Below are 136710 nucleotides of genomic sequence, written 5' to 3'. Positions count from 1 at the left end.
CTTTTTGTTTCGATCGTTGCCGTCGTTACGATTATGATTATTGTAATTCCGTTGTTTTGATTTGCTTCGTACTCTTTCCTTTACTTGAACTTGCGGCGAGATGCTGACAGAGGACTGTTTGAGCGCGGGGAAGGGGGCGTCGGGGCTGACGCCCGTTTCGGAAGGGGGGGCGCCTCTGGGCGAGCTGCGCGGCGAGCGGCCTGACCTTCCCGTTTAATCCCCAGCAGCACATTCCAGAGGAACTCGGCCACTCTGTGGGAAGTCTAGCTGGGGGGATTCACCTGGGAATTAGCGGCGGTTTACGAGTTCTCGGAGGGCCCCGGACGCCCCTCCCAACCTCGTCCTCGCCTCCCCGCCACCGAACCCCGCCCCTGGGACTTCAGGGAAAAGGGCATTGTTTGAAAAAAGAAAAAAAAGAAAAAAAAATTGGGGAAGTGGATGTATGTGTTTTTGAAATGTGAATCTTGCCCAGGGGGGCCTAAGCCTCCCCCCGCAGCTCGCCATTTGACTTTTAGAGAGCGTGAAGGAGGGACCTGGGCACTGTGAGAGCCTCCGCAGGAAGCGAAGCACAAGGCGAGGAGCGCGGGCTTCCCGACGAAAGCGCGCCGCGGCACCGGGGGGAACCGAGCCGACCCGACCCCGCGGCGCTTTCCTGGTCCGGCGCCGCTCGCGTCTCCCAAACATCCACTTTGATTCATAGCCCTTCCAAGCTGGATAAAGACATTTCTTTTTTTTTTTTTTTAAAAATAATCTGTCGACCGCTATTTCCAAAAGAGCAATTTTACACTGGATTCTGAACTAATACGCATTCCAGAATATTCCTCAGACATTCTCCAACAAATGGCGCGGGTCTTCTCTGTGTCTAATTTGGTCCTCACATTACCGCTGGCAGGGGACTATTCTTATGCACTTTGGCAAACAAAACTCACAGTGGAGGTATGAAATAAGCCCATCGATATGCCCTCCGTCCTTGTTAGGGCTGTCAGATCTTCAGCGCCGGGGACCGTGACCGGTTGCGGTACCTTCGAGTCCAGTTCATATGCATTCCTATTGGTGAAAAGAAACTTTTTTTTTTTAAAGAGCAGAAAATATGAGACATTTTTTTGTGTAGCACTCATTGTTGTATTGGACATAATCTATTTAGTGGCCTACAAATGGAGCTGTACAGTAGACAAAACAGATTGTGCATTGTTTGTTTATAAAGAGTATGTTTTATACTAAAACATGTGCAGTGGTAGATTGAGTGAGGGTCTTTGAGTTACATTTCCTAATACCACTATATTTTTCTTTGTTTTCTCTTTCTTTTCAGTATGATACATTGATGTTGTTTTTAACAAACTAGAGTGTATCACGATTATTCTCAGAAAGAAAGGATTCCTTAAAAAATACTCGGTAAAAAAAAAAAAAAAAGAGAAAAAAAAAAAAAATCCAACTAAGTCACCCAGCTCAAGTGTTTAGTGTAGGAGCGGATGGTACGATGGTTCCATCGCAAGGACCGAGGTCTTTTTACCCGGGAGAACGGATTTCTGGCGTCCGAGTGGCGGCGCCCTTGTGCCGGACCTTGGCTCCGGGTCTTTGACGTTTACAGACGCGGCGGTCAGTGCCGGAGGGACGTCCTCCGCAAATGGGTTCGGCTTTGGACTCGATGTTCCCGCGGAGCGGGCGGTCGGTGGCACGATTTCCCTCGCGTCCCCCCTCCCGCCTTCGTCTCCCTTTGCACCTCTTGAAACTCGGCTGGGGACAAACCTGTGACATTCCCAGCGTCTTGGGGCGTGAGCGAAAGCACAGTGAAGGTTTCGGACCAACCGGGAGGCAGGCGCACTAGTGGACGCGTAAGGCCGCTATGGCAGTTACGCGCGAACGCCACGTTTCGAGCAAAAACACAACCCAAGGAAAGGACGAGAAAAAAAAAAAAAAAAAGAAAAACGTATTCGAATTGGAACGAGATCCACGCAACATTTGTGTCTTTTTTTTTTTAAAAAAAAAGCACTATTAAAAAGGAAATAAAAACGCTTCTAGTGTGTAACACCGATTTCTTACGCCTGTGTCGAATCGCACGGGCGTGCGTACGTGAAGACCTACGCGACCAGCTCCCTGACATCACCCTGCCGTCCTCTCCCCGATTTTTTCCTCGATCCTCAGATCCATTCACTTGTTTTTGTTGCATCTGTGTTTTGCTTTATTACATTTCAGTTCAGCATGTGTGTATATTATCATTGCATAATTTATTCTGCTGTATGAAGTATTAGAGTAGTGGGAATCTGTATTGATATTTACCACCTTCAGCCTGTTGGTGTCTTTATTGTAACACTGGCGTTACTGTTATCAATTAAAGCTCTAAAACTGATCCGAGGTCCCGCTTCGTCCCTGTGTCCCATGTCCAGACTGAGGCGCCTGCTTGCGTCCCTTTAAATCACGTCCCGAGCTCCCAGTCTCCAGGGAAATGTCAAAAGGGTCCAGGAAGGAGTTTCCCGAAAGAAGTGCAACAAGAAGATGATCTCCAGTTCGCTGACTGACGCAACCGGCAGCAGTCCTCCATTGACATAGTCCAACCCCAAGAAACATACTTGCATTTATTCATTTAGACACTTTTCTCCAAAGCACCTTAGAATGGTAGTTTACCTACAATCATTTACCCATTTATACAGGTGGGTAATTTTACTGGAGCAATTCAGGGTAAGTACCTTGCTCAAGGGTACTACAGCCAGAGGTGGGGATCAAACCTACAACCTTTGGATCTCAAGGTAGTAGGTCTAATCACTGTGCTAGTGCTTCTCAAGTCTGTGCTCATATAGATTTACTTCATTTACTGCTTCCTTTTGCTTCATCACATTTATAGATTATAGAAATAATAACTTGAGAAGTTTACCCAATCATCGCTTTGGCATTGCGCACTAATAAATAAATGATTTTTGCCATCGGATTAAAGTTACTACTATGTCTTTCTGTGGTGTGACCTCGACGGCACCTAAGGTGGCGCTAGATGAGTATTTCACGTGTGTTTTTAACGTGAAGGACACGAGGGAAACGTAATCTACAGGTTTTCCTCACAAAACTTCTTGCCAGAATTCTGACTTAACGAGCAAATGGGAATTTGCACCCCGACACCGAAAATACGAGCCATGGCGAGCAAGTTGGTTCGAGCTGCCGCCTTTAGGTCAAAAGGTCCTAGGTTCGAATCCCACCTCCAGCTGCGGTACCCTCGAGCAAGGTACTAACTCTCGATGCCGCCAGTAAAATTACCCAACTGTTTAAATAGGTAAATAAACATAAGTAGTTCAACAGTGTAAGTTCCTTTGTGGAAAAGTGTCGGATAAATAAATAAATGTAAATCTGGAGACGCTGAGCGCCAAACAAGCTGAGCTGATTCAGCCCCACATGGTGCTGGTTCTCAAACACCTGTCAGAGATGTTGTGGCTACTGTGGAACTGCCATCTACCTTAATAATGAGGACTACAGCAAAAATGTTTAAAATAAGCTATATGAAAGAAGAAGAATTTAAAGAAAATACACACCAGCTTTTAAACATTTTCAACAATTTAATACTCACTCACTTTCACAAACCGCTTGTTTCGATCAGGGTTGTGGCAGACTAGTACCTGTCTCAGAGTCACTGAGCACAAGGCTGAGGGGGATAGACCCTGGATGGGACACCAATCCATCACAGGGTAGCCACACACACACACACACACACACACACACACACACACACACACACACACACACACACACACACACACACACACACACACACACAAAATTTAGCACCACCAATCCACTTGAACAACATGTCCTTGGACTGTGGGAGAAAACCCACGCAGACATAGGGAGAACATGCACACTCCACACAAACTGAGCAACATTCAAAGGGCGCAAGCACACTTTTTCTATTTAAATTAATCGTAATTAAGAGTGTTTTTTTTTTTTACAAGAATTCATTTTAAAAACAGATCAAATCATGGTCATTATGTAAGGAAAGTCTGCATACCCATATAGACTAACTCATGGAGTAAAATATAAATATTTAAGTGAAATAGTTGACTGCACTATGTCATTTTAAGAGAAATAATAAATCTAGGAGGAGCACGCAGGGAGAGTAATGATACTGAGGTTGGTGATGGTGTCACAGCTACATGTTGGGAACGCACTTAATTACATTTGTTATTTTTGAATGTGGACAAAATGCATTACATTTATTCTCTGAGTTGTCCACTGGGACATGGGTTTGGATCGTGCTCAATCTGCGTGGACTTTGCATGTTTACTTGGGTTTCTTCCTGATGCTCTGGTTTCCACTCACAATCCAAAGATGCCTTCCTGTCCTTGCATTTGTGTGCAACGTTGCCCAGCATTATGTTTCGCATAATAAGTGACCTTGGACCATCCGTCTACTAAATTATTGATTCTCGGGTGCCAATAATCTTCCCCAAGCATTTTTTTTTCCACAGAAAAATGTGAAGCTTTGAAATGTGTTTTTCATTCATCTGTTTTAGTTTTAAGTTGCCAGTGAAACCAAAAAAAATAAGGAGCACTTTTCTTTTTTTCTGTTTCTTTTTATTTGAAATCCTGTGGTTGAAATTGCTTGGGTGCCAATAAATTGAGCGTAACTGTATTTAACTTGTATTGAATCCTGCTAATTTTGATCTCCTAACCGAACCGTTGCTTCACTACGTGGTTCTCATATCAGCCAGACTGACCGAGTAAAGCAAGTTTACAGTGACTAATCCTACAGGGTTTTACCATAATTTGGATTTTGTGCATCCAAACTGACTCAATTTTGGCACTCTGTTGCTTTGGTTCAGTTTTATTATTACACAACAGTCAGGAGATTTGCTGGATAACCAGACAACTGGTCGCATGGTGGTTAGTGGTTAGATCTCCTCCCTTTGAGCTCCAAGGTCTCAGGTTCAAATTCCCCCTTGAGCTCTAGTACTCCTGAGCAAAGTACTTAACTTGCTCTGATGAAATTACCCAGCTGTATAAATGGGTAAATAAGTATAAGATGTTTTAGAGAAACATGTTGCTGAAAGTAATGAATCATCACAGTTCTCAGTGTGAATCCTACTATGCTTCACTCTTGATCATTTACCCTGAACATCTGCGCTTTAAATACCGCTAGTTTCTTCACTCCCTTATTTTACGTTGTGCTGCTGCCTTACAGTGTTTTTCAGTTTCGGTCACAATCTGATTCTCTGCGGAATAGATGTTTCTGTGCTCATTGTTCTCCCCATGTTCATCCTCGGGGTGCTCTGGTTTCCTCGCACAGTCCAGAGGCATGTATGTCAGGTGAATTGGTCACTATAATGTGCCTGTACAAGAAACAGGTGTCCTGTCCATGGTGTACCCTGTCTTGCGTCCTTAGCTTCTGGGATAGGCTCTGGACCACCACAACCCTGCCCTGGACTGGCTGTCAGCAGTGACTGAGTATCTTATCTTAATATTTGTTTTGAATTTATCTCATCAGTCTAATTGACAATATCTACTGTTACCTGGAACACATTTATTTTTTTGAAAAGATTGACAGATGGGGGTGTGGTGGCACAGCGGGTTTGACCGGATCCTGCTCCCTGGTGGGTCTGGGGTTTGAGTCCCGTTTGGGGTTTCTTGCGATAGACTGGCGTCCCATCCTGGGTGCGGGGAGCCAGAGCCTAACCCAGCAACACAGGACATAATGCTGGAGGGGGAGGGGATACACCCAGGACAGGATACCAGTCCATCACAAGGCACCCCAAGCGGGACTCAAACCCCAGACCCACTGGTGAGCAGGACCCGGTCCAACCCACTGCACCACCACATCCCCCCCTTAGAGTGTTATGTCCCATCTAAAAATACAGGCTTATTTAGAAACGCACCTCCTCTTTTGAATCAAGTTTCTAAACCGGAAACAAACGTATGAATTCCTTGGTAGTTCAGCAATAAAAGTGTCTCTTACCACGTACATCCGAACTTTCTTCATTTTGAGTGGGTGTGACTTGGAATCCTGGACTGGTGTCCCATCTCAGGTGTACCGCCCAGTGATTCTGGGATAGGCTCCAGATCACCGCGACCCTGACGAGGACAAGCGATAGTGACTGCGTGCACATTTTTCTTAGTGGGCTTTGCGGGATCCTACATGACGCGCGTCTTGAAAAGGAGGACAGTGAGCCCTTCATGGCAGCTCAAATGATGAGTGATAACTGCGCTGTGCCTGTTCACCACGAGTGGCTTTCTGGCACTTCCTGCAGGGCTGCGTTGTTCGCACCTGTAGGAAGTCATTAATCTTGTGCTCCGTCCACAGGATTTCCCAGATCATCACCCCCTCATCCTTCATTGCTCTGTCCTCTGACCCAGGACTGCATGCCGCTGAAGATCTCGAGAGGGTCGAGCTGGTATGCCGGCCATGCAGAAGGAATCCCATCCTCCTATCATTGTAATTTCATCCGCGCTCCACGGACAAACATCGACTCCCACGTATTTATGGCCAGCACTGTTAAACAACCCTTTGTCCTTATTTTATATCGCTGAAATCTTCGTTAGTTTTTAATTTCCCGAGTTATGTTTTGTTGGATTTCATTTCTGAGGCCTTTATTCTGCGGTTAAACTCCGTCGTCGTTCCATTCTGCCTGACTCATCTTATTTTAGGTTTCGCAAGCAGAAATACAGTGCGCTTCTTTTGACAGCTGAGCTTAACGTCACAAAAAATCAGACTCTTTGCCCATAATTTTTGCTAATCCGCTACCTTCTTGAGGTGTGCTGCCTCCACGGTGAACAGTGAGAAACTCTTAGTTCCATTGAAGGCCATCTTCAATATTAGCCCTGGGGGCATTATAATTTACTCATGGAGCAGAGGTCCTTATCCGATTTTACACTTCGCCAATTTGTACTGGCGGATATTTAGGGAAGTGATTCAGGTTAAGTACCTTGCTCAGAAGTACTCCAACGCTCCTCCAGGGATTTCAGCCTGGTCACAAATCCAGTTCTTACACCAGTAAACTAAACCCTCTTGGCAGTTTTTTTTTTTTTTTTTTTTTTTGTGCTGCTAGTCTCATTGTCAGATCCAGGCTGGACACCTCGGTGTGCTCTTTCCTCTCAAGGCCTTACCCTGAAATACACTCTGTGCTCCAGGTCATGTTCCAGCACCAGCCCCAGTTCTGCTCAAGTCCGAATGTTGACCAGTACTTCTGGAGATCCAGTCTGGGCTCTAGTTAGTCAGAAAAGCCGTTCCCCTCCTAGAGGTCCAACAGCCAAACCTCTCTGCAGCTTTTACATTTACAATTAAAACATTAAAAGCAATTAGATACAAATTTCAAGAGTTCTATGATACAGTGAATCATAACTATGCACTATACTATATACTACATCCTATATACTATATATAGTATATAGGATATAGTATATAGTATATAGGATGTAGTATATAGTGTATAGGATGTCGTATATAGTATATAGAATGTAGTATATAGCGTATAGGATATAGTATATAGTATACACACACACACACACACACACACACACACACACACTATATAGTATGTAGTATATAGGATACAGTATATTGTATACAGTATATAGTATATAGTATATAGTATGTAGTATATAGTATATAGTATATAGGATGTAGTATATACTATATACTATATGTGGGGGGGCACAGTGGTGCAGCAGGTTTTGCCTGTGCCTGCTGCCTGGTGGGCCTGGGGTTTGAGTCCCGCTTAGGGTGCCTTATGATGGACTGGTGTCCCGTCTGGGGTGCGTCCCCTCCCCCTCCGGCCCTGCGCCCCGTGTTGCCGGGTTAGGCTCCGGTTTGCCGCGACCCCACATTGACCCCACAGTCAATACGTGTGTATGTACTATGCACTATATATACAATACTATACTATATCTACTGTACTATATACTAACTATAACAAACATATACTAATAAAGGTTTGTGCACCTACTTGTGTGACGAACATGGGTGCATAAGGTGGAAAGAAAGAAACTAACCGTACTTAAGAATCACACGTCTGCAGCTATGTCTCTTTCTCGTAATGTAATGCACACGTATTTTCTCTGAGATGTACGTCGCTTTGGAGAAAAGCGTCTGCTGAATGAATAAATGTATAACTAAAATTTCAGATATTAGGACGGCTCTGTTGCGGACAGACTGCATTCCACAGTTGATTTGCGTGCTTTCAGTATTCCGACACTGTATACCACATTCCCCCAATACGGCCCGTAAAGACACTTCTAAGTCATGACTTGTTTCTATAAATAACATCACAGCGAAATGACGCAGTAGCTGTATTTGCAACTTTTAAATTCGTCATTGTTGCTCTTTGTCCGCATTTTAGCCGCTTTAATCGAACACGTGAACATTGCAGGCCTCGGACTCTACACAGCAGATCGCCTCTTTCTAGAATATTCCTTTTCGTTAAGATCTTCTTCGGTTCCCCTCTCCTCCGACAGGACGTAACCTACAGCTTTGCGCAGGAACGTTTCCTGCCACGAGTTCAGGATCGGCGAGCTGTAGGAATGGATTCCGTCACTTCATTTGATGACCGTCTCGTAAAAATCGATAAACTGGACATTTTCAGCAAACATTTTTGCTACGGCAATACACCCGAAACGCAACAAAAATCGAATTCAAACGGATTTACACGACTGTGGTCGCCTAGGGTTGCCCACGGAACCCACGCCAAGCGTAATGACGAGGATGAACATATTTGCCGCGCGTCTCTCACCGACGTCAGTTACAAATTTCCCATTCAAACTGCTGGGTATTTTTACTCTAGTAAAACTCACATTGGCAGTCTCCTAGTTATAAGTCCACGTTATCAACTGCTGCGCAACCCGCGCCGCCTGCACTGCGCCCAACGCTTGATTTGCAAAGCCCCAAGTGTCTTATTTCATTAAAGCCCTCGCCGGTGTGTATTTCCAGAGATAAACATTCAAGTGACGCAGTGGAGAAGCAGAAGGACGTTTTTAATGGGGTAAAGGGATCGCAGGACACCTGGATTACAAGACGAAGCTCACGGGAAAGTGTTCTTCTCCAATTCTGCCGTCGCGTGTTTAATTTGGCGAAGAAGCCGAGCGCCACCCTCTTATCTCCACTAATTTCAAGTGTTCGATAATTCTTACTGAAGTGAACCCCCAGTGAGACGCCGGTGTCTTTTTACGGTTGCCCACGTTTTTTCTTTCCCCGGCGAGGGTGATGGCAGTCTGTCTCTTCAAACTGTCTCTGTCCCCAGTACTTTTTCATTTCTCAGGTTCCACGACCCCCGACGGCGTCCCGGTCGAAGGCGTGGCAACCGCCTGCGCCGCTTTGCTCTTCTCCTTCTTTGATGCCCTAACTGATTCGCCGCAGGCACCGGGTCCAAGAGCCCCGCGACGGCAGATTCCGATTCCTCTCTCCCCTCTGGAGGGCTAGATAAAGCTCGGCGAGCTTGGAGGCACGCGGTCGGCGGAGGAGGCCGAGCGTCACGCCGCCTCGGCTCACGGTTCTCCTCGGCGGGCCGGGGCGGCGGGGCCGCCGTAATGGGCTTGGGTCACATCAGAGGGAATGGAAATAAGAGTCCTGAGCCAGACGGCGGACGCCGGCCGCTGACATCTTCCAGGACACGAAGCGGCCCGCTGGACCGCTAAGAAAAAAAGACGGTACAGTGTGAGGATTGGGCCTCGCTATTTCAGCCCGCCAATTTTTCTGCTTTTATGCTTCATTGTGAAATATGAACTTGAAAGGCTGGGGATTGAGAAAAGGTGGCTTTTCCTACGGCATTAAAGCACTTGGCGGCGCGGCACCGAAACGCCCCGCTCGAGGTCGCGTGGCGGGAAGGGTCACCTTCACTCAACTCCGGATCTTGTCCGAAACGGTTCCGCCCTCGTCGTTTCCGCGGGGCCGTTGAAACCCGCGATCTTCGATCCTCCCGAAGTCCCCGATTAAAGAAAGGTGAGAAAGCCGCAGCTGTCGTCGTCTGCGCCCGCGCCACACGCCTAGTTAAACCGCAGGGAGGCGTCAGCTGCAATAATCCACTTAACCTTAAATGTTTCAGGAAACAACAAGTGTGGATAAAGTATAAAAACAATCGTTTGGGTAACTCACTCCGCGTAAACACATCCAATCAATAAAAATCAGAGGAGCTGAAATCATATTAGCACGTTCAGAAAAAAACAATACAATGAACACGATGCAAGAAAAAATATGTGATGAATTAATAAAGATTTTAATTCACCATAATTAGGAGAATAATGAGAGCTCCAGGTGCCACTGGGAACGGAATGATTAGAATGTAGGAGGAAGGCCTTTTTTCTGCTCCAGTACCCTCCAGGCTGCTCTGTGACTAAGTCTAACACTTAGGCCTGTCATAATGAAGCCTCTTAGAGAAAATAACATCTCTTTAAATCCCATCATTATTCCAGGAGACGCCGCGTACCTGTGCCCCATCTGCCTGATCCTCGCTCGGCGAGCCTACCTTCTCGTCCTCGCCGGGCCGACGGCTCGAGCCGCGAGCAGCGCGCTTAGCGTCGAGGGACTCTTGGAGGGACGGAAGCGTCCTGGCGAGGTTCGCTCAGCTCTTCCCATGGTGCTTTGCGGCACTGGCAGCTTTCACACTTTCCAGCGCTGCCCCGTGAGCGCCCACTCCAGAGCACTGCAGACTGCTCCACCCTGGCCACTTATCTTGTGTGGGTTTTACACTGTATACCTGGGTGAACTGTATGTGCTCTGTCTCAGAGTCCCGTCAGTCCCTCTCTATCCCATCTTTGACCCTACGTATAATGCTCTCTCAGTCACACCTCACGCTGCCCAGGACCGCTGCTTCGTGCTTAGTTTGTTTATTTATTTAACTGATGCTTTTCTTGGGGGGTGCAGTGGGTTAGACCGGGTCCTGCTCTCCGGTGGGTCTGGGGTTCAAGTCCCACTTGGGGTGCCTTGCGAGGGACTGGCGTCCCCTCCTGGGTGTGTCCCCTCCCCCTCCGGCCTTACGCCCTGAGTTGCCGGGTTAGGCTCCGGTTCCCCACGAGCCCGTATGGGACGAGCGGTTCAGAAAGCGTATGTGTGTGTGTGTGATGCTTTTCTCCAAAGGAACTTCCAATCATTTACCCCTTTACACAGTTGGGTGATCTTGCTGGAGCAGTTTGGGGCAAGACCCGACAGAGGCTTTATTGTCATTCCAACCACATATAGCTGGTACAGTAGAGTGAAACGAAGGTCTTCCAGGACCCTGGTGCTACATAAGTGCCTCACCTAAGGGTACTGCGACCGGAGGTGGGATTTGAACCTAAAACCTATGGGTTGACAGGCAGCAGCGCTAACCACTACATTACCAGCTCTTCCATCAGTTAGGCATCAGCTCCGAGAACAACCAGGACGCCTTTTCCACCCCCAGCTCATCTCTGGCAGCCTGGCGCAAGTCATCAGTCACGTGAAAGCCTACCTGTCTATGAACTTGAGTACAGCTCCGTCCTTTTTTTTCTGTCTGAAACACATGTCCTGTTTGTTACCGCCCCCTCCCACCTGCTTACCGCACTCCCCTCCTGCCCTCCTTCCCGCACAGGAAAAAAAGAAAAAAAAAAAAAAAAACGGAAGGGAAAACTAAAGTTGTAAATCTAGGAGATCAGGAAGATAAAAATCGCTGCGAAACCTTTCCTGATTTACATACAAAAATGTGCACTCAGCCTGCAGACTAATTAATATTAATTAGAAAAATGGAAATGAAGGGAGTGAGCGAAAGCCTCGCGCGCTCAGTCAGGAGATGCTCGTAGCCCCTTTCTCAACGTAAGTGGGGCTGTAACAAGCGTGACGCCTGGGCATAGAGCGCCATACACAGAGACAATTTTTGTAGATAATAGCCTATCGTGCAGGATACAATTTAAATTAAAAAATGCAATTTTCACCTTGAAATGAACAAATGATTACAATTTCTATACAAATTAAGGCATCCAGGCAGTGCCTCAGTACCGCGCTTGGGCCATGAAACTTGACATAATTACCATGAAATACATTTTCAAATATTTGTATTTTGTCCGGAGCTTTAAAACATGCAACTCCGTGGTTATGTGATCTCACCTTCAGGGGGAAATACATAAAAAAGGGAGAATATCATCAGAGATGAAAAACTTCAACGGGCGAGATAAAAATGTGAAAAGGGGGAGAGAGGGGAGAAAAAGCAAACGGTAAATTACCGCCGCTCGCCACGGCAGCACCCGGAGCGATCTCTAAAAGCCAAATTACGGCTGCTTATCGGAGGAATCACATCTAACAGTTATCAGCTCTGACGCCCCCCCTCCCCTCCCCCGCTCCTGTTCATTGCCAGAAATCTTATTTATTTGTGATTATGGAATCCTTTTCAATCCAAGATAGTAATGTCTGCCTTTGAGATCCAAAGTTCTGCTGAATTTTGAGGTTCGGGCCCTTGGCGAGAGACCATTGAAAGGATGCGCTCACAGTCACCGCTGCCTTGGGGGGAGGGGGGGGGGGGACGGCTCTGGCTGCAGTGTGTGAGCAGCTGCGCTAAAGGTGTGACCGAGACTTCATGACTGAATTGTTATTATTAGTCATCATCACGTTACGAAATGACGAACAGAGATTATTTTAAAGGCATGCGGTGCGTTATATGTGGGTCCGATAAAAACGTGACAAAAATGTGACGTGCTTTATGTAAATCTCGTCTTTCGAACGTGAAATTTTCGAGATGCGATGGAACCTAAGACAGGCGCCTTTACCGCCGGTCCTCGAAACTCCAATTTCCTCCGCAACCAGGGGGGCCCTCTCAGGATCGCGCCGCCAAAGGTACCACGTGCTTTCACACTCGGCCCAGAACCGTTCTCTTCGGGAAGTTAACATCGCCTGAATAATGCAGTGACCCGATCCAGGTGCGTTAATGAGTTCGGCGTAAGACGGTACAAACACCAGGGCACCGCTGGTGAAACCGCACACTGAACCATCTAAGTAACAAAAGACATGTGAGGATGATACAATGAACAAGGTATTTTTAGCTGATCCTTCCTTGCCTCCACATGACAAGCATCTATAGATTCTTTTCAAATTCTTTTATGGTCCCCTTTCCCAAGACAGAATGCAAAATGGGATAGTCCATGCTCTTGACAGCGTTCATAATTTTTCAGATTTTTAAACACAAAGCCACGATTTTCCGAAAATCAACTTTGTATGGATTATTGCGTTTGTGCCGAACATCCTTCAGAAAACATCGAACGGGATGAGGACACGGGCGGCCCGCTTAGCGAGGGATGAAGCGCGTTGGTTTGTTTCGGACGGATTCGGACGTCGTGCCGAGAGCAGGAGGCCAGGAGGTCCGGGGCCGTCTTCTGAAACAGAAGCTTAGCGGCCAAGGAGAGGCCGGTAACACGGCGTCTGGAGTGTTGATGAGTGCGAGAGCCTGTCGACTGCCCGATTACCCCCCGCCCCCAGAGCCGCCATCACAAAGCTGCGCTCCAAGCATCCCTACGGGTCCGGTTTCGTTGACGTGGCAAAAGGAAAGGATGCGGACGCCGTGCTCCAAGGAGACCCACGGGGTAATCGCTCTGCCCTGCACTCTTCCGGCATCTACCGGGGAGGGGGCGGGGGTTCCCTGACCAAGTTCCTCCAAACCAAAACTCCCCCCATGACACGTTTTCCTCCCACATTGAGGATAATGCCTTTAGAAACCATTTACTGTAAGATGTTTCCAGTTGATTTTTCTGTTTCTCCCGTACGAATTTGTTTCTAAAATTGACTTAATCTCACATACTACAAATCACGCACAATGAAACCTGCCAATCATCCCTAATAATATTCCATAAGAACATCACAATAGACAGTGTGCGTGTGCTCGTCTAAACATGAGGCTTAATTTTAATGACACACAAATGCTGTTTCTCCCCACATTTTGCCATGTAGCATACTTCGCATTGTGTGCTGATTTTCTCTATGAAGGGGAAAAATGACAACAAGGATGATAATTAATGACTGCTTATAATTTCTGGTCTTGGAAAGCTTGTAAGACCCAGATGGGTTCTTCTACCTCCAGGCTCCAGTATCTGAGTGATATGTTTCTAAAGTGAAACAGTCTTGCCTGTCACTTTTGTGAATAGGCGAGAGGGATAGAAGTGAATGTTTAAATACACGTTTGGCTCGGTGCCCCTGGTCAGAGGCTCGGGGAGTGTGGGAAGGTGGGGTGTAGCGGGGGTCCTCCTCATTTTTTTTTTTGCAATCTGCACGCGTCTCGTCTCTTCGCGTTCTGACCGGCGCAGCCGTGCCCTCCTCCGCCGCCGCCGCCGCCCCGGCCGCCACCGCCCCGGTCCCCAGGCCCTTGCGGCGGGGCCACTTGGCTGCTCCCGGCCTGGCCCGTGCTCCCCTCGCTCCTCCTTCCCAACCACAGCTGCTGAGCGCCTCCTTATGCATTCATGAATGCCGCAGCGGAGAAATAAAAAGCTTCATTACCACGTTAAAGTGTTACTAATGACATGTACCTGCCACCCAGCACCTCCGAAAATCTAATGTGACACACTGGAATGGAAAATCTATTCCACCGCTGCCCGCCTCCAGTGGTGCCACGCCGCGCACAGTGGAAATTTCCTCTCCGTTTGCAGCTCGCTAAAACCCGTATTTACAATTCCGTAGCCATTATGTCCTACCAGGCCCTCTGTGCCCGCCGCACCGTCCCCCGCATTAGCCGAAAATTGGACTCTGCGAACTTAACAGGAGGCGAATGGCGCGAGCAGAATTGTCTCTCGCTCCTGCGGGAGGAGCGGCGCCGGGGGAGCCCAGCGTGGGGCTCGGAGGAATGAAGACCCCCCGAGAAACCCCGCCGCCCCGCCGCCACCCCCGCAGGGCTCAAGCGACACGAGCCGTCAGGCCGAATTCCGCCGTCGTGCACCGCGGTACGACGCTGCGAGGGCCCGGAATGGCAGCGAACACCTGAGGCTTTCCTTTCTTGACAAAGCCTCCACGTACAATTAATAATACGGCGCGCTTCCCTTCTAATTGTATTTTAAAACGTGTAATATGCAACTTTTAATTATCCTAATTCACAAAATGTTGTTTTTCTTTATTTGGAGGGGAGGAAATGAATAAATGACTCGGTGCATTACCTTCCAAGTTTCCTGTAATTAACTTATGTAAATAAGACCCAGCATTACCCATTGTTCGGCATCAGTCGGGCTGTACGCTGATTGTAATTATCTCATTAATACAGTAGATGTGTTCCCGAATTTCAGTTTTAGAAAGCGACGCTCCTTGCGTAAAAAGCGGTGTGATGCTGTCATGGAAACGGGGCTTTTGCCGTCTCTAATGGGCGCCACGGAGGCCACCGCCGCCTTCATGGGGAGGCCCGCCGCCGGCCAGCGTCGCGATTGGTCACACGGCACCCTGCGATCGGCTCAGCCCCACCGGAGCCTGATCCGGACGTATTTTTCTTCGATTTTAAAACGGTGGTTTAGATAGCACATGTATAAGTGCATGGGGGGTGGGGGTGGGGGTGGGGGGAGGGGTGTTATAATAAGCTTCAGTTTGCTTTAGTAAACACATTGTTTTTTGTCAAAAAATATTAACTCATTGAAACTCCTGCCCAAGCCATTAAAAGTTTAATTTTATCGAAGCAGACATCAAGTCATGGCCTGTTTCTCAGCTGTATATAAATCATCATATAGTTTCATTCATTCATTCATTCATTCATTTTCACTGTGGCTGAAAACTCAGTCCACCTGTCTAATGTTGCGATAAACCTGAAATAATTGTTTTAGTGCTGATGCAGTTGTGTTACTTCTTACCGATTATTGAAACCGAAACAATTTTAAAAAGTATCCTCTTAAAGTCATATTTACTAAGAACTATTTCCTTAAAGGGAATAGATCCATTTATTACACACAGTAAAATAAAATGTGCTCTAACAAATATCTAAATTGCTACACACAGATGAAAGTGCTAAGCAGACTGGCTTTTTTTTTTTTTTGTCATGACAGAAACGACTCGGAAGTTTGCTAAAAAAACGACTCGGTGAAATCTTGCATGATGCCTTTTCAAAAACAAATCGAATACATGGCGACACCCTTCTCAGCTGGTTAATTTTTTTTTTCCGCTTTACTGTGGTACTGTTGAAAGGTAAAGCAGAGCACATGAAGTCCATCGAGCATAAAGAACGAGCAGACAAGCCTTGAAATACCCATATTTTTTGCGGATGGGCCGCACAATGTACGAGGTGTCCTTGGTTCCGTTCAGAATGAAATTATTAAAATGGTTCCATAATGTCGGCGGATTTTAAGACAATAAAACAGCTTTTTTGTTTTTGTGAGGTTCGTCCGGCATTTTTTCCAAGATGATTCTCAAAATTAAAACAAAAATCTGAAAAAGAAATGAATAAAATAACCAAGGGATTTTCTTCATGTGCAATATGTGCGTATATCCACCGGAACCACTTGTCAATTAACGCCAGGACACATCGCAGAGACTTTAACGCAGATGAAGCATATTTACCGCACCGCACTCGAATACCACATTTGTTTACGTTGATTTCCTGTTTGACAAAACACCAGCGAGCAGAGAAGAAACCCTAAGCGTTGACTTCTTTAGATTCCTACAAGCACGGCCCTAATGGCAGGACCGGAAAAGGCCCGGTCTCCCGCCGGCCACACGCGTCCCTCCCCTCTGCTCGCAGAATCAAGGTAAACGGCGCGGAGCCGAGCGGCGTCGGGCTCCCTGCGGTCACGCCGCCTCTGTTTATCTCGGAGCACGCGGCCCGCGTCTTGAGGAGCCCTCTAATTCAATCGGCGTCCTCGTCGGACTGCACGAATGAATCAAGCGTCTGTTTACCCAACGCCGGTGCCCGTTTCACTGATTAATTCACATGACGCCAAAAGCAATGTTCTGCCCCGCTTGTCACGCCCCAGCCCCCGCTCCCACTTCCTCATCGTTTCGGTCATTTTTTTTTTTCTCATCATGCTTCAGCGGCATCTCTTAAAACGTGAACCCAACGGATATCGATAACTATTAACCCTTGGATGTCCCTGGAGAGACCGGCCTTCTTCAACCAACTTCTCCGCTGTGAGTCGGTATCTTCAGAGGACAGTGCTGTTCACCTTGGATGTGCAGGTGTCTGGATTAGTTAGTGCCTCGTGCGGGAGGCTGTGACCGCAAACCGTGCGAAAAGCGTTTCTTTGCGCTCTGGTCGGTACTGCGGCCGGTCAGTACTGCGGTGAGGCCCGTGTTCACTTTGCGGGACATTTTGAACGTGTCACAAGGGGCGTGAAGACGGGGATCTAACTCCCTTCTCTGGAAAGTGTCCGAACTCATTAGGCAACCAGCGCGCCTTATTTCTTGCTTTAAAACATGGAACATAAACGTCAGACCGTATCTTGAAGTGTTAACCTGTTTTGTGCACTCCAGGGCGCCGCGTGAACGACGTCGAAAAATCCGAGGTCCGACGCCCTGAGAAGAATGAAAAAGCAAACGTGCAAATCCAGAATTGTGTGTCGGTAAGAAATCAAAACTCACGATCCAATTTCCAATACAGGGCTTTGATTTATGTGTCTTTATTAATGTTTCTCTTCGCCGGTTACGGTGCGTTGCGGAGGAGCTGAACTTTCTCCAAGTTGCTAGTTCTCCGCGGCCCTTCAATGAAGAAGAAAAGAGCCAAATGGATTTATAGATGCACAGCAATTTTCTGTTTTATCATTTCTGATATAAATCCTCGCCGGGTCATTCAGACTTGCTGCCTCTCTGCATCCGACACACCTCCACCTTGGGTTCGGAGGGGGGGGGAGATACTTTCCCTCCGTTCTACCAAGGGTCTGATTTCATGTGGTGTAGCTGGAAAACTCCGAAATTGAGAGTGAGATGAAATAAGGGGGGGGGGGGAAACATTGATATTATGGTTTAAGGTGAACAAGAACGCCAGACAAAGAAGTTCTTGCAGCGTCTCGGTATATTTCAGCTTTGTGCAATTTTTTTGAAACGTTATCTTGTTTTAGAAAAAAAAAAAAAAAACGCAGGTCGTCCGCCTTGTTCCAGGTGGCGTGCCTCGCGATGAATGGAACCCTGGATAATCAAGGAGGCAAGCTGGGCACGTCGCGCAGCCCTTGACGGCCCCCGTCGGCCCCCGTTCCCGTAAAGGTCAGCGCTGCTCCTGGCGCTGATGCTGCCCCTAATCGCAGCTCCCAGCACTCGCTCGCCAGCAGCAGTCAGGCCTGCGCTAAGCCCCTGACACTCAAAGGACAAAGGCCAGGAGCTTTAGCCTGCTACTGTCTGCTTCTCACCTGGATCAGCAGCGCTCTGACACAGCACCTGCAGGACCAATCCAATCTCCCTTTTTTCCAGCAACAGAGGATTCTCACCGCCAGTGCCGCACAAAGGCCCAGGTAAGGGATCCCGGCACGCAGCCATCCGGCCGCCCTATCGGGTTACCTGCCGTTTAAGCTGCTGTTGCAGCGCGCGCAACGGAACGGTGCGGTGCGACAATGACAATGGCGGCGGCGGCCCCGACACCCCTCCCCCCAGCCCTTCCCGAGCCTCATTTCCGACGGCGACTGCCATTTCACAGCTGTTAAGTGCTGTCTCTCTCTTTGTTGTGATTAGGGGGAAATTAATAGATGCCGTTCGGTAATCAGCTTCCATTAGGGCCATCAAGCTGTCAGCGCTCAGAGAGGGCAGCTCAGCTCGGAGTGGACAGGGAATAATTGAGCGGCCGCTGATGGGCGCGTTGGCAATTGCATTAGCGCTCCGCCTGCCGCCGGCTCGGGTATTAGCAAGCCTCCTCTCCAAGGGCAGGCGGGGAACCTCCCTACCCCTGGCTTCCCCCTTTAGGATAAACCCAATCTAGTAGATGCAGGGTGCAGACTGGCCTCATGCACTTATTTCCCACGGTGAGCATCTCGCCGCAGAGCCCTAGGGCCGCTCTAATACCGCTCATTGCTCTGTATGTGTTACGGGGTTCAATTAGTTCATTCCCCTGCATGCCTAGGGTGTCGTGTCTTGCATCGCATTTTTCTCTGCTCGGGGTGCTGATCGGAAAAGCACTTAAAAACCTGGGTGTGCTTACGAACATATGTGCTTTGGTTAATTTCCATGCAGCTCCGGTACAAAGATGTAATACAACTTGGAGAAAAAATGTTAAGCTCCCATCTAGCTGCTCTCGGCAGGTGCGAGTCGAGGGATGGACGCTTGTTAGGGCTTTTTGAACCCTGTGCTGCTGTGTCCTAGTAGCGCTACCCTTCTTCGAACTGCACCACTGCGGGAGTACGTACCCTGTTGGGCTCCACTTAGTTTTCTGGTACCCCGGTACTGTCGGCCAGAAGATGATGTAATGTGTTGCGGATTTGCTGTACAGTGCTGCGTGACTGGCTGAAGAGGAGGTGTCGCCTCTGTCAGGACTTACAGATCCATCTAAATGTGGCCATAGGACAGCAGGCAACAAATCACAGTAGTGGCTACTGTAATAGTTACAGCTGCTACTTTTGGACCCAAAGGTTGCAGGTTTGAATCCCACCCTCAGCTGTGTTACTCTTGAGCAAGGTACTTATCCTAAATTGTTCTAGTAAAATAATCCAGCTGTATAAATGAGCAAAAAATTGTAAGTTGCCTTGGAGAAACTCATACAGTAAGCATAGGTGGCATGGTGGCACAGTGAGTAGTGCTGCTGTCTCACAGCATCTGGGTGGTGCGAGAGAATGTGGGCTGGATCCCTGCTCAGTCTGTGAGGAGTTTGCATGTTCTCCCCCGTGTCTGCGTGCGTTTCCTCAGGGTGCTCTGGTTTCCTCCCACAGTCCAAAGACATGCTGTTCCGGTTCTCCATAGTGCGTGAGTGACAGAGTGTGTGTTCCACTGATGTATGGATGAGTGACCCAGTGTAAGTAGTGCATCTAGCAGTGTAAGTCACCGCGGTGAATAAGGTGTGCGGGCTCATAACACTACATAGTGTTCGTTGTAAGTCGCTTTGGAGAAAAGTGTTTGCTAAATAAACAAATGTAAATATAGTGCACTGTTTCTTCTCCTCAAGGCTTTTGTACAAGTAACTCTGCAGAAGTTCGGTTAAAGAAAACCTACAAGGGGTGCCTTAAGAGTGAGCATGTAAACTGCTTGTGGAATTGAAGCTGAACTTTGGAAAAAAAAAAAATCCAACTCCACATTTTAAATGTTTAGTAGCTGCTCTGTGTCGTTATTAATAAATATGCATTAGATTGTATTTTGTCATTTGTAACGAGGGGAAAATAAACTTTTTGGTCCACTAGCAGAGGGGATAAAAATTAAGAGATGAGAAATTTTACAGCCTGTCTGATTTTTTAAAGGTCACAGCATTTTTACTTCGGCTTTCTTCGTCTTCCTCCTGTTACACTGCGGCACTACATTTCCTCTCACAGCGCTAACTTTCTTTGTTCCTCATATGTAGTGTACGTGTGCGAGTCGATTGTCAATTTAGGGCTTGTTATTTCCGAAAATCAAAACAAACACCGCTGAGTAACAGCGGCCGAACCGCTTCCCAAGGGCTTGGAACTTTGGAAATCTTTGTTGCAAGAGAGCGGTTGTATTTTGGAGGGTTTTTAATGTTCTCTGGCTGCTTCAATCCCACTCACCTCCAATAATTACAGGGGTTTCATAGTAGGGGTGGCTGGTAGTATAGTGATTAAAGCAATCTGCCTTTGACCCTAAAGGTTGTGGGTTCAAGTCCCCCCCTCCAGCTGTGGTGCCTTTGCACAAGGCACTTACCCTAAATTGCACCAGTAATGTTGCCCACCTGTTTGAATGGATAAATAATTATAAAAGGGTTTGGAGGAAAGTGTCAGTAAATATGTGTGTGTGTGTGTGGCTGGCATTGATTTCCCACTATGATCCAGGTTGACTTTTCCCCTGTTAATCAGTTTGAGATCCAAGCCATAATAGCAAATACACATACATAACCATAGCGTAATATGCTTGAAAGGCCTTCTCGTTATTTCTTTATACCCTGTGTTGAAGGACGTGGTGATAACAGTGCTTTCTGATATGTTTTTTTCCATCTCTTCATCACGTGGAGTGAAGACCTGCTCTTCCCGATTCCGACACCGATAACGCAGAAGTCCAACAGTTATTTTAAGACGCTTAACTATTCCGCCACTCGCATGTGTGCTAAAAACATGAAAAAACATGAAAAAACACACCTCCTGCTGCCCTTCAGAATGTGTTGCACAGAATCTGCATCCGGATGAATGTAATTACAATAGGATTTGATGTTCTGGTGAGCCAGGGATTATAAGGCCTTATAGGAGAGATGGAGCGCCCCACCTTCATCACAGACACATATGGGCGACCCAGCTGTGATCAGAATCAGAGAGAGAGAGATGGGGTAAGGCAATTTAATTGACAGGATTAGAGACAAAACTTAAATCTATCAGATCGTATGTGATATGCAGGGTCTGGTTACAGAGGGCGAAGGATTACGGGGGTTTGGTTGCTGTCTCGTTTTCAAAAAAAGGACAAAGTGTCGTATAAAATGCAGTCATGAAAGAAACATGTGAAAAGACAGAAGTTCACTTCTGCAGGGCTCCTCATATATACCAAGCGAGCGACTTCAAGGGCTTATTTTATTACACGTGGAAAGCAACCTTGCCTCCTGCGAATTACTTCATGCCTCTGGGGAGGAGGTGAGGATATGTCTTTACAGAGCAAGATAAGCACTTGTTTTGAGCTGGATTGCACCTCCCGGGGATGCAACTGGTCAAGTGTGTCATAGTCCTGTTTCAGGACAATTCGGGCTTTTTGAAATTCTCATCAGGAGCTTGTGTTAGACAGCCAAAGCCATTCATTCGTGGCCTCTGAGGACTCTGGCTACACACACCTGTCCCACCTGGCAGCACTGGAGGGGGGTGCTGCTGGAGATGGACACACAGACAGCCCTGTGGTAGGACCAAATCCACTTTAACAAGGGCCAACAAAGGAAACAGCTGTTATTCCTGACCCCACATGCTGTGCCCAGCGCCATCCTGCTGTGGAGACACTGAAGAGTGAGGCAAAGTTGCTGGTGCCGTCACACCCGATGGGGAAAGTTCTGGAATCAAGAACCAGTGCCTTGTTAATGCTTTTTTTGTTCTTGTTGTTTTTGTTGTTGTTGCTTGCTTATTTCTCAGCCAGTGCTGAATGAGCATATATTAGTAGACAGCCTTCACATATTATTTAATCATTTGGCAGAGATTCTGATTCACAGTGATTTATGAGGCCAGCATGGGATAGTACAACTGGAGCAAATTCCAACAGGGTAACAAAAGCATTATTATTATTCTTACTGTAGAATAGAAATTAACAGTGGGGATAAGCATTGATTAAAAAAAAGTACAATACAATAATATAAGAATTCACAATTAAAAGCACAATTGCTATAGCAAATGGATATCTAATAGTTTAAATAAACAGTGCTGCCTCAAAGCCCATATAGGATTTGGTGAGCACTTTCTAAACCAGAAATAACCTCCACTTTATGGCAATCTAAGTGTACTTAGACACTGGACGGCATGTGAGCTAGCAGATACATTAAGCAGTTTCATTTGCAGTTTGCTCTATCAGACACTTTAAAGTAGAAAACGCAAACTGTGATCGCAAAAAAAGACACGTTTCCATAACATGCCTTTATAATGCAAGTCATGAGAATGTCAATTCATTAAAACTATGATGTCAAATGACTTCATTTGACCAGATAAAATGTGCCCCTGGAGGAGGAGGGAAGTCTGCATAGAAAGGAATTCTGAAAGTTGCAACACCCCCCTCTATGAGATGGCACTTAGGCGCTTATACCGCATGACAACGGGCAAAGAAAAGTGGTGTGAATCTTTTAAGACGTGACCTGCACTAGGACACTTTACCGGGAGTGTGTTCTGTGTTCTTTTTCCCTGGGTGGGGACGTAATCCATGTCTCAGCATCCAAACGGGACTCCGGATGATTTCCTGAGGTCAGCATCTGTTCGTGAAGCCAGGAGGACACCGGCGGAGGACTGTGAGTCTGAGGGCAGTGAACTCTACAGTCAGCAGGCGCCTGCTCAGGCACACGTCACTGGGGGTATTTCAGCCCCCATACAGGTTTGCACTACATCTTGCTTGCAGAGACCATGAAGGCTCTGCTAAAGGCTCATCCTCAGTCAGGGTGTGAGCAAGGGGGACGGGCCTGGCCTTTCTCCATTTCCTGTATGTTTTCTGTCGTGATGATTGTTGGTCTTGCCATCCTGCAAGTAGGCCCATTGCGGACGATAAAGGAAATTGCAGAATTCCAGCGTAGAGGACGGGTATTTTGAAAAGGCGATGCTTTGGCCTGCCGCGGGGAGAGCCCTCAAGTCCATATCCCACGTCTCAAAGGGGCCTATGTTTAGATATGGTCCTACCGCTGGATAGGAGAACCAGGGAAAGGAGGCCCGCGTCTGGAGAGGGGGTTGCCGCTCAGTTACGGAGCTTAGAGTTTCCAGCCATCCTAATAAGAACCACTTAAACCAAACAGCTCCCTTCCTCCTCGTTGGTCCCATCCTGGGAGCTACCTGCAAGCCCTGCGAGCTGCAATTTAATAAGAAGCTGCGTGGGATTCTGGGTGCTAGCAGGGCAGAGTGGCCTCTCTTTGGGGGAAAGGGGGCTGGCTGGGGGGATTCCATGCAGGAGTATGAGACGGGCAGGCCAACGGTAAAAGCTGTGTCCAGGGAAAGTGTGTCGCTTTGAAAAGTGGGAAATGCCGTGTGCCAGATAGTGTAGTAGGATGGGTGCAGCAGCCTCACGGCACATCATTTCTTTATTTTTTACGTCCACCTGGGCTTGTGCTCTTGTTTACAGTCATTAACCATGCCCTGTGTCACTGGGCCAGGTTTCAATTTTTTTTCACTTGAAAGTAATCGCATCACATTTTCTGATCCGATACTGTTGGTCCAAACTACAATGACCTTTCCTTGTTGAGAGTTTACTGAACGACATTTTGCACGAAAGGATTTTGGTGATCTTGTAAAAGGTAAAGTACTTGCCAGTGTGGTGGTCCTCAGTGGTGTAAGTCTTCTGTAAGGAGAAGAGTTCAGCGCACCATGCTTACCCCAGTGTACTCCACACATGTCTCTATGGTGCCTACATGGTTACTCCAGGTTATATGGGACAAGAGGAGCTCACATTAAAGGCATCAGGCTTCATGTGTCCTTTGTACAGGACTGACCTCAGTCTGAAATACAAGCTCTGGGGCTATAGACCAGACTGCTTCACAAAGTCCCAAAAATGTCAGAGTTTAAACGCATGAGTGGAGGTTTAATTTGTTATATCAGGAAAAGAGCTGCACAGGTGTGATGATGGGCAATGGGCTCTAGTGAGCTGTGATTTGTGTAAAAGTCTCTCCACTATGTCTCTGTATCACACCGGAGAAGTCCCCACTCATAAATTAGAAATGCTTATGAAGCCCCGAGAGATTCACGTTTGATTCTGATTTAACTGTCTTCAGCCTCCAGTGAAAGAATAAAAGTTTCTTCCATCTGCCTGTTGGTGCAAAAAGGCAGGCAGTGAATAACACTGAGTCCAGCTATTGCATGTGAGCAGGCATCTCCATGGAGTGCCCTTTGACCCCTTCTCCATGCTTCATAGTCGATTCATTTCCTTTCTTGTGCTTGAGGCCCACATAGGGGCGAGGGTTTTATGCAGCTTGGGTCACGTGACTGTCCCCTCCCCGATCGAAACGCAAGCCTTGCCATCGAGCCTCGGGGGATCTCAGAACAAGCTGTACAGTATCTATTATGAGACAAGTGGTGGCTTTTGCCCCAGGACGTGTTTTCCCTGGGCTTACAAAGGCAGCCAATGTATCACTGCAGTTTCTTTACAAATCTGCTGTATCCTATTAACCCCCCCGCCACCTCCCCACCCCCAACTGTCATCTCCTTCATCACTAAAGTAAGGCTACAGTACTATCATTTGCTGGCATGTGGCCGGTCCACCTCTGACTCACTCACGCTCACAAACAAACACACACACACACACAGTGCCTTGCTGAGAAGGGAAGGGAGTCGTTTTATGTACGGGATTTCACCAGTGAAGATGGACATGTACAGTTCATGATAAAAAGTTACCAGCGTTCGGTGTATTGTCCGTTTCTAGGGGACGCTGATTTTGTCCCGGCACAATGACCATCTCCACGCTTTCGAATTTTAGTGTTATACTAGAATGTTAAGGCTGCATTGCATCTGTCTCATCTGAAATGACAAAGACCATATGTGGATGGTCAAATTCTAAATAGGCATTGCTGTCAGTGTGTTTTTTTAAAAAAAAGACATCACTTAATTTGGCATTGCTACACAGAAAAATCCTATGAGTGCATTGGGATTTTTTTCACAGGTACACCTACTGTTTTAAGAATTTGCTGCAGCCCCATCAGCGTTATTGTGCAGAGATAAATGTTTGTTTAATGTGCTCAACAGCTCGAACATGCTAAACATGTACAACCGACTGTACACATATTTCTGAACAGGGGAACATGTCACACATCCTATTCATTGCAGGCTGGGGTCTGCACACACACTTCTCTGCCCATTACACTGAGGTTAATCACAGGATCGGCTTGCAGATGTAGATTCAGCACCAGTCAGGATATTCTGCACATCACTCAGAGTGTGTGTGTGTGTGTGTGTGTGTGTGTGTGTGTGTGTGTGAGAGAGAGAGACTTGCAACGTGAGCAGTTGATAAGGGTGCCCTCTGTTGACAAAATACTTTAATGCAAACGTTGCCAATGAAACATTTCTCTTTGTCGGAAAAGCGGTAGTAAGTATCATTTGCAGTAAACGATATACTACGGTAAAGTGTAGGAGATCATGCAAAGCCCCTTGGAGCCAGATGAAATATATCAGTTATGACTGGTAAAGGTTACCCTGCTGTCTTTTCAACTTACTCCTCTGAGGTGATGATCTGGAGCTTTCACTCGGCTGAAAAGTCACTAAAATCCCACTTTTAAGTAACGGCATGGATGTACCATTGATTTCACATTCGCACGTCCAGCCTGAATGGACCTGTCGTATTCCTAGCTAATCTCGGACCTGCGCGCAACACGGTCCGTTGAGTTAACATCAGCCCTTCTGTAAACTGGCACAGATCATTCCCTCAACAGGATCTGCGGCCCTGTACGCGCCCAGCCGTGGGCCAATCCCGGTTCTGACGCCGCTGCGATAGCACACAGATGGAAATGAAGTGACAGAGCAGTAAGCTGGGTATGCCTCAGATGCCCGCTCGCTTGCGCGACAAAGACCTCTGACAGCAGTGTTCCTCAGCAAAGCCCAGAGTGACAGAGGAGCTGCGGTACCGTGGCGGTGCTCCTCCGTAAAACCCTCAATGGAAGCAGAGCTCCGGCGCCGTAGCGCAACCCCTCGCTACAGCCGACACACTGGCTGTGCGGCTGAGGGAGTATTGGAGCTCTAACGTTCTTCCACTGCTGCTCAGAAATGTCCCCAGAGGAATACAAATTGACAATATGACAAACACTGTGCCGCTGTGGTACTATAGTTCGGTGGCAGCAGGAAGCGCATTTGCATTTTTTCATTTATTCAGGTTTTGCTGATGCTTTTCTCCGAAGCAACTTACAGTTATTTACCCATTTATACAGCTGGGTAATTTTACTGGAGCAAATTTAGGGTTAGTACCTTGCTCAAGGGTACTGCAGCTGGAGGTGGGATTCAAACCTGCAACCTTCAGATCCAAATGCAGCAGCTCTGCTGTCATGGATAGGGCTCATACCTTAAGTTCTAAAGGTGCTCAGTTCGAATCCAGTTCCTGCTGTAGTACCCTTACCCGGACACTTACCCCAAAGCGATACAGTAGGAGTATGCTGCAGTGTAAATGGAAAAATAAAGTAAAGGCATGAGCTTATTAACAGTTAATAGTAATACTTCACAGAGGACTCCATCCTCACAGTAAGGTTTGAACACTGCAGTACTTGGAAGGACTCTTCCGGCTTCCTCCGCCTGTACGACGATGCCGCCGCCAAACCACGGGAGCGTTAGAGCTCTTGGGGGTCATTTGGCTGATCCCTCGGTTTTCCGACAGTTAAAGGACCACTGAATGAATGTAAACAAAGGGAACAGCCTCAAGGCTAATTAAAAGTGTCCCGGGTCCCAGCGTCGTCCCGCGTGAGCCAAGCATTCGTGGCTCCTCCTTCATTCAAATGCAATTAAGAATAGAAATTTGTTCCAATCCACTGTACTCTGTCAGGTCATTGGCGTTCCACCGGCTCGCATCCCACTGAATATCTGACTTAATTATGGAGCGAACCCTCCAAAGAAGGGGATCAGCTTTGATGTGGGAGCTGCGCACACAGCACGAGTTTATATGCGGGCCAACGGAGCGCTGCCTGGCGAAGTTGAGGGACTGGGGCAGCTGTTTGACCACCACAAACTCATGCGAGTCAAATCCGTGGGGTGCGGATGAAGAAGGAATTTCCAAAGTGTCTTTCCTTCCATTCAAGTTCCTTTTCGTTCCCCTTATCGGAAAACAGTCCTTCTGCTTTTTTTATTTCCAGGGGTGGAAGAAACGAGGTCTCCTTCTCCTGGGAAAGAAGGCAGAGGGGCCCTCGTCCCGGGCCGATTCATGTTCCATGTCCCGGTGAGATATGGCGCGTGGATAATTGATTGTTGGAGTGGGATGGTCGGCGTTGGATCTTGATGGCACCGCTGAAATGTCACCTTTCTGATGTTGCTGTGGTAGAGATATTAAAGGCCCAGAATCAAAGCTTCCCATTTGTGCCTCTTCCTTTCCCACTGTGCTGAAGAAGAGACGAGTGTTTGTCTGGGTTTCATTTTGGCTGGGCAAATCACACACACCCAGCCTTATCTGCGGACCGCAGTACACTTACTCTTCAGTGCATTCAAAATTGGAAGAATATTGCCCCCGTCTTTTTTTTTAAGTGTACGTATAAATCTGGAAACAGTTGAAAACACTCCCAATTTAGATATGTGTCTAGCCGTGTTTGTGTGTGCCAATGTATATAATTGTAAGTAATGGAAAGTAGCTATTGAAGCTTTGGAGAATTTTTGCACTATAATGGCTTCCCGTGTGACGTGCACTTTCCACTTTTTTGTTTCCTTGAGGTGTTTGCATGCATGTTCCAGTGTTTGCCGACGCTCTTCTCGAACTTTTCTGTCTTGGGACTTTCAAAGATGTCGTGCGTATAATTTCGTCTCTCAGCAGGTGAAGAATGAAATGGGCCGGAATCCAATTACAGCGTTTTTCTGGTCCTGGAGAAGGTGCGGTGTTCAGCTGCTGGATGTTCGGTTCATAAACCTGAGTGAGAAATTACGAATGTGCTACAGATGGAATAAGTTGCTCTGATACTTTTGGAATCTGCTTGATGAGGGAATGCAGGTCACTGGAGCCTTGAGATAGGATTCTCACATCCTTGACGACATTTCTCTTCTCAATTACCAAGAACAGCAGAATGGGATACTTCTCCTAATCTAATTTTTCTCAGCCTAGTGGTTAAACCATTTACGAGCTACCATGGTCCCCATTGTTGTCCGACTTGAATGGAGCACCATCAGAAATGTCTTTGAATGCTATGGGCCACATGCAGCACTAAGTCTCTGGGGTGTAAAAGTGGGTCATGTGTCGCTCCTGTTGTGGAAGAACCCAAAACTGATGTTTGGCACAAGTGTCGTCTTGATGTTCCTCATAGACACGCAAAAACTTGCACTTCTCCTTGTGTGATTTATTGACCCCAGAACTCTGATAATGGCTACTCTCCTTGAGGAATCATTGCAGAGTCAAGATCCTCATAGGTAAGTGTCTCCTGGGTATTTGTTCCCACCATGCACGAGACTTAAATTTTGAAAAAGTCTTGCTAAAAAGGTGACGTAATAATTTAAGGTGGTGGTGTTGTGTATGATTGCAACAAAACACCTGCAGGATTTGTTCCCGTGGCGTTAGTCCTGACGGCAGCTCCTGGACCATTGCTCAGGTCGAACACCTCTGGGTTCTTGTCTTAAGAGCTGTCTCTTGATATTGTTCCATTGATCCTTCTGCTGCTTCGGGACTTCCCAGATGTTAAAGTATCCAGCTGAGTGCTGAATTGACACCCAAACGACCAAAAAGACCTAGACAAACTCTTAGCAGGTCCCTATTCACTCTAGGGTGGGGTCTAGGATGTAGGTGAAAGGAAATCCTTTCGCTGAAACTGCATTCATTCAACTGTTCAAAAGATCTTTAACAAAGATGTTGATTTATCTCCTTGTATATACTTTTTAACTCGCAAGTAAAATTCAGTTTTTGACAAAGATGCGGAAGGTATGTTAAATTTTCTTACTTATTTGTCGAGGAAATGTATCTTGTTTCAGTGGTGTACAACAGAAGCTCTCTACATGTATATGGTTGACTCAAGTGTCGAATTTTCTTCCAATAGAAAAGACAGCTTTTGACATGTATCCTACCTGCAATGAGCTTTGGAAGATTCAGTCAACTTTTTGGAACTTTTTAGATAGTGTTACATGACCACTTTTGCCAAAAATTGTGAAACTCATGTAATTGTGACCGTTTTCCCTCATTCATGTTCTTGGTATAGTGGTTCTGGCTCCATGGTTTTACATTCATTCATTTAGTTGACTCTTTTCTCCAAAATAACTGACAACGTTAACACACACACACACACACCAACTGAAACCACTTGTCCCAAGCGGGGTCGCGGCGAGCCGGAGCCTAAACCGGCAACACAGGGCATAAGGCCGGAGGGGGAGGGGACACACCCAGGACAGGACGCCAGTCCATCACAAGGAACCCCAAGCAGGACTCAAACTCCAGACCCACCAGAGAGCAGGACCCAGTCAAATCCACTGCACCACCACACCCCTTTTTGACAATGTTAAGCTACTTACAATTATTTACCTATTTATACAGCTCAGTAATTGTTACTGGCGTAATATAGAGTAAATACCTTGCTCAAGGGTACTACAGCTGGAGGTGAGACTCAAACCTGGAGCCTTTGGGTCCAAAGGCAGTAGCTCTAACCCTACCAGCTACTTTACCACTACTCTACCAGCTGCCCAGTTTTGTCACCCACTTCCGTTATGTTAATTTCATATTTTTCTTTTTAATCACCAATGAACACAGTACAGGAAATATCTGCAAGACCGCTTATGTTTGACATATCATGTAGAGTAAAGAATGTATGTAGCATCTGTAACATCCTGGCTATACTGTCCTCCTTTATTTACGTCCGCAGACATAGGAGGGGTCTGGCAGCATAACAGATCCCAGACATCTCATAAAAGGCAGCTTTTCCCAGTAGTCTGGTGTGAACGGACATGTAAACTTAGCCAAGTATTAACGGAAAGGGTGGGCTTCTCCACGCTACACTGCGCTGCTGTGAGAATCTTCCCCGGCGTGACAATGGCAAAAAGCAAACAGACTGCAGAGAGAAGGGAAACCAGGAGGACAGACATGTGGCAGCGGGGCCAGGGGTGTAAATCTTGGTGTGAGGGCAACAAGGGGCATGGGCTTGGGTGGCATTAATAGCGACCACATGTCTGGGATAACTTGAGTGTAAGATGTACAGTAACTGCCATCAGTGGGTAGGTTGACATGTGCCACATGCAAGCTTCTGGATGGGACACTTTCGCACACTTTCACACACCTACTGTGCGGACGGAGGCCTGTTGTTCGCCATGACGGTTACCCATCATTCACAGGATGCCCTTCTCGCACATCCTCTTCCGTCGTCTGGGATAGTGGAGTAGGGACGGCGGGGAGCTTTGTCAGCTCCATAAAGAGGATGCCCACGGCCTAAATACGGTGCCCGAGGGAGGCGGCGACACCTCCGTGTCCCTCTGGTTGCCCTTTCTTTGCCCCTGACACCGCAGCGCTTGTGCTCTCTCGCTCTCGCTTCGCAAACGGACTTCGAATTGCACGGGCCTCATCTCAACGCTTGACTCGGGAGCGCGCACCCGGGCTCTTCGAGGTGGTGTACGTCGCGCCGCCCGTCGGGACGCCCCAGCGCCTCGCAGGGGAGGGCTGGGGGAGAGGGAGGCATCCCTGGCGGGCACAGCTCCGCTGGCTGGCACTGCCGCCGCCGCCAACCGCTGCGCTAATCCCTGTGTCTTCATTACATTTGCTGCGGCAAACTGGGCCGTGAGGTCCCGCTGCTGCACCCGCGCTCATCAGCGCTCTGCGTTTGAAGATAGGCGCTGTAAATAGCATTAGGGGCTCTAATGGTGGCGGAGGGAGACAAGCGGAAGGGGCTTGATTTGAAGCATGTGGGGGAGCAGAGCGCTCGCCTGAATGGATCCCGCCGCCGTTGGAATGGCCCAGGGGCAAATCTGCACTGGAACTATGGCGCCCGTTTTAAATGGCAGAGCACTCATTAAATCTGTATATTAATGCAATCCCTCACTTTGTAACGTTGTTCCTACATGTGTAAACAAGTTGTACTCAAGCAAGCTCCTTTGAAATGGGGGGTGGGGTGGGTAGCCTTCATATGGATTGTTTCCGAAAGCAGCACATCAGGGCCTTTCTCCATTCGGTTCACGGATGTATCAGTCCCAAAGTGCAAATCTTGAGCAAGTTAATGTTTTAATGCCGGTATCTATGCGTGGGAGCAAAGGTGCAGTATTTAGCCTTTCTGGACCGATGTTCTGACGTCCGTTTCGGGAAGCGCGCTCAGGGAGAGGACGAGGAAGGTCGTGATTCCGGCAGTGTGCTCGGCAAGTCAAGACGCCAAGTCAAAGTTCAACTGGTAGACGAATGACGGATGCAAAAGCCACGTATGTTGTGTCCAGAACCACAAAGACACTGATCTGCCTTCATGATCAGTATGAGATGAACCACGTCTGGGCCGTCCTGCGGTCCTTAGCAGGAGCCAGTGAGATGTTAAGTCTCGTGTCACTATGGGATTTATGGGCACGTCTGTCATTTTCGTCTTTTGCAGCACGTGTGAATGGAACCAGCCCAAGAGCTGGTCTCTAGTCCTCTGTCCGACAACATCTCCACGACGATGTTCTCATCGGCCAGGTTCTCTTTTGTTTTCAGTTTGGTTCCCAACGCCTGAGACAGAGGAGAAATAGTTCAAGAAACATGATGGGTCTGATGCTCTGACAGCCATTCGCTGCCATGGTGCCAAAATACTGGGAGCCCTTTTTTACTCGGGAATGTTATGAAGTTCTCAAGCAGCAATATGCGCATTGCATACCTGACTGTATCCGCACATTAACAATGGAAAAAATAAGTGCGGTTTAATGTTATTTTTGGAAACGTTGAAAATGTTTTAATCTCATCCTGTGGCCCAATGCGCTAGTACCCTTCTGGGCATTGTGTTGCCTTTTTCTCCGGCTGCCTGGGCACAGATGCTACTGAATATCTTAATGGAACACAGGCCTCACAAGTACTGGCTCACTTTAAAAGATACTTGGTGTTTACCGCGTTTCTCCTTCCCACCGCCGGTAACAGGATTACGACGTGACAGGCGGGAATCGCTGGGATTCTCCGACTTGTCCACAAGCTCCCCCGTCTTGCGGAGCGGCATGGTGCGGTGCGCCCAGTGCTTGGGTTCGAGAAGCCCCTTCAGGTCTGAGAGAAGACCTCTGCAGCGGGCTAGATAAAGCCCCGACTTCGGAGCCTGACGACCGCGGGGGCACGGGGGAGAGAGCGGAGCGCTAATAAGCCAAGTAGCTCAGTGTGGAATGCTCAGGGTCTTTCTCTTCTTATAGACCAGATGATCCCATCTGCAAACTGATATTGCACCCAACACACACAATCGCACACATACATACCAGCAGAAAGAGGGGAAAAAAATGCAGAAAACATGTTTTGTAGTTCTGCCAACTGCAGATCAAAGGGGCTGACACTTGTTCCTATTCCTTGTTGTTGTTTTTTTTTTCCCTTTTTTTTCCCCCCACAGTTTCTAAGCGTTAAATCTGGTTTAAATTAGCACCCTTGAGCTCTGTGATTGGTGAGACACAATGTTGGGAGGAATCCAGGGGTGTCAGTGGCGATTTGTGCTCCCATTTGAAACAGCCTGTGTGGCATGCATGTCAGCCCCCACCCCGAGCCGCCCCCCCACCGTTCGTTGCTGCGAGTCGAGCGCCCGTCTGTGGGCTGCTAACCAGAAGCAGACAGCTCCTGTGAACGGAGCGTGTGCGCTCGACGCAAGAGAGCACCGTGTTCAGTCTTGTCACCGTCCCCCTTCGGCGGGTCACACTCCTGACATGTGCACCAGAGTGATTTTTTTTCTGTCTTTACCGCTGTACGTGCGTCAGATACTTCAAATCACAGTTTTTCACTCTTTCGCAAAGGGAGCCTAATGTTGTCGCTTTTCACAATCAAGCAAAGCGCCGTACTAATTACCGTGTTCTCCTCAACGTAATGTCTAATATAATGTAGTGTAAGGTCATGTAAATGGAATGTAAAGTACTGCTCCATATTCAGTGGGGACCTGTGCGAGCTCTGCTTTACAACCTGCCGACATCCCTCCCTTGTTTCTCACCAGGTCCGAGTAGCGGCTCCAGAGCGGTTCTCGAGGTTCTATCTGCCCCAACCGTGACGCTCCTCCATCAGGCCCATGGGAGCCGCAGGAGAGGTACAGGAGGGAAGGCGGCAGGTAGGGGCCAGTTGGGCTCCCCCATGGGGTAATTTACCTGGGTGTTGCCCAGGGCTGGGAGTACAGGTGAAAAGCACCCCTGCGAGCGCACGGCAGCGCCCTGACTTTTGCCGAAACTCGAAAGTGCAACAGGAGGTGTAGAGAAGGGTTCATTTTAGGAAGGGTGTGGGGCGGGGCGTCAGCGGGACTGAGTAGACAGGGAAGACAGTGCAGCAGAGGTCATTAAGAATTTTGGTGTGTGTATTTGGAGGGGGTTTAACTCGAAATCACCCCAACTGGTTATGCTCCTGTTGAAACAAGGAGGGGGGTCGGGGGGGGCATTGGGGGGGGCTTCTCAATACAAAGCCTCAAAAAGTAATACTTTGGAGGGAGGCTTTGTTTACTGGCGCGCTGCTGGCGGAACGCACTTTTGCCGCATTATGACAACAATGGACAGTGTGAAAAGGGAGTCGGATGTTGAGGAAGACGCACTCGCCACGGTTGGTTTAAGTTTGCGGCGTCGCGCAGATGGCTCAGCGGGCGAATTTGCATCGTCAGTGTTTCGGCGCCTAATCCGTACTCTTACCAGGTTACCTGGTCTACAAGCCACTTTAATAAGCATTCCCTCTGTATGATCATATGCTCAGCATAAGCTCCTTATGTAAAGAATAAAAAATAAATAAAGAAATGCCTGTTTAGGGAAAAGAGCTGGTGTAGCCCTCCGCAGCGGGCCCGGTGATCCCAGCCGCATATTTTGGTAATGAGCGCAGCCATGTGGATTTGCTAGTAGTCACGTAACAAACAAACCGCCGCCGTCACCCCCCGCCTTTGTATAATCTGTTGTTTTCTCAGGCTGTTTTGATGGCACAAATATGAATATTTGTGTGTATTTGCATGGCACAGGCACCTGCTTCTTCGCCCTCAGAAGGTCCTTCTGGGAAAGTCATCTCCCTCCGGCTCTTTTGTGACCTTCTTGGCGCCGCATTTTGGGCGCGTCGACCTCTATATGCCCCCCGACGACACTTTTGGCTTAGTGTCCAACGGCAAAATTATTTAAAGCACATCAAGCGTCACATTTCTTTGAAACTTCATACGGATTTCGGTGAGATGTAGTGTTTTCAATGATTTTTAAATTTTCCTTTAATTTTCCTTAATGACAGCTTTGCATTTGAACATTTATCAAATCGTTCTCCGAGATCTTTATTTGCAACCCAAAGGTGTCATGTCATGTTTGCCAATGAAAAATGTGCAGAGAAATATTACAGCACCATCTTCGGTCCTCCTTGAACCTCTTTCCCTTGCGTTTCACTGCATAAAAAAATTAAACAGAGCACCAGGAGCACGTCGAAGGCCTCCTATTTCAAAAGCGGGAAATCGGTCTCATTACATCAGTAATTTAAGTTGTACTGTTTTTGCATTTTTTTTTTTTGTTTGATTTAGAACAGGTGAAAAATGTGAAAGCTGTACCTTAAGTGTGAAGCTCATTTGACGTCTGGCTCGGTGCTCTTTGTATAACTGTATATCATGGAAAAATACAGATTTCTCAAGTTTGGCCTGCTCACATTTCAATACTGCTCATTTCTCCAGGATTCTAGCTGATGGACCTTCACAGCTTCCTGTTGAATCTAAGCAATGCACTGATTTCAACACTGATCTCCGACAAGTGACTTTTACTACCTATTTGCATCTGACTAATAAAGGCTGCATAAAGTATTACTGAACATAACAAGGGTGTGTACGCATTAAAATATGGGAACAATGCCAATACTTGGGGTGTAACAAGGTGCTGTCAGGTGCTGGGAGTAAAAAATACACTAATATTAGGGGTAGCGGTAAAACTAGGTTTAACTGAACATGGCTGGAAACAATCACTCATTACAACTACAGTTTCTATGTTCTGACTTCATTCATAATTTATCCATTAATGTATTTTGAGCACCAGTTTTCCAGCGATGTTAGAAGTGGCCGAGAGCACGCTCAGAGAGGTGTGCTGGGACATGTACGTCGAAGGTCTAAAAGTCCGGAAATCAGTGCAACCAGCTGAGTGAAGAGAATAAGACATTTTTATAGTATTGTGTATTAGCAGCCAGGAAGAGCTTATCAAACATCTTACTATTTTATTGTGTTTTATTAACACCAGAACAGATGTGAGTCACAGCAACATACAGACAGAATAGCGAGAAAATGCAAATGCATACAAGGACATAATTGAATACACAGTCAAAAGGTTATATATTTAGCTGGGATGGTTGTGTGGCTCTGTCTGTGAAGTTCCTAAAGGGCAACAGGATACTCCAGAATTCATCAGAATTATCTTACAGCTCAAAATGCTAACTTTTCTAGTGGAGGAGATACACCTCTGTGGAGGGAATTTCTGAGGAACAATACCACAGCAGTAAAACACAGTTATTCGCCAGGTGTGTAAGAACAATCAACCTACATTGCATATCTTCATTTAAAGAAAAACTGAATTTTAGTTGTAGTTTAACAGTTATATAGAAGGTGACTCTGCTCCACTAAGCTTGTAAGTACTGGAAGGTGATGAAGTGGTGGTTTCTCCCAATGAATTTCAGTCTTTGTTCCTTGAGGAGCAAAGACGAAAACGGTTTAGTAGATGCACGGTCGACCATCTGTTGAAAGACACATTCGAGGTCACATTCCCATGTTTCCCTCGCAGGTACCAATGCTTATTACAGCAGTATGTAAGGAAGGGATGGCTCTCCTCCAGTGTAAAGCCGAATGTCCACTCAGAAAATAAACTGCAGTCTTAAAAATGCCTCATCTTTTTACGTGGCTGCAGTTCAACATCACAGTTGTAAGTATTTATAGAAATCAGTACTGTGGAGCAATGTTATTTCTTAGATGCTCAACACTTACCATCATTTCATCTAGATACAATATATCCTGCGCTCCTTTACACATCCTTTGCCACTGCTCACTTTGTCTAAGTGTCAAGAGGAGATCTTGGTTAAGAGCAATAAGAGACCACGATTATACTCCACTTGAGATCCCCAGATACTCCCACTAAAATCTCTCCAGGCTACACAAGTGTTGAAAATCAGAGTATTTTCAAGCAGAGGTGGAATCTTGTAGAATGTAAGAATTTACATTGTCATTAAATTTACATTTATTCAGTTAGCAGACACTTTCTCCAAAGCGACGTACATCTCGTAAAAAATACAATGTGTATTTTAGGAGGAGAAGACACTTAGATGCAGACGTGTGATTCTAACGTGCAGTCAGTTTGTTTCCACCATATGAACCAATATTCATCACATGAGTAGCTGCAAAAAAGGTTTATTTGAATATCGACGATTCCCGATCACCTCCCTAGTAATTAAAAAACAACATTTTTTGGAGATACATATAAGCAATTGCATTACATTACAGAAGTAGCTGCGTAAAGGTTGATCCAGAATAAAAGGTATAGGTGGAAACAGGTACCATGGAAAGCATTCCATGGCAGCCCATAAAGAATGCAGCTTTACCTGAAAGCAACTAATCATTTTCTGAGTTTTGACAGCCAAAAAAATATGATGTCATACTTAGTGAGGCCTATCTCGTTCCATTGGGAAAGCAGGAACATTTAATTCTGGGCCTTTCATTGCTGCAAACAAATAGAAATGGCAGAAATCAAGGTATGTAATTTTTAAAAACTCTGGAAAAAATAACTGTGGAAATATCAGAATACGTAAAGGAAAGTTTGAGTGTAGTTAAATTAGCAGGAGAGTTCGGCTGGACTGATAGGGATTGAGAGACATTAAATTTTCAACCTGAAAGTGTGGTATAACAGAATCATAAAAGAATCAATCAGCTGTGATTTTTCCGTGACCGAAACTCTTATATATTCCACTGAGTAACAATTTACAACAGAGTGTATTAAAACCATTTACGAAATATATATTATTCTATTTTAATTTACTAAAATTTTCATTTTACTGGACTGTTTTATCAGAAATAATAAAAGGTTGACTTTTCTGTAAGCTTTCTTTTTGTGTTAATCTTTCTTCCTTCAAATATAATAAGTATATTTTTTACAAAGGTAGTTAAAAATCAGATTCAGGTATACATTTATCAACCACTCCTCGGCCACAGTTGTTCATAATACTACTACCACCAGTAATAATAATAATAATAATAATAATAATAATAATAAATTTCTATAGTTTCGTAGTAAAGCATGGTAATTTGAACAGGAAATCAATTGTCCTGGACTATTTTTCAAATGGTCAACATTATGACTGTGGCTATACTGACACCTGCCGGTGGACAGTGTCATAACAATATATAAAATGTACTAAATATAACAAAACTAAATGTTATTAATGTTAGTAAATATTACAAAAGTTATAACTGAATTAATATATTCTTAGAAATGTTCATATCTTTACTGTTTCAATTTTAATTCCCACTGATTCTTTTGGTGAATTAAAATCTTCGATTCGTTTGTTTTCAACCTAGTGCTTGAACACAGATTCGAGTGAATTTCGTTTTTCCAATTTAATCAATTTATTGAGAAGTCGTTTTCATGATTCATTTGCAATTTAGTGCTCTGAATCCTGAAATCTATTCAGTAAAATTCCATTTTAGGCTGAGAAAGGAGGCTATCAGCTGGAAGGCGAGTTTCACCGTCGGAATCAGGGAGAAAAACGTTTTGTTCAGGCGTCTGCACTGTTTGTCCCTCTGTACGATCGGTAGCTGCGTGAGGCACGCACTGTGCGCGAGTTCTATTAAAAGCCGTTCGGAGGCGTGCGGGATTCGCTTATTGCTACTCCAGTGACGATGGCTGCCAAGCGCGCGCTTGTCATTGTGGCGAAGGGTGCGGAGGAAATGGAGACTGTTATTCCCGTGGACGTGATGCGCAGAGCTGGGGTGTGTGTGTGTCGTGCACCTGGCATTAAACTAGCTAAAAAAAGCCTTCGTCGAGTCGCAGGTTTTGAGGCTCGACGTCGACTGTGTTTGGCGTAGGCCTAGTACTACTAGTTGTGAAGTACCAGAGTTAAACGACGTGACTGACTTTCCAGCATCAGTGTTGGTACAGTAAAACGATTGGTATTTTTCGTGGCGTGGTACCCTTACGTTCGCCATTGTGGTAGTAAGTTTTTGGAATTGAAAGCGGTGTATGTGTGGTGCTGGTGGTGGGGAGTCAGTGTGGCCTGACGACGTGTAACTCGACTCGAGCTCGCTGCTGTCTGAGTTTAGAGAGTTACGCTCAGTCAGGTCGGCTCTTTCTTGGGTCTCACACGGCGCCCCTTCCTGACCCTTTTTTTAGGGGGGGAAAACCCTTAACTTGGTTGTGTCGAAGCTGCCTTGGCTTGGTGTCAATGTCATTCTCAGTGTGCGCTGCTCTCGTCTCGCTCTCCCAGATCGCCGTGACCGTGGCGGGACTGAGCGGGAAGGAGCCCGTGCACTGCAGCCGTGACGTGCGCATCTGTCCGGACACGAGCCTGGAGGAGGCGCGCGCGCAGGTCTCTGCTTTCACTTCAGTTCTCAGCCTCAGCCCATTGCAGCACGTTGCTTGTCTCAATTTTTTTTTTTAAAATATAATATGGCTACACGTGTATACTTTTCCATTGTAAGTTGCTTTGGAGGATCAACTAAATGAATAAATGTAGTTGTTAGGTTGTGCACTTTCATTTTGGTTCATGAGAGTACAAGTATGAACAAACCCCAAGAGTCACTGGTTCATTGAGCACTGAAGCTGTTCCAGGTGGCTGTTTCTTCCTCATAAAGCACATTGTTGTTAATTGAAGTATTTAGTCACCTATGTATTGGTTTGCTTTTGCTCCTGTTGCTTGTCCTTTGGTTAAACCCACTACTTAAAATGGGCTGCAGGTGATGTTGACAGGTTGTGAGTTCAAATCCCACCTCCTGCAGTAATACCCCTGAGCAAGATATGTACCCTGAATTGTTCCTGTATGGAGAATGTTAGCAAGCTGTATAAATGGGTAAATCACTTTAAGTAGCTTAACATTGCAGAGAAGCATTAGCTGTAGATGTCAGGTAGATATTTACATTTATTCATTTAGCAGTCACTCCTCCAAAGGGACATTCATCTTGGAGAACAGAACAAGTGCATTACATCAACAGGAGGAGTGATCTGGAGGCAGATATGTGATCCTACAGTTAATTTGTCACAAACCACCATATGAACCAGTGTACATGACACAAGTAGCTGCATAAAGGGTTGTTCATTATTCTGCAATTTCTAATAAAAATAGGTGATAGAGATTTTGAAAATCTTTTTTTTTTTTTTTTTTTTTTCTCTCCCTTCTCTCTCTGCAAAACAATTTCTGCAACTGCTCTGAGATTATCCTCAGGAAAGATTGCTGCATAACAGTAAATGGGGAGGGGGGGGGTGTCTATGCCTTTTGATTACATATTCAGTGCATTCCATCTTATTGCCCTGACTCATAGTGTGATGTGTGCCCTTCACAGGGTCCATATGATGTTGTGCTCTTACCAGGGGGGGCCTTGGGGGCCCAAAATCTCTGTGAGGTAAGACTCTTTGCCACTGGGAAAATTGGCATGTGTTGGACCTTATTTTTCCATATAGTACATATGCATTCACGCATGGATCTGATATGTCACTTTATGAATGATTAACCTGAGTTGCTTCAGTCCTGAAATTTTTGATGTTGGGTCTTCAGCCCCTTCTTGAATTGTAGTTGTTAAGCGCACAGAATGATGGCGATCTTTACTGGTTGATGTGTAGGTCTTGAACATACTGTGTGTCTTGCAGTCGTCCGCTGTGAAGGAGCTGCTGAAAGAACAGGAGGCCAGAAAGGGCCTCATTGCTGCCATCTGTGCAGGTACCATTTTTCCTGCTCTGTCACACTGGGTCCAGCATGGGAGTTTTAGTCTCTGTGCCCTCATTAACACACTGGGGAAGAGCTTCTCTTGAGTCTACACACTCAGTGGCCTGATTTCCATCATCTAAAATGTTTACATATGGATTGAATTTTTTGGTAAGCTCTTAATTCACTCCGCAGCTCATACAGAAATGCCCTGTTCTACAGAAAGTCACTCGTTTCAGTTGCACACAGGAATTCGGTGATACTTTATATTCCATATTGACAGTTTGAGCTGCAGTACTTTGTTCTCGCGAGAGGGTTGCACAGTCCAGTAAACAAATTGTTTAATGGAATGAAACTTGGGTCAGTTTAAATGCTTGCATTATTGCAGTGGTGACACCTAAAATATAAAAATACTGTCTCTTACTGAATTTTATGTTATCCTAACACTAGGAGATGAAAGTTGTTGAAATTGTTGAAAATCTGTTATAGGTCCATTTATATGTTTGTTACGAATGAGCAAAACCACTAAATCAAATCTTTCACACATCTTTGAAACCTCTCATGAAAAATGAATCCTCAGTTGACACAACTTGAAGAAATAATACAAACAATACTGTATTTTGATGTTAGGCAGAAGTGGCTTTCTGCTCTGTTTGACTTTTACTACAGCAGCCTAGGTAAAGTCAATAGTTGTCTAATAAGCTACCACTCTACTACTGGTACTGTGCTAAACCAGCATAGTAACTACAATAAGTGGAAAGAAGGGTTTTATTTAATTCCATGTAATAATTTGTCCTTGTTTGAAAGTCTGTACTTTTGACATTGTGGATACTTCATTAGCTAGTATGAAAGAGTGGTAGAGGAACATGTGCCTGTTATTGGTGACCTTCCCGAGTGATGCTACGAAAATGGAAAGACTGATACGGGCTGATGTATCAGGTGGCCTCCAGTACAGCTTCCCTATTTCACTTGTTCCTGTGTTTCTGAATGCTGTCTGCTATTGATTTCAGAAAAGTTGTATGTGACCTTGATTATGACTTGCATCATCTGAAAAGAGGAGGATTGTGTTTTGGTTGCCAAGAATAGTGTGCTCCTTATCAGAAAATGAATGTCTTTGGATCTCAGACTTTGTCATTTTCTGCTTACGATCCTGAACACAGGGGGTCTGGGGTGCTGTATTCCTGCAGGCTTCTGAGCAAAGAGCTGCTGAGAAGGCGTAAAACGATCAATTTGGTCTGAGAATTCAAGTGCGCCGCCTTCTCTCGACTGACCCTGCCTGTGCTAGCTTGTTCTTCCTGCATGCTTGGTGCCTGTGACAATTAGGGTTTTAAAGAGGAAATGAACAGACCTTGTGCTCAGCGAGGGTGCTGCGATGATGGGGAAATGACGACAGAGGAGAGCAATAGCCCCATGTGTGGGTGCTGTCCTAGAAAGAGCCCAGCATTCCCATAGGACTTTCTGAGAGGGGAGGGCAGTGACTTGGCTTCTTATTCCATAGCGCGCTGTGCACGCGAGTGAACCGTGTTTACCTAAGAGGAGCTCTGTGGTAAACGTGGGAACGGTGGAATCAGTGTCGCATTGCAGGGTCGAGGAGCAGAGCAAAATAATCTGTAGGCCTGCAGCACCAGCCGACATTTGTTCCAGAACAGAAACTTTCTTTTCTAAATGTAACCGTAGAAGCAACTCTGTGTGTGGCCTTATTTTCTGTAGACTTCAAGAAATAAATATCAAAATAGGGAGCCGTTAAGCTGTGTCCTAGGTTCTGCACCTTTTTCAGCATTACCTCTTTGGGTCACTTTGTCTTGGTCTCACATTGAGTGTCGAGTGTTTCTCCCTTTCACTGTTGATTACAGTGGATCCCCCCCCAGCTGCTGCTTTCTGTGATCCCTTCTTAAGCCAGCACTGTCCTGTCCACCCTTTACCACTACACTAGTGTGAGAGCACTTGGCATCTGTAATGGAGTGGTGTCTCAGTGTGGTTTTCACACACTCAAAGGCAGGATCGCTTGGATTAATGAAACAAGAATACATTATTTGTTTGGTCTCCTCCCCTTTAATGAATTGCTACAGGTTATGGAAGTGCCATCCTATCATAATTAATGCTCATTTTTTACTTTCATGTTTTCTTCAGGCAGGTCTACATTAGTTCATATATTGGTTGTCAATAATGCAGTCACTGAAGCTTACAGGAGCAACTTGAGTTTATCTGCTTATTTTCTTTTTTTTTTGGGGGGGGGGGGGGGGGTGTTTGTACCTGTCACATAAAATAGCTTTTTTTTTTTTTTTTTTTTTTTTCTCTCCCCCACATTCCAGGCCCTACTGCTCTCCTTGCCCATGGCATTGCCTTTGGCACCACAGTTACCACCTATCCTTCAATGAAAGAGAAAATGATGACTGGAGGTAAGATCCCCCCCAATGGACTTAAATGGTCGATACTTCTCATCCTAAGAGGCTGACCTACTGTTCTTTCCCAAGACACACCTATTCTGGTTGTAAGGCATTTTGTGGTATTGCAAGGACCAAATTTGGATTTTGCACATCTCTAGACAGCTGTAAATACAGTATATTGTCATTTAATGGACACTTTCCCAATGCAACTTAAAAAAAAAACTCAAATGTAACTATTTAGCTGAAACATTTATGTAAGGTGACTTACAATTCTAGGTACACTGCACTAAACTCCAATTGTTCACCTGTCTAAACACCATTTAACACGAGGCAATTGGCCAGCGTTGTCTGAATTGGCATGAACTGTGTATGAAGAATGTGTCTTTAAAATCTTTTTTTCTGGGGACTTTAAGGAGCTACATTGCTTGGGCAGTGTACAGAGACTGGCATTAGTCCACAAGCCAATAACTCTTCATGCTACGATTCCTGTACAGTCTAATGGGTACATTTGTAACCTCCAGCATCTTGCACACACTCATTTTTCTGATGGAGCCGCTGGCCTTTCGCTAAACGAAATCATTGTGTGGATGAGCTTGCCCCTGGAGACTCAGCCGCATGTGACGCCAGCTCCCTTCACGAGTCAGCATGTGCAGTCATGCAGGAAATGCGGCACACAGCACATTGGCAAATGGTGACCCGTAGCAACCAAGCTGCAGCGGTTTCCCCATTTTGTCCTGAAAATGAATGGCTGCTGCCATCCAGCAGAGGGCACTCTGGACACTTGCCTGCTTTGAATGCCCTCTTGGGGATTAAAAGGACACCGTGTCCTGTGTCAAGAAGAGAATGTGCAGAAATGTGCACATAGTTTGAGACCTGTCGTAAAATGTCTGCTGCTGTCCTGATCAACAGATCACTACAAGTACTCGGAGGCTCGCGTGCAGAAAGACGGCAACGTGATCACCAGCCGCGGGCCCGGGACCTGCTTCGAGTTTGCCCTCGCAGTGGTGGAAGAAGTGATGGGAGCTGAGGTGGCTGCACAGGTCAAAGCCCCGTTGCTCCTGAAGGACTGAGCGAAGGCCACGTAGATCCCCATTCAACATCTTTGTGCTCAGCACCCTCTTGGGGGGGAAAAGCGCAGCGAAGCAATGGGAGCAAACCACAAACGGGGGGGGGGGGGGTTCACCGCTGGTGCTGAGAGTTTCATGTGATATGTTGTGGTAGTAGCACTTCTCATGTCTCCATTCCTCACGCTACTTAACATCTTTCCTGGCAATTAAATTAAGTTCTTCAATATATGATTCTAAATATTATTTGCATAAGAAATTTGATAAACTATACATTTGATCCTTGGTGGGCAAAGGCTAAATGTAATTAAAGGAGACCTTACTGGGTAAGTGCAAATTAAAAATTGGAAATGGCCTAAAAGCGTTCTCTGTTTTTCTTCCTGAAATGGATCGAAGTAAATGTAGCAGTGCGGTGTTCTTTTGACAAGTAGAGGAATCGCGTGTGGTTCCTTTATAACTCAGCTTTTGTGTATCTTTTGACAAATCTGTAGAAATTGCTGATCCTCATGGCTGAATAAAGCAGAAAATGCATTTGTTTTGTATGCATTATTTTAGTAGTAGTTGGATTTTTAGCTGTACTGGTTATTGTGGGGGAAAAACATTTTTAGGGTGGCGTGGGGTGGCACGTCAACAGTGGCCTGTTGCCTCACAGCTCGTGTGGTGTTTGGGCTTAGATTTCAGTCCAGCTTGGTCTGTAGTATATATTCTATGTTTATAGGTGGAGCTAGTAGCATAATGGTTAGAGCTTCTGCTTTTAGACCCAAAGGTTGCAGGTTTGAATTCCACCTCTACCTGTAGTACCCTTGAACAGGGTACTTACCCAATATTACTCTAGCTGTATAAGTGGGTAAACAATTACAGGTAATTTATCAAAAAGACTGTTTTGTCAGGCCCACATTGGCATTGCAGAGGGAGGAACACAGTAGCGTAAATTCACAGTACTGTATTTTAAAAGGGGGGGAAAAAAGGGTTAAGTTCTCATTAAAATAGGCGTGAAAACGGCCTCTCTTCAAAGGGGAAAGAGTGACGCTGTCAGGTCCCTTTTGTGTATTTTGTCCTGAAAATAATCGAATATTGTTCATTCTGTTAGTCATTCGCTGCGTCAATCATTCGAATTTCCACTTATTAGGCGTTTCCCTCGTGCACCGCCTCGTGTTGAGTGGCGTGTACTATTGTACCAGGGTGAGGTACTGCTTTTCGTTCTCTCCTGTATGTCTGTGTCAGTGTGGCATGACAAGTGAACCTTGACCATCGTGTCTGCGGGGGGTTTTAACGCTGGGTGCTCCGGTTTCTTCCCACAGACTCGTGTTTCAGGTTAGTTGGCCACAATAAATTGCCGTGTGTGTGTGTGTGTGTGTGTGTGTGTGTGTGTGCGCGCTGTGGACTGGTGTCCCGTCTAGAGTGCGCCTCTCGTAATGGTGCCCGGCGCTTTTGGGATGGGCTCCGGACCGCTGCGACCCTTCCCACGATAAGCGGTAAACGAGAGCGACCGAGGTTAAAGGAATTAATTTAAAATTAAGAATTTTCAGCGGAATGCTAGTAATTACGTAAAGTTTTAAAGATAACTAATTTAATTTCTACCTGGGATTAAGTTGCTGTGGCGGAAAAGATACCGTAGATGAAGGTACATTCAGGTGAAGGCCAAAATGTGTATGATTTTGTTGTGGCTGTAGAGTTCTACTGGGCGAAATTAAAATTTTTAATTTTATTGGCGTGGGGGGGGGGGTGACCTGTTCTTCGAGGAGACGAACAGAAAAAACTGCCGTCGAACGTCCTTCTCCCGCCTTCTCAGCGCGCACCTCGGTTTGAAATGCATAATTTTGGAACGCCAATCTCAGCCAATGAGGAACGGAGTACCGGAGAAAGACAGCGTTTTCGGCCAATCACCATAGACTTTTTAGTCGGTACATACGAATCAAGCCTGGTTTTACGGACTAGGGGGAATCGACAGCACTCGCAGCCAATGGGCTGACGCATTAGGACAAGATATAAGATTATTATCCAATTAAATAATTTTACCCGCGAAGTGGGCGGGCTTTAGCGACAACGCGTGGTAGGCGCCCTGAAAGCGGTAAAAAATAAGAGCTCGCGCCGCTTGAATGAGTATAGGTGGCTGCAGTAATACCCCAGATTTTCTGCGTTTGTGGTATATTTTGACATACATACAGGTAAGTCGGGCACTAAAACTTTTTAAAATATCGACAGATTGGTAATCAAGTTTAAAATATGTTCCTACCTTCCTACCGTTATTAATTAACGGCGTTAATGGGACTGAGATTGGCTCTTTCTCACGGTGAGACTCACCGTCACGGGATAGCATTAGCTAGCCGACGACGTTTTGAGTGATAATCCATTACTCTTGAGGGAAATAGTTAATAGAAGCAACTCTTAACAGCATTGCAGCTGTGGTACGTTCTGTTCTGGTGAAATAGAAGTCAAGGAGGGGGGGAAAGTATAATTGAGGGCTTGGTGTGATGGGGTCGTGACGTGTAGAAATCCAGTTTGCTCCAGCTCAGCAGGTGTTTCTCTGTGCACGTGGGAGGAGGTGTCCGTCTGACTCCTCGGAGTCGTGCATCTTCACACGGTCCTTAAATTAAGGCTTAATTCATTCACTTCACCCAGTCTTTCATTGCCTCTGTCTGTCACCTATCACGTTTTGAATTAGATGAAATTTCCAGTTTCTCCAGCAGGTGGTTATAATATCTGATTGAGTTGCTTAGAGGTGGAATTTCAAGGACACTGAAGTATATCACCTCTACATGAATCCAGGCATGACATAAGTGACAGTGCAGTTCGGTGCAATTGCTGGGCTACACATTTACATTTGTTTAGCTGACAGTTTAAGTTTTCTCCCAAGCTATTTACAAATCAATTAGCCTTATTGGATATTTACCCACTTATACAGCTGGGTAATTTTACTACGGTAGCAATTTAAGATAAGTACCTTGCTCAAGGGTTCTGCAGTTGAAGGTGGGATTCAAGCTTGTGACTTTTGGTTCCAAAGGCAGAAGTAGCTTTAACCACAATGCTGCTATTTATTTCTTCCTGGTACACATATACTAGCTTTACTTGGTTCTGTCAGTGAAACCGATCACCTGTTAATACTACTTGTTGTCCTTTGCCGTGAGATATTTTTTGTTGCTGTGCAATACGCAGTGATGCACCACCCTTGAGCGTGTAGACAATTCTGTGATGCAGCAAATCGCTGGCATCGTAGAAAGGCCCAAATGCCATGTTGACTTGTAACTCCAAGAAATTAAGCATTTGATTGATTTTATATGCGATGCATTTCCATCCTTTTGCCACCAAACCATAATTGTCTGTGTTTGCGAATGGGGAACAATTGTGGTGCTTCCTGTGCGAAAATGCAAATCAGTGCATAAATGCACGCGAAGCAACAGCGCGTATCAAGTTAATTGATGTTGAAATATGACAACAAGCACAAAATGCAACAAAGGCTAAATAGGGCTCCGTGTTCTGGAACTCAAACACAAGTTTACCAAACTGTTGTAATTTATTCCACCAGACATCAAAATATCCCCAGGGACCTGTCCACCTTCATCTCCTGAAAGCAGCTGCTGGGTCTACAAAGGAAAAGCACTGAATTTGGGCTTGATTATGTGTGGGGTCTCTGAACTGCTTGGCTCTGCTATATTGTTGCACATGATCTTCACTTCCATCTGCTTATAGCTTTTAATTTGACATTTTGTTATTGCTTGCTATGAAATCCAGTTCATATTACATTCACTTTCAAATGATTAATCTTTTGCTTTTGTTTTTTTTGTTTCAATTTTCAATTAACTTTTTTTTTTTAAAAAAAATTGTCAGCATACTATGGTTAGTTCTGAAGCAGTTCTAATGCAGTTAAAATATCAGGGGCTTGAAACAGATCGGTAGCATTCTCTGGTGGAGCAAACATCTAGCAGCCAGGAAGAAAATATGTGTTTACAGGAGGAAATGGAGCCAAGATTGCTGAGGCAGTATTGCAAAGGTAAGGATTTAAAGGAGGTTGCGATGCACTGGGCTAGTATTCATGAGTTTCTATTGCCAGTTTCCGTTAAGTGCTTGTGCACTGGGGCTTTTCTTTGCAACCCTGTAGAAACAGGAAGTCATGAGCAGGAGAGGTGCGAGCCCTGCCTTACATTGCACATCCATGCAAGTTGCAGTTGCCTGCCTGCTGTTTCCTCTGATGGGGCTGTCTTCTGAGTTCTGCACCCGTACCAGAAATAGAGGTATGCTGCATCTCACATTGGCTGGTAGGCACTAAGCACCACCAGAGATCTTGGTAGTTGTGAAGGTGTTGCAGTTGACCTTAAAAACCTCAGGGTGTTTGTTTCTGTTACCATTTCTTATAAGGTTTCTTATTTTCATTTTTTTCAAAATCTGCAGTATCGTGTTCCAGCTGGTCTGTTGGATTGACTGAGTGAGACTGCAACTAGTACAGCATTCTGCAGACAGTAGCTGTTGGTTTAGCTTTAGAAGTGTGAATTGCTGAGTATTTTGTTGGGTAGTGGCAAGTTATTTTTAGTTTTGTATGAATGGTGCATATGTAGTCTTTCTGCTGTACACTTAATGTGTATTGTGCCTTGGAAAAGTATTCAGACCTCTTGAAAGTTATCCACATTACTTGGATTACAAATTATAGTTCTGGATTCTCCAAGTTTACGTGGATGAAAAAACTACACCCTTACAAGGACACAGTTGTCTCTCTTAATTGGACAGATATGTTTTGTGCATGTGAACCATTAAATAATAACCACATTCTCTAGATAGTTTTTTTTTTTTTTTTTTTTTTTTTTAAAGGCATCATTGGTGAGGCTGTGTACCTGAAGTAAAGGTATGAGAATGGAAGACTGAAGAACATACCACAGAAATTAGAGGTAAAGTGATCATAAAAATGCATAAATTAGGAAAACGGTACACAAAAGTTCTCCCAGTTGGTTTTGTTCGATCAGTATTTTCAGTAGAAGTTATGTATGTTCAGTATATTGGTAGATGTTGATACTGCATTACACAACCCAGACACTGCTTAGGAAAGGTCATCCACCAAGACATAGACATGTGAGGAGAAGACATGGAGAAACAATTACTTTGATGGAGCTACAGAAGTTAGTTCCTGAAAGTGGAGGAAAGGTGCACCAGTCCACAGTATCAGGAGCATTACGTAAAACTGGCCTGTGTGGGAGCATGGCAAGAAAGATTATTCAGTCATCTCAAAGCATGTAAATGTCCCAGCTAAGATGTGTGGAAAATATTTTGTTGTCATGAGACCAAGATACAGCTTTCTAGTCAAAATTCATAATGCTGTTTGTGATGCAAAGCTAACATTGCCCATGCCTCAACAAACATCCTGACAGACAAGTATGGTGGTGTCAGTAGTGTGCTGTGGGGATGCTGTTTTTCAGCAAGGGTGGGGAATATTGTCAAAATTGAAGGAAGAATAGATGGAGCAAATTTAAAGGAAATGCTGCAACAGAACTGCCTTCAGTCTGCTGAGAAATTGAAGCTTGGGAGAGAGTTCACCTTTCAGCAGGAGATAATGCCAAACATAAAGCCAAAGCAACACTGCAAATTTAAAAAAAAAAAAGAATTGGGGGGGGGGGGGAAGGTTAATGTCCTGCAGTGACCCAGTCAATGTACTTACCTCAATTCCATGAAGAATCTGTGGCACTTTGAAAATTGCGGCTCACAAGCATCATCCAACCAACCTGAACAACCTTCTGTAGATTTGCCAAGGTGAATGGGGTAAAATAACTCTGGAATTGTCTGGAAAGACTAACAACTTAATTTGGCTCTGACTAGTGCTAGAGCATATGAGTTCAGAAAAATACTGATTGTTGAATGGTTCAAACTTTTAACAGGTTTGAATAGTCTTGCAAGGTCCTGTGTGTGGAGGTGTAACGAAGAGGGATCCATGGAGTTTGCCTTCTGAAGTGTTGGCAGAAAATGCACTGAAATGAAATTCCCTGTAAGAAACTTTTGCATTACAATAATTGCAGTCCCCAGGTTACAAATGTCCCAAATGTCTGAGTTGCGTACAACCTGTAGTTACAAACAACCCTCAATTTTTAATTTTTCTTTTTTTAAAAAGATTACTAGGAAGGGGATCAGGAATCAGGATATTCTGAAAGTTTTATGCAGCTACTTGTGTGATTAACATCCTTTCATATGGTGGAAAGGAACCAACTGCACTTTAGAATCATGCATCAGCATCTGTGTCTTTTTCTCCTAATGTAATGTATACATTTTCTATGAGATGTATGTTGCTTTGGAGCAAAGCGTCTGCTAAATAAATACATGTAAATATAAGGCCTATTCTGTTAAAAATTCAAATTGCATACAATGGTTCTAATAACGGATGTTACACCCTGCTTGCGGAATCTCATTTGAGAAACCCGTTTCTCCAACACTCTTGAGTGAACCCACGACAACATACCCGTCTGTAAGTCCCTCGTTTCCGCTCCTGATGTCCACGGCTCTCGACACTTGTATCGCCTCCTTGATTACGACTTGGATTCTCCCCAAGACCTGTTTGTGCATCGACAGACCCACGCCTGTTCCCTGCTCCCTTGTGTACCGACAATAGAGATCCTGTGATTGCGTCCACACACCTACCTTAGTCTCCTGCCTGCTCACTATGATACGGACCACGGATGTGTTACTGTATTTGGCTTTATTTTTTTTACAAAATTTTTATTGAATATATTTTAAATTTTTTGTTTTTAGAAAATTGTGAAATACAGTAACACACAAAAATGATGACAATTGAAACTGAAGTGGAAATAAAGCGATCGGAAAAAGGTGACATGCCAACAAACATTGGAAAATGACCATTAAAGTTTTAATATTTTTTATACCTACACACATTTTCTTTACTCCTTTGTATCATAAATATGGTAGTTATGTTTATCACTATTACATCATTACATTGTATTGCTATATTAAAGATGTTTTAGCCTATCTGGAAGTGTTTGTTTTTTATGCATAGAAAGGTATACTAAGAGAAACATTTGACTGATGTTAGATACTCAACATACCTAACTGTTCAGACTTAAAGACAGACTTAGGACCAGAACTTGTTCGTAATCCAGGGACTGCCCGTAATCAGGATAAAACTGCCGGCTCAAACAAAAATAAAATCTTAACCCTAATGTGATATTGCTGTTCTCTGTAATGAGCTCTTTCTCAAGTGTTTGCATATTTGCCGAATGCATGCTTACTAAGGAAATGTTGTGCTGCAGCTGGAGACTTTAATGCCATGCCTGGGGCAGGGATGTAGTTCTCCAGGCTGAGTCACCGGTTGAAGGTTTCGGTTGTGGTGCCCTTCAAGTCTGCTGTCGATCAAGAGAAAGGCTTTAAGGGAGGCGTTCTAACGGCTTGGTTCCACACAGCAAATGTCCAATGTATGGGACTGCTGTCAAGTGCAGAGCAAAGCCATACATGCAAAGACTGGCCTGAGATGAGTTGTCTTTGTCAAGGTCATGGTGAAATGTCAGCTGTGCTTTTGTATTTGGTCCAACGCTTGTTCTTGGTGTTTCTCAAATTTAATACGGAACACTGGCCGATATGTATCCCATTTTATCTCCCCAAACTCCAACCGGTATTAAGTATTGATAGTCTTGCTGATCAGTCAGATCCTGAATTTCATGACTTTTTACTTTAAATTTCTTAGTTCTATGATTTATAGATGTGTAATGTGCATAAATGTTTGTCAGTTTTTAACATACAGTATCCTTGTGCTGCAGCCTTCACGTGACCTGCAGTTGTTGCATTAATTTCTTGCATTTTGTTCAAGAGGTATTGAGAGAATTATGGCCTCTTACTGAACTTCCCTTTACGCTTTTGTTTGGAAAGTGTGGTTTCGGGTTTCTGCTTACCATGAATAAAAAAGGTAGTATGTCATGTGGCTTTGTGGATACTGTGACGTTTGACAGAATCCTGCTTTATTATAGATTCAGCAGTTTAACTGGAACGCAGCTTCATCTGTTAAGTGCATATTAGGTGTTTATGTAAAGATTGACTTTCTTAAAGTTTGTCAGACACCAAGATATGACAGTTTATATGTAAACAGGGAAAACTTACATCTACAGCTGAGAGGAGTAATATATAATGTTGGTCAGTAATTAAATCTTACAAAGGTGTACTCCTCTCAGACTTCTTATTTTCCTTGAAATGTCACTTCACATACTAGGCAGTCAGAATGTTTAAGGATTGTTATGTAGATGGAATAGAGCAAAAAGAGAATTTTTTTAAAACAGTTTTGTGACTGCCTTACACTACACTGCAGGCTTACGGTGCATTTAGTTGTGTTGGAGATATGTGTGTATGTACAATCAGTTTCCCTTCATCCCAGTTACTGTATGATAGTGTGTTTCGAGCCACCTGTGCTTTTTCTGCTCTTGTGTGGCCATTATACGGTATACCGAACATTCTGAAACCACATATTACAAAAGTCAGTGTTTATGTATTAATTCAACCTTTAATGGAAAATACAGAGAGAAATAGATGAAAACAGTGCAAACGAGTTCACCCCCACAGAACAAGTTGACCTGGTATCTTTCAGCGCCAGGCCTATGTGATCAAACGTGGATTCGGTCTGTGGAGTCTGCATGTTATGCTAATATTTTTGCAGGTTTCCTCCCACAGTCTAAAGACATGTGATTCAGGTGTATTGGTAACACTAAATGACCTGGTGTGCATGTGTTACATGGCTGTACTTGGCTGTACTATAAATGTGTGAATTGAATTCAGTTTATTTTTGTAGAGCTCTCTTCTGTCACAGTGACACAGAGTGCTGAACAGATTAGAGGCATAATATAAAGTAGGCTATACACTAAATTACTGCAATAACTATATAATAATTAAAGCTGTAAGTAATCCTACTGGCCACGGAGGAAAAGGAGAAAAATGACCGAACGAACAGACCAAAAGACAAAGGCGAGAAAAAACCTTCCCTGTTTCTGGGGTCCAAGTGCCAGTGTCTGATTCCCTCCCCCGTAAGGTATGCCTGCTGAAGTTATGAGAATTCGACCTTATGAGGAGTTTTATTCATGCATACACATGCAGTATGTATGGCTTTGAGTCAGCAATCCACTTGAAACACTTGTCTTTAGAAAGCCATGCAATAATAGAGTAATTAACAAAGGAAAACTTGCATTTATTCATTTAGCAGGCGCTTTTCTCCAAACCGACGCACATCTCATAGAAAATACAATTTGTGCATTACATCAGAAGAGACATAGTTGCAGACGTGTGCTTCTTAAGTACAGTTTGTTACTTTCACCATATGCACCAATGTAGCGCCATAAAACTTTACCAGAATATGAACGATTCCTAATCACCTTCCTGGTAATTTTTTTTTTTTTTTCAGATAAATATAAACATTTACGTTACGTTGCAGGAGTGGCTGTGTAAAGGACTAATCTGGGCATGTTTTTAAAGTTATAGTGCATGAACATTTATACCATTCATGAACTTAAGAGCTCATGGACAAAGTAAGTCTGGACGAGGTGAGTTTTAAGACCCTTTTTAAATCTGGACAAAGATTCAGCAGTTCTGAGTGAGAGGAGGATGTTGTTCCACCACAACGGAGCCGGAACCGAGAACCTCTGTGCTTTACCTTTCTTGCGTGGGACCACCAAGTGGACAGATGTGGAAGAGCGTAGCGGTCTGGCTGGGGTGTAGCGCATGATCAAGTCTTGTAGATAACTGGGAGCAGTTTTAATTATGCATTTGTAGGCCATAACCAGGGTCTTAAATTTGATCCGGGCAGCTATGGGAAGCCAGTGTAGAGAAACGAGTAGAGGAGATGCATTGGAACACTTCGGCAAGTCAAACACAGCTTGGGCAACAGCTCCATTACTGCTTGCTGACAAAGCATAGTCAAGTCTACTTTTTGGTGCGGCTCACACGTTCTAGTACCCGTCTCCAATAACTATTGCTAAAGTTCATGTCTGTGTGTTTCTGGTAACTTTAAATGATGCAGGTTTTGGTGGTATGTTTAGGCATGTTTTTAGGACTTGGCTATAACTGATAGAACAGATTCTTCTAGAACCTTTTTTCCTAGTTTCATAATTAACGAATGAATGAATTCTTTTTTTATTCCCAGAAGATAATTCTGCTTGGCTGCAGCAGCATGCGATGTACACACAAACATATATGCATACATGCATGAGTACATATATAGTACACTGATACATGTAATAGAACAGTTAATTTTCAGCAGGGGATTCCAGGGCTGTGGAGTTGGTACACAAAACCTTTGACTCCGACTCCAGGAATCCAATAATTGCTTACGACTCCGACTCCACAGCACTGCCCAAAAGTTGCATGTTATTTTGGGGTTCGACATATACACCAGATGGCCTTATATGCTGGCATATACAGTATATTAAGTCGAAGTTAGTACATTTTTTCCGATTCCAGTAACCTATTAATTGCTTTCAACTCCGACTCCGCAGCACTGAGGGATTTTTTGACTAGCATCACCGTGCTTGTGCAGTCAGGTTGACCCCTCACCCTGCTCTTTCCCATCTGCAGTATAACACCTTGAAGCCAGTTGTCTGCCAATGTGTGCTTGCTTTTACATTATTGCCATATGGAATACTGCCCCTGAGCCGGTGTGCTGTACCTTAAAACCTGCGAGTTCTAGTAATCCTCAGGAGCCTCCTGGGAGAGACCCAGAGTGTTATGCGCTGTTATAGGTGGTGTGACATACCTGGGGTGAAAACACAGGATGCTTTGCTGGTAGAGCAGACTGATGAGTATCTCAGCCCCTGTTGCTATGCATGCTGTTATGAAGACATTTCTATAAGCACTTGCAGGAAGTAACCACAGCAATGTTGAATATAACTATAAAATGTTTGCTAGGCTGATTAAAAAATATATTATCCAAAGATTAAGCTAACTTACAGTTAATTCTGGATTTTCTGAATTTCCTCACCATCATAGTCCTTTCTGATGCTCTTAAATAATGTTGTACAGTATATATCATTGCTCTGTGCAGATCTGTTCTGACTCCTGGGTAGTGTGCTTTCTGCCATGAGAGCAGACCTGTTGTAGATCATATTTACCCTAGGGCTCAGTTGCACTCCTGTGGGAAAGTGTCCTGTTGTGCTTAAGTAAATGCTCTAAAGAACACTTGAAGAAGAAGGGATTCCAAACTGCCCTCTGGAGAGCTTTGGGTCTACACAAAAGGAGAGTGATTTTTACAGTGTAGGATAACAGCATTGGGTGCTGTGCTTACCTGAGTGGACTTTAGGTGGAACAGAGGAAGTGGTCATAGTAAATAGGGTGCTTTAAGGTGTCCAGCTGGTTTAGTGATGAATGAATGCTTTGGTGTGCTCTGGGCACTGGTTGTCAACATGGGTCTGCCCCTTCTGCATTTTAAGGGAAATGAGGACTGTTTTGTTCCAGCAATTTAAACAAACATTTTTGTTTTTCCTCTTTCTCTGCATCTTAAGTACACAAGTGAAGACGGAAGACAAGAGTGACCAGAAGCAAGCTCAGAATGTTGGGAACACTTCTTGGTTTGAATATAGCAGTTTATATTCATCTTGAAATGTTTCTTTCTGTAATAGATCTAAAATAGTCAATTAATTCAATAACCAGATATCCCCCATTTTTCACTTATGGTCACTTGGCTTACTCACTATCAGTAACCTGTGGTTCAGAGCCTATCCCAAAAGCACAGGATGCTTGGCTTGTCAGGGTACACCCTGAACAAAATACCAAAAAATTGCAAGGTTGATGCACATATTTAGTCACAATTTTCCCTAAATCTTGTGTTTATACTGTGGGAGGAAACCAGATCACCTACATGAGCATACTAACATACTGACTCCACACAGAGTGAACAGGGGTGAAACATATGTCCAAGATGGCAAAATCCTGTTGTGCGCTCTTAAATTGAATCTAAAATGTCTGTCATCTAAGTGAGCTTTTTTTTTTTCTTCCCCCCCAGACTCCCATTGTCAAGTCACTACTCTCTGTGCAAAAAGCAATTAGTTTGTGAAAGCAAAAGGTGCCTTGTGTTACAGATCTGTGACGATTGTGATAATTTTTCACACCTATTTATCAGAGCCATTGTTTTTTGTTTTCTTTAAATGCACGAGAGGAGGCGGGATACTGACCAAGGCTGTCTTTGGTTCTTTCATATTTCTGGAGCAATTATCTCATTAACCCCAGGAAATTTTCTAGTGGAAGTTGAATTTGGTCGCCATGACTGCTGGATTAATCATGTCACAGACGGTGAAAAGGGCAAGAGAGTCAAATTAACTGTGGTGTTCTATAATAGCCACCACCTCCAGGGGACATTGTGTAACAAAGGGCACTTTCTATACAACAGAGTGCATATGAATGTTTTGTGCTCTTATCCAAATGGCACGAAGAACAATAATGTAACACATGTTGCGTAATAATGTACCATCTACTTAAATGTGTCATGTAATTGTCCTGCCTCTTTCTTACTGAGCTTTGTTTCAGCATATTAGTGTTCTCCCACCAGCGAGTGTAGTGTCAGACCATTTTCAGACCAAGGGCACAAAAACCTATGGTCTACCATCCGCTCGGGATTATCAGAATGGTTGAAAGGTATTTGCACACTGAAGGACAGGCATCGAGCGTTGTCACCTGTCTGTCCCTAAGGCCTGCACGCTCAGCTGAAACTGCGAGGAAAGACCTGTCAAAAGTTGTAAAATTTCATCGCTAGATAATAACGGTGTGTTCTGTAAGCTGGGACATGGACCTATTTGCCATGTAAAGCAAGCTGAGGTTGTGCTCTGGCAGCAACTTATGCCAGGCTATAGTGAGAAGGAGAACTTGTAGGATCAAAAGGGTTCCGTGTGCAAAATTTAGTTTATAGCACAATATACAAATGTAATTGAATATTCTGAACCCACAAATCCTGTTTGCCACTTTGGGTACAGTGCTCTGGAAACTTAAAGTTGGAGACATTCGTGCGGTTAACCCATTGTGTGGCAGCATGACAGGCAAGGTGGAAGCAGGAAGTGGTTGATCCGGGTTCGACAGGCATTGCCCCCGTGGAAGCCTGGAGCAGAACAAGAGGGGAGACAGGCTGTACTGTGGCTCTTCCTGCAGAGCTCTCAGCACCTGCTTGTCCTGAAGAAATTGCACATGAAAACAGACAAATTTAACATCTGTAAACCATCAGTACACAAGAAAAATGACACATTAACAGGTCTGATTTTCAGCTCCAGAGTATATGTTCAAAGCCTCGTTCATTCTGAATGCACTTGGGTGGTTTTTAAAAAGGGGAGGGTGTTCATCTCTTCTTTTCCCGAGTCTGAAAATGGAACAAAGAAAATGCTGTGGTTTAGTAAGTTGCGTGTGAATTGAGTCGTAATTACGAGAAGAATCGTATCGGAGAGGCCTGGCAGTTTGCGCGCAATTGGTCTGCTTTTTCACTGACTCGATAAGGATGGTTTAGGGTCGTTGGCAGTTCCTATGGAAGAAATCACTTCTGTACGTATCACTGGTATTGTGCTAGACCCAGAAGCAGCATCTGTGGAAATATGCTTGCTAACAGGTTTCATTATTGTAAACGGCTTGTTTTATGGTCGGTGTTGCTGATTAAATTGCCCATCAAACAGTTCTCCTGTCATTGATTTGTCTATAAATAATCACATCTCCTTCACCAGGACTTGCAACTTCGTTCCCGCGTAGACGCAGAGAGGGACTGGAGGGGGTCGTGTCCCGTTTCATTCTGTAGTTCTGCTCTCTACTGCCCCGTGTAGCCTGGGTTTGCCGCGGAGGTTCTCGACTGTGGCGTGTTTCAGTGACTCAGTTATTTAATTAGCCCAGAGGCTGCATTGCTCTCTTTACAAGGGAATGTCAGCTTGAGTGAACAGGGAGGAAAAAAATCCTGCTCACAACGATCTCTGCCACTAGTGCAGCATGAAAAGGGAAGCATAGTGAAAAGGGCACCTATACTTAAGGCCAATTAATTACAAAACTTCGCTTACAGTAAACTGAATCCGTAATATTTATTTTTAGATGAGGTTTTGTTGGCGAACTAGAACGTAATGAAGGCCCTTTTTGACGTTTGAACAGTAATGAGTACGGATATTGTGAATGAGTGGATTTGTATTCTGTTTATTCTGTTTTCTGTTTAATTTTGTTGCATGTGCTCATCCTTAAAGATGTTCCACCTGAGTTTTTCTGCAGTACCCCCTCCCTTTTATCAAAGGCAACCAGGCAAGTTGATTTAAAATGTTTACCTGAAATTTTCAGCCACCTTTCAGCTGGAGGCTTGTCGCTCATGCTCCGGTACACAAATACCTGTGCATTATGCACAAACTGTTGTTAATATTCCTTCTGTGGTGCCCAAGACTACAGTAGCTAAGCACTTATATGTTGAGGCCTTTTTAATTACAATCTTACTCGTATTGAGTTTCACATAATGGCTAATTATAACTGGCAGTCATTCCTTTCAGGATTGCCATCCACATGTCCTGCTGGCTTTTAAGAGGCATTTGTTCAAATGGCATACGTTAACAAGGTAAAAGCTGTGAGACTTAAAAGAAAAAAAAAAAAATATTCATAATTACTGTTGAAATTTGTAGCTGTTTTGTCCTTGGGTGTTACACCATGTGGGACTGTAACATTTTGCAGCTTTTGATATTCTAGTGATTTCTGCTTTCCTGGAATGTGTGTACCACAGCTCAAGGCAGTGGCAGATTACTCGAGTTGTGTGTATTTGTCCATCCCCATGAAAATGTTGTCCTGCCCATGCTAGACCTTTTTGTTTTATGGTGATGACTGTGGCCAGAATCCAATTTCTCGCCCCGTTGGGCACATACTTGGATGTCGTTTCCGAGGCTGTCGAGGATAACTGAGGGATCTTGAAGGTCAGGTCAGTTGTGAGTGCCGGTGAGGTTCCGTTACCTTGTGTTTTGGTTAAAGAGCGTTGACATTTGGAATGGCTGTAAGAACTGCTCCGTGTGCCTTTTGAGTCGACTCCACCTGTGTCCATCTTTCAGGCTGTAGGGAGGGGCTGAGCTCAGCACTGCTGGCCGCAAGTGTAAAAATCTTGAAATTTGAGTTGTGACCAACATGTCAGATATAGAGAACCTCTCAATTAAGAGGAAGAACTAAAAATGTGTACTGTAGGAGGCGAATATGTGTTATGTCTTTTCTGAGTTTCTACATTTATATTAATTTACCTCGTTCTTTTGTCCAAAGTGACTTACAGTTATTTACACATGTATACAGCTGAGTAATTTTATTGGAACAATTTAGGGTAAGTTCCTTGCTCAAGGGTACTACAGCTGGAGGTGGGATTTGATCCTGCAACCTTCAGGCCAAAGGCAGTCGCTTGAACCACTACCCTGCCAACTGCGCACTGTAGCCAGTTGGAACTGAACTATACAGGTTGTGGGTTACTTAAGCATCAGCTGACACACACAGCATGTGGAAAGGACCCTTGGAAAACGTGTGCGTTTTAATTCTACTGAAAAGATTCTGAAAGGCGGACGGAGACAGTGAAAAGTAATGTGACATAACTCGTCTTTGCAAATTTCACAAGAAAATGGATGTTGAAAATAAGCTATCGTATGTTGCATTTATATTTCTCCAAATAATGGAACAATTAGTGTTTTCAATAGAATAATTTTTTTTTTTTTTACAATACAGCATTTAAAAAAATATATTTATGTATTGTATATTTTAAAAAATATTTTAAGCATCTCAACATAGACTATTGGTCATCTTGCATCGTAAAATAGGTAGTCTTTAGATTTTAGCGGAGATTTGTGGTTGCTTTATATCTGAAATATGATAGAAAAGAGTTCTGCTGGTCTCTTGTGTGCTTAGTCAATAATAACTTCATCTGATTTATTATTTATCATGCAATTCCTCAGCTCATGCTTTTACATAAAGCAGTTCGCAGAGCTTAGTTTTACGCATTACCAATTTATACAGCTTGGTGTTTTTCCTCTATTAAATCAGGTTCAATGGGTCCAATGGCAGGGTTCCTCCTGGAACTCAAATGATTTTGTTAGAAGTCCAGTTCCTGGGGGGGGGATGCTGTTCACCCTCATGTCAGAGATGATGGAGTCCAGCTTGGCCTGTTGTAGGCCATCATCTCTGAAACAGTTCATTGGCAAACCTTCTCTACCTCCATGTAGTCACCATGCATTCCTTGTTCTTCGGGTCCAGACCGGATCTGAAACAGCAATGCTGGCGCTGAGATCCTGCACCAGTACAGCTGGGATTCCCCAGTGTTCAGAACTGAGGATGGCCTGCGCTCTGTGCGTAGCTCAGTGTGCGTGTATCTCACCATTCAGCCTGCACACCACCGGTAGTGTCCATGGCAGGAGGAAACCTGCACCGTCAGGCTTTGAGTGCAACTGGAGATTTGCTTATTTAATTATTTTAGTTGCCTGCTGCAGTAATTGAGAATCACTGGTCCCTTGGCATGTGAGAGTACCCTCTTGAATGAATTTGAGCCAAGCTGATACTGCAGGAACGGCCGCTGGTCTGCTTCCCGTTGTTTCATTTCATTATAATCGGAGAAATGTCCTCCTTCAGCCTCATTCTCTCTCTCACCCTTTTAGCTCTCTGTCTCTAACTGTATCCATCTCCCTTCCTCCATCATTCTCTCTCCTGCTCTTTCTCTCTCTGGCAGCTTTATTCCCCTGCATGGTCACTGTACTGCTGACAGAGCGGAGGGAAGAGGTGTGTGTGTGTGTCTGTGTCTGTGTGTGTTTCTGTTTCTTTGTGGTGGGGGGGAGGGCGAGCTGCTTTTTATGCATCTGCACTGTTCAGTGACTCTCACTTACTCTGCAGGCTCACTCACATACCCCTCCCCTCTCTCTCTCTCTCTCTCTCTCTCTCTCTCTCTCTCTCTCTCTCTCTCTCTCACATGCTCATCCACACAAGCACACAGGCACTGACATAGGAGCACGGCAAGAGAAGACAAGACACGGGCAGTGTCCCCAAGCCTCCTTCCCCTCCCTCTCATCTCTCCCTCTTTCTTTCCTCCTCACACCTTCCAGAGGAAACCCGGTTTCCCCAGTCGGACTTCTTCCTCCCCAAACCGGCTGGGATCGCTGCATCGGCTGTCATCAAAGGACAGAGGTGGGTATCCAATGCAGAGTCTCTGAGCTGCCTTCCCCTTTCCTTGCGTGCGTGTGTAAATCTCTGTCAGTGTCGAGAGCAGGGTCCAGTTTTCTATGTTATCCCGTTTGTCTGTCTCCTCCTTACCACCGCATCTGTCAATATGCTGCTGCACTGAGAATCTGCTCTACATCCCACATTGTAGCTAGCATCTTCTTGCTATCCTCTCTGTAAATGTGTTAATGCCTGCCCCGTTCCTGTAAATTTGTCACAGAGACGTGAAGACACAAACCGCGAAGTTATCATGGTGGGATTGTATTTGGGGAATAGCGTTACTGCAATTTGAGCGCCCCATTTGCTTGCACGATTGCTCGCCTGCCACTGCTGCCGCTGTGCCCATCTGTTGCAGCAAGAGCGGGCTCCACAAGGCACGTTTCACTCCCCCGGGCTCCCCCCCAGATCCGCTTCCGGTGGCAACTGGCAACAGAATGGGTTGGAAATGCGGCTGCTGGAATGCCGCACTGTGATTCTTGTACTTTTTTAAAAAAAAAATTTCTTAAATCGTCACCGTCTCTTGTTCCAAGTGTGGTACCATCAGGAGTGTGTGTGTGGAGGGGAGGTGGGAGCTTGTTGCAGAGCTCTGTTGCAGCAGTGCTCAAGCAGCTGATGTTTCTGAGCCATCCTAAGATGCCAGTTCGCGGTCTCAAAATTATCAAAAAACCTTTCAATCTTTTCTGAGTTCTGCTCATATCAGCTGCTCTGACATTTATTTCTAGTGTGTTCCAGATGTGAGTAGGCAGTGTTTTGGAGGAGAGATGAGATTAAATCTGCCAATGAATGTGAATTATGAAGTGAAAGTTTTAAAAAGAAAAATGTATATCTGAAATTTTTCTGATGATACTTTGAATTGTTATGTAACCATACTCGATTTTTCACAGTTGAGGGTGTGTAATCAAAAGAGAGAAAAAAAACAAGTTAATTAATTGTAATTCATATTTGGATATGCAGGGAACACTGTACATTCCATAATGTATTAATATTTTGGTTTCATATAGAATGGAACATGGAAATATTCCTAATCTCATCACTCTCACCTGATGTGGTGCCACGGTGTAGCATCTCACCTGCAAGAACCAGAAGCACTACAGTCTGTGGGTGTCATTCCTGTGCCTTTCATTGGTGATGCATTATGGGTATTTTTCTATTTTGCCAGCGGAACAACAGTGCTTGTAGGACACTCACTCACACCTTCTCAGTGTGTCTGAAGAATACATTCCGTTTCTGCAAAATGTGAGCGTTACGTATCGCATGCAGCACATTCAAAGTATATTGCTCATGAAATGTAAAGCTGCAATATGTGTGGAATATATTGCTCAAATACACTTGCGTTCAACATGTTTTGCTTGTTTCCTTGTGTAACTAGGCATATAGTCCCCTGATTTTAATCTTTTTTCTTAATTCATCTGGCACTTTCCTCAAGACTTACCGTGTCAGGCTTGTACACTGAGATCTAATTACTCGTTTGTGCAGTTTGCCCATTTTTACTGGAATGTTTTGGGTAAGTACCTTGCTGAAGTGTACTACAGCTGGGGGTGGGATTCAAACCAGGGTCCCGTCATTTCCAAGGCAGTGGCTCTAACCACTGTGGCACCTACTGCATATATATTTCCTTTACAAAGGCTGCATGCTTGTTTTTCTACTGTGAAAAGAGGGCTTGTGTACATTTCCAGTTTGGCCGTGTTAATCACCTTTGACTCTCTTCCTCACGGTACCAACAGTTATGATTGTAGGATGGCATTCTGGTGAAGGTGCTTTGGGCTTCTGCTGTCTCACACCCCCCCCCCTGCTTGGTGTGCCATCCATCTAGTAGTGTTTCCTGCCCCCTCCTGTAAGAGGCACCGACAAGCCGACGCAAGAGCGACTCCCTTTGTGCTAATGAGCTGGAAGGCTGGGCTCATCACAGTGGAGGCTTTTTGACCAGGACTTGATACCTTTCGGTGTCGCTCACCCCCCCTCCTTGCCTGTAGTGCCACCCTGGCATTGAGAGGTCTATTCGACATATGGACCAATGTGCTGGAGTTCTCTCCAGGTGGCATGTGATATTCTGCAGGACGCAGTAACGCACTTCTCTCTCCCTACAGCATACTCTGGTGCTGTGTGAACGTTTCAAAGCGCTTTTTAGAGAAATGCAGCTCATTAGACCACTCAGTTACTGTGAGGAATTGAGGTGCTTCATTGACAAATCACCTGCGCAATCATTAACGTCTGTTTGATGCTCCTGAAATACAGCCATGTTATGGGCTTTAACAGGATCATTTGGCTTAATGTAGAGCTTAATTACTTTATGGAAATGGTGGTAAAAGGCTGTGAAAGCTGTGGTGTTTGTGGTGTTGTTGCGGTCTCCCAGATGCCCTTTGTGAACACAAGTAATTGTGATTCTCCCAGATGTTTGGCATTGGCACCACGTAGTCTAGTGTCTGACCTTGGCCCTCCAGTCCTCCTGAAGGTGTGCTGTGAGAAACACACAAACTGGGCATCGACAGCAGCTTGTTGTGCTGTCCATTTCAGTACCAGCCGGTTGGTCTACTGTCAGACGGCTATGCTATGGACCGGGGTACTTGCCCTGGTTTGAACCGCTTCTTCACTCTTCCACTTTGCCACAGTCTGGTGATCTGTTATTCCATACAGGATTCATGGAAGTCCCAACAGTTGCTCCCTCCCCCACCATTTGAACATTGATCAAGAACTTGAAATGTGATGGAAGGCCACACTTAAATGCTGTGTGCCTGGATCTGGCCTTAAATTACACCACTGAACCAGACTTTAAGATGTAAAACTGGTTATAAGACCTTAATCAATGAATTCTTCGGTCGCTCTGACGGCACCCCCGCATGATGTGGCCCTGCTGAACTTTTGCACCGTTCCGCATTTATCTTTGGATAGTGTGTGTGTAGTAGTTACTAGGTTAGTTTTTGTTAATACTGTAGTTATTCAAATTCAGTGTATTGGACAAATACATGCTGAGATCTTCTTCTGAAGATGATGAACATTTATGAACGTTTTCTTTTTTCCGTCAGCCTTTTTTTTTTTATTATTGTTTTTGCAGGCTTTCGCCATGAGGTGTGGTGATGGTTCATTGTCTAGATAGAATGCAAATTAAATTCAAGAGTCATGGCTGTGATTTTTTTTATTATTATTATTATTATTTTTATATAAAGTCCCCTTCCCCCTCTCCCCTTAGAAATTCCCCCACCCCATCTCCCTGCCTAGTGGATGGGCTAAGCAGAGTGTTGGGCCACCTTGGTGGGTGGAGTGTCTGGGAACAGGTGATTCCAGAAAGCCTTAGTTCCATCCCTCAGCCTGACAGACAAGCTACCCTGCCAGCGACGGACCTCAATTTCAGAGTCGCCCCTCCTCTCTGGTTTTGAACCGGGGGGGCATGGAGAACAGATGCCTGCGGCGCGAGGCCACATGTCTGTTTTTCCCGTGATGCTCAGCCATTGCGTTGGCCACCGTACACAAGCGAAGGCCGATGTGTGACAGGGAGCTGCGGGCCTTCCAGTTGGCTCGTCTTCTGTGATAAACAAAGGCTGTCTGCAGCGCCCGCCGCCGCCACCGCCGCAGTTCTGTTTGCTGACTAGCGCTGCGCCGTGCCGTGCCAAGCAAGGGCTCCACGCTTCACGTTCTAAAGAGACATGAGTGACTCGGTGCTGGTGTGTGGGTTTAGTGCCTTTTCAGCCCTGCATTTGCTGCAGAGGGTATTCAGGAATCCCTTGTCTTGGATGTTGCTGCAGAGCAGGGGGGGGGAGGAGAGAGAGAGAGAGAGAGAGAGAGAGAGAGAGTGAGTGAGTGCCGGGTGGAGGACTGACACGCTGGGTTTATTGCTGAGTAAAGCCTGCAGCTCGCTGTTCTGCAGCTAGTTACGGACCAATCACGATGCAGCTGTATGCCTTAGCTGGCAAATTGGCTGTGTCTGTGTCAGTGTGTGGAGGGAAAGCAGTTGTAGTCGTTCTGCTTCGAGCGCTCTCGTGATGCCCGGTCAGTCTCTGCCATGCAGAGGTAGGACACTGTATAGTTGCACGCGTGGCTTTGGATGTGCAGTCCACAGATGAACAATGGAGATGGCAGATGGACTAGTGAACCCGCACACAAATACGCAGCAGTACACTCTGATTGACGTTGATACACACACATTAACACAAAGTGCTTAAGCGGTGTATATTGAGTAACATTCAGGCTGAACTGTTATCGCTGGAATAACGTGTCTTTGGTGTGGGATACTGCGCAGTGATACACCACTCGACATTTCCTGAGGCTACAATACAAAAAGACAGATGTGTTACGCTGGATTGATAAATATATACACATCTGCATACTGAAAGACATATTTCCACTGACAGATCCAATGCACACTGTTGCGGTCTCATAAAATATGTGATACGTACTGTGGGGCAGCAGATAACGTGTCTTAGAGCCAATACCTTGCAGTCGAAGGAACCAGGTGTAAATCCCACTTCCTTCGGGAAGGTAATCACGCGATACGGTAGAAATGACTCTAAGTTGTCTTGGACCAAAGTGTTGACTAAATAGATAAACATTTCACCATTGATACACTAGTGTATGGTGACGCACACAGATGTGCAAAGACTACCCACATACGGAAATGAAGTTGTATTAACGTATACGAATGGCAACTAGGGCACTGAGACGACTTGAAGGCACATTGCAACATTAATCACCTCCAGCTGAGTGTCATCACATCACTACCTGAGAGATTTTTTCATGTCATGTTTTTCTCCAAAGTCACTTACAGTGTTAAGCTGCTTTAAATGATTTATCTATTTGTACAACTGGTTAGTTTTTTATTATTTTATCCTTTCACAAGGATACTGTGGAAGGAGGTGGAATTGAAATCTCGGTCTTCCATAGTTCAAGGCTCTGTTATACCACCTGCTGGCCCAGGAAATGATGATCTCTCCATATGGTGTAGCAGTGCGTTCATTTTTGTTAATCGGGGGAGACGAGCCCCATGTTTTGTGCCAGAAGCTCGAATCTGTTAAGGTAGTTGAACCTTTGCCCTTTTCTGCTGTCCAGGCATTGTGAAACAACCCATTTCTTCCAAAGCTCCTTTTGTATTGGGCTCACTCACTCACACTTTGTTTGTTTATTGATTTATTTTGTTAATTTGACACTTTTCTCCAAGGCAGCTTACATTGTTTAGCTACTTACAATTTACCCTTATATACAACGGGGTCATTTTATTGGAACAATTTAGGGTAAGTACCTTGCTCAAGGGTAGTACAGCTGGAGGTGGGATTTGAACCTGCTGCCTTCAGGCAAAGGCAGCTGCTTGAACCACTATGCTGCCAGCTGCTCACTGTAGCCAGTTGGGACTGAACTATACAGGTTGTGGGATACTTACACATCAGCTGACAGACACAGCATGTGGAAAAGACCCTCTGAGAACGCGTGTGACTCGTAGATAGTATGGAGTTTGACAGATGGTCCCCTTTTGTTTGTCTTTTTTTCTTTTTTTTTTTTTCCTTTTTTGGGTTTATAAATAGAAGCTCCTTGAGGTGAGACATGGTGATTAGGGGAGCATCGGCGCTACAGCATCAGTTGAGTCCACGTTGGGCTCTGCCACTAAGGCATCCTCTTCTGAAACCAGTCAGCTACTCGTCATTCTCTCTGGTGGTTTTTGGGGATTTTCTTTCCCCTCCTAGTTTTGTTGTTAACAGCGGGACTGGTGGCGTTAGTGATGTGTGTTTGCGTGTTGGAAAAGCAAGCCTGGCGCATTTCCTCATCTGTGTTTGTGTAGGCGTTGGACAGGTCTCAGAGCCGCCACTCTCGGTTTTTAGGGCAGTTGAGTTAACGCCCTGCATAGTTGCCGGTTCCTCATCAGGATGCAGAGCAGGAAGTGCCTCTGCAGGCAGGTCTCCTCACAGCTGGAGTTTTATCCTTGTGTTTCCCTACTTTCCTTCACCATTTACCATGCTTTTCCTCTTCTGTACCCAAGCTACGAGCTGTCCAGTCTCTCCTGGCCACTTTTCCTGGGAGCTTTTGGAACCTCACTGCATTTGCACCTGTTCTCATGAGCCTTTTTACACCACTCTTGTCTTCTAACTAGTCTTTTTTTCCCTCTTAGTTAACAAGATCATTAGCTGTGGTGTTCTAACAGCTGGGCGAACATTGTCAGGTACTGTCTGTGGCTCAAAGTCCAAACAAATAGGAAGAAAGTAAGGAAATTCTGAATTATTTAGGCAGCCTGCACCCATCTCCTGTCTGTAAGATGGAGATGTAGGAGTATAAATAGAAAACCCACAAAGTGCCTGCTTGAAGTGTTCCTACCGCAGTGGACCCCTACTTCCCCCCACAGATCACCAGTGAGCTGCAGTGTGTGCTGCAAGCACCAGAGAAATGAGGCAGGAGGCTGGCAGTGCCAGTCACATCCTTCATTTTTCTCATCGGAGGGTGGGGGCTCTGTGGCCCTCCTCCTCTGTGACGATCATCCACCTTCCCGCCGTGCCTCTGATGGCCGGGTCCATTTCCCATACAGCATACCCGGGGGGAGGATTACGTAACTGGGTTCACGCCGCATGGGACGTGTGTTTTCCTCCAGGGGCAGGTGACTTTACCATGCTGTTCTTTGGTGAGTAGAAACGGTGACTAGTCCTCTGTCCTCCCACTGCAGAGAGGACAGTGTGAATTTCAGTAATCATGCTGACAGTTATGCAGGTGACATCAGTGTATGGAACGACATTGCAGAGACCAAGTTTTGACCCCCCCCGCCCTTCATCCTTCACTAGGAACATCTTCAGTTGGACATGGGTCCTTTTCCTTAGCAATACTGACCTTTCATGGGAGGTATTTTTCCCCTAACCTCAGCATTCCTCTGGGACCATGCACAGTACAGCTGGGTTCACCTTGCAGCACCTGGCGGGATATCTCCACCCCTTTCTGCAGCACGTGGAATTGCTGTTAAATGTGAAATGTGAGGCAGGTGTGCAGAGTTGCTTACTGAGGCCTTCCTGGGAAAATGCTTAGATCCCATTCCACCCCTCACCGTGGACACTTTTTTAATGAGTATCAGCTTTTCATGCCAGTCTTGCTGTGCTCAGATGAGGAAGACTAGCACAGGCCTCTCTCGTGCACTGCTTGTACTCCCAGCCTCTCACACCAGTGTCAAGTGTCAAGTAGCCACTTCAAAGACAAGCTCCCTCTGTGTTGGGAGAAGGAGGATCACTGTAGAAGCATGGAGGCCCCAGGCCAGCTAGTTGGAAGGAAGCAGTCAGCTCTGGACCGGGGGCTACCCACACAGCACGAGCCTGATGCGGCCTTTCGGCAAACGGGCCCATCTCCACTGAGCAATGTGGGCCTTCTGAGAGACCTTGTCTCGGCATCATTGGCTGTGGGTACTGTTTTACCCACGGGTGGTACACATATGTCTTGAATTAGTCACCCTTGCTTGAAACGACAGCGCGTGCCAGCCGTGGCTTACACAACCCCAACGCCTGGGTGTTTTGGTGAATGGAGCAGTGGCCGCAGAGGTTGTTTCATAGGACAGAGCCACACAGTCGAGCCTTGGAGGCCCAGTCTATGCATTTAAGGTCCGGCATGTCTGTTTACAGGTGGTGTGTGTGCGGGCGTGTGTGTGTGTGTGTGCGGGCGTGTGTGTGCGGGCGGGCGGGCAGGGGTTGAGGGGGGCGGGTGTTCCACTTTGCGTCCATGTTTATGGCAATGATGCTATTGTCGCCAAAACAAAGAGTCTGGTCTCCATGACAACCTGCTTCTAGCACTCTGCATGCTGACAGCCCATGTGTGCGGTGCTGTACTTGAGGTGTAAGTGCTGTTCCTAATACAGAAAGCAACTGATGGGGGGGTCAGTTATAGCATTGGGTTGAGGGATTATGTCAGAGAGTAGCAGACACAGACACGGTGCTCCGTGACCCATAGCAGTGCTTTAATGTGAGATACAAATCAGTGTTTCGTCCTCTCTTTTCGTTCGTGTTCCAGTTTTACACAAGTTGTGGGGAATGTGATGTGGTGTTGGGAAGAAGGGACTCTCTATTCAGAGGTGTGTATCGCTGTTAAATTGTTCAGACATCACTGTCCTTCAGCTGGACACCAATGGGAGGGAGCTTTAATCTAAAACAATGAATGTGGATTCACTTCTGTCCCTGAACCAAAGTAGCAATAAGTGGATGTTGTCCTTGAGGGTCTCGCAGTGAGTCTTTCTTTTTTCTCCACATTCACTGAATTTCTGTATGTCTCTGGATGGTAGCAGCTCATGTTCAAACAGGCAGTAGTCTGTATTTAATTTTAATTTTCATATAATTTGATTATTTCACCACTAAAATATATAGTTTATCTTTCGGCAGTAATGTACCGTGTTTTCTTTAACTGACGCAAGCTGTATGATTTGTCTTAAAATATCACATTACTTGAAGTGATACCTTATTAATCAATACACCCATCTCTCAAATAACAGGGTTAATTCTTGCCATGAAATCACCATATTCATAGTGAATTCCAGTTACGATGCATTGAATTACCATTATTTCTTTTTTGGGGGAAATAATCAGTTGCTAGTCTAAACATTATTTCTAACTTTACAAGTTATATATTTACATCAACGTGTACATTTTTTCATTTGGCTGACGCTTTTCTCCAAAGTGACGTGTATATCGTAGAAAATACAATGTGTTCGTTACATTAGGAGAAAGAGAGACATAGTTGCAGACGTGCGATTAAGTACATTTAGTTTCTTTCCACCTTATTTAATGTTACTTATATTTTTCTTTTTAATTACTTTTTTGGAAGGATGTGTTTTCATAATTTCACTCATGGATGTTTATGATAAAGTTGCCCACTGTAGCCAATTGGAACAGCTCTAGCCAAAACATCTGACACAAGTGCTGATACTGTTGGACAGAATAAAATACCTGTAAGATACATGTAACAGAAGAAAACTGTCAGCATAATGGGGTAAAAATACCATCGGGGGGGAGCAGCAAAGCATTTAGTGGTTTTACCTTGTCTGGGAACTGTTGTACAAGGGCTGTGTTTGTGTTAAAAAAAGACTCCAGGGAGTATCAGGGGATTTGTATGTAATTTCTGTAATAATGAAGTAGCCAAACAAACTTAGCTTTAACTTGCCAACATTTACAGTATTTTAGGGGATTCGCTGAGTGTTTAGGCATTATCGCCGTTTCTTGGTTTGCACAGCCGTTCGTAGAAGAGTTTGTGTTATAGCCGTACCCAGATCTCATGTTTATGCATGTGTGGTGTCTTATTGTCTAGGTGTTCACATCATAATCTACACTTCACCCTGTTTTTGCTCTAAGTGCTCAGTTCTGTAAATGTAGTCATAGGTTTGACCCGTAATGGAACAAGGGACTGCGACTAAATTCAGTTTTTACGGAACTGTCGATGTGTGACACCTACATACAGGTGAGCAGTAATTTGTAGCACAACTAGTTGCAATGAACATATTCGAGTTTGAAAACTGAACGTGATGAACATTAACCCAGGCCAGTGTGCATCACGTGTCTGTCTATATTTCAGGCTGTGGTTAGGGGCAGTATGCGACGCCCTTGCACTCCCTGGCCACATCCGTCTCCACCATACCCAGGGAGCTCCTTCAGCCCCATGACATGTTGTTTTCCACTTCCGCACTGACTACATGCATTTGGTTTTCCTCGTTGCTACATCGTGGTTAGCCCTGGTGCCTCGTCCCTCCTGGCCTGTGGGATCACGTGGTTTTGAATCTTTCTCTGTGTCAGTGGAGTTTCCTTGATCTCTGCCTGTTGCATGGGTTTCCTCTCACAGTCCAAAGACATGAATGTACAGTTGGGGCTCAGATAATTCCAAACTTTTTCTTCAAAATACTGATCATGTTCATATAGCAGAGGTAATACATAAGCATGAAATGTGAAAAATAGCTGAATGTCTGCTTTCTCCCAACACCTCACCTTCATCAAGCATCAGGCTTTTTGTATCCAACCTGGGCAGTGGGTGCGCACTCCTCCTCTGCTCTGGCAGGGCATTTGTTGCATAAGCAGTTTTGTGTGTATGTGTGTGTTTCTCTGTATCTGCGGGGGTGTGAAGGGTTACTGTTTCTGCTGCTGAATTAGTTATGTGCCTGCAGGTGTTTCTCCCCGTGAAGGATTTTGCGTTGCTTTGGTGTAGAGCAGCGAAAACTGTCCTTGAAAATGGTTCCAAGTTGTCGTAACTGCGTTGACTCACTCGGATGCCTCCGTGCAACTACACATACGCTCAGAGTGTTGTACATGCATCTTAACACACTTGCTTTCCTACGGGTATGGTGTTTCAGGGATGCATCCTAGCAGATATTTTTTTCTTAAATTTATTCATTTAGTTGATGCTTTTCTCCAAAACAGCTTACAGTTATCTACCCATTTATACAGCTGGATAATTATACTGGAGTAACTTAGGGTAATTACTTTGCTCAAGGCTACTACAGCTGGAGGTGGAATTCAAACCTGCAAGCTCTGGATCCAAAGGTAGAAGCTCCAACCACCACACTACCAGTTTCCCAAGTTTCACCAAATGTAAGTGTGGCTGTAAGCACTGCAACCAGTGTGGTACACTCAAGGTAGGGTCATGTGCGCACAGAAAGGACTTGATTCCGCAGTTTAAATCTTTTTATAACAGACACAATTGTGGTAATCACATTTTAGTATGCAAATTTTGTTTAATTGGAAATTTTATCAAGTACTTTCAGTTATCTAAGTAAAGCAAAAGACACCTGGGATTTTGCAGGAAATAGATCTGAACTGTAAATGTGACATTGGTCCTTGTCCTCATATTGTACAGCACCTAACTGACCTGGGAGCACTGATGAGGAATTACCTGCAGCCAATGCAACACACACAGATGTAACTTAAGCCAGGTGACTTTCTGGGATGAACCAGTGCTGGAAATGGCATCGATTATAGCAAACTGCACATTTTTAACATCTTTCAGCTGTTTTGTTACACAAGGAAATTTACTACTGAACATAAATACGCAAAGGCTTCAATTGCATTTCGTTTAATTGAGTTTGGTCACCTTCAATAAACTCGCACACATCTGCTGGCACAGAGATACTGTACATGGCAGTAGAAATACATGCACAATTTCACAGACTAGGTGTTCAGCAAATCCTGGCAGATCTGAACCTGCACCCTATTTCTCCCACACCTGTACTGGCAGAAAAAACATGGTTTCACAGAGCCGTCATTGCAGGTGCAGACACCCACGAAAATGTAAAACGCACACGGTAGCATGGTGGTTAGAGCTGCTGCCTTTGGACCCAAAGGTTGCGGGTTCAAATCATACCTTCAGCTGTAGTACAAGGACTTACTGTAAATTGCTCCACTCGAATGGGTAGATCATTGTAAAAAGCTTGACGTTGTAAGTTGCTTTGGAGAAAAGTGACTGCATTTGGCAGAGTTTCAGTGGCTTTCATGTACAATGTGACATCCTTTCCATCAGTATCACTCTGCAGTCATGGGCTTTCTGGCCTTGCTTTCTAGAATTGTGTGCTTGCAGGGTTTGGGTGAGGACCCCGCTCTGGACAGGTTAAGAGAGGTTCACTCCACAGACCAACTGTTTCAGTCAGCAGCCTTGGCTTCATAACACACATTCATCAGCGTTGCATTGTGGCATATGCACGGTGGTCAAACACTAGTTGTTTAAGTACCCTAACAGCTGTTTAATAATTGTCTCCCTGTGGCACAGTGGACTACTTATTCATTTTATTCTCAGAACAGAAGCTGAACTGCAGTGACTACAGTCATGAATCTGTTTCTGTTCCTTCTTTTTGTTCTCTTTTCTCAGTGTCTTCACTCTCTCTGCCTGCAGAGCGCCGTCCTCCTTTCTGCTGCTCTGGCTGTTCTCTGTTCTCAGGACTAATAGCGTTGATCGGCTTTGTCTCCGGACTGCCAGCTTGGGCAGCGCAGGTTCCCACGATGTACTTTGAATAGTCCGCACTGTGCTGGGCATTTGCTTTCCAATTTCCGTCACTGTGAGGGGGTCTGTGCGCCCTCGCCTGTCTGTTTTTGGCATGTTACTGACTGATGACTAGGTTTGTAAATGTGCTCACTGCAGTGGCTCCCCCGCTAGCCTGAGTCAGCTCCGTACCGTAGTAAACACTGGCTCAAGCTGGAGGAAAAGCAGGAAGTGGGTAATCCCTCCCTCCCTCCCCCTCCAGGTGCATATATTGTAAACTTACTTTCTTGACTCGGTGGTAATGGACCCTCAGTGTAGTGATTAGAGCTGCTGCCTGTGGACCCAAAGGTTACAGGTTTGAATCCCACCTTCAGCTGTACTACCCTTGAGCAAGGTACTTACCCTAAATTGCTCCAGTAAAATTACCCAGCTGTATAAATGGGTAAATAATTGTAAGTAGCTTAACATTGTTGTCAATTCAGAGAAAAGCGTAAGGAAAATGAATAAATGTAAAACCTCAGCAACTGTCCTCTTGCTCTTTTGGAGCTCTAGAAGACCTTCAAAGCTGTAGTGGAGAAGAGGGATCACCTTTTCGACCCTATGAGCAGACCGTTGTCCATCCTAGGAGACTGCATTCAATCGCATTTTGATGCTTTTCAACCCCTCTAGTGTACTTGTGTTTGTCAGCCTTCTGAGACCCAGCATAGAAAGGTTTTTGGATATATTTCTTGTATTTCAGTTGAACATGGCGAATGTCCTCCGTGTACAGTTTGCGAGATACAGTAGTGGACAAAAGTGAATGGCAGGGCCCCGGTAGGGTATGCTTACACATGTGCACCATGAATATACTCTGAAGGAAATCCTGTCAGTATACATATAGTGTCAATTCTGACTGTGGACAAGGAGTAGTGTTCTGCAGAATGTTCCGCTTCTGTGTTCTGCAGTGTTAATGTAGTGTGTCAGACCATGTGAGCTCAAAATCTGCTGAATGTGTCGGTACCGCATTGCTGCAGTGCTGCCCTCACTCGCGAGAGAAAGCGAGCGGGGGGAGCGCGAGTGGATTTTGTTGTGTGATTCAGCAGTGGCTACACTGTGCAAGCGCTCTATCCCAATCACTGTCACACTGAGGGCATTGCTTTCCGCACGGCAAAGAAAAGGATGGAAATCACATTGTGAATGAACCTCATTTCAGTCCTCTGTCCGGGGTGTTATGCCGAAATGGATTGGCACAGTATCAGTGTAAAAATGTGGCGAAAACCACAAGTAACCACAGTTCTTCCATCACAGGACACTGAAAAATTGAGTGTCTTTAATGAAAGACGATCACTGCATTATTTGATGCTCACGACAGGTTTGCTGAATGAGCTCTCAACATACAGCCATGTGTAAGGTAATGTGTTTATGTTGGAGTAGTCCTTGAGCAGGATTTTGTGTGTGTGTGTGTGTCTGTCTTTCAGAAATGATGACTGCAGTACCATGGGACTGGACAGTTCGCTTCTATTATGGACCGTAAATGAACTCGCTGTTGATTGAAAACGTGACTGATTTGTTAAGTCACTTGTATGACTGCGGTCGTGGCTGGTTTAGTTGGACCGTCCCCCGAAGGTGTCCCTTTTCACACAACGTGATTAAAGTCCTCGCATCACTGGAGGTTTTTTCACATGTAGTCCATTAATCACATTTATTAATGCTGTTTGCCTTCTCCTCACCCAAGTAGGGGACTCAGGCCTGTTGTGTTGAGAGAGAAGGTGGAGAGCTTTGTGGAAAGATCTCTTGTGTCAGCTGTTTTCTCGGAGGAACATCAGAGGTTGTTCCTTGCTTTGGGGTGCACCAGTACAGTCCCACCTGAGACTCAAAGCCTCAGGTGATGTGTGCAGTGTTTAGACATCCGCTCTTAAAAATACTCTGGGGCGAGAGGTTCACCTCAGCACATCGACAAGGAGAAAGAGAGCAAGCGCCTTCGTGGAGCATGTTAACAGGGTCTCTAGGCTGAGACGGAGCTTGTTTTGTGTGATTTGTGATGAGTGATGAGGAGAGGGGGTCACCTTCGTACTGACAGTGGCCTCCCACCTGCTGCGTTCATTACCAGGTCTTTACGGCAGCATACAGAACCTTATTGAATCATGAAATCAGGTTCTTCTCAAAGTGACACTGGCAGTCCTAATGCTGGTGTTATGTTCTAACTCTTAAGGTTTTTTTTTTTTTTTTTTGTCTGCCCAGTGAAGCATGCTGCCCAATACATATCCTGCATGGGCTTTGCTGACTTCTGCTGTCAGCAGGATTGTGATATGCCCACTCGTACCCTCTTGATGTGCGGTCATTCATTTGAAGACTGCCACTGTTACCGTGACCACATATGTTGGGACAAATAGCCTATTTGCACCGGGTCTCCCGTTTTCGCATGATGTCAGTACCTGCCGGCCGTTTGGGACATATCCAGAGGATGGCCATCGAACCACCGCTTTCGAACCCACTCCCTGCGAGTGAGCTTGTCTGAAGTTTCTTTTATGACTCTTGGGTATGAGAGTGATTGTGTGCACTCTGAAGAGGGAGAGAGATGGAGTTTCCCATGTGTGAGTGGGTACTGTCCCAGTGCTTCCTGGGCGGGAAGGGCGGTCTTGTGTAATATTGTGTTATCGGAAGGTCACGATCACACCGCTCGAGTAGCTCTGCACTTGAGTCCATTCTGAAATACATGGTTAACGCATCTTAGTTATCAACAGGATAGAATCGGGTCACGCTCCAATAAGAAATGTTTGCGGTTCTTATTCAACGAGTGAGTCGTCTCCAAACAGGTTCTCATTGCTGCCCCGGCCACGTTTCATCAGTGGGCCATGCTAAACATCACATGTGGCTGCATCTGATACTGATGTTGACGTCACACTTTCTCCTACATTTTCACTGCTTTTATAAGACTCTCCATCAGTCTTTGTATGTTGGTGTTTTCACACTGTTCCCAAGGGTCCTGATTGCTGGATGGATGATGACGCCATCTAGTGGCAAGTTACTTACTTACTCATTTAGCTCTTCTCCAGTGATAGAAAGTGGGTTTTTTTTAACTAGTGCTCAGATGACACCTTTATCCAGCGTGACTTGCAGCACACGGTACACTACACTGAACTCCCTACAGTCATTCAGTCATTTAAAAGCAAAGTGTAAAGACCAATGGTTTCTGAACCACATCCAATCACAGCCCAGGTGCTGTGAGGCACCAGTGCTACCAACTGCACCGCCATGCCATCCAGTTTCTCAAAATATAATGCAGTTTCAATTAATCATTTCCAGTCAGAAGTAGTTGAGGCTTCTCATATTCTCACTTAGTGCTCTGTCCCTCATATTTTGCATGCGAATACCGTAATCACTTAAGGTAGTGTATGGTTTTTCACCTCCTGAGCAAACCTGACGTGATCCAAGTTTAGAAGCTATTGAGGGATGTTTGTGACAGTTCATGTTTTCTCTTTGCATGTGCTTTATGAGCAGAGCTTGCGAACCTCCAAAGTGCTTTGTGCCTTTGTTTTTACCTTGAATGTCACTGCAAGTCACTTGTAGGCAGTTGTGTGCTAAGCTATGGACTGACCTCTCGCTCTTTATTTTCTGTTATTCCCAGAGGCCCTGAGCGGTGACCGAGAGACCCCAGGGCTGCTCATCCACTCCACCCTTCTGGCTCCATGTATCCCGAATCGACCACTGACTCCCCTGCCCGCCTCTCACTCCGACAGACTGGCTCCCCGGGTATGATCTACAGGTAAGAACCAGGCCCGTGCTGGAACACCTCCTCGCAGATACAGACTCCTACACGCATGTGCACGTCGAATTAGAGGGTACTCTGCTTTTAGATGTGATGGCGGGCTGTGCTTAAAAGTTGTAGCATTTTATATATGTATACTATATAATCATGCACATACTGTATACAATAATATATCAAAATAAATACCCATAATACACATGTTGTGTGTATACATATGTATAAAATAATTATAATCCATAATATAAACACAGGTACACATTTTCACATACGTACTTCCTGGTTTCCTCTAGGTTGAGCCACATATTTTGTTTTACTTTTTTCCATCATTGTTTCTGCATTTTTTTTCACAAAGATGGGTGATGTATTTTTTTTTTTTTTTCTTTTTTTGGGTAAAGTATTCACTCTCTTCCAAAGATATGGCTCAGATTAATATATTTCTGTTGTGTACACCCTACTCAGCAAATTGAGGATGGTTAAAAATTATAGGGTGCAGATGATTGTTTGGTTTCATTCCGTTATTGGAGTGGTTTAGGTGCACAAAATGATCTTGATAAATGATTATTGTGAACAGCACCCACATGTGTGTTAATACTTGTTCATATGGTTTTGGAAATGATCTGATACAGTAGGTAAAGGTCTCTGTATAGTCCTTCTGTCACATAGTGAGGGGTGTAAAGTAAGAAGACCAAAGGCAGAGTATCCATTGAGAACAGTTAAGATCTTAGGTGAAGTCTAGACCCAGCACGGTATACTCTGCATTCAGTGCCATCTGTAGAGCCTACCCTGGTGGGGGCAGCATCATGCTATGGGAAGCTTATTCACAGCAGGAACAGGAAAGCTAGTTAGGATTAATCATGACTACATGCGGTCATATACTACTAAATACCGAAGGAAGATTTCAGTTTCGATCACAGTGAGCATTTCCTCAGGACTGTGATGTTCTTTTGTGTGAAGACAAAGCAGGACTTTGCCAGCTTGACAGTAAAAGTGAACAGCCTTGGGGTGGTCAGTTTGAGTCTTGACTTGTCACACAATAGATCTGTGGCAGGTTTTTTACACACTGCTAGCTTCCCAAACATACACCAGATTCGCTGATGTGAAAGAGTACAGCTAGTGCTCCTGCACTGTGACCGGCGCTTATATCGGCACCAATTACATAATCACTGCCAGAGGTGTATCTGCCGTAAACGGTAGAATGAAGGGGGTGAATACTTCTGCAGTCGACATGTTGTACTACTTACATTATTTTTTTGCTGTTTGAAATTTTGTTGCAGATTTTTCTGGACATTAAAAAGTATTCAGTTCAGACTGGGAAATTCAGTCTTCAGTGTTTATTAAAATGATTCAGTTTATAAAGAGATCAGCATATATAACTGAATGAAAGACGACATATCTCGAAGTTCTGCTGTAAAACACTTGTCATTGTTCTAGTTTTAACACATTTACTCACTCTCCAGTGTTTGGAGTCAGAAGTAAAGTAAATTTGGAAAAAATCTAGAACTCTGTCTTTCATATCACGTGAATTTAGCTAACAATCAGCAGGGACCTGAAAAATAACAGAAGTGTGAAGCATTCACTGCTGTAGTGTGAATCAGTGAAGGTTCAGTGGAGCCTGAAAACAAACATGGTGAAAGTCTCTCGGGTCAGTTTCATGTTGCTCAGTGTTAACCTGTTGCTGTAACTTTTTTACATGTCCTCATGTGCTCTGTTTATGTGTAAGTGTAGTTAGAGACTGGTCACTGGTAACTGTCCATTTGGTTGCAAGGAGCATGTATGGGACACGTAGGTATGTGGTAACAGGTGGGGTTGTGGTTAGAGCTACTCCTTTGAATCCCACCTCTTACTGTAGTACCAGTGAGCAAGGTACCCTGATTCGCTCCAGTAAAAGAAACAGCTGTGTAAATGCAGTCACTTTTGAGGAAAGTGTCAGATAAAGCGAACAAAATCTCATGCTGTCGTTTAAAACATCCACCAGCAGATGGTGTCGTCATTCCACTTCGATTCCACCGATTCACCTCTGCTTTGCCAAGACGACCAGACATGAACATGGAATCTTATCATTTAAATGTATTTTAATGTTGAAAACACACTATAACATTATTTTTCACTCCTTGAAAAAATGTTTTCTGGGCCCATGGGTTTTTTTTTTTCTTTTTTTTGGTGTAACCCATTCTTTAGCTCACTTCTCATATGAGGTTTCTTTCTGCTCTCTTCTATTCAAAGTAGTGAAATAAACTAATTCGCATGACACATCCCGTGTGTTTGCTCTTGCTCTTTGCTTTGCAAATATGAATCGTGTGAGTAACTTTCTCCCTTTTTTCTGCAGCAATAAATGTGCCTGAATAATGCATGATGAGTGTATATTTTAGTGCTTTTGTGCATGAAATGCAGTACTTTAAGTCGGCTTAAATCCTTAAAAGTGCCCAGGTAATTAGTGCTCCATAGCTCTCCAGTCTATTATGAGTGGACCTGAGGGATGGGAGGGCATGATGCCTCATCATGCTCTCTGTCTGCTCTCCACATTGCTCCAGTCTAAACTTTCTCCTCTCCTCTCCTCCCCTTTCCTCTCCTCTCTTTTTCTCCTTCCCTCTCCTTCTCACGCTGGCATCAGTGCTCGCTACGGGAGCCCCAAGCGGCAGCTGCAGTTCTACAGGTACAGCTTTGCTCTCTGCTCATCCAACACTGCCTTCTTCCTCTTTTGCCTTATCCACTCGGACATCTGAGGCCCCCTCGATAACAATGTGCCCTTTAGTTTGGATAGAGGTGGAGGTGAATATGGAGGAGGATTCTTATTTGTCTTGGACACACCGAGTTGCCCCATTTACTTGAGTTGATGCACATGGAGTATTGGAATATATGAAGTGGCATGTTTCTTGATTTCCAGTGTATTTCATGTGTGACTCCTGGTCTGAAGAAACAAGAAAGGGTTGTGTGGGTAAACAATGTTGCGTTTGTGTGAAACGGCCCCAAACTCTGGATTAATTTGTGTTTATAAAACACGATCTTTTCACTTCTTGTCCTGTGTAACAGAGTCACTTTTTGGGAACTTCCAGGGAAGAACCTTTTGGTTTGTGTGTTTGTTTAAATCTCACCTTGCTTTCAGTGTGAGTTTTGTCAATGGGTTCCCCCACTCACCCTGGGTGGACGTAGAGGCAATGACTCCTTTTCACTTCTGAATTGGTGGAGATTAGAAGACTTAGCCAGTAAATTTAGGGTGTATGTCCATGTGGTGTGATCTGAGTGAGCTCCTGCGTAAGACTTCTGTGGGTGTACTTGTGAGTATGTCGTGTGTGAGTGTGCGATAGTGCATAAGGTGATCTTTGCTAAATGTTTTGAATTACTCAGTGTGACAAACCTGGCCTGCACTGTCTAACAGTTAATTTGGACAGTCAGATTTATTCAGTACGGGGGGCAAAGGGGATCCATGGTCAAAATGCAGTACAGTTCTTGGCCACAATGTCGTTTGTCTACAGCACCTATAAACTGCAAATTGTGTGTACAGTATGTGTTTTTGTTTTAATATGTGGATGACTTAGGAAAAAGTTGAATGTATTGTTAAATATGTGTATTTGTCTGCTGATGCTGAACTACTATGGTCATTTACTTTGAAACTCTAAGACGGTTCCTAGAAAGTCAGCTGACAACAGGCTTCGGTTGCTGCGTTGTCGTCACCGGTTCACACGCCAAGACTGTCTGCGCAGCCTTTACTGCAGACACTGACCACACAAAGATCACTCTATGACTGAACGGGGTGCTGATTCTGCCATAAAACGCTGTAATGAGCGCTGTATTGAATTTTGCAATATTCCTGCACAGTTAAGTGAAAAGTGTCCTGTTTGCCTCCCCAGGCTCGAAAAGGTATTGATCCATTCCGACACCTCCCCCTCTCCGGACATCTCGCTGCCCGGTTGAAAGGGCTGTCGGGAAGACTGTCTTGCCTGTTTCAGCTCTTTTTTTTTTTTTTTTTTTTTTTCCCCCCCTCCCCCCTCTTGCTGATGGATCTGAGATGAGGGGATAAATTCAAACAGAAGAGTGGAATCCTTTTAAATACTTCAGATGTATGCACTTAGAAGCCCCTTGAGGTCAGTTTTGCCCTCTTGTTTGGATTTTCAGTATTGTAATGCAAGGAGTACAAGAGGAAGGGCTGCCACAGGATGCACAGAAATGAACAAGATCTTCTTCACGTAATGACCATAAGGTGTTACTGAAAATATGCTTGCAAAGTCAATTCTTGTAAATCAATTTAATTACCGTTAATTTAAATGGGAGAAATAAGTAAAGCTTTCCCGAGCCACAAGAGGGTCACCCTTTTTCCACCAAAGATACAAAATTGCTGCTTTACCTTTTAAACACTGATGAAAATCTAATTTGCAACCACATCTCAAATGTCAGAACAACTCTGGACACCTTTAAATCCAGGTTTAAGACCCACATGTTCATAATCTTTTGCACATGTGCAGTTTTTTGTCTATGTACATTCCTTCATTTCCTATTTATGTTATTACTTTTTTCTTTAGTTTTATTGTTGTCCTTGGCACTGATGCCTCGCAGCTCCTTGGCTCTTGGTTTGAATGTAGCGCAGCCTGTGCAGAATTCGCTTGTTCTGTGTTCACATGGGTTTCCTCCAGGTGTTCCAGTTTTCCCTTGCAGTTCAAAGATGTTTGGAATATTTTGTTTCTGGTAAATTAGTGAGTATGAATTGCCCTTAGTATGCATATGTGTGAGTCTGAATCGGTGCGAATAGCACAATTTCCCCCTTAGTGGAATGGCGTTCGTTTGATAGCGTTTCCTGTCTCATGCCGTGAACTGTAAACATACCGTAAACCGGTTGGCACAGTGGAACAAAGAGTATCGCTGCTCTCTCGCAGAGCCTGCATTCTGTGAGAGGACGTCACTTTTATTCCTGTTCAGTCTGTGTGGAATTTGCATGTTCTCCCCATGTTTATGTGGGTTTCTTTCGGGTGCTCCAATTTCCTCCTGCAGTCGAAAGACATGCTGTTCAGATGGATTGGTGACTCTGTCACCCATAGTGTGTGAGTGACACAGACACTGTGTTTCACTGATCAGTCACTTCTTGTCAGTAGTGTATCTAGCAGTGTAAGTCACCTTGGATGAATAAGGTGTGGGCTGATGACACTACCTAGTGTTTATTGAAAGTCGCTTTGGAGAAAAGCGTCTGCTAAATGAAGTAACGTAAACTGCTAATCTAGGCTCCTAACCACAGTCTTTCCAGTAAAGTGCTTTGAGAAGTTAATTTTAAATGCACAACAAAAATTAACTTGTTGTTGTTGTTATTATTATTATTATTATTATTACAACAGTATCTAATGACAATTCTCATAATCACTGTAATTGCCGATAACCTCTCTACTGAGCTATTTGTAAAGGATCATTTGTAGTGAAAAGAACAGTAAATCAAATCAGTTATTCAGAATGATATTGCCATTCTATGATTTTCTTTTCAAATTTTTTTAAACTGATGGTAAGTAGATAGATGGTGCTTTCCTTTGCTTTTTCAAGTTTTAGCACTTTTTATGTTTTTGGATTCATACTCAAAGATATTGACACACACTTCAGTGCCTGCACACCGCTACTAGACAGCTCAGCTACACAGAACAAGCCACACTATTCCTTGGGCTGGTTGCATACCTTGTGTCGTACTCAGCATCACGGAGGCTCATGCAAACTGAATTGTACTGAACTGAAACTTTTGCTCTTGTAAGGTGCATATCGTAGGATGTCAATTGGTAGTTCATTATGCAAAGTTTAAGGTATTACATTTGCTTGTAAGTTCAAATTCTCATACAAGGAGTGTTTATTACTTGAAGGAAACCTGTATTTGCTAAACGTGTAATGCAAAAAAAGTAAGCCACTCAGACTGTGAGAGTATGATCAGTGTACGTTGTAAGATTTAGGGTTAAAACCACATCAGTTAAGCAAGACACACACACACACATTTTCAGAACCGCTTGTCCCATACGGGGTCACGGGGAACCGGAGCCTACCCGGTAACACAGGGCGTAAGACTGGAGGGGGAGGGGACACACCCAGGACGGGACGCCAGTCCGTCGCAAGGCACCCCAAGCGGGACTCGAACCCCAGACCCACCGGAGAGTAGGACTGCGGTCCAACCCACTGCGCCACCGCACCCCCGCCGTTAAGCAAGACGAGTACAGCAAAGGAAATGTACCTTTTTATGGGTGACTCATTAACACAGTAGTAGCATGTTATTTCAGAGAGGGGAAATATCGATTTTTCCGTTTGTCTATGTTCCTTTTAGACTCAGCTGTGTCACACCCTTTGTCCTTTTGTTAGACAATCAATGTGTCCTTGCTGACCTCCTACCGCCAGCATTTGGTTAGAGTTTGGATGTTTGTTCAAGAGGATTTGCGTATATGACACATCCTGATGTTTTTGCAGTTTTATATGGTATTTTAACTATAATATCCAGTGTGTGTATACACATGCACACAAATGTAGACACGCACTCTGGATTAATTGAGACACATTCGGATTAGAACACTGACCCAATTAAGCAGCTACTGCACTTATGCAGTGTATCATATAGAGTTAAAGTATTTAAATGGAGTTCTTCATAGTTTATGATGCTAGAGGAATTTATCAGGTGTTTTTGAGATGTTATCGCTTGTCCTATTTGTCCTGTTCCTGTTGCTCCTTGCTGCTGTATCACACATGCGATTGCAGGTTTCGACACTTCAGTTATCTTCATCTGGTGACAGTGACTGATGTGAATCAACTGCAGTTGGCATTTAATTTGATCATGTGCTGCAGCTTCCTCCTGCGGTCCAAAGACACGAGATTCAGGTGAATTTACTGTTTTTGGGTGTGTGTGTCTACCCTGCAATGGACTGGCATCACGTCCAGGGTGTATCCCTCCCAGCCTTGTGCCCAGTGAGTCCGAGGCTCTGAACCTCTGCAACCCTGACCGTTTCTAACCGATGTGATCTAACTCATACATTCATACTCAGGCATTGATGGTGCAAAGCTGGTCCTGGCTTGTCCAAGTCCAAGGTCCCACTCTAACGAGGGTTTAATGCTTGTCTCCTGTTCCATTTGAAAAGGGATCCAGGGTTTGACTTCAGTTTTTGTCGGAAAAAAGTGATTCAGGGGTTTGACTCTGGTTTCTGGTGTTCAAATTTTGATTCTGGTTTTGATGACAGTTGCAGACACACAACAGTTTGCCACGTTGAAGCCCAGGTCAGAGCTTCGTAGATGTCTTGTTCAAAAAGAAATTTGGGTTGTGACTTCACTTTTAGTGAAAAGGCAACAAAAACTTGTATGCAACACAGATCCTCCAGGCATTGCAGTGTTTCTAGTGCTTCTAGTGTTTCTAGTGCTTTAGAAGTGGCTAAATATGAATAAAGTGCCCATCACCAGAATTGTGGAGGTGTGTGACAGCTGTGTTGGGTGATAGTGAATATTGGTTTGTGCGAAGGATTGTCGTGATGTGTGGCCGAGGTCACGCAAAATACTCTTGTGTTTGTATATGTTTGAATTCATGATGGCATGGTTGCAAATAAGTGCTTGAGCTTTTTTCCTGTGGAACAACAATCCCGTGCTTTTATTACAGAAGCACCTGAATAATTTAAGGTTGATATTATTTGCTGTGGTTTGCAAAAACGTGCCTCCGCTCTAAATGACTTAAATGGATTTCCTCTATGAAATTTACCAAGTGGAGGGGGTGTTGAGTGTGGCCGTTGCTGGAGTGTGTGGGGCGGGGGATAGCAGGGGATCGTCGTTCTTTCCAGTGTGTTAATTGGTTCAGACCCTCCCAGTTTGGGCGGAGCAACGCAGACTGGCTTGCAGTCCATGTTTATAAAAGTAGCTAACTGTACTACTTTCAGTACACAAGCAAGTGCTCTAGAAATCAGGTGAGTTTCAGGTATGGGGTGTGTGTGGGTGGGTGTGTGTGTGTGTGTGTGTTTTACTCTGTGATCAGCCTTGTCTTGTGTTCACGTGTGAGTATGATGCTTGAGCATGATGGCATGCATCCCCTGACTAACCGTGTGTGACCAGGCTATATTGTACCAATTGCAATTTCCTGTCGCTCGGATGGCCTAATGTCCTCACGCAGGGCTAGTCCCTGCACGCATGTGGGAAAGAAATGGACCGAGCTGAAAGACGAAGCAGAAAGGACACGCGTCGTCTTGCATGAGCTGCACTGGATATTAAAAATTGCAGTGAGGGGCTTCTGGATGGACTGGAAGCTGCCGTTTCAGTGGCTGATCATCCTCCTAAGGGGGAAAGTGTAGTACCTCGCTCCATAACTGTACTTGATCACTGGGGTGTGGTAGACGTTTACTGTTGTTATAGTGTTTAATTTAGTCTTTAATGTCATATGACTTTTAAAGTGGCTGTAATGAAGGAAACCGTATTGGCAAGAAAATGTCAACGATGAAATACTGGATTTTAGCCCCACTTTAATCATATATAGATATTTTTGTTAATACCACAATTTTATATATATCTATATATATTTTAAAAAATTAGTCACTATGGCCAGAGTTATGGTTTACATACTCCTTCCTTAAGTCATTTTATTTATCTGATTACGTATCTCATTTCGCAAATGCAGATGAGAGAGATGTGACTGAAACGTATTATATGGCTGTTGAAGAACAGACAGTCGTTCCATTTGTAATATTACCAGCATAATCTTTGGTCATTGTCAGTCATTGATTGTCGATTCAAGAATGTGATGAAATTATGCTCTGAAGGAAATTTAAAATGAGGCATTCTTTGAGTTTATAACCTGATCCTGAACATTAATGTCAGAGTCAATCTTTCTCTGTTTTGCTGCAATCGTACCCGTTGCTGCTTCTTTGTCTCCACTCAGGTGGTTCACCTTTGAGGTGCTACGGTGAGGTTTGTTTCTGTAACCTGAAGTTTCCTGCTCTGAATCGCTCTCCTGCCACAGTACTGTTGATCTGAGCACTTAATCAACATTGATACGGAATACCGTGTTTTGTAAATGGGTAAATCACGTTAACACTGTAAATCACTTTGGACAAAGGTATCAACTGAATAAAACGTAACTACGAATAGTCCAATTCTCCTCATACTTGTCCTCAACAAGGAAATCTGCAGCAAGGAAAGGTTCAGTCGGATCTCAAAAGCAAAAGTGTAAAAGTCTATCGTTGTCTGTGCCAAACAGAAATGTTAGGTGAGTGACAGAGCATTAAAAGTATGTACTCATTTAGCCCCGAAACCTCATTTATTCATAGGGGCTGTAAGAAGTATGAGAGGAGATGTGTAGGAGGAAAAAAGTGAAATAATTAAGAATGTGAACTGTGTTTTGCCTTGGAATGATATTAAATAAAGCTGAAGCTACAGATGAAAAATGTTCAGACCTGCCTAATTTGTAATGTTTTAGTGTACCGTAATTACTGTTTAAATACTGTTAAATAGTAATTACATACTATTTACTGGCACTGTTTTAGTTTGGTCTGATTTTATCGTATTTTCAATGTATTGCATTTTTTAAAAATTTGTTTTTCAAATTAGCTGTATGAATTAGACTTTATTAAAACACTTTTTGAAGGATTCCACAGTAAAACGTGGTTGCCTGTCTAGCTGTGAACAGTGGACTCCGCACTTGAGTTTGTGAAGGCCTGTATCAGTTAATCAACATTATGCATTGTGTTTAGTTCATTACTTAGTAATGTCTGAGATTAAGTGCACTCTGGTTTTTCTTACCTGGTGTTCACTTACAGTTTTGATTCAGCTACTATTCTTGATTTCAGTTGTGCATGTGAATTAGACTTCAGTGCTCCTTTAACACTTTCTGGTCTTTATGGAGGTGTGTGTGTGTGTGTGTGTGTGTGTGTGTGTGTGTTATCAAGACTTTTGCACAGCATAAACCCCAGTATCCATCTGTAGACTTTGCTCATCTTTACTATCAGTGGTGTGGTATTTGGGAGGTGTCTAAACTAAATTATGTATTATGTGATTTTAGCAGTCTTCTCCTTGTTTTCAGTCAAACTCAGAGAATCAGGGAGAGTGATGCTTGTTTTTTCCATGTGCTGGCCTATCTTTTTTTTTTTATTTTTCCTCTTCCCCCACGCCCGCCCGCCACTGTGTGCTCAGCTCTCAGGAGGAATGCCACTCAACTGTTCCACTCCGAGCCCTATGGGTATTGCCCCACTCCCCGACTCCCATAAACCCTCCCTGTTTGCATGCCGGAATGCATTGCTCAATTCCCATCGTTGCCACTGCGAATTCCTGGCATGTGTCCATTGGAAGGCAGCTGCTTGGTCCGTGGTCACCTGAACGTGGCTGGGAGGGGCCCTATCAGCGCAACTTGGACCATTGTGCCCCTGTCACGGCATGATGGAGAGAAGCTCCGGTTACCGGACGCCAGGCAGGAAGCTGCTGTTTATAACGGAGGCAGGTGCTATTTAAGGAGACATGAGCTCTCCGCCAGCCCGAAGCTGCCTTCTGGCTCCCGAATTCCGCGTCCAGTGGCGGGGGCCTGCACGCGTGCCCGTTGTTGCAGTTTAGGGGAGCGCTGGTTTGGAGGGGGAGGATGTTTGCTGGCGGGTACGCAGGGGGGCCACCCCTCAGCCGCCAAAGTAGTGTTCCTCCCGAAAACCTGCAGATCCTCCGACCCGCCGGGCCTGGCAGCGGCCTCAGGAAGAGCAGCAGCAGCAGCAGTAGCAGCGGTGGCAAGATGCTGTCCATGTCATACAGCGAAAGTGTGCGCAGCGGCATCAACCGCTACCATTCGGAACCGGGTCTAAGCACGCCACGCCACACCGACCAGGCCCAGCTGCAACGGCTGCGAGAGCAGCGTGCCGCCGCACAGCTTAAGAACATGGAGGACTTCCTCAAGATGAATGGCCTCACACTGGAGGACTGTGTGTCCTTCCAGACTGGCATGAAGTACAGGTAAGATCAAGGTGGGGGAAGGGTGGCTGACTCTCAGATCAGAGCAGGGCTCCAACTTCTTCCCTGTTATCGACAGGCCTGGTGACCTAAACGTAGCTGATTGTTGGCTCCGTGGATCAAGCTCAGCAGTGGCCCTCGAAGTCTCTCTTCCGTTCCTGCTTTGCTGCCAACTCTCTGAATCTGAGCTTCATACTCTGTGACTTATAGTATTTATTCGCATACACATCTGCGGTATGAAAGCATCCTTTAGATTTTTGTGTTTGTTAATGAGGGTGCCGCTCATGTTGGTCTCCAACTTATTTTTTTTTCCCCTCAAGAGGTGCAGCTTTAGAGTGTTGGTGTAAGTTCTGTGCGTGTGTGAAACCATGTGGCTTCATTGTTTGTGGTATAATGGCGACATGTGTTGCTGGTGCAATTCAAGTGAACAAATGTGAGCTGCTGGACCCCTCTCTCCCACCCTTTTGCTCCAGCGTCATGCTGGGTGACATTTTATTTTTAACCATGTAGGTCGCAGATGTCCACGCCGAGCGCTGAGAAGGACAGAGCTTTTTGGGAGACTAAAAAGGAGCACAACATGTAAAACACTACAGCAAACCATTGTTTTTCTGCCGCTGCATCTAGGTCTTCTTGTTCTTTGTTTCCATGCATGCAGCTGAGCTAAGCAGCTATCTTTTATCGCTCTGTCCAGGCAATGTTCCACAGTTCTGTTTATCGGTTGCTGTGGTCAGAAATGGCAGGCTTTTATGGTGCCATTCCACAGATAACAGCGTTCAGTGGGTATGCTGCTTCAGGCTGCCTGCGGGGATTTATCGTCTCTGTTTTTGCGAACCATTATTGGATCATGCCTGCTGCCACTGCCAGGTTGGGTGAATGCTGGGTCCCGCCTTGGTGCTCTGAGTAACAGGGTGCAATACACTTCCACCCACTAGATCTTGCTTTCCTGTCTTTTGGTATTGTGGAATCAAAGAAACAACATTGAAAAGGTTGGAATGTTACCTATCAGGTAGGTCTTACAAGGTGGTTCGGCACAGCTCCCCAGTCTTCCCCTCAGTCTCTTTCAACTGATGTTCAGCAGGGCTCAGTTCTGGGCCCCTTGCTCTTCTCCATCTACAGCAGCTAAACTTGGCCCTGTCCTTGCCTCTCATGGATTCTCCTATCACTGCTGTGCTGACAGTATCCAGCTCTTCTTTTTTCTTCTTCACATATTATACCTTACTTCTCGCATGTCTCTGCCTGGATGACTGATCACCATCTATAACAGAGCCTCTCGAAGGCCAAGATCCTCGCTTGCACAGCAGGCCTGTCGACCTTTGGGAAAACTCTATCACACTGAACAGCTCACTCATTTAGCCCATTTCATCAGCTAAGTGCCCCGGAGTAACAGTCAACCCAAGTCTTGGGTTTTCTCACATTGAAGCCATAACCTGGTCCTGAAGGTGCATCCTGGATAATATCCAAAGGATCGACCCTTATCTCAAAATTAACTCTACGCAGCTCCCAGTTAATGTCATGGTCGTATTCCCCCTGAACAACTACAACTGTCTCTAGTCTTCAGGCCATCAACATCAAATCTCTCCAGAGGATACAGAGTTGTGTTTGACCTGCCAAAGTGTTCCCATGTTTCTCCTCCTCCTAGTCTTTTTGCATGGGCTCCCTGTCCAGTTCAACACTCAGGTTGTGGCCTACAAGACAATCACTCCAGCAAGAACTCTACCTTCCTGCACTTGTGACAGCTGGGTGGTCCACTGCACAAGATATCCAAACTATTTAAAATAAAAAAAACTAAGCATCAAAGTTCTTGGTTCATCTCATCAGACTTCCCTCTGTCCCTCAGAACTCCTGAGTCCCTCTCAACATTCAAGAAGAGTATCAAAGCACATCTCTTGTTGACCCACTTCTCTCCTCTTCTGTCTGCGCCATAAACTTTCATTGCGATATCTGTATTATAAAAAATACTCCCCATCAATTCCATATACAGCTATAGGTGTAATTGCTGGCATAAATGGTGGTTTTGGACTAATTGACTGTTTTGTGAACCTGTGTCTGCATCGCTCTTTCCTTTTATTGGTGCAGTGCACTTTGCTTTGTAAAATGTTTTGGATAAAAGCATCTGCTAAATGATAAATGAAAAACTGAAAATGTAGTGTGAGTGACAGAGTGTGTGTTCCACTGTTGTATGGATGATTGACCCAGTGTAAGTAGTGTATCTAGCAGTGTAAATCACCTTGGTGAATAAGGTGTGTGGGCTCATAACACTACATAGAGTTCATTGGAAGTCAGTCTGGAGAAAAACGCATCTGCTAAGTGAATAAATGTAAATGCAGTGAGCAGCACCTTCTGCAGGGCTCATGTATTGGGATCAGAAGTCGTTCCAACGCTGAAGTCTCCATGCCCTCGTGTGCTGAGGCTGATGTTCTTTATTGACAACAACACTAATGAAAAGGGCTCCTCATTTAGACAGCTTACCGTAGTGGACTGTAAGTACAGTGTCTGGGCCACAGCTCTGCTTTGACTAAGAGTAGTTTAGTGTGTCGCCAACCGGTTGCGATCCTGTCACTGCACCTATTGTGCCTTTGCTGTAAAGCTCAGTCAGCGTTCCATGGAGAATGCCTGCAGTGGGGTTTCAGGTAGCACTCAGGTAGCAGCTCAGTGTGTGACTACACCACCCATCTGGGAGCCTTGCTAGAGTAAGGAGCTTCCATACCGATACCCTGCTCGCTGTCCTCATTGTTTTCAGTTTTGGCCCTCGCTTAATGTTAAATGATCGCGTGTTTTCTCTCAATGAGTTTTATACCTTTTTGTTTCACTTCCAAGTGGCCATGTGGTGTTTTGTTCTGCAGCTCCTGCTTGTGAATATGAATCCTTTCGTTTGTTTGCGTGCCGGTATGGATTTCTCACAGAAACATTACCTGCTTTACCTGAGAGTTGTCCAGGAAGAGGCTCTTAACCGTAATTGGGTTACGGTATCTCGATCAGGTCATATTCTTTAATGAGGACCAAATCAGACCAGCGGAGGGTCACGCAACTCAGTTCTCTCATCATTATTTCAGGCCCTGACAATAGTGGCTGGCTCGTGGCTCGACCCACTGCTCCCTCGGGGTTGTCCTGGGCTTCGACACATCTGCCGCACAGCTACACCTGTCTTTGTAAAAACACCTGAAAGAGGGAGACTTGCAGTACAAGCGACGTCTTACTCGGGCTGTCCTCCGTGTGTGTTTGTGCAGTCAGTGGCTTTACTACTCACCATCAAAGATGACAGTAGTTATAGTGACAGACCTGGGTTTTATTATGTTGCATCTGCACCAATTTATCCTCATTCTTGATTTCGTAGCACCTATATCCCCATTTTCCTTGCGTAGCTTTCTTAGCACAGCGTTGCTGTCGTATAAAAATCAGGGTTAATACCTGCCGCGCCAGGTAAAACGATGCCAACTCAAACACAATGCTGAGAAATGCTAATAGAAGTTAATCACATAAAAATACTTTTTTTTTTCTTTCTGTATTTGCATCTTGCATCTTGCATGCATCATGCATCTTGTCTACCTTTGGAAGAATTTGTCATCTTGAATGTTTAAACATAAATTCTGTTTACTTTCTCCTGGCTCATGTTAGCAGATTCCCGTGTTGTGCAGATTTCCTGTGCACAGCTCTCTTCCCTGTTCATCTCCCACCGCCTCTGTCGCTACCAAAAAACTGGCATGCACCTCTTCAAGTGTCTTCAGCTGGAAGTCCTGTTCTCGGTGCTGCTGTTATAAACCCGACAGCTCTCTGCAATGCGTCGCTGTTCTGCTCCCCCTGTATTGATTTTTCTTCAGCGGTCAAGCGGGCTTCCATTGCCCCGCTGCTAATGGACGCTGAAAAGAAGCTCTTTGTCTCTCCCGTATCGCTTCATTCCTGACCCTGTGCGGATGACCTGTATTGGGGGGTCACTATCCCACTTACTAGTGGTGCGTTACTCTGTCTGGACCTGCCTGCGTTGCCATTGGCTTTCAGTGCAGTTATGTGTGATTGAGTGGTGATGATATGCAACGTATTTGATCAGGAGTGGAAAAGTATTTTTAATTAAAGCAGTTATTGGTTTTACCTTTCTTAGTACTCTGTATGCTTTATGGCTCCAGCTGGAGCAGAAGGAAGCTGTAGTACTGAAGTTTATACACCTGCTGCTGAGCTTGCAAACACAATTGGGACCAGAAGTCAGTGGCTCCAAAGTGGATGTGACCATAAAGTCACGATCAATAAAAGTTCAGTCAGGATCAACAACACAACACAAAGCATCCCTCTCTTTGTTCATGTTTTAGGTTAACTGGGGAGGAGGAAAGCTCAGGTAATACTGTAGTAAATTGTGTAACACTTCTGTCCATCCGTTATCGCTAGCTGCTTTTTCAGTACAGGTTTGTACTAGTCCAGAGCCTATCCCAGAGATTAATTTTAAATTAACTTCATATTACATTAAAATTAGAACTTAAATTTCAGAACCGCTTGTCCACGGGGAACCGGAGCCTACCTGGTAACACAGGGCGTAGGGCCAGAGGGGGAGGGGACACACCCAGGACGGGACGCCAGTCCGTCGCAAGACACCCCCAGCGGGACTCAAACCCCAGACCCACTGGAGAGCAGGACCCGGTCCAACCCACTGCGCCACCACGCCCCCCCCAGAACTTAAATTACTGAAAATAAAAAATCTACACAACCTCACACACTTGTCAGCCTCACATAAGCCTGTCTGATGTCCATCAGCTTCTGGCAACATTGAACTTGATCATATGAAATGTTAGCAAAACCTCAATAATACTGTAGCGTCCCCCCACGGAGCTACTAGAAACCGGCTCGGGATTCGGGGTGAAAGAAACGTGCTCTTTATTAAAAGCGTACACGTCTCTTAACAGCAGTCTTAGCAAAGATGCTTCAGACAGTATAAGTCACACCGAACACTTGAGGGATCCCCCGGGACTCCCCAGAATTCCACTCTCACTGAACATAAATAGAACGACAACCAACCAGAAACCGCACACAACCATGTACACACACATAAACACTAATGCCAACTATTTACACATTTACTCCCCTCAGCGCTGTTACAGTACAGTAGTCTCACTGTTTTCTTATGTATGAGTTAAATTCATTAAAAAAATAGTGACTATAAATTCAGTCAGTTTTCTGAGCCTCTTGGCCGCATCAGGGTTACCATGTTTGAGAGTCTATCCCTGAAGTTGAGGACTCTATGATATAGTGTTGCTACATGCAGGGTGACTCCAATGTTCCTTTTACCTAAAGCACGACAAAAGGTAAGCAATATAGACATCCCACAATTTATTTAATGGTTAGGTTCTGTGGAAATCTTCCTTATAGCTATGATTATTAAAAATTCAAATTAAAACAATTAAAATGATGGCAAATAAAAATACCTTCTCTCCACAGGTCATATCCAATGTTACTGATCCATCCCAGTTGTGCAATGTTTGTCATCTTTTTAAATCTCCAGCTCTCAGGAGCAGCAGACATAAGCAATGAGATAATCAAAAAATTCATAACATGGGCAGGTCGATAAAAAGAGCCCTTATGTTCAGTGTCAGGATGGTTTTGGAAACCCAGTGTTACCAGTACCTTTAATTGCAGGCCTGCTTGTATGCAGCTGTTATGATCCATAAGCACCACAAGGTGGCAGGAGTGGCTCTCTGTATACACAGTGCTGCTTGAAAATGTAAAGTCCTTGTATCCTTTTGTTTTACCACAAAATGGGTATTTAATGAGAATCACTGGGTCTCATTGTGACATAGTAGGTGTGTAATGACCAATTCCATATGTTGCTTTAGAGGAAGTTGTATGTGTAGCAGAAACGCACAAGTAGCGCAGGTGTAAAAATAAGTGAAGCTCAAGTTACACTGGTTACACCAAGTAGGCAAGTAGAATCAGGGGTGTAAATCATAGTAATTTATTCATTTTACATGTTTAAGATTTAAAATGTTCATTTTATGTTTATTAGAATATTCTATAAAAGAACAATGACATCGCTATAGGGTTCACATACTTCCAGCAGCACTGTATAATTCTCTGTCATGAAGACATGGACACACATTTCATCAGATGTCTGCAGCGCACTCCCTGGCTGCTTTATGGCTCTTTGAAAAAATTTCATAAACCCGAGAATCTTCTCAGGCTGCATGTGCATGGCTGTTAGTCGATATTTTCATACAATTATCATATTTTGCACTGTCTCAATTTAGTGATGGGGTTCATTTTCAAGAATTGTACCCAAAGTGAACTTTTTTGCATCTGCTAGCAATATCGTGCTGTGGTATTAAAAGCATTGCATCTTCTTGACTCTGAGACTCAGGTTCCATTTGGTGTTTCATCGTATGTTCACACGCCACGCTTCTGATTTTGTCACAATTAGCAGAACACGGACCTGCATGTGCAGTAAGCATGTAGGTGCAAGGAAAAGCTTCCTTCACCGTGGCGTAAAATGATGCCGTAGCCAAGGCGGACTCAGAAAACAGTGTTTCACGCAGTAATTTCCTTGCGTCTTTGCCAGTACATGTTTACTCATGTATTATGGATTTGTCACGTCGCTGTGCTTATTCAGCCAGACTGGACAGACACTCAGCTCTTATGACTGGGGTGACAGGGTGCTGTCAGAACACTGCCGCTCCACTTGTGATGGGCCCTCTAACTATCATGTGCAGAGTTAAGGAAGCTGGTTGTGTGTGTGTGTGTGTGTGTGTGTGTGTGTGTGTGTGTTTGCATGCACCTGGAAATGTAAGCTGTGCGATACTGTTAGAGGAAACCCCCCCCCTTTCCGCTCAGTTCTGATTTTACTGCACACAACCGAGAAATTTCCAGACTGCCTTTATGGTACATTTTACAAACATTATGTGATTCTTATGAAAATTTTAATCGCAACCATGGAAGAAGGTTTTAGGATCCTCAACCGCTGAGATTTTTGCCTCCATCTTTCGAGAGTTTTGCATTCTTGCTTAGCCTTCTCTTATAACCTTATTTGTTTGGTCTGCAGATATTGATGGTGAAAGGAGGTTCTTGCTTTATCCCGCAGCTCCCATAGCTATTCTTTCTCAGCATCTCCTCTGTCAAGCGTGGTTTATTCTTGTCCTTCAGTGGGCCGAGTTCGTCCTGCTCGGGTGGGAGGTGTCAGTGAGTCAAGCGAGATCTCAGCAGAGCCAATAACACCACGTTTGTGACTGTGGTTCTCCTAGTAGAGCCTCGTAGGGCATTTCGGTGTGTGTCATTCAGTACAGTGCCTCCATTTACACCATACCAAAATCTATCCCCAAGAAAGCTTTTTACTGCAACTGCCAGCCGGATTGAAGTTTTAAACTGATCTTTACAATGAACAATTTACAGAAATTGTACAACTGCAAGGAACCTGTACAAACTATTCCTCAGTGATTGACTTCTAGATTTATGTGCAAATAAGGAATCCTGGGGGTAATTCCCCAAAGGTTTTGACAAATCACAGTCCAGCACCTCTGCATGTGACAAGAGCTCCATCCAAAGGGGAGCTCAGGGCAACGTGAGGAGCATCAACCTTTGTGATGCTGAACAGTTAGTCGACGATGCTGCTCTCTCCTGCACTCCCACAGCCCAGTTCTCGGGGCAAGAGGCTTCCTGTCATGGAGCTGCTGCCGGACCCTCAATGATTCATAGCAGAGTCTCTCAACAGAGAGCATTCAAGGGAAAACCGCGACCCGTTCAGATTTCTTTAACGCAAGTTAGTTGTTGACAGAAGGGCTTTGTGCTGAAATGGACCAGTGAAGCAGTGGGTTGAAAACGGTTGGTCAGAGTGTCAGCTGTAAGGAGGAGCATGTGGACTCTTTTTTTTTTTTTTTTTTTTTGGTGATTTGTGTTTTCTCAAGGAGTTTTAATGTAGAAATGTAAAGTAATGATGGATAATTATAAGCTACGTGTGGCTTGAAAGTATATGAACTCCTTGTGTCCCTTAGTTTTACCACAAAATGGGTATTCAGTGAGAATCAGTGTTTCTCATGCGACATAATAGGTGTGTAATGACCAATTCCATATGATGCTTTAGAGGAAATCATGTCTGTATTAGAAGCACACAAGTAGTGTAGGTGTAAAAAGAAGTGAAGCCCAAAATGCATTGGTTACACCAAGTAGGTAAGAAGAATCAGAGGTGCTCTGAACAGAGGATCAGAGGCATAATACAAAGAAAAAGTAGTCTCTACACCACATAACTGTACTACAGTAACTATGTATTTATTAAAGCTGTAAGTAATTGTACTGGAGGGAAGGAACCCAAAAAAAAAAATCAAACTGAAAGACGGGGGGAAAAACTTCTGGGGGTCCATGTGCCAGTGGCTGCCCCCTCCCCCTGGGCATTCTAGAAACAAAAAAGACTTGTCAGTTCACAGCTATTTATAACAATGATGCTAAATGGGGAGGCACGGTGGCACAGCGTGTAGTGCTGTTGTCTCACACTGCCTGGGTGGTGCGAGTCTGCGTGGAGTTTGCGTTTCCTCCGGGTGCTCTGGTTTCATCCCACAGTCCAAAGACGTGCTGTTCAGCTTCCCCCATAGTGTGTGAGTGACACGGAGAGAGTGTGTTCCACTGATGTATGGATGAGTGACCCAGTGTAAGCAGTGTATCTAGTAGTGTAAGTCACCTTGGTGAATAAGGTGTGTGGGCTGGTAACGCTACACAGCATCTATTGTAAGTCGCTTTGGAGAAAAGTATCTGCTAAGTGAATAAATGTAAATGCTAATAAGTTGATGCCCCGGTTTACATGGATGTGTCTAGTCAACCATGGCATGCAGTTTTCAGCTTCCCTCAACACGTAGTGCTGGTTTCACAGCCATATGATGAAATTTTGGCGCAGACGATGGTTCAGCAGTCACAGAATAGTGCAGTAAAATTTAGTTCTGACTCTTAGGTGTCATAAAGGTCCACGATGGTTCCATTTGCTGAGGCCGACAGGCTAAGCGCCGCGCCGGAAACATGCACGTAAAGTGGAAAAGGGGTTTACAAGAGAACGCTTTTTGCAGAGGATGAGCAAACATGAAAGATTAATAGCTTTAAAATTAGCATTTGTGAATGTACTGCCATTCAGCATCGACCTGTACTTTAGGCAACCAGCATGGATTTGATTTGCGATGAGGAAATCGGTAAGAGAGTTTTCCCCTGACACATGTGTTTGTTGCCCTTTATCGCTCCGGGTTTGTCCCAATGTGTCTCTCGTTCTGTATTTCTTCCCTCTTTTTCCGACTTGGCCCACCACCCTCTCTTTCCGACTGCGAGGAAACTGCATCTCGCACCCGCCTTTCTGCTCTAGTTGCTTGCGAAGCTTTAACCATTTTCCCTCCCTCCCCCTAAATTATTAACGGCAGCCCTGCCTGCTGGGAACACGTTAAGGATCCAGTTTGGCGACAGCTGTCGCTGTGGCCTCGCACTAGACGGCTCACGAAGACTGTTATTAGAAGCCCACCCCACCCGTACCTCTTCTCCCTCCTTAATTTCCTGTTGTGTCCAGCAGGCCCCGGAGACAGCCTGCGCTGCACTGATAGGGGTTTATGATTCCCCCCCTACCCCCCAATTGATGCTTTGATCATATCAGTTTTTTAAGAGAAACTTGTCAGCCCCAGCTTTTATTAAAAAGTATCAACACTACTGTAATTTTGCAGGATAGAATTAATTGCACATATGCATTTTGTGGCTCATTTTGGATTTATGTGGCGGTTGAGATAATCGCAGGTTTAATGTCTCTACACTGCTTTCAGGCGAACAGGACTTTCCATTAGGAATCTGAGGAGATACAGAGGATCTGGGGGGTACATGGCAGGGATTTTACTAAACGTAACAGTCAACGATTTTGTAGCATAAGGTCAAATAGCGTAACTGTTCACAGACATCCTTATTTTTCACTGACACGGAGGTAGCGCTGTAACCGCTTGCTGTGGTGAACTCATTCACACACTCATTCGTGCTGTGCTGTGCCGTACAGTTTACATGGTTTTCAGTCTACTGGACCGTGTTTATTTTGATCTTTGGCTAGCGGGTTCATCGATTTGGTGATGCTAAGAGCTGATGGAGCTGATGCGTGGTGGGCATCCTGTGATTTCTGCGTGTCTCTCCGGCTCCGAGTCCCTGCAAACCGACCACGCGGAAGGGCTCGCTTATGTAAGCGGGGATGCCTCCGATCATCAGCCGCATTCATATGTATCCGTCTGTCGCAGCAAAAAAAAAATTCTGTGCCCTAAGTGGGGTTCTGCCGTGGGATCTTATTGTAGCGTACCACAAAATGGAGGGAAATGGGAATCTGTTCTACGTGGAGCATGTGTTCCACATCTTCACGTGACAGATAGCCAGTCTGAAATGGTGGGGTTAATATGTTTTAGTGAATATCTACTAGGGTGACAAGTATCAAGCTTACCTGTAGGATGGTCACAGTGGCAAAGCATGACCTGGAGTGGGAGTGGAGGTGGGGGCAGGGGGGCGAGTAGCCTCACTCCTTCCTACTTGTCCCTTACGTATATTGAACAGTGTGGGCTGGCAGCTCATCAGCGTCATAGGTGTCCACTTCAATTTACTGCGATGCCTGTCGATTGCAGCCTCACAGCGACAGCTGCCTTGCAGATGCAGGCGGTGAAGTCGGCATAGCCACCGCGTTCTTACAGACAAGGGCAGAGCGGGCTGGATTCAACAGGACAGGGGTGGACTCTAAGCCTGGGACGGGGGGACACTTATTCCAGGCTGTGGAGCCAGGGGAGGGCCAGGGAGGGCTTGTAGAGAGAAGTGGATTTCCCTGGAGAGACTTGGGACACAGGGGGCTTGGAAGAGAATGTCTCACTGTCTCTGTGTGACTTTTTAGCAGCTTCAGACACTTCCTGGAAAAAGAAATGGAGTCTCACAGGAGACACTGAAGCGCGACGGTTTAAACCTAGAAGGGGATTTTCAAAGCGCTGTGGACCAAGGCAGGCTGCTGGGAAAAGAACTATTGAGGCAATTATGGCTCAGAGAAGGGCCCGACCTGGACCTGACATCAGGGGTCAATCACAGTGACGGGCAGGTGTCACCAGGTTGCGTGTATTCGGTACTTTTGAAGAGAGAACGATGCTTCGGTAGAAAATTACAAGTGATTGGATGATTAATTGCAGGGTCTTCTTCAATTTGTCACTATTAAAAGGTAAATAATTTTCAGAGTACTGGTCTGTTATCTTCATTAAAAGTATGAAATGTCCATTATGTGGCTGTTCCTGATTGGTTCCCAGTGCAGCGCAGGTGCGGCTCCTATGAATAAGCTCACCTGCGGTCTGCTGTGGTGTCACTGCTACCGCTCTGATTTTTGTGTCGTGTTGGTCAGTTGCCGTGGATGTCCATCCTGAGGGAATCAGCCGACGGACCTCGGCGTCCCTCCACTCCCTCTGTCGTCATGGCAACAGCCATTTCACACTGTCGGGTTCCTAAGAACGTCTGTCCCTCATCAAGCTCTTGAGAACTAGGCCCCCGCGCACGCGCTCGTACGGCTGTCGAGTTTGAGTCAACTTGTTCATTTGCAGATTTTCATTCTAGGAGCGAGTGTGAAGAGCGAGAGTTGAGCTCTGCGGCAGGGTGTCGAAGTCTGCATCTTTTTGTCAGTTCTGCAGGATCAGAGCAGCCTGCAGGTTCCACCGTGGCTCGACTGCCGAGTGTGACTGTTTAACGGATCTGCGCTCTAGGGCCACTCTTCAGAAAGCCGCTGCCATGGTCTGAGCTCAGCAGCGATCTGCAAGGAACCTGGGATGGTTTTTGTCCCAGACGCAGGAGACACTGATCCAGCCACGTTTGTCCTTGCTCAGGTTTTGAACTGGACATTAATGCAGCCATACTTTTGTCGCACCACTTACGGGTATAATGAGCCAATCGCTGTTTAATAGTCGTCTGTCCGTGTGGCTGCAAACAGTGTAATTTGTAATATTAATCTGTTAGGGACACGGTGAAATCTGACTCACTGGCAGGGAAGATGTGCGAGCACGCAGTGCGTGCTGCTCCTTGTGCGTTTGTGAAGGACTGTCCGTATGGTAAATCTGCCATGTGACTCTGGTCTCAGCTGGATAGTAAGAGTACGCGGTCGGGGTCAGGCAGGAGCAGGAGTTGAAATTTCAACCATGCATTCTCTCATGCGTGCACACACAGATTTGGTCTGTGTCTCTTTGTATGAGCTACTAAATATATCAGTGTACACACGGAAAAGTGATATGCAGCTTGTTTAATGGCCCTGTTCTGATTTGTCTGGAAGACTCCATTCCAGCTGTGAGAGGTTCAGTTCAGTGCTTGGTATCATCTGCGTAAGGGCTCTGTGTGCATCGTGTGTGTTGTGTGATGTGTGTGCCTGCAGACATTCTGGGTATCCCTGAAGGAGGGCATTGGGTGCTCAGACTTCACAATATGTTGCTTGCTGGCAAAGCTGCTTAGTCCTTGGTCTCAGTTATGACTTTGATTATTTGGAATGCTGTTTAGAAGTAGTGGTAGCAATGGTGGTATGGGTATTTAGTGTGTTTTCACTTTCAATGCACGGTGTGTAGCGTATGCAGAAGAAGGTCTCGAGTCAGTCAGTGTCTTGCTCATTCTCTTCATCCTCAGTGTGACCGAGTGTCCAGGGGCTCAGAACAAAGCAGAGGAGGGTGAGATATTGTCTAAAAGTGACTGATGCCAAATTTTGAAATCTGAGACTTCCAGTCCAGTGCTTTCACTTCCTTTACACGCTCAGTTGTTTATTTCACCATTTGTTCTGGGTGCATAATACAAATAAATAATTCATTTTGATGCTCTTGATCTTTACAAGCTGTGGAGACGAGGAATGAACCAGATGAAAGTTTTATTTATTTTTGTTGCAAGTTTAAGACGTTTCTGTTTTCTCGGCGAGGAGAGAAATGCCCCAGTATAAGTGTATGTCCCAGTTAAGCGACCGCCGAGGGCAGGGGCACCCCGTGCCAAAGCCGCGCTGTCCCAGCACACCAATAATTCATAGCTGATTGCCATACGTGGCACACAAACAATGGTCTCGTCCCAGCAGCATCAGCAGGGCCCGTGATCAGGCTGGCTCAGGTGACCAGCCTAGATATATTACACAGCAACACGCAATATAAGCGAGCTCTCTTTCGACAAAGGGCTGGGACTTTGGACTTCCTCGAGCGTGGCGCCCGAGCTGAGCCTCTTGTTCCTCCTGCACGCTGACATACTTCCAAGTTGCCAAATCCCCTGTTCCAGGGGAAAATCGACTCGGTGGCTCAGAGAGGCAATGTCACACGTTAGTCTGCACGCCAACTGTGTGTATGCCACTGAAGGAGTGTGTGTACGCACATTGCAGCTCATACTGCATTGCTGTACTTCAGTAAGAGTCAAGGTTTTTTTTTCTTTTCTTTTTCAAACTGGAGCAGCTGGGGATGTACTGATTTGAGCCCTTGTCCTGCAGTTAAAGGACCTGGGTTTCAGTCCCACTCCTGCTGTAATACCCTTGAGCAGGGTCTCTACCCTGAATTGATATAGTGAGAATACTCACCTGGGTTATAACTGTAAGTAACTTAAAGTACTGTAACTTAAAGTAAAGTGCTGCTTAAAAGTATGTGAACTTGATTGGGATGGTCAATATTCCTGTATAAAATATTAACAAAAACTTCTAAAATCTAAATGTTAAATCTTAAAATGAACTTGTAAAATGAAAAAATGACTGATTTACACCCTTGATTCTACTCACCTACTTGGTTTACCCAATGCAACTTGGGCTTCACTTATTTTTACACCTGCACTACATCTGTGTTTCCACTACACACGATTTCCTCTAAAGTAACATATGGAATTGGTCATTACACGCCTATTATGTCACATGAGAAACACTGATTCTCATTAAAGAACAATTTTGTGGTAAAACAGGGTTTGCATACTTTCAAGCAGCACTGTACATTGTAAGATGCTTTGGAGAATGTCATATATTAATAATGCTATAGTTAATAAGCAGTTATAAATATCATGGAAACTTATTGATAAAGTAGCATGATTTTATGAAACAACTGTTCTTGTTTATCATACATCACAGCGGTGTGTTGTGACGAGCCTGACCGCAGTGCAGGGACAGTGATTTGAAGTTAAGGAATGTTCCACTGAAGCTCCCACAACTGTCTGCAAGAGCTTGCTTTAGTGAGCCTCAGAGACCTGAGTTTCAGTCCCTGTGCAACTGAGCAAAGTCTTTCTTTGAAATGTTTAGGTGAAATCATACCTCATGATATTTATTCATTTATCTGATCACTTTTTCCAAAGCAACTTACAAAGTTAAACTACTTATAGTTATTCACCTGTTTGTACAGCTGGGTCATTTTACTGGAGCATTTTATGATAAGTACCTTGCTCATGGGTACAGCAGCTGGAGATGGAATTCGGACCTGTGATTTTTATCCTCTATGTGACTGGGCTTGTCTTAGTGGACATACGCTTGGCTCTGCACTCTGACTCACATCCACTCGGCGTCATCCGACTAACATAGCTTCTTCCGTTGGTGCATTTCTCTATAAATGTGTATTGTAGCATATGTTGTTTTGTCACCATTTGTTTCTGCAGTCAAGTCTCGGCATTGAGGTTGCATCTTAAACACATTTTTATTTCAGTAGTATTTTAAAAGATGTTATTTCAGTGAAGTTTCTGACGAAGTGGAGTCTGGCAGGAGTTTTTCAAAATTATTTTTAATATGGTCCCTAGATTTAAAAACGCTGCACTGGTGCTTTTATTTAGAGAAATAAAAAACATACATGTGTTCGGTCCATTCTCTCAATAAGAACAGACGTGAGATGTGCTCCCTTGCAGTAAATGACTTTCTTGGGAGGTTTAATGAAGTGTGAAGAGGAGACGGGGGGGTATTGGCGAGGTTGTGTCAACGCTAACCTGCGTGGTGCTTCTTGATAGTCATGCATCTGGACAGATGTTACATAACAATGAAGTCCCTGATGATACTTTAGAGCCCACCGCTGTCCATCTGTGCACACAGCCACTGTCGTGCATACGTGAACATAGAAAGGTGCGTTTTTTCACTCACACAGCACACAAAGGCCTTTGCTCGGCCCTGTGTTACGTCACGTTGGAGGTCGGAGGACAGCGGCCCGTCAGGTAGCGTGAGGATTTGTGAGGTGAGAGCTACCCGTGCTCACAGCAAGTGTACACACATCACAAAGCCCTTGTACATCTCTTTCTTTCTGTTTCTGTAGCACAGCTCTGCCTGTTCCCTCCCACTCTCTCTCTCTCTCTCTCTCTCTCTCTCTCTCTCTCTCTCTCTCCCTCTCTCTCTCTCTCTCTCTCTCCCCCTCTCTCTCTCTCTCTCTCTCCCCCCCTCCCCACCCACTGTCTAAGCCTCTCTGTGTCTTGTGTGATATCTGCGAGTTTAATCTGGGGGAAAAGAGGAGGGCCACACCAGCGTGTCTGTGTGTATGCGCTCCACTGTGTGTTTGCGTGCATTTTCATTCCCACGAACGAAGACACCAGCCTAGTGAGGCGGACAGAAGAAAGCCTCTGAAGTTGCACAGAGAGTCTCGTCTGTTTATATCCGACGCTGTCGGTTTTTACGTCTGTACATATAGACAAACTTCCGTCTTTATCTTGACTGAACTGGACATCTCCAGGCACGGATTGAAATTAACAGGAAGTTGGCGGGGAACGTCGGCGCTCAGCATGGATGCAAGACTCCATGGTGAAGTGAAAGATTTTTTTGGGGGAGGAACAGTAGAGTAAATTATAAAAGCAAAGTCTCCTCTAAGAAGCATTGTGGTTTTGTAGCATGTGCAGTGCTGTCTATTCAGTCCACCCTCTCGTGTTCTTGTGATCTGGCATCTCCCGGGGAAGGCAGCATCAGGTCTGTGTTCTCCTTGCAGTTCGGGAATTCAGCTGTCCGCTTATTCTGCTCAGTCCTTGCATTTGATGACCCGCCACTCACTCTGCACACCTACTTCCCCGGGTCTTCCGCAGTTCGTCTGCTTCCTGGCTTTGTCTCATTTGAACCCACAGTCTCTGCAATTGGGCATCATCTCCCACAGCTAACCACTCCAGTCTTGCGGACACCAGAGCTGAAGAAGATCTTGGAAGCTTGTCTTGTGGTCCTCCCAGCTGTTTGCAGTGAAGTGTGTCTTTCAGAGGATCTGTCTCTGGCTCCTGTTACCCCTCTGAGGCTGGTAACTTTTGTGGTTGGACACCCCGGTCCCATCTGGCCAGAATGCAGGTGTCGTTTGTTTGCACGGATCACCGGGGCGTCAGTCGTAGCACGGAGGATCGGCTCAACAGACAGAATGCCAACAGCCCCAGCACAGGCACCCGGAGCAAGTTTAGAGCTGTGGCCATGGTTGCCCGCAGTCTGGGCCAGCTCTCGGTCCAAAGCGTGCCATCTTCCAGTGACCAGAGCATGAAGACTGGCATGAAATATAGGTAGGAGAGAGTCTGTCTGGTCTGAAAACAGTGTAAAGAATGGGTTCTATGGGTTCTGTGCAAGAGGCTCTGACCTTTCAGTACAGTGTGTGTGTGAATGAAGTGTATGTGAGGGATGGGTTCTGTAGGAGATGGTCTCACTGGTCTATAAACAGTGCATGAGGGATTGGTTCTATAGGACAGTGTGTCACTGGTCTGTAAACAGTTTGCTCTCTTGAATTCCTTAGTTGAGCAAACTGGTAATACAAATTATGAGATTATTCGTTGTCTATCTATTGTTATTCTATTAAGCATGTTATGTGGTGATATCCCCCGCTCGGTTCCAGTACAGTACATGCTGTAGCCTTGATCGGATTGAGGTGGGAAGCGCATTATTGTCATTTAATCACCGTAACCCAGATTTCTCTTGCAATGACTCTGAACTGCTATTCTCAACCTCACTCCAGTCCATTTTGGTCCCTTGGTTGATGCATGGGGTTGAATTCTGTCTTTTTTGTCATTATGCTCCGGATGGCTGTTCTTGTTTGTGCCATTGCTCAAGTCCAGTAGGAGTGAAATGTTTCATTTCTGCTGGACAGTGTGATAGTAACTGAGGCTGCAGCTCTCTCCTTCCCTTTCCCATCAAGAAACAGTGTTCTCAGCTGAAGAAACTAACAAAATATTTGTGTTCCTTTCCCTGAGCAGAGATTAATTCTCACTTGTGTAATGGATATAAATGATAAACTACTGAAAGGAAGAGCAGAGGTTAGTTTTTCTAGTGCAAATGCTGATTGATTATATATTGTATATATTATATGTACTCTGTATCTGTGTGTGTGTGTATATATATATATATATATATATGTGTGTGTGTGTGTGTTTTTGTTTTTTTTAATGATGTTGCCTCAATAGCGTTCTGAAACTGAAAGAACGGGACCACTTGGCACTTTATAAATGGCTAAAATTAATTTTGCGCTGTATGGTACTAGCATATTTCTCAGCATCAAAGCCTGTAGACAAAAAACAGCTTGAATAACAGATCAAGTTTACCTCGTTCTTTGGCTTCAGTCACACTCCTTTTTATATTAAGGGAAAGAGTGATGCTGCTGTTTTTCAGAATTACATTGTGCATTTGCATTTGTCATATTTATGGCCTTTAATACCCATAGTACAGCAGTACACGCATGACTGCTCCTGTGTCTCATTTGTTTGGCACAGTTACACATGAGCAGTAAATGAGCTTAATGTTTAATTAATTTTGGCAAAATAAAAATAGAAAAAAATGAAAATCGTGTGTGTCATCTTATTGTGATTTTGTAGTTGCCTCACTAAAATAAATTGGTAACAAAACAGAGATAATTCATTAAACTCAGTGTTTTCATGTCCTCAGGGTCAAAGAGCCTTCATTACAAAGTTCCTGTGGGAATCATAATGTTGTCTATTAATAAAACATTGTTTTTAGAGCAGAAAATGAGTGTTCATACTTCTGAATTCCTCTGTATTAAAACTCAAATGTTCTCATGAGAACCTGCAAGTAAAACCACAAATTTCAGTGAAACAAGTATGGAAATCTGCCTTAAATGGGTACCTAAGCTCATTTTGGGTGTGGTCAAGCAATTTCTGATTACAAGTGCTTCTCTGAACAAGCTTTTACCGCCATTTATTACACCAACAGAATTGATAGAGAATATTTTTATAACAGATAATGCAGTGAAAGTTTATGGAGCAGATAGGAGATCGGAACAGAAGTGGGTCCAAAGAGATGTTCTCAGACTCTTCCTGAAAGTTGAGAGGGATTCATAATTTCAGAGTAAGAGATTAGGCTCATTCCACCACAGTGGAGCCAAAAAGGAACCTTTTGGCTTTTATTTTGGACTTGTTGTGGGTGGGACCACCAAGTGGTCAGAACTGGTGGAGCATTGTGGTGTGATTGGTGTGTAACAGTCGATCGGGTCCTGTGGGTAACAGGTAGCAGGTCCAGTAATATTCTTTGTAGGCCATCACAAAGTCTTGAACTTGATATGGGCAGCCACAGGAATCCAATAGAAAGAGACGTGGAGAGAAGATACTTGGGGACACTTTGACAAGTCAAACGCAAGTCATGTGGCGGTCTTCTGTTTCAGCTATAGAACGTTCACAGCAGAGGCTAGAAGACCAAACAAGTAGGAGTTGCATTAGCCCAGGTGCAATATCACCATGGCCTGCACCAAAAGCTGAATAGGGAGTGTTCTGAGATAAGAATTGATCTTTCAGATGTTATGCAGAACATATGTACAAGACTGGGTTAGGGCTTTGATGTCTTCAGCCAAGTCTTGTTGTTTGTACCACTTCTTAACCAGTTCACCTGGTTAGTCTTCTGTAGAAGTCTATGAACGATAACCCATTTCTTTACAGCTCCGCTTAGCCACTTAAGTTGTATTTGTTTAGCATCTTAAAAGAGAAGCAAAGTAACATTTCAGAAATTAGTCAACCAAAGTCAAAAGAGTTTGCTGTAGTTTTGCAATTTATCTGACAGATTTTTAATGTTGGCTGTGATAGCGTGGATGGAATAATGGGGTATTATGCTGACTGTGTGGGAGAGGCAGGAGCGCATGGTGGGGACTCTCCTGCAGTGCATCCTTGTCAGTGCGACACCTAGGCATTGGAGGTGTCCTGACCACACTGTCACTTGCTGACTGTCAGGCTATGTGATGAACAGGACTGTGGAGCTGGAAACAATGAGGTTTAACAGCAATGCCCGTTTGTGTGTTGCCCTACGTGCCCCGGGGGTGGATGGGAAACAGACAGGCGGGTGTCACCTGTTCCCTCATCAGTGTGTGAGTCCCTTTCAGGCATGGCCTGTGGAGGAGGCCTTCACCAGCTCAGTCAGTAAGAACAGATCTGGACTGCTGCACCAGCTCTTTCATCAGACTTTCTAAACAGTCGTCCTAGACGAGGCGCTGATTGCGGAGTGCTGACTCTGCGCTAATGGGACATCGGAAAGGTTCCTGTTGTGTTTTGTGTCAGGAGAAGTGGCAGTGATGAGTAGGCACTCGGATTGTCTGGCTTTTTTTGGTGCGCTTCAGACTTAAGCAAAGGTGAACCGGGGGCAAAGGGAGAGCCGGGTGCGCAGAGTGAGGAGAGGTATGCTGTCAGAGCCCATCTTCTCCCAACAGAGGCAGTGACCATGGCAAGTCATGGTCTGTCATGTGAGAACTTCCTCAGTCCTCAAGCCCTGGTTCAGAGAGAGTTGTGCTGTTCATGCAGAGGCAGTGCAGTCTGCACAGCACATCACTGTAGTTCACGTCAGAGCCCCGGGGGGCATTTTTGGTCGTTGATCATTCACCTTACTCTGCCTCACTTGCACATTGTAGAATATAACTTGACTGTTGATGAAAATTTCAGTTGCCACCCTGCTGTGTCTGTTAAAGCTGCAGGTGAAGTTATCCTCTGCAGGAAGAAAGGACTGGTGAATTGGACTTGGGTAACATCAGGGGTGAAAACAGACAAATGCAGGCCCGTAGCTCTTGACTGTCTTGACATTGCATTCCCATTTAATGTCATTGCTAAGCTGGAAACCAGACCTGCCTTAAGAGGAATGATTAAGCTGCATCCATGAGGCCTAAATTAATTATGTGTGTTGAAGGCAGAGCTGCATTTCCCAGAAAAATCCTGACTCATCTTTTGACAAGGGAGCACAAGAGCTGCACTTATAGCCCCTGTTCTCCAGAAAGGAGCTTTTCCTTTTGGGTCACCACAGGCCACACATCGCAAGGAGACACTAATCCCGCCAACTCACGTAATTCCACATATAAACGAGTTTGAAATTATGACCAAATCAGCACTGGCACCCGCAGAGCCATTGTTGGCATTGCGTATAATCTGAGGCCACATTTCAGTCTCTTATGATAGAGGATGAAATTTTGAGCTAAACAAATAGCAAGAGGCCTAACACTACCACTGTTAGTTTAGTTTTCAGATATAATGTAAAATTATGAATGCTTTGTGTTTTCAAATGTACAAGAATGGAAAAAAAATAAGATTCTTCACACCTAATCTTAATATAATTAATAAAATTTCCTGAGAAATTGCAGGCTTTTTTAATCATTTGTTGCGTAGAAACAAGCATGGAATATGTTATTTTTAACGTGGGTTATGGAAAATTTTTAATAGCTCACAAGGAAAAGAACAAATAACTAGGCTCGCTGATCAAGCGCCATGTGCACTGTTGGAAATAGTGTTGTCAGGAGACGAGCAAAGTGGACCGTGTTTTAAACAGACTGCATTTAAAGCGAACGCTACTAAAATTGTCGCTGAACTGAACCCATGTAGTACATGACAGCGAATACCCACCAGCATAAACTGATCTCATTTAGCCAAAATAAATACACACACACATACACACACTGTCTGAAATCGCTTGTACCAAGGGGGGTCGTGGCGAACCGGAGCCTAACCCGGCAACACAGGGCATAAGGCTGGAGGGGGAGGGAGGAGGGGCACACCCAGTCCGGGACGTCGGTCTGTCGCAAGGCAGCCCAAGCAGGACTCAAACCCCAGACCCACTAGAGAGCAGGCCCTGGACAAACCCGCTGTGCCACCCCACCCCCCTCCGACATAAATATTTTTATTAAATACTAGGAAAAATGTAACTTTCTGAACATATTCAATGAGCATATATTTAGCTTTATCATAAGGTCCTACATCCTGTATTTTTAAAGAAAAAAAAAAAGAGGGCTGAGCGACGTGATCCTGCTGAAAGTTAAAGTGAGTCCACAGTCTAAATAGTATTAATGCATCAATTTCATTGATTCATGTTTGCATATTCACAGAACTGCTCTTTTTTTATAATGGAGCAGAACAGGTGCTCTTTCAAATGGGATGTACGATTGTGTCCTGTGTCGAGGGGGCACTGTGGCTCTGCCCCCCCCCCCCCCCCCTTGGTAGCCGTGCCCCTCGTGTTGAGCGGAGCCTCTCTCAGACCTCCTGGCGCTCCTGCTGCATCTCTCCTCCAGCTCATGTCTAATGCGTCACTTACATAACCACGCTCTTTCCCCAGCCCAGCTGTCTCCAAACATAACCGCACACTTCTGTGAGCCCTACGCAAAGACAGCGTCGCAGCGCCAGCCCCACATTCCCTGGGCCCATGTGTTCCGGCCAACAACGCAGGCTCCGATCTCGCGCGCTCTGGGGGATTCACTCGCCTTGCCAGAAGGCTTCGTGGCACAGCTCAGTCAACCAATGAAGCTGGACTCACCTACACTCAACAATCAGCTCAGCTCTGCCCAGCACATTCTCGTAGCACTCCTACACCGCACACGCTTTATCCTTTCGTGCCTCTATCATTGGGGTGTAAAACACCGTGTTCCTTTCACTTGCAGCCCTCCTTTGAAGAACACCATTTCTTCCCTCTCACACACCCAGCTCCGTTCCACTTTGCAGCCCAGTTGTTGCTGTCGTCGTTTTCGGTGCACATGAATCACATACTGCTGCTCTTAAGACGCCGAGATCGGTTTCATCGATATGTAAAAAACCACGTGCTTCTTCCTCCGCCCATTGGCCTTTTACATTTATCTGTTTAACTGATGCTTTTCTCCAGAGCGACTTAAAATGTTCAGCTGCTCAGTGATTTTACCCATTTATACAGTTGGCTAATTTCTCTGGAGCAATTAAGGTTAAGTACCTTGGTCAAAGGTACTACAGCTGGAAGTGGGATTCAAATCTGCAACCTTTTTGGGTCCAAAGGCAGCAGTTCTAACCGCTGTGCTACCAGCTGCCTGTTTTACAGTGAACTTCTAAGCTTTAGTTAGCTCATGAAAATACAAAATATTCAGGTGAACTATAGTTTGGGCTTAGTTTTTAATATTGTGACAGCTTCAGCAGTTACAGGATGGATTAAAATGTACAAGCTTCAGCTGAAAAAAAAAAGGCTAAATGAGTTGTGCGTAAAATTAAAATATATAAGCCTCTGAATAAAAGTAGTTGCAATGCTTTTAAATGATAGTAGTTGTTGCCTTGGGCCTGTTTGGAACCACCGGGAACTTGAGTACCATGAGTGCAGTGGTTCTGAATGAGTTCTGTTGGGTGTGGGGTCTGACTGGTGACTGTCAGTGTGTTTTGGACTCCCTGTGTGTCTCTTGAGTGGGACGTTTATGGCTCCTGTACCACAGTTGGTGGGAAATGCATTCGCTGCATGAGCCACATTACAGGAGGGTATGTCATTTTTCTGGGAGATGAAAATATATGTAGGGCTGCTAAAGTACATATTTGAATGTCCTTATGATTGCAGTGCATTTTTACAAACATAAAGTCAACCAAAATGTTTTTTGAGTGTCTAAACATTGAGGTAATTTTGTTTGGTTAAAGCAGAGTAAATGTAGATGCACAGCAGTGTGGGGCTCTCAGAAGCATTGTTAATAAAACACCGCACTGCCCAAATATGTTACAGCAGTAATTCCACAGTTTCTCAAAATATAAATCAGTCTCGTTATCAGAATCCTCCCGGAGCAATTGACTGAAATGTCAGAATGATTGATGGTCTTTCATTTGTTTATAACTTAGTAATGGTTAGAAGAGACTTTGTATTTTATTATTACTTGGTTGTCTTTGTAGCATGTACTTCTGCAGGTGTTCAGACGTTGTGGTTCTTTGTGTGTGTGTGTGTGTCTGTACGTACGGCACTGGTCTCACTGTACTCACCCTGTTGGTGGCACGCACCTGATTGCTGTCTCCTCTTCTTCATCCGTGGAATGACCGGGGAGGTAAGAAGTACACATGGGCTAGCTGATGACATCTGTTATCACCGGGCCTGCTGTGTTCACATGGAGCACCGTCTCTTTTTCTGTATTTACGTCTATATTTGTTCATCTAACAAACGTTTTTATCCAAAGCAACGTGCAGCTCAGAGAGAGAAAAAAAAAAAAAAGTCCATTACAACAACAGAGGGAGAGATTTGGGTGCAGACATGTGGTTGTAGAGTACAGTTAATTTGTCATGTACTGTATACCCTGTTTTAATGATAGATATGGTAAGTCTTCCTGAAGTATCCTGTGTTTAGAAATGGATGCCCGCATTTAAGTGGTATTACAATCAAACTGAACAACATTGTGTTTTATGATTTGTCTTAATTATTTTCTCGTATGTGTATCGCCTGTGGGCGATGGAGGCATATGGAGGAACAATTGAAAAGTCCGCTGTAATCGCTATTGTGATCCAGACTACTCCTGCATTGCTACAGTGGTCAGGTTCTCCTGCGAAGTCATAAAAAGTGTGTGCCAAGTGAAATCTCAGCCCAGTGATGATACAAGCTTCTAACACCTCTAACCAATAGTACAATTGTATTTTAAACTTCTTAATGTCAGTCGTGGGACGCTTCTGACAGTAAATTACGCAAGATGATACAGACGTCTAAGTAACACTTATTACTGTGGTTTTATTGGCCAGTCACACATTTTAAACACATTAGGTTATGTATTTCCTTATTTAAGCTCCCAGGCAAATGCTGACATAATGTAATAGATGTTTTTTTGTAACAAGCTGAAATGCCCAGCTTGTGAATGTTCCTATATGACACACACTCTGAGAGTACCACTGTCTGAGTGTGTGTAGGTTTTAGTTTGCCACAGTGATTAATATATTTTCAACACCCTGAAACTGGATCAGATGCAGGGCGAAGGCGTGCTGGTGACAACAGATCAGACGGAGAGATGTCGTGCGCTTGTCGACAGTAAGGAAAACATCCACTTTTGTTGTTGGAGACTTTCATCCAAACCTTTTATTGGCTTCTTGTGACAAATGTCGGAGAAGCTGATGACAAAGTTGTGCAGCCATTCTCTATTAAAGATCAAGTTTTTGCTGTGATAGATTAAGCTGAGTGGAAGGAATATTTTGTAAGGCATGCAGTTGTGCAGCTTTGTTGCAATACCTTGCAGTTATTTACAGATGGGTTACTCTTGGCTTGACTTTACTTCGATTACACGCACACATATTTACATTAGTGGTCTGAAATGTTCTCCTTTTTTTTTTGCATAGCAAAAATCAGAACTTCAGCAAGAAATTTGGACCGTCTGTCATTGTCTGAGTGTGTCCGCATGAGCTCTTGAAAGCCTGTGTAAGGGTGTCAGAGGTGACTGTGTCCCAAGTGAGTATCTGTGTGTGGCCAAAGTTTAGTGTGGATTATGGATTGCTGTTGAAACCCCAGAAGATACAAATAATTGCTTCTCTGGTGGATTTTGACATGTATGTATAATGCATCACCCAGCGACAGCTGAGTAACATGAAACTCAGGCACAATTGTGTAAAGGTCCTGTTACCTGTGAAGTATTCACCTGAGTTGGTGCTAATAAGCTGTTATCCCTGGAGCAGTGCCAACCCAAAGTTGAACCACGAGTGATGTAGATACCCTGTAGTCTAGGAGTGGAACTGTTCTCATACCTGGACTTCACTGTTCATGCGTGTGTGCTTACCGCTGTGTTACTGTTGCATGTGTCTGTGTGTGTGTGAGAACGGGAAAGAGAGTTGTAGGTGTGAAATTTAATTGAGCCCAGAGTGCGGATTTAAGCATCTCTTAGGTAGCACATGCTACATTTAGAGGGTGTGGGTGGTGTGCACATTAGCTGAATGGATGTTGCATAAACACAAATCCCCTGGAATAAAAGAATCCAGGAGCAATCATACCAGCCAGAGCGAGCGATAGAGTACATCTGTGTGACTGAGATACACAACGTATTGTTAGGAAAGAAGACACTTTTTTTTTTCTTTCCCCATTTATCTGTTCTCACAAGGAACTTCTATAAATCTGGGAGACCCCAAACTGTGTTTGTTTTTATGTCCAGCTATTAGCAGTGAATATTCATGACAAGCCAGCCTTTGAGCATCATTACCTTCACGGGGACTGTACTCCGTGTGTTGGTGGTGATTCAAATGCAAACAAAATGAGAAATTGTGTCACTGCTAATGAGCATCTGTTAGTGCTCACCTTGACCGAAATTGCAGGCAGAGATAAAACATCTTAAGATTGATAAAGGAGCTTTGTCGTCATCTTACCCAGATTGTTGGTGGCCCCCAGAGAGAGATGTGTGCCCGTGTGACAGCATGCTGATATAGTACACAGTCCTTCACATCAAGGTCATGAGGTCTTCCCTGGATCCATCATATGGAGTATTTGGTTCAGGAAGCCTTTTGTTACTGTACCTGGTCAAGGTGGATTGATGCAAGTAACCAGTAAGTTCATAAATTGTACCAGAATTTTTATCCTTTAGGTTTGACTCTGTGTGTGTGTCTGGCCATCATTTACATTTTCATTTATTTATGTAGCAGATGCTTTTTCTCCAAAGCGACTTCCAACGAACTCTGTGTAGTGTTATCAGCACACACACCTCATTCACCATATCACAGTTGTTTGTAATCTAAGGTCCTGACAAATGTGAATATAACTTTGTTTGGGGTGCACAATGGAGTGGAAATGTTTCCAAGAAGCTTTCAGTTTGGCCAAAGATTTGTACTCGTTGCTGAAGTTACTGATAAGAAATAGTGATTATCGGTTCCTCCTAATCCCCCAGTAAAAGAACCCAAGCCTCACAAAGCCCTGGGAGACAAGCCACTGTAGACATAAAATTATCCAATAATGGAAAGCCCTAACAATACATTAATATCAAAGACAAGGGTTACCCTTTTCTTTCAGAAAAGCCTCAGGCCTTCTTGGAATGCAGTCACACAAGTCCTGAACTGTGTCTAGTGGGATATTGCACCATTCCTTCAAGAGAAAATCCTTCAGTTCCTCGCGGGTTGAAAGAGGCAGGAATTGTTTGTATGCTGCGCTCCAGAACTTCCCGTAAAGACTCTATGATGCTTAGATGTAGTGACTGAGGAGGCTGTGGAAAGTGTTTAATTTCATCCTGGAAATGGAAACATCATGAGGGAGCAGTATTTGCACCATAGGGTGCACCTTTTCCTGTAAAATGGCCTCAACGATCATTGGACCTAAAGGTTCCCGCAGGATGGCTGTTTGTACCATTATGGATCCCTCACCATGTGTAACAGGTGACAACAGACATTGGGGGTTGAAGGAGTCCTTTGAATTTCTCCAAATGTAAACCTGTGAGACTGTAGGACACAGGGAGAATGATGACTTATCAGATTACATTACTTTTTTCTATTGATCATAAATCCACGTTTTGAGCTCATTACCCCATGTTTTACATCTTTGTGCCTTGGCCTTGGATACATACAGTTTCTGAATGACAGCTTTGTAAAGCTCATGACTAACTGTTTTTTTTTTGTTCAGGCTGGGTCCAAGAGGTGCTGATTCAATTGTGTGGTAATTTTTGAGGCTGTAGTTTTGGGGCATTTAGCAACTATGTTGTGACTTGTCTGTCGGTCTCCATGGCAGTGAAATTCGACTAGCGACTGCTGTTCTCGTTTCCAGTGTAGTTTGTCCATGTTTGGAAGATAATGTCATGAGATTGTCCCATTGATATATTAAATAATTCTGCAGTTTTTGTGGGCAATGGACTTACAACTATTTCGACTATTTTAGCCTCTTTATTGTTTCATGGTGCTTTGAATACTCACATGTCACATATTTAATGTGACATACAATGCTAACTGGCAGTAAACCTAATATGACTCACCTTTGCAGGTTTGCTTGTAATTGTAATTTAGTAAAACTCCATGCGCATTTTCATTGTTTGGTCTATTGCCTGTACGCTCAGTATTTTGGGCTTTAAATTTGCAATATACTCCGTACTGCTGGCTAAATGATAGAAACATTCTTAGTATCCTTTACTAAACTGTAGATTTACTGTCAGCATCATTGGATAAACTTTAGTCACACGCTCATTATTAACAGTTAAGCCATTGTATACACACAGTATCATTGTTTAAATCCTGGTAATACTGTCAGCGTGATTGTTTAAACCCTAGCCGTGCTCTCAGCATCACTGGATAAGCTGTAGTCATGTTCCTTCAATGTTAGGACCTGCTGACAGACCTCCAACGGCTAGTATATTTTGGATGTTTCTCTCATGGAGTTTGTATACTGTGGAGGTGGTTCAAATGTACGCCTCGCTTATTAATTGGCAGTTGTTACTTTCAGAAAAAATTGGCACAGCAAGCGTATAACTTTTCCTGTGGCTTAAGACGAGAAATCCAAGCCAAGGCAATTAAGGAGTTATTGATAGAAGATCAGTAACATGCAAAGACCTTGGAGCGTGGTGTTGGCTGTGCCATTAATGCTCCACTGCGCCACTTTCCTGAGATTGTGGAGAAGGCAGTTATTTGTCTCCCTCTGCCATACAGATGACTCGCTGGCTCTTGTTAACCGTTCATCTCTCTGGCTCCTAAAAAAAGAATGGGATTAAAGCTGTGACTCACTGGAAGTCTGTGTTCACCCATGTGAGCAGTTGTGATATATTTAGGGTTTAGTTCAATACAGTTCCCAGGATGTCCACCCCAGGATTTAGACAAATTAAGGTATGTTAAAAACAATTTTTCCCCCGTTATTTTTTTTTTTTTAAGTTGGCTTCTCCCCAAGGGTTTCCTTTTATTCTTGATAGTGCAGGTTAAATACCATGACATACTGAGATGAGAGCCATGGGTTTGTCCACACCTCATGATCCAGTTCTTAAATTGGCCTGCTTTGTAATCATTTGCACTCGTGCACACACACGCATAAACGCAAAGACAAACACGCTATCATATTCATCATTGGTGTCAACATCCAAGCGTAAATCCATGCACGTTTGAGCAGTACTAGTATATTACAGAGTATACAGAAGCAGTGCCCTGCATCCCTGCAAATTGCTGCAGAAGAGGTACGAAGACATGTGAATTGATTTCCTGTTGAAATATGTTGCCACATTGAGGGGGGGGAACGTTGCCAGAAAGTGTACTGAAACGTTTGCTTAATATTGTTACAAATAATGTGTGTGTCAAACAGAAGGGATCATTCTCCAGTTCTTTTTTCTGGATCAATATTTTACATTCATTTTAACTAGGCGCTGTGAGCGCTCTGAAAGCAAAGAATGTTGACGGGCTCATCCAGAGAGATGCAGGGTGTCTGAATGAGGGGATCATTGTCAAAGCCCAGCAGTGGAACACTGCTTTTCCTCTGGCTTTGCATTACTGTATTCTTTGGGATTTTATACTGCTGTAAGTTGAAAATATTTGCTGCTTGTCTCTCTGAGATACTTGTTATACAGCTTGATAGAAGGGGTGCTATACAAAAGTAAATGGAAATTTAATAGAAAGTATTTAGTGTCAAGATCTGGCCTTGGTCCCATCTGCCTGATTCAGAATTGTGGAAGGAACACACAGTATGTTTTGTATCCAGGGCAAAAGTTTCCACATTAGTTTTGTTCCTGTGAAGTAACCCGGTACTCTTTTGTTGTGCTCTTATGTAACATGCTTTCAGCGTGACATAGCATTTGACCCTTTTGATTAAATCAGTCCTGCAACAAAACCGCATCTGACAAACAGCCTTGAAGCGGTAAAAATTCTATTATGAAATCTAATGGGGTTCAGATGAAATGCTTCACACATTTGTATTTGCCATAGACATTTCATGGTTAATCTTTAATTTCCAACTGAAGGCCTATTCAGTGAGATATTGAAAAATATAAGTTGTCACCTTGTAGTTTTGGGAGTGCTTGGATACAGCATCTTCAGTACAATGGATCTCCTCCTTTGCATAGCATTAAGGGTTAGAACATTTGTATGTAGAACATCTGTTGTTCCATTGTGTCTAAGTATACTGATTGGTCCCCACAGGTAACAAAGTGCTAAAATTTGACTTTATAAATAGAGGGACTGAAGGGTGGATTTATTGCACACTGGTCTGTGCACATTTCTTTCCCCAGTATTGTCCAGTCTTAGCTGATACATGGTTGCCCCTCAAAATCCTTCTCCACATGGGTATTACAGAGTCCCTGGCTGGTGGCTTATGCTAGCCTTTTCTGGTCATGGATGGGTGCTATATTTGTGGTGTCCAGGACTGTAATTTACTATATGTTAAGAGAACTAAAACATGAAACAATTTTTTTAGCTCATTTGGTCATAGCTGGTAACATTGGTGCAACACTCAACCTAGCCTCAATCATCCCCAGAAGTCCTATCATAAGAATCTGTGTTTTTTTTTTTTAAATACCTTTCTGAGACTAATTAAACTCATTCTGTCAGTCCCCCCAATGATGCACATGATAACATAATCACTTTCTTGCTTTTGACAGAAACCTTGGAAAATCAGGCCTGAGGGTGTCCTGTCTTGGACTTGGTGAGTATCAAGATTCTGGAAGACTGGGTGTGAATCTTTGTTAGCTTCGAGTCATTTCATGAGCTACAGACACCCCTCAACTTATGCAAATAGACTGTTCTTCAACCCCTTACGTAAGTAAAAATTACGTATGTCAGATTTCGCCCTCCCCCTCCGTTACACAGCCAAGGCTTCTCATTTCCTTTGCATTTGTTGCAAACATGGGTATAAAAATATTGCACCATATAATTCTCTAGTTAATGTCAGACATATTAAATGCTGTAATAAGACAAGGCCTAGTCAATTAAATAAATTTTTACATTTCTGTAAAGCATAAATTTAATTTAAAAAATAGACTACTGCATGCATATATTTATTTAGCGGACACTTCCAATGAACACTATGTAGTGTTACCAGCCCACACACCTTATTCGCCACGGTGACTTACACTGCTAGATACACTACTTACACTGGGTCACTCATCCATACATCAGTGGAACACACACTCTCTCTCTGTGTCACTCACACACTATGGGGGAACCTGAACAGCATGTCTTTGGACTGTGGCAGGAAACCAGAGCACCCAGACTAGGGGAGAACATGCAAACTCCACACAGACTGAGTGGGGATCGACCCATGTCCTCTCGTACCACCCAGGCACTGTGAAACAGCAGCTCTAATTGTTGTGCCACCGTGCCGCCCGTACACGTACCATATTGTACCGTATGCTGGCACACAAGATGGTGCTGTTGTTGCGTAATTTATCATTTTTCCATCTGAGTTATTGCACCTTGATGTTTCTTTGTTATTGTTGTTTTCATGCTAGCTGTTCCTTTCACGTGCTCCTTTATATGTGCAGCATCTTTCACTATCATATTCACAGCAGATACGGCTAAACCTCGTTCCCGTGCTATAGACAGTTAATTATTGTCCACCTTCATACTTCCTTATTACATTTAATTTCATCTCCAAATCGATTGCTGTACGCTTGTGAGATGATTCTCGTTTTTCTTCAAGTGCATGTTTACCACCAGGCATTGTAAATAATGAAAAGGGTAGAAAATATGTGAACAAAGCACTACACTAAGCAGAGAAGAGGTGTTCATGGCTCAAAACACACGAGAACTGGGAAATGCAGCTTCCTGCCTAGTCTGGTTATGCCGACTTATACGTAACATATTTTAGGTGTTCTGTAAATAATGTGTATGCTGGGCATTTTTTACATAAATCCGGATTTACATAAGTCGAATTTGCGCAAGTAGAGGGGTGTCTATACATCAGAATTACGTGCACCTAAGAAGAGCAGTCAGTTTAAGACCAATGTGAAATTTATCAGTATAAAATCATAATGTTGAAGAATGAAGCCTCCTAATACAGTAACCATGTGAACACCTGAAGTCCCGTCCTCTATTTTCTAACACTCTCTTGTCCATACAGGAACATGGGTGACGTTTGGAGGGCAGATCACAGACGAGGTATGATTAGCTGGGTCTCCTGTGTTTTTGCACCTCATCCAACTATTATATTTTACTTCCACTTGGCTGGCTTACAGATACGTATTGGTGTTGGTGAGGAAAAATAATGAAACCTGCAGAAATAAAAGGTCAAGACTTGTTTCTGCATAGAACGCTTTTGGATTGTATCAAGTTCTACTGAAATCCATCCTTCTCCTTTTTTCCAAGATGGCAGAGCAGCTGATGACCCTCGCCTATGAGAATGGGATCAATCTGTTTGACACGGCTGAGGTCTACGCTGCGGGCAAGTGAGTACAGACTGGCTAAGAAGGCATTTAAAAAAAACTGTTGCTGCTACAATTTTGTCTGCTAATAGGAATGTAAGAGTTAACAGTGCCAGAGCAGCGTGTTTGATCCAAATATGAATTGTCTCTCTACTGTCCTTCCCACACCATAAACTTCAAGCCTAGAAGCACTGGATATGAGATGGCTGCTTCGTCCTTGAATCTTTGTAACTTACATAATGACCGAGCACGACAAACATGGACTAAAATTCTCTTGTTACTGTGAATAATATCAGAAAGCGGGCTTCATGTTGGAATGAAAAATAATTTTCTGTGACTTGAAATGCTTTAGTTGCAGGCCTAAGGCCAACATGAAATTCTACAGCCAAGTAAAGCAGTACGAATTCAACTTTATGTAAAGCTTAAAATTTTTAAGATAAATCTCTTAGCATTCTGACATTTGTGCAAAGATTTATCTACTGTTGTAGAATAAGAGGCTGTTGTAATCATGAGGGAACAATATAATCTGATGGGTTATTCCTTTCTAACAATAACTCAGCTTTACAGTCTTCTTGATTTCTAGAATTCCAGTTTATCATACTATCCGGTCACCGTGGAGTACTTGGAAATGCTTTTTATAGTGTAGTGATTGAGCAGGTGGAGATGGCCATTGTACCCTTGAGAAAGGTGCATAATTTAATGGTTATGTAAAAATACCAAAAGTCACATGGTAAGGTAAGTATTACTGTAGTGTACAGGGTGCCTGGGTCTCCCTTGGTAACTAATTCATTCATATTTGCCATCACAAGGGATGAATCGGAATGGTTCATTTGGAAAGGAGGTATAGGGGAGTCATTCTAAGTGGAGTCTAGGAGGTGTGTGTACAAGCTCATCTGAGGAAGAGGTGTGTCTAATCATTTCCTGATTAATCCTCTACCGCTCACATAATAATATTGGGCTCGGTCCCTAAGCTAATATTAAAATTGCTTTTCTCACCACACTCAGCCCTCACCTTTAGATCAGTACAGACTGATAATGACTCCCAAATGTCTGGTTTGGTCATTAGATAAGCAACTCAATTTGTGGACAAAACAAATGGCAGTGACATGTCACCCAGCAGGCTGCTGGACTGGTGTCTGCAGCCAGAGAGCATGAAGGCAATGTGGCATTACAGTTCTGCGTTAATCACACCCTGTCGAGAGGGAGGCTGCTGATCACCATTTTCCCCCACAAGGAATTCCTCCAGTTCAGTTTGATTTCCTAGATGTGCAGCTATTATGTGACCCTCTTGGGAGGAATACAAGGCAATGGATAGCTTTGTACCGATCTCGTCCATCTCAAACACGGCCCGTGGATCGTCATCGGCTTCCTGCGCATTCCTTATTGGATCCTTGGAAGATAGGGCATCGTTGGTATATCCAGCAAAATATCTAGCTGAACAAAGCAAGGAATTTATGGTGTTTGTTCTAGGATTTGCTCCACACCTACACACTTTCACTTGTCAACCGTGATGAAGGTTGACTTAGAACACAACACAGAGCTTAGACCTTCCACATTATCGATTACTGTCTATTCTCTGCTGCACTACTTAGCTCTACAACAGCATCTGTGTAGTCTTACGAACCTGAACAGGAATCCAGCTACTTTACTTCGTTGCTGTGAAGTTATTACTCATGGGCAATAGTCAAGGCCGCCGTTGAGCTCTGGACTACATTGTGATGCCATTGCTAAGTCCTCACAATACAGACTATATGATTCTGCCCACCATTGCTCTTTTGCAGTGTCTATCCTTCTGTTCGCTTGGCTCATGTTCGTTTTGAGACAATTCCTCGTGATAGATTAGTTACTGCAGTGTTTGTCAAGTGTGTGTGCCTGCCAAATGTACTTGAACAATAACACCAAGTGGAGAGTCAGTTCTGCAGCAGTCCATACTCATAATCCCTGAGTAACTGCTCACCCTGCTCATCCTGTTCCTACGCTCACCTATACATACGTGTTTTACAGAAGAGGACAGCTGCAGATGGGTTGTGTGGTTGGTTATGTTTAACATGGTAGTTTCCTACTACACACACTTTCTTTACATGCCCTATGCCCTTTGGACTATGGTTCTACCTTTTTACCACAAGCAGTGGTCAATCACCTAGATTTGGTACACAGCCTCGGGAATTGAGGGTCTGATGCTTACCGGTACAGAAATTCAACCTGCCATTTTTTTGCTTTGTTGACCAGTGCGTTTCCAAGAGTCACTTTGCTGACGAGGCTTGTGGGAGAACAGCAGAAATGTTTCACTTGAACACTGTGCCTCTGGTTGGGAAACATTGTGAAATTGCTTGCCTCGCGCTTTTATTTCCTTGCAACGTCTGGGCCCTGAAATACAAACGCAGCTGCACTTCATGGGAAAGGTGCTATCGTCAATTGCAGAGACAGGCAAATATTTAAAGAACGAGAGCGTAAACATGAAAAAGAGCTTGCGATCATCAGAATAGACCTTGACCATAGCATTTTGTGTCTCTGCTGACGGCCGGTCAGAACCGGGTTTTTGCTGCGCGCAGTGAAAAAGTCAGTCATTGGGGGTGCAGCGCTGCAGGGTTCCTTCCCCTTTCCCGTCCTTGTTGGGGTCCTCATGGAAGGCAACACCTGCTAATGCAAACCTTCCTCAACAGATGTGGAGCAGCCCCAGCTGAGTGAGAAGATGCTGAGCATGGAGTCTTGTTGTCATAATGTTACCTACTGGCCACGAAACAGAAAGCGGTCCGGTAGCGCTGTGCTGGATTTCTGAGCCAAACTGGGCGGCAGGTTAGACTAGTTTGCAGCAAAGTGACATTCCTGCTCCTGGCTGTGTTGCCATGGGTGAGGATGGGGTCTGTGCCTCGGCCCATACTAACAGCACATTCTGCAGACTTCGGATAGCACGGCACTTAGTCATCTCCTTGTCATCAATAGACTGGGGTTTGAATCCCCATTCCCACAGTAGTACCCCAAACAAGGTACTTACCCTGAACTGAATTACCCAGTTGAATAAATGGGTAAATAATTGTAGCTTAGTATACAAACTAAACACTGTAAGTCACTTTGGTGGAAAGTGTCAGCTAAATGAATAATAATAATAATAATAATAATAATAATATTACATTGTGGCTACGTCGCTCAGGCTCGCTGTCTTGCCTCTCACTTCTGTGTAAAATATGAAACGCAGAAACGTGTGAAACATAAAACAAACAAATTTCATTGCGGAATCTCAAGAAGAGCATTTAGGAAAGATAAATAAGCCCTGAAGTTGGCCTTCTTCCAACAGGGCATGTGAAACATCATCATTGTGAGATTGCACAGGTCCCTACAGGGCAATTCCTCCCTCTGCCATATTGGCAGTCTTCGTGCAAAGCTCTGTCATGGATTTCCATGTTCTTCTTAACTAAGGAGGATGAAGGAATCTTCTCATGAGAAGGATGCTGTCCCTGAGGACAGGAGTAATACATGTGGCTCTAGCTTTACCTGCACCCTGTTTCCACAAACCCCTCAGTCCTCTGTTGCCTTGTCATCTCCTCTGGTCTCCCTGGAACAACATTCATCTTTATACCAAAATGTTCTAACAAGAAATGTCCTCATTGAGTCGTGGTGGACCGTTGTGTCTAGTTGGCCTCCTTGTCCTGGATATTTGTGAATGGAAACTGTGCAGCTGATGGATCTCAGTTAGACATCTTTCCGCAGTAAAGGGGAACTGAGGAGGAATCTCTACAAGCACAACAATGATCTACAGCACACAACCTAAGCTTTTTTTAAAACCATTACTTTATTGCTTGAGGAAGGACATGTCAGTTTCCTGATCATTTCTTCCATTCTCTTCCAGGGCAGAGGTGGTGCTGGGGAACATCATAAAGAAGAAAGGATGGAGGTATGCCTGTTGAAAGTTGTGAAAAATTTAATTTTCTCAAGGTACCCCATTCTTTTGACTGTGATCTTCTCTCCTGTGGGATCAAGGCTTTCAATGTACTTATCTCTAGGACCTCTGGAGTTCCAGCTTGTTTTTAAACTCTGATGTTCAGGGTCCAAAGGGGCAGGGTAAAGCACCGCACCTCAAAATAATGTAGAAATTGGGCAGGGAGTAGAGCACTGGGTGAATGCCCACCTCCTTCCCAAAGGGCAGTATCTTGCTGTTGAGGGGCACCAGCAGGTATTTGTTCTGCCAGTCACTGTGCATCAGTGTCAGAGCCCTGTGCCCATAGGACCACATTTGTTTCTGCTTGAATTTGAACAAACTGCTCACATTGGACTCTTGTGGGCTTTTGTCAGACTCGTGTGCGTCTTTGACTTTTTCTCAGCTGGAAAACTAAAGATTTTTCTATCTTAATATGGATAGTTCTCAGACCTAAAGTTATAGTGGCGTGTCCCAGGAGTTCAAGCATAAAATTACGTAGTTGTCCACAAGGGACATCCCGTAGCCTGACGCCATTATGGAAAAAGGAACAGTCATCAACATCTAAGTTTTCAGGATAAATGTAACAGAGTCATAGCTTTACCTGCGAGTTATAGCGTGGAAGCTGAGTGGGTTATGTTAACGTCACCCATCTACTCATTCTTATTTCTCAATAAACGTAGCGTGCAGTTATTCGCCTTTTCAGACTGAAAGGTTATAATTACCATAAATCTGCCGGACAGAGGAAGACGGTGGGGAGGGCATTGTTTTGAAGAGTTTAGAGCCCTCAGTGACATTTTAGCTGTGTTTGTAATGCATTTTGTATTATCTCTTTGAATATTCATCTGGTTTTAGTCTTTCATAATATTTTTCTCCTTTGGTTATAGGCGCTCCAGTCTGGTCATCACTACAAAGATCTTCTGGGGTGGAAAGTATGTATGCACCCTCATGTATGCACATGCATACACAGAAGGGCTGTTTTTATTCTCTGAAGTTGGAGGGGAGTTGGGTGCATTATGGGAGGATTAGCTGACACTTGATCCGGCGGTCAGAGCACCGCGAACTGATCTTAGAGTCTCCTCCTCTGTCATGTCCTCTATCTATAAGGAGCAGCTGGCCAAGCATTACCCCTTATTGCCCAGCATTGTACCCCTTGGGAGGCGGGATGTGTTGTGCTTGACTGTACAAGATGTAATCACTGGTCTAGTCATAGCATGATTGATAGGATGTTCTTTATTTTTATTTTCAGGGCAGAAACAGAGAGAGGGCTGTCCAGAAAGCATATAATAGAAGGTAAGCTGGTTTAAATGTCAAGTGAACCACAAGGCACTAAGGGCAGGATGTTTAAGGAACGCCCCACGCGATGCGTATGTTGGCCATGCATGTAGACCACGGAATTAGCCTTTGGCTTTTTTGCAACCCTATTTTACATCATCCTGTAGGCAAGGTGCCAAAAATGTGTTAGTATAAAGGTCCTGCAGTGACAGAGTGCTTACCTTTTTACCTCTGTTCATGAGTGGTAATTGTAAGCTTTCAAACATTGCTCTACTATGTGCACTGGATTCTGCAGGTCTGAAGGCATCTCTAGAGAGACTACAGTTAGAGTATGTGGATGTAGTGTTTGCTAACAGACCGGACCCCAATACGCCAATGGAAGGTAAGCTCTGCCATGTCTACCTCCCCCTTTCTCAATATGTGTACATCCCAGGCCTGGCTTTCCCGCTCTTGGCGCATTCCCCCCACGTCACCTAGACTGGCTGTGTTGCGTGTGGCTGGCGCAGAGTGAGCCGTATGGCCTTGGACAGATGCTCCAGTGTACGGGATTATGGTTGGACTACCCTGGAATAGGCACACATAGCTCTTCCCTCCTCTTCTGCCTTTTCCCCCTGGGAACCCAGCTTTTGGGAGCCTCCTTAGGGAGTATGAGAAAGAGAGAGAGCCAGATTACTCACACGCAGTTGAAGGGTCATAGCTGGAGGCAGCTGAGGTTTTTTCCTATTCATGATTGGCAGCGGACACGTCACTGCCTCCCTCAGACGAGCAGTGCAGGTGGGACCTTGGGACATGCATCGTGTGCGACCACCCCTCTCTCCTCCCTCAGCCAGGGGGCTTCTTTGGGTTAAAAACTTTAATGGTAGCAGAATTTGAGATGCTGTAAAAGCTCTGAACTGCCTGGTGAAAGCAGGAGGAACAACGTACAGCACACTGAGCTCAGTGCACTCGGTGTGTTTGTTCGCCTTGTGATACTTTGTGATGCTGCCAATGCATGGTTGCGGAAGCAGGTCTTTGGACGTGGCTGTAGTTTGAGTACTCTAATTCTTTTTCTGTCTAATTTGGTCCCTACTGCTTGTTCAGGTTCTTGGTCTTATAGATCCTTACTTCTTCTGGAGGCAGGAGATGCTTAGTGCTCTGTCAGTTTCGCTTAGAGGTGGAGAATGATCAGCTGTACTGATTGAAGGACCCACTTGCTGGAAGACACTACTTGACGTAGTCTATCAGATGTGACTGATGTAAACTCATCCTCAGTACCATATATGGCTTGCAGCATGTCATGTATTTTATTTGTTTATTCAAACAAAGTTTTTTTTGTCAGTCTCTCTGGATTGATAGCACTCACCTAATTGTACGTTTCACTCAAACCTACGTGAACTTCGGGAATTCCTTGTGGAAAAATGGCTCTTGAATGCTGGACTCATGCCAAGCAGTTCTAGGTCCTTGTCGACTGCATGCCACAGTAGATCCATGGCTCCCTAGTAGAACGTGCTGCCGTAGCCCCCTAGGTGTCATCTGTATGTTGGGATCTTCTGCATGCTTGGCTCGTGAAATGGGTGCGCAGATAGGCTTTGGGAGAGTTTGTCATCTCAGTATGGTCTCCCAGTAAGGGGGAGTTGCTCTGCTCTGGCACGGCTGCTGTTCCTTAACATCCCATCCCGCTTCCAGCTGTGAACTTTTGTCCTTTTCACATCTTTTTTCCCCCCCATCGCCAGGAGTCCCATTTAACATCTCAAAGACAAGAGCATTCATCATAGAAGGTACATGGTACCGTCAGTGGCATTCCTCACCACCTGTGTCCTCAGGACCACAGTTTTATTTCATGGACTAAGATGGTCAGTCGTTGATTGAAATTGACCAAAAAATAGCAAGTAAAATTGGCAAAATTCTCTTCTAAGGGCATCTCGGTGTTTTTCAAGCACAGGTGATACGTTCACCTATACGCTGTAATACACTTTCTCCTCATTTTATGAACAATGAAGTTACCGGTTTTCAAAGACACAAATATTGGTGTGTAAACAGATTGATTACTTTTAATGTAGCTTGACGATAATATCAGTGCTAAAATGAAAAGTCCAATATTTATTATAGCTGTAACCAAGCCATTATAGAACCTATCTCAGTACAGAGACTCTTCTGTATTATTAAGCTTTTATTGATTGTGACTTAATGGTAAAAGTGACTGAATAAAGCAAATTAAGAGCAGCGTTCTGATCATGATTTCATTCATAAAATGAGGAGCCACTGTAGCTGTTTTCTTTGTGCATAAGTCATCCAAACAGTTTTCTGAATAAATGCTATTTTGTCTGAATTGTTTTTCTAATATTTGAAGTAATTTGAGCAAGTGTTAAAAGCGTGGCACGTTAAATCCAGGTCGTTAATTTGTCTCATTCATCTTGCTGTTTAAGCCTTCTTTGGCCTCCTGTCCCTGTTTTTAAACATTTTCAGTAATGCAATATTTTGGGTACTTCTCGTATTTCTCACTCCGATATAAATGAATCAGAAATTCTGATATGAATGTGTTTTTCTGAAAAGCGGTCCTTCAATGGGGAAAGAAGCTACTAGAAAGCACTGCCTACAGAGGCTTCCGTCACTCAGACCTGTTGTCATCCTCATCTCCAGGAGTGGCTCATATACAGACATAGAGAACTGAATTACAGTGAACCACCACTGGCCTTTTCTCAGTCATACTCCAGTCTAACATCTGACAGTCATCAACTTCTGCCCTCTGTAATTGATGATGAGTGTTTGTTTTAATTAAATGAAAACAGTGTCTTGTTGCTCCCAATGATACTTATAATTTTCTTTAAAAATTATTTATAAAAAGTAGCACTTTTAGTGACCCCTTTGAAAGTGTGCTTTGCTGTTGTGAGCTGGAGAAACACTTCCATTCGTGACCTCTTGGTTTGCTTGTACTCCACCAAATCTTTGTTGTCATTTTCCATTCCATTGTTTTTTATTTTTCTTTCTCAAGCTGACGCACAGTATTCCCTCCATGCCTTGTAATCAATCGCTCGAGGCCGTGTGTTTGTCTGTGTGTCGCGCACATGCAAGCCTTGCCAGCTGCAAGGAGCTTTTACTGGACTTGCAGAAAATCTGCAGTTGCCTGCCGTCCGCATGTAGGTAGAGGATGATTTTTTTTTTTTCTCCAAACTCAAAATGAACAATCCTAAGGATGAATTATGGGATTTTGTTGCTAAACATAAAACACACAAGTGCATTGTCCCAAATGGTTGCTTTGCTGTGTAGTTCTATGGTCTGACAGGAAGGAAAAAGCCAAAGTTCCAGAATAAATCTGATTCGGCTTATGGATGTGGACGTGCATATTTGCACGTTTTGTTTGCTGCGCTTTGAAAGCGACTATTTTTATAAATGCCTAGCTGTTTGTATTGCTCTTGCTAATTTCCATTTCAAAGTGCTCTTGGTGTGCTGATGTGTCCTTCCCAATGTGACTAAAACCACACAGACACAGTCCACACCTTCTGTACTGGTGCTGTTTACTCACCCCAGGTTGCCCTCGGTCTGGTAGCATCAGGTGTGTCAGACACACATCTTGCTTTTCACATTAATTGGTTGATGGGTTCAGAGCAGCGGAATGATTAGAATGGGGCGATATACCAAAAGAGCGATGGATCGAGTGAGCTTGGTTATACCACGTTACAGTGTAATATTTTCACAATATCTGAAACCAAAGCTTTTGGAACAATTTTTGCATTTTGACTAATGGCATTTGACAGCTTTAGCTGTGAATTCCTTATCTTTTATGCAGCATTTGGACCTGACAAATGGAGATAACTAGTGAAAACCCACGTGTGTGTGCGTGTGCGCGTGCATGTGTGTTTTCGGGGCTATGGAAACTGTAGCTGCGACTGTGTACTTGGTCCTCAAACCCTGACTTACAAAATATTGGCTTTTGTTCCCGGTACAGTTGGACAAGCTTTATCTTTCAATATCCTACTTTGCCATCATCACAGGGGTTTCATTTATTACTCTGTCTCTTACCTGCTGTCTTTCTCTGTCTTAATCTTGATGCCTCTCCTTTTTCATTTTGCATCTCCGCATTAGTCGTTTGTCTGGATCCCCATCCATTCTGTGATCTGTACTTTGATTGCCAGAAACGGTGCGCGCAATGACCCACGTGATCAATCAAGGAATGGCCATGTATTGGGGAACGTCTCGGTGGAGTCCTATGGAGATCATGGTGAGCCGTGTGCCCCTGCTTAAAAGCTCATTTTTAATTTGAGAAAACACCTGAAAATGAACACCTGAGAAAATGCAATGAATACTGGAATAAATGACGTTAATGACATTAATACCGTTATGATGGTACTGGTGCATTTGGTGTTCTCAGCCTGCTGTTCTTGGAATGCCCTGCAGGAGGCATATTCTGTAGCAAGACAGTTCAACCAGATCCCCCCGATCTGCGAGCAGGCAGAGTACCACATGTTCCAGAGAGAGAAGGTGGAGGTGCAATTGCCAGAGCTGTTCCACAAGATCGGTGAGTAGTGCATCGGCCCCTTCAGGCGGGGCAGGCTTGGTGCTACTGATGAGGAACTGCTAGAAACTGTGCACCATGTCATTTTTCTTCCCAGGTGTTGGTGCAATGACATGGTCCCCGCTGGCATGTGGGATCATCTCAGGGAAATATGACAGTGGGGTGCCTCCCTATTCACGGGCGTCCCTTAAGGTACCACTGGCCTCCTGTGAAACTTCGATCCCGTTGTCGTCTTTTTGGTCTCCATCCTGTTATGTGTTGTCGCTTGGTGCTGCTTGTCCTAACAGTTCTTTCATTTCTCATCTAGATTTGATGTCTCTCTGTCTTTATGAGACCTCCCCCAATAAAACCCCCAGGAACGTATAGACTCTCACATGCGCGCGTACACACACAAACGCACATAGACACAGAGGGTAACAATTTCTGCTCCTATTTCTATCACTTGGATTGCTGCTGTGCTGTGCTGTGATGTGCTGTGTTGTTCTGTGTGTCTGGTGTCTGAGTTCAATAAATTTCCATTTACTTCAATTATCCGGGATTGGAGACTCAAGGACATGTTTCTACTTCTAGGGTTTTTTTTTTCTGTTTATGACATGAGTAGTGACTAGTGCTGTTTAAATCATAAACATAAAAGACCTCTCCCCACATCTAGGGGCTCTCATACATGGTTTTCCTTTGGCTTGATACACACAGATGTTGTTCATTCAGTGAGGTCACTGCTAAAGATAAAATGATAAAACAGTGATTCAATTGTAATGTATAAATAAAGAACCAGTGTAAGAGTATAAATAGCATTTGTTAGAATGCTGTTAACGTTACAGTATAGAGTTGGTCCCCTATTTACGAACTTAATTGTTCGTTACTCAAAGATTGTTGAACATGGAACGAGCCGGAGGCACATTATCGATTCTATATGCAGCTACTCATGTAATGTCTGCCCACAACAACAGTGCTCCTGGACAAAGTGACTATACTTCAAGAATCAAGTGTTTACATCTATGCATGCGTGAAATGCACTTTTTTTTAAAAAAAAAAAATTTAACTCTGAGTTGCATATAGCTTTGGACAGAATTGTCAGTTAAATGAATAAATGTAATGTAAATGGCAGCTCCATGGACCGGGGAGCCTGCAGAATTGCACGCATCTGTCTGAGCACAATTAAGGAACCTGGCCAGAGCTAGAGCAGAGTGATGAAAAACATAAATCAGCACTTACTGTTCACAATCACTATCTGTCAGCGCATCTGGTGTGAAGCTTTAGCGCGCAATTTCTCTTTATGGGGGGAAAAAATATATATTAAATGCTTCTCAAAAGTTTGTAACAATGCAAAGTTTGTAAGTCAGAGACCCACTGTATTTGTAACCATAAAAACATTCTTGTATATGTATTAAGAATTTATAACAGTATTCGACTTGATTTTGCATTTTGATTTGTTTAAAGTAAAACTAAAACTAGCCAGGAGCACATTTGAATTTTTATTGCCCTTAATTGTTCACTGTTGCTCTCTTCAAGCTAAATATAGTAAATTGTTGTACTGCAATGCAGTCCTCTGGTTATACAGTACTTAGCTTGTGGTATTGCACAACGCTTTACAGACGCTTATGGTATAGTCCGCCCACAGATTAATTGCAGCGTGTGTGTGTGCTGTTCCAGTGAAAATCGAATCGTACCGAGGTGTGACTACGATGCTTGGTGAAGGTGAGGAGGAGCAGGCTGTCACGTGTTTGAAAACGGAGCCCACTTGGTTTGGTGCTCCAGTGAGAGCGGGGTGGGTCGCTGCAGCGCCCAGGAGGCTACCCCCCTTGAGCCCCTCCCGCCTCCCACTGCCTAGCACCGGCACGAGGGCCTTGTTTTTGAGCACGTGTGCTATGTGTCGACAGGGCTACCAGTGGTTGAAGGACAAGATCCTGAGTGAGGAGGGCCGGCGCCAGCAGGCGAAGCTGAAAGAGCTGCAGGCAATCGCAGAGCGGCTGGGCTGCACTCTGCCGCAGCTCGCCATCGGTATGCGCCACACTGCTGCTCTCTCTCTTTCTGTCTGTCTGTTCGTCCGTCCGTCCATCTGTCTCTTGGACGTTCGTGGGGCTGCACGCCCTGTGGTGAGTTACGTGGTCGTGGTTGCCTTGTTCTGCCGTTAGCCGTCCGTCTTGTGTGTCTGTCTTGGATGTTCACGCTTGCTCTTCGTGGGGTTGATCAGATTGTCTGTTGTCACTGTGGAGTGAAATGGGAAAACGTCTGCTTTCACTGCAGTGGTTTTTTTTTTTTTTTTTTTTTAAAAAGTTGCAAATTCTAATTCATGAATTTAGGGCTTCTGAAATGTGGAGGAGGACAGATTCTGTTCCCCCAGAGAGATATAAAGGTCCATTAGCAAGGTGCACACTCATTTGTTGAAAAAGGATCCAAGTGGAGAGAAATCTGGGAATTTGAAGCTTCCTCTTAATTTTTACTGTGTGTGTAGTACACTATAAAATGATGATTCACACCTCTATTAGCAGAGCTGAGAGAAGGGAACCAGTGCTGGTAAATGCCAGTGTTCATCCTCTGGGGACCAGAAGATGCACAAAATGAGAGAAGAAATGCATCCAAACAAAATACTTACCGCAGTTATTGACCTTGTTTCAGTGCGGCAGTTTTCAGGTGACACGATGAGTCGCATAACCATCCACATCTGCAATTTTGGGGCTGCTCTACGTTTTGCAAGGCTGCTACTGTCAGGACCACTGTGCTGACCTTGACAGTGTAGCTCATACTAAGTACAGGGGTTTTGTACGGTAATGTGCTTCTCCACTGAACACGTTACTGTTTACAAAGAACTGGTGGTACATCGGTGACAGGGCCCTACCAAATGTACGTCTAATTCCCGTCAAGTTCTCACCTTGGTTTTTGTAATATTCATAATTTCATGGCACCTCAGGGAGATAAAACAATTTCACAGCACTCTCTGTGTATTGATAAAGATAGACGAAAAATGTCTTTTTTGTCAGAAATTTATGATTATGCCCTTGTGCATCCAGAATTTCGTCCCGAGGCTTTGCATTATTCCATGTTTCTCAGCAGAACTCACCTGTACCTATTACAACAGTTGTGTGCCCCCCACGGATGCTTTTAATATAGCTTTTAATTAGTTATCGTACAAAGGGTAAACCATTTCACTGAATGAGAGCGTGAATCAGATGATGTAAATTTAAAGCACAATTTGAGGATATCCTGTAGTCCGTAATTAGCTGTGAAACACCTTTAACAGATAAGTAAAATAATTTTTTTACGTGTCCTGTACAATAAAAAAAAAAGAACGAATGTTCACCAGCCTTTCACTCAGACACCTGCTGACTTTTGATTAAAGACAAGTGACAAAAATTTGACATGTACTACTTTTCCTTGCAGTAATAGTTTAATGCATTCCTGTTCCCGGCTAAAACTTGTAAAAGTGTGCACTGGTACTCCGGTTTCCAGGTGTAATGTGTTCCTGAGAATTGCTCGTAATTATTCATCTTTTCATCTTTATCTATTGGTAGTTTGATGAAATTTTCTATTTTTATATACTGTAAATCTAAGACAAGAAACCCTTTGGTGTTTATTTTTTTTTAATTCCTGAAGATGTATCCGTGTCTAGTGTGTCCGATTATAATTGAGTAAATAGAGTAATTGTCATTAACATGTACTTGAAATGTAGTTACAATTTGGTATTGAATACATACTCTAGATTAAAAATGGATTAAAAGGTAAATCTGTCACTTAGGGGTGAGTTAGATACGGTGTTCTGAATGCTCTGCACTGTGTCCGAAAGGATCATGTGGTGGCTCTGATGCGGCTTCACTGCTTTTTCTTTTCCACTATTTATATGCTTTGTGTGTGTATGTATACAGGCAGTTCCCGGATTACGAACGCGGTCCGTGTCCTCGGTTTGTCTTTAAATCGGGTTTTGACGCAAGTTGGAAAAGTTAGGTATGCTGGGTATCTGACGTCAGCTTGTCAAACGTTTGTCTTAGTATGTCGTATATTCTGTATCTTTCTGTGCATAAACAATATTAAAGAAACACTTTGGATACACTAAAACATCTTTAATATAACAATACAGTAATAATAATACAAGGTAATGAGGTGATGATAATATAAAAATAATAAATGTAAGTACAGTATTTATAATAGAGAGAGACAATAATTGTTACTGCTGTCATGATGAACAGAGGACACGAAGGAGACTGGACCCATGTGCAGTTTATTCAGATCAAAGGACTGGACGTTTTCTCGTGGTCGGGGACGGGCCAATGTCAGAGGCGAGGATCCGAAATCGTGGTCGAGGGACAAGGCGGGCGGGCGTTATCAAAAAGGCGTGGAACAGGACTGTGGAAGGATGAGGGACAGGACTTGGAAGAGCAAAGCCAGAGAGCTTTAAGAAAGCAGGACCATTGTGTGGAGCGAGACAACTGGGAGACAACTTTTATAGCCGAGGGCTCCGACCGAAGCTGCCGGTTGAGGTGCGGGGCGTGGTCGTGACAACTACGCTACTTATAATAGAGCGAGCAAGAGAGAGTGTGTGCGTGTGCACGCGCAAAGCATAAAGAAACTTTAATGTTCCCTTTTCTAATGTTTTTTGGCATTTCGCCTTTCGCTTTATTATTTCCACTTTAGTTTCACTCGTGATTGTTTCGCTCTTCTTGGATGCAGCACCATCACTTGCATCACATTTACACTTTGGTGCTATGGTCAGGAGGGTAAAAACCAAAAAAATTAAATCCAAATACAGTAACGCACAAGTCACTTTTAACGGCAATGTGGTCCGACTAAAACGAAGGATGTCTTTGTCCTACCTCGGGTTCACGCGTCCCGCCGACGAACCGCTGCAGACGTGCAATGTTTTGATGCGTGTCACAAAGTAGCGCTTGTTTATTATTGCAAAACATTGTATTTAACTCTATAGGGGGTGCGGTGGCGCAGTGGGTTGGACCACAGTCCTGCTCTCCGGTGGGTCTGGGGTTCGAGTCCCGCTTGGGGTGCCTTGCGACGGACTGGCGTCCCGTCCTGGGTGTGTCCCCTCCCCCTCCGGCCTTACGCCCTGTGTTACCGGGTTAGGCTCCGTGACCCCGTATGGGACAAGCAGTTCTGAAAATGTGAGTGTGTGTGTTTGTATTTAACTCAAATTTTGAATATAATGGGCTTAATTATGAAGTTTTTGTTTGCTTGTTACTTGAGGTCAGTAAGGGGGATTCATAACTATGGGTTGTACCAAAGTCAGATATTCGTAACCTGGGGACTGCCTGTGTGTGTGTGTGTGTGTGTGTGTGTGTGTGTGTGCGTGCGTGCAGTACTGTGCAAAAGTGTTAGGCACTTGGGGGGGGGAAAGGCTGTAAAGTGAGAATGCTTCCAAAAATAATGGTCTTAATTAATAAACTTCCTACGAAGCTTAGTAACCATCCATTGTCAACAACCGCTTGGCACGGAGGGTTTGGCTGGGTCCCGCTCTCTAGCGGGTCTGGGGTTGGAGTCCTGCTAGGGATGCCTTGTGAGGAATGGCGTGCAGTCCTGGGATGTATCCCTTCGCCCTTGCGCTCTGTGTTGCTGGGTTAGGCTCCAGTTTGTTGCGAACCCACTTGGGATAAGTGGTTTCGGACCGTGTGTGTGTGTGTGTGTGTGTGTGTGTATACTTTCTTTCTTTAACGACATACAAAACCCTTACTGTAATACTATAACTTTTGCAAAAGGAATGCTTGGAAATCTAAAATATGCTCTTTCCCATTGACACTGATGCAGAAGACATTAAATAACCCATCTAATACAAATATTTTTGTGAAACATCTAGGTGCCTAAGACTTTTGCACAGTGCTTTATCTGTATATACATATATACTGTGTGTGTATGTATATGTAGCATAACGTTAAGGTATTTCACTACAGAAGTAGCTTCAAACAAATACAGGTTAATTCCTCTAATTAGAACAGAGCTAATTGTAGTAAATGTGTGTGTGTCTTTCATAGAAGGTGATATTTTGATGGACTGTAGCACGCTTGTCAAGGCTATGAATTTGGTTCGGCCCCAGTCGCTTGTGCGCGTGCGCATAGAGATTGAGATTGTCTCTACAGCCTTGACAAGCCACCTTCAAACTGCAGCAACAACCTCAACGCAAACGTGACACGCTGACGCGTGTCTCTGCTCACAATTTCCGGTGGCTTTCCTGAACAGCTTTGCATGCAAACATGGATACCGCTTTGTGTGTGTGTTTCCTAACATACAGTGACACCTCCTTGCACACATGCCCCCAGTCCTCAGCCCAACCTTCGCTACTACAGATGGCCTCTGCGAAGCAGGCGGGCCACTTGGCACAGTGATAGTAGAAGGGTCCAAATGTCCGCAGAGCCTGTCCCTTCTGTATGGATTGATCCTTTGCGGGCAGCGTTTCCATGCCAACGGGGGCCATCCGCCGGAACTCCACCGTGTGCGATCCAGTTGACTTCCTTCCTTCCTTCCTTCCGAGATGCTTTTCGCACCTTCCGTCTCCAAGCGGGCGGTGTACCTGGAAGAAGAAGAGAGGGAAGGGGTTCCCACGATGCATCCGTTTATGGCCCCCCTCTCTTTCGTCGAAATTTTCTTCGTTCGTAGATAATGCTGTCATGCTGCTGTTGTGTGATGGTCACCATGGGATTGGGTACCTTTTTCTTCTTTGGGTGTTTTGTGTTGCTTCCTGGAGGGAGGGGGGTTGGGGGACAATGCTGGATCTAAGGTGACGTTCCTGTGCACTACCCCTCCCCCCCACAGCATGGTGCCTAAGGAACGAAGGAGTGAGCTCTGTACTTTTGGGCGCATCCAATACGGACCAGCTGATGGAGAACATTGGAGCAATACAGGTGAGACTACCTGGGTGTTGTATTAGTAAGATTCCCAACTCTGTTCCCGCCTGCTCTTTCGTAACGTCAGGACATAACCCGCAGTCACTGATTTTACTTAACGGTTGTCGATTTTGTACAGGTTCTGCCGAAGCTGTCATCGTCCATCGTGCACGAGGTGGACAGCATCCTGGGAAACAAGCCCTACAGTAAAAAGGACTATCGATCCTAACTAGCCGGGGCGCTCGCTCTGCGCAGCACCCTGCCTGTTCCCTCTCTTTGCTTGAGCTTTTACTGAATGACAGATCGGCACACGAGACCCGCGTAGCCTCGGCCCTTGGGGGGGAAGTCGTTTAGAGCCGCCGCCGCCGCCGGACGAGTCCCAACCACCGAGGGGCTCTGAGGAGGGTCCAAGCATGGGAGCTCATAGATACATCTTTCCAATTCAGCTGAAAATGTATTTTGAATCATAGAAGAGAAATACAAAAAAAAAAAAAAAGGCACACGCTTGCTTAGCAGTCAAAATATTCCTTTTTTATTTTTTCCTTTCTTAAAATAATATTGTATGCATAAAAAGGTACATAGGTCAATAGCGATACAGTACATAAAGAGTACATACAGTTTGTTGCACTTGTACTATAGGCACTCCTCCGTGTTTGTTTGGTTCCGAGAGAAATGCACTTTCCTCACAGTCGTGGTATTGTCACGAACGGTCATTCTGGTGTTTGTCCGAGCGTCAGGTAAGGCCTGCTCCTGGCTGGACAAGTGGTCAGGAACACGTTACGCCTGTCGAGGGTGCGTTTCATACGATCCCTTCGTCCAAATGAAATGACAATAAGGAGACCAAACCCGGGCGTCCCGAGTGACGGCCGCTTTCTCTCGGTCCCGGTACCTCACGTATCCGCCCTACCGCTGGTGCCGTTTCGGGAAGTCGCCAAGCCAGGTGGAGGCCTTAACCTCAGTCCGGTGTAACGTTACTTCATCTGACATACCTGAAGCAGGTTCTGCTGTACTTTTTGAGATGCTCTCCATTTCCTGTGCGTGCGTGTGCGTGTGTGTTTGTGTGTACTAATGGTGTGGTTCTTAGTGTGATTTAGGTGAATCATGAGCTACTCATGGTTCCAGTGCAGTGTAACGTGAAGAATCCTGGTCTGTGAATCTCCTCGTAGAAGGCCAGGTCTGTGATAACATGTTATTACGTCTACCGTGTTTTTCCTAACAAATGTCTGCAGTTAATTTTTGGTGTATAGATGTGAAATCTTTTATGGGTTTTGACAGTATTGTGCCCAGAATTGGGTCTTTATCAGATCAAATCTGCCGACTACTGAACATTTCTTCAGTAAGGTCCAGTCCCACTTGAGCCTGTTGCTAGGAAGTGAAGCCAGTTTTTCTTTTAAAAGAAACGCTGGAAACTCCCCACCGTAGCAGTCCAATCCAAGCAGTACATTTGTGTTTTAAA

The 136710-nt window shown here is 44.6% G+C and overlaps 2 protein-coding genes and 1 long non-coding RNA gene across 9 annotated transcripts; all 3 read left to right on the top strand.

Moving 5' to 3' along the window:
• The first annotated feature begins 16715 nt into the window (after window positions 1-16715).
• Window positions 16716-18028, top strand: LOC114909312 (uncharacterized). The gene is made up of 3 exons (XR_003797216.1): window positions 16716-16995; window positions 17338-17426; window positions 17962-18028. It is a non-coding gene; the product is annotated as an uncharacterized LOC114909312 (long non-coding RNA).
• A 20135-nt stretch (window positions 18029-38163) lies between these two features.
• park7 (parkinson protein 7) lies at window positions 38164-44245 on the top strand. Its single transcript, XM_018725339.2, has 6 exons — window positions 38164-38338; window positions 38833-38934; window positions 39905-39964; window positions 40209-40278; window positions 42576-42662; window positions 43560-44245. The coding sequence occupies exons 1-6, from the start codon at window positions 38249-38251 to the stop codon at window positions 43718-43720; spliced, it is 570 nt and encodes a 189-aa protein (XP_018580855.1). The 5' UTR covers window positions 38164-38248; the 3' UTR covers window positions 43721-44245.
• A 1532-nt stretch (window positions 44246-45777) lies between these two features.
• kcnab2a (potassium voltage-gated channel subfamily A regulatory beta subunit 2a) lies at window positions 45778-136307 on the top strand. Of its 7 annotated transcripts, none has more exons than XM_018725694.2 (17): window positions 45778-45882; window positions 60730-60811; window positions 76350-76487; window positions 79102-79143; window positions 116993-117036; window positions 118453-118490; window positions 118698-118777; window positions 122601-122645; window positions 123554-123598; window positions 123916-123959; window positions 124237-124323; window positions 128054-128139; window positions 128316-128436; window positions 128531-128625; window positions 130314-130434; window positions 135184-135272; window positions 135394-136307. In XM_018725694.2, the coding sequence occupies exons 3-17, from the start codon at window positions 76411-76413 to the stop codon at window positions 135481-135483; spliced, it is 1104 nt and encodes a 367-aa protein (XP_018581210.1). In that variant the 5' UTR covers window positions 45778-45882; window positions 60730-60811; window positions 76350-76410; the 3' UTR covers window positions 135484-136307. The 7 variants fall into 7 exon arrangements, with proteins under 7 accessions (XP_018581210.1, XP_018581209.1, XP_018581212.1 ...); XM_018725693.2 differs by having other exon boundaries at window positions 60614-60811; XM_018725696.2 differs by lacking the exon at window positions 60730-60811 and adding an exon at window positions 47814-47946.
• The last annotated feature ends 403 nt before the right edge of the window (window positions 136308-136710 follow it).

Source organism: Scleropages formosus, chromosome 22, assembly GCF_900964775.1.
Source record: "Scleropages formosus chromosome 22, fSclFor1.1, whole genome shotgun sequence".
Taxonomy (NCBI): Eukaryota; Metazoa; Chordata; class Actinopteri; order Osteoglossiformes; family Osteoglossidae; genus Scleropages; species Scleropages formosus.
The sequence above is the reverse complement of the archived record's forward strand: the minus strand, read 5'-3'. Positions and strand labels throughout refer to the sequence as shown.

Coding starts and splice junctions, on each gene's coding strand:
- park7 (XM_018725339.2), top strand. CDS start 38,249: ATGGCTGCCAAGCGCGCGCTTGTCATTGTGGCGAAGGGTGCGGAGGAA. Junction 38,339..38,832: donor ACGTGATGCGCAGAGCTGGG/GTGTGTGTGTGT, acceptor TCGCTCTCCCAG/ATCGCCGTGACCGTGGCGGG. Junction 39,965..40,208: donor GGGCCCAAAATCTCTGTGAG/GTAAGACTCTTT, acceptor TGTGTCTTGCAG/TCGTCCGCTGTGAAGGAGCT.
- kcnab2a (XM_018725692.2), top strand. CDS start 103,600: ATGCAGGTGTCGTTTGTTTGCACGGATCACCGGGGCGTCAGTCGTAGC. Junction 103,809..116,992: donor AAGACTGGCATGAAATATAG/GTAGGAGAGAGT, acceptor TGCTTTTGACAG/AAACCTTGGAAAATCAGGCC. Junction 123,599..123,915: donor AAGATCTTCTGGGGTGGAAA/GTATGTATGCAC, acceptor TTTTATTTTCAG/GGCAGAAACAGAGAGAGGGC.